Source organism: Micromys minutus, assembly GCF_963924665.1.
Source record: "Micromys minutus genome assembly, chromosome: 2".
NCBI lineage: Eukaryota > Metazoa > Chordata > Mammalia > Rodentia > Muridae > Micromys > Micromys minutus.
The window spans coordinates 70,367,997-70,509,906 of NC_137971.1; the positions used below are offsets into that span (position 1 = coordinate 70,367,997).

General features: G+C 46.1%; 5 protein-coding genes across 10 annotated transcripts; 1 reads left to right on the forward strand and 4 right to left on the reverse strand.

The window, feature by feature from the left end:
• Window positions 1–53,897: 53,897 nt before the first annotated feature.
• Window positions 53,898–59,178, reverse strand: AHSP (alpha hemoglobin stabilizing protein). The gene is made up of 4 exons (XM_080911800.1): window positions 58,987–59,178; window positions 54,672–54,740; window positions 54,413–54,487; window positions 53,898–54,177 (listed from the first exon to the last, which is right to left on the reverse strand). The coding sequence occupies exons 3-4, from the start codon at window positions 54,485–54,487 to the stop codon at window positions 53,944–53,946; spliced, it is 309 nt and encodes a 102-aa protein (XP_080767926.1). The 5' UTR covers window positions 54,672–54,740; window positions 58,987–59,178; the 3' UTR covers window positions 53,898–53,943.
• RUSF1 (RUS family member 1) lies at window positions 58,706–85,053 on the forward strand. Of its 2 annotated transcripts, XM_080911797.1 has the most exons (14): window positions 58,706–59,007; window positions 59,210–59,324; window positions 63,225–63,347; window positions 66,421–66,466; window positions 69,098–69,130; window positions 69,226–69,331; window positions 72,591–72,692; window positions 80,823–80,893; window positions 80,980–81,164; window positions 81,251–81,308; window positions 82,673–82,743; window positions 83,580–83,723; window positions 83,825–83,902; window positions 84,636–84,773. In XM_080911797.1, the coding sequence occupies exons 1-14, from the start codon at window positions 58,714–58,716 to the stop codon at window positions 84,731–84,733; spliced, it is 1,524 nt and encodes a 507-aa protein (XP_080767923.1). In that variant the 5' UTR covers window positions 58,706–58,713; the 3' UTR covers window positions 84,734–84,773. The 2 variants fall into 2 exon arrangements, with proteins under 2 accessions (XP_080767923.1, XP_080767924.1); XM_080911798.1 differs by lacking the exon at window positions 63,225–63,347 and having other exon boundaries at window positions 84,636–85,053.
• Window positions 85,053–90,926, reverse strand: SLC5A2 (solute carrier family 5 member 2; the record flags this gene model as incomplete). Its single annotated transcript, XM_080911796.1, has 14 exons — window positions 85,053–85,280; window positions 85,360–85,489; window positions 85,978–86,193; window positions 86,266–86,434; window positions 86,554–86,704; window positions 86,836–86,943; window positions 87,203–87,338; window positions 87,629–87,858; window positions 88,011–88,091; window positions 88,733–88,838; window positions 89,142–89,306; window positions 90,040–90,144; window positions 90,221–90,292; window positions 90,807–90,926. The coding sequence occupies 14 exons, from the start codon at window positions 90,924–90,926 to the stop codon at window positions 85,057–85,059; spliced, it is 2,013 nt and encodes a 670-aa protein (XP_080767922.1). The 3' UTR covers window positions 85,053–85,056.
• Window positions 90,927–101,275: 10,349 nt separating this feature from the next.
• On the reverse strand, window positions 101,276–107,592 carry TGFB1I1 (transforming growth factor beta 1 induced transcript 1). 5 transcript variants are annotated; one of them, XM_080910873.1, is made up of 11 exons: window positions 107,535–107,592; window positions 106,277–106,392; window positions 106,099–106,151; window positions 105,850–105,987; window positions 105,596–105,683; window positions 105,375–105,480; window positions 105,070–105,264; window positions 102,752–102,925; window positions 102,445–102,526; window positions 102,062–102,210; window positions 101,276–101,897 (listed from the first exon to the last, which is right to left on the reverse strand). In XM_080910873.1, exons 2-11 carry the CDS (start codon window positions 106,291–106,293, stop codon window positions 101,631–101,633), a joined length of 1,269 nt encoding a protein of 422 aa, XP_080766999.1. In that variant the 5' UTR covers window positions 106,294–106,392; window positions 107,535–107,592; the 3' UTR covers window positions 101,276–101,630. The 5 variants fall into 5 exon arrangements, with proteins under 5 accessions (XP_080766999.1, XP_080766998.1, XP_080767000.1 ...); XM_080910872.1 differs by having other exon boundaries at window positions 105,850–105,992; window positions 107,535–107,586; XM_080910876.1 differs by having other exon boundaries at window positions 101,664–101,897; window positions 105,074–105,264; window positions 105,850–105,992; window positions 107,535–107,586.
• A 1,854-nt stretch (window positions 107,593–109,446) lies between these two features.
• Window positions 109,447–116,730, reverse strand: ARMC5 (armadillo repeat containing 5). The gene is made up of 6 exons (XM_080911826.1): window positions 115,430–116,730; window positions 114,069–114,176; window positions 113,187–113,973; window positions 111,265–111,761; window positions 110,511–110,643; window positions 109,447–110,418 (listed from the first exon to the last, which is right to left on the reverse strand). The coding sequence occupies exons 1-6, from the start codon at window positions 115,890–115,892 to the stop codon at window positions 109,626–109,628; spliced, it is 2,781 nt and encodes a 926-aa protein (XP_080767952.1). The 5' UTR covers window positions 115,893–116,730; the 3' UTR covers window positions 109,447–109,625.
• Between the last annotated feature and the right edge of the window lie 25,180 nt (window positions 116,731–141,910).

Below are 141,910 nucleotides of genomic sequence, written 5' to 3' on the forward strand. Positions count from 1 at the left end.
TACCAGTATTTCTTTGGTGAATTATCAAAATTCTACATTGGAATGTTGGAGCTTTCCTAGTCTTATTATTCCTTAATAATTAATGATATCTATCTGCATGAACTCCACCCTGACACACATATTTGCACTGAAACTGCATCTTGAGGCCGGGGAGGTGTTGAGCGGCCCCTCCTCTAGCTCACAGAGATGCAAGGCAGAGAGCTGCTTCACTTCCCTGGGCGCTTTGTGACTGCAGAGTTGTGCTCTGGTCCAGAGTGTGAATGAACTCTGATACCTTCATGCCCTTACCTGCAGCTCTTTCCCAAAACTTGTGCCAAAAGTAGCTTCAGCCTCTAATCTGCAAAGACATTGTCGAAATGTGATCAAGTTTAAATGACATGTTCTTTTTTTTAGGCATGGTGGGGATACTTTTTCTTCATCTCTTAGGTCCTCTGAAGTCCCCACTGGGATTAGGGGTGAAGGAAAACAGGATTGGAGGCAGGGAGGCAAGTATTCCTCCTCCCAGGGTTACCTAGGGGGAAATCAAATGCTGTCTGCTCAGTCCCAAGGGGCAAGGAGTCCCAGCTGTCCAGAGCATCCATGCAGGGCTGGGCCACCACTTGTCCATCATCTCAAAGGCTCCAGACCTCACCTGAGATTAGTCAAGCAGAACCCAGTAGTTTCTCCCACTATTAAGAGTGGAATGTTTTGGAAGATGCTTTCGAGAAAGACAGGAACTCAGGGCTGGGGGTATAGCCCAGTTTGTGTGTTTACCTCGCTCGCACAAGGCCCTGGCCTTGAGCTCTAACTAGGTACAAACAAGGCATATGGTACATGCTTGTGATTCTAGTATTTGGGAGGTACAAGGGGAAGGATCAGAGACCAAGAGCAGCATCAGCTACATATCATATTTTGTGCTAACCTGGTCTATATGAAACTTGTCTGAAAAACGGAGTGGGGTGGCTGGAAAGATGGATCGACAGTTAAGAGCACTGGCTACTCTTCAGAGGGTTCAGGTTCCATGTTTGGCATCCACATGGTGGGTCACAGCCGTCTGTAACTCCAGTCCCAGGAGATCCAATACCCCTCTGGCCTCTACAACAACAGGCACGCATGTGGTGTACAGCTATACATACAGACACAACACTCACACACATAACATTAAATAATACATGTTTTAAAAGATAGAAACCCAGATCTTCATTTTCACATGAAGCGGAATGAGAATGAAACAAGATGGGTCGCTCAAGGAAGGAAAGAAGGAAGGAAGGAAGGAAAGAAGGAAGGAAGGGAAGAAGAGAAGTCCCCCAAAGGTCTGAGTTATTTCAGTCCTGGTAGAACATTTTAGCCCAGGCTCTGGAGAGCTTTATAGATGATCTGGAGAGTTCTTTGGAAAGCTGATTGTCTTGTGTTTTGCTGGGGCAAACATGTGAAGAAATGTTTAGCGGGAGTGGACCCAGGTGTGAACGGCTAAGGCGGACTCGTGAAAGACCATTTCACTGAAGCAGAAGAGAGGATGTTTTGCTAATGCAAGCACATGAAAGGACTCGTGATGAAGGACTCTTTGCTGACAACACGCATGTGTTGGTCTGTCTTTCATTGTGTAGTTGAGCTGCATTTGTTGGGACTCCATAGAGAGAAACTCCTGGTGGTGTGCCGCAGTTCGTTGCTGCTTTCAAGGACTCGGGCTGATTGGATGCACGCGCTGAGGCAGGAGCCACGCTGAGGCAAAATATGCGCTAAGACAAGACGTGCTGAGGCATGGAGGATATGTGATGTTTGGAGGGTATAAATAGGACTCCACAGAGGGACAGAGACAGAGTTTGTCTTGCTGGTACAGCTAGCTTGTACAACGCCTGTGGGTCTCTTGTCTTCACTGATCTTCACTTCCCTAAGAAAGGCACAGCAGAGAACTTCTCCTGGTGTTCCTGTTGGTCCCTCCTGCTGACACTCGAGTTGAGGCCGAGGCCTGGCTGCCTCTGCTAGGTCTTGTCACCATTGCTGCTAACCCAGCTGTACTGAACTGCACTCTGGTGTATCTGTGAGGTGCTTGGGAATGGATCCAGCTGCCGCTGCCTGCTGACCTGCAAACTGAACTGCTGGTTTCCAGACAACACAGATGGGAGCTGCTCCAAAGAACCTTTCTAAACAGGTCCACTTTCCCCGTATCTTTTCTTTCCCACTACCTCTGGTGGGTAGTGGACTAAAAGAAAGGATAAAGTGTTAAAAAACCATCATTAATAATAAGATTTGAAAAAAATTAAAGTTACATATCACTTAGAACAATTACAGGGGATAATGAGTATTAACCAGTTCCCTGGTTACCAGCAGCCTTTGAGGCTCCCCATCACTAGCCGCTCTACATGCCTCACTATAGTGAAAAGATTTTGTATGACCCAGAAAGACTAAGTTCAGCTCCACCACACAGGAAGAGAAAAAGATGGTAAATGTGGCTGGAGAGATGGCTCTGTGATTAAGTGCCTACTGGTCTTGCAGAACACCGGAGTTTATTTCCCAACACCCACAGAGACTCATAACTGCCAGTAACTCTAGCTCCACAGGATCTGACACCCTCTACTGGGCTTGGTGGCACTTGCATGTTTGTGTGTATGTGTGTGTGTGTGTGTGTGTGTTTATGTGTGTGTGTGTGTTTGTGCATGTGTACTGGCATATGAGTGTGTTGTGCATACACACAGCCATATAAATAAAAAGGAAAGAAATACTCATTTTAAAGGCAGCAGGAGCTGTCAGGGAACCTGCCTGGGTGAGGGTTGTGGTGAGAGAGAGCAGGCTACTCATGAATCCCCAGAGGTTGGTATTTAGCTTTTCTCAGGGATGCAGGGAGCAGAATGCATCAGACTATGCTTGTTCCATGTCAGGGCTAGACCGGTTCTGGGTTTTCTGATAGTTACTGTATTTACTGGGCTACACAGAGGTAGATGCGCACTGCTGTGAAGTGTGGGCTGGGACACTGTCTTGTTCAGCTGGTTTGCCCCTTTAGTGGTGGCTGTCCTCCCTGTAAGTTACAAATACTTCCATTTCTATCTCCTTCCATACCTACTGCAAGCCCAGAGACCAACACACAGGGAGGTCACTGAATGGATGGGGAAACACCGCCCCACCCCCAAGGGAGACGCTGCTTGTCCCCAAGTGTCTGTGCTTCCTTTTTCTGACCTGGCAGCTGGCGCTCCTCCCAGCATTCCCTGCTACAGTACTGGGGACACAGGGCTTCCTCCTCTAGCATTTGGTTTGGTGTCAGTATGTTCAGAGAAACTCTCAAGCGTCTTTGGAACTCAGGCCGAATGTTGGTCTGGTTTGTTTCTGTGCTTCTATTTGCTTGCTGCTGTTTTCAAAGCCCTGCTGAGTTGTTCGTGAGTATGGGTGAAGGTGGATCTGCCGAAGCACCCGTGTGGGGGGTGGCACCCGTGTGGGGGGTGGCACCCGTGTGGGGGGTGGCACCGGCTCTCTATTCTGCATGCACAAAGAAGCGGTGCTGCTAATTGCACCTGTCTGTCTGTCTGCCTCAGCACGGCCGCTTCTGATGGTGGTCCAGGCTCAGATGTGAGGGAAGAGGGCGAGGCAGCCAAGGCTTTATTCTCCCCATGGTGTGAACACTGAGCTGAGGAAGGGCGCCATTATTGGGAAGTTCTGCTCTCAGTTTTGGTTGTGTTGAAGTAAGGGAAGACAGGAGGACCAGTGTGTCATGGAAGCCATGGGGCAGAATGCAGCCTGAGTTGCAAATAGGAAACAAAGCCTCCTGTGGTTTAACTTGCAGTCAGTGTAAAGGATGGATTTGGAAAAGTTTCAGGTGTTTGGGGTCTAGCTGCCAAAGGGGGGGGGGAACTAACTTGGAAGTTCATCTGAGAGAGCTCAGCTCAAAGATTACCCCTTCTAACAAGAGCTTCTGTCACAGACCAAGGAAGTCAGAGTAATGGAAGAGCATGAAGGGGGTAGGCAGACACTAAATACTCTTTTCGAGTTGTAGGTCAAACTCAGTAAATGCCCCTGTAAATGTCCCAGAATCCTGTGCAGAGTCAGGGTGGGAAATAAGCAGACTTTCTTTGGGAGACCTTATAGAAGAAAAGGACATTCTATTGTGCTTTTTTTTTTTCCTCAAGTTCGGACTGTGGAAACCATAGCTTCTTAGAGACCAAGCCAGTACACTGGACCTTTTTCTCTTTGGTATTAGGAAGAGATCTCAAGATGCTGTTAGCTGGGCAAAGCTTACTTTAAGTGTCTCAAGCTCTGGGGGCTGGGCTATCTAACCATTCTTTTTGGGCAGAAGCTGAGGGACAGATGTCATGTGACACACATCTCCCCACCTCAGGGAGACCTGACACTCGATTCTGTACCCCTCTCCTCTGTGCCTTTGTACCTGTGTAGACCTCAGTCTTGTATACACTGTGTTCAAGCCTCCCTGGATCACCAGTGCGGTGTGTGTATTTCTAAGGTTGGCTGGTGCTGCCAGTCTGCAGCCTCCACGTTCTCCTCTTGTGCTTAGCTCCTAGTGCACTGTCCAGCGGCCATCTTTCTGCCATGTCTGTTGTGTCTGGCAGAAGAGTTTTACCCTATGATGGATGTCAAGGCCTCTGTAGGGAGGGATGTGTGCTGCAGAGCAAAGGGTTGGTTTTGGTAGCAGAAGCTCAAAGGTTTGATGGAAGGATTTCTTTTTTTACAGTCTCATGTAACCCGGGCTGGCCTCAAGCTCACTTGGTAGCATTCCTTCCTTTGCACCCAGCCCAGCAGAAGTCTGAACATTTCTATAATGAGAAGAGTCTCCTGTGTACCCCATCCTCACATCCCTAAACGCTCCATCCCCCATTATACACCCAAGCTCTGCACAGGAGCGTGTGCACCAAACAGTGTGAGCAGAACGCCTGACTCCCATCCTTAGATCCTGCAGGGAAGGAGGAAGGCACGCCGGAGGAGAGGGGAGGGGCTGGCCGCCGTTAGAGGCACATGCTAACACCACGCTGGGCATTGTAGAAACAAATCCACCAAACGGGCAGAGTTAGTAGAGCTGTGGCAGTGGAGGTTCCAGAACAGCAGTTTCTGTGGCTTGGGATCTGAGTCCCCAGACCACCTTCCTTAGGGGCTGAAACCTGACACGTGCCAAGGGAAAGGATGTCTTCTCAGAGGGAAAAATTTCTGGGTGAAGGAAGACAGACTTCAAATGCCCCAGGGAGACAGAGACACGGTGATGGGGAAGAAAAGGTGCAAGCAAGCTGAGGAAAGAGATGCTGAGGACCAGTTCCTCCAGCTATTCCTCTGACTCACGTTCTTCCCAGACTTGCCTGAGGAGGCAGGGATGATGCCCTCTAGGGGTAATTTGAAATAGGAACTGCTGTTCATATCAGGAAGAAGAAAGAGACTCCCTGCCTAACTTATGTCTTCCCCAGAGGCTAATGGCCATAGAGCGTGGTTTCGGAGGTCAGGCATGCTAGTTGCTTCTGGTGTAGTCATCTGTACCCTCATAGGAAACACGCTTTCTGGTGCATTCCTGGAGGAAGCAAATGACCAACTGAGGGTAGTGTTTTTTCTGGTGAACATGCATGCCCTTCATGGGAAGACAGGTCCCTTTGCTCTCTACAAGTCTCCTCCACATCTAAATGCACAGCAAAGGCCCTCTTTGAGCTCAGGACCATGTGACCCCAGGGAGAACCTAGGAGCCCACCTTGGTGAGATTAAGGGCAGCAGCCTAGTGCACGGGACCTAACCCAGTGCATGGGACCTAACCCACTCTTTAACTTGTTTTGCCTGGTACACATGTGTGTGTGTGTGTGTGTGTGTGTGTGTGTGTGTGTGTGTGTTTTTTGGAAGAAGGCATATGTACACATCACAAACCACATGTAGAGGTCATAGGACAACCTCAGTTTTCATCTTTGTCTTCTACCTTTGACCAAAACCAGCTCGATCAAATAACAGGTTCCCCAGGGCAGGAGCAAGGATTGAAAGAAAAAAAGACAATTAGATAAAGCAATGAAATGACTCCAGTCAGTTCTAAGGATAAAACAAAACTGGTATATTTCAGTTCTCTTTTAAACCACTTTAATTATATGCAGAAAGATAAGATCAGTTCTGAGCCAAGGAACAAGCAAGCCAGTAATCAAAAATCCTGTAAACATCTACCTGGGGACTAGGTGCGAAGACTGAGACCAAAGGGACTTCCAAGAGACAAAGGGACTGGCACACCTACATCCACTGAACCTGCCCTGAGCTTCAAAGGTAAATGTTCTGCCCTGAGCTTCAATTGTACATGTTCTTAATCCAGGACACTTTCCTGAGCCCAGGGCCAGAGTCAGATTCCTGGCTTGACTTACTTCTTTTGTCCTGCTGATGTCAAAATTCCTGCTGCCAACTGTCCAGCAGTGCCAAAGATCTCTCCAAATCTCCCCCTTGTTAATTTTATAAACAAGACTGTGTCTGTCTTAGGTTGTTCTGTCAAAATGCATTCTTTACTCATCTTGAAATATGCATTATCAATATTCCATATTGATATGGAATTGAATATCAATGTATTTCTGGCTTAGGTCACTAAGGCACTGTACAGAATTTACCTGTCATGGACTAACAGACTGTTAAATTAATAACTTTGTATGGTGGTCCATCTTTAGCTTCAAGCCATGTATTTTAGTGGCCAGCATATTGATGTTGTTAAAGGCAAGCCTTATCACAACAGGCAGGAATAAAAGTATTCTCAGGACAAGAAGGGATAGCACAATCAAATCACATATGCTATTCTTGAAACTAGACCACAAAGGAAATACTGACTTCAGGCCATGGATAAATTTATCAGCAATATCTGCAGTATCAAAGCTCAGTGGGGCAGCATTATTTAAATTAATAATCTCAATGTGCAAGGATAAAACATCTAGAGAAGTGTTAGAACTATGCCAAATACTTTGCAAGTGTCTCTGAATCTTTTCCCAATTATAGTGATGATTATTGTAAAGTTTAGAAGTAACACTATTGGTATTTAATATGACACTTGAGATGGCTTCTTACTTTTAAACTCTGAACTTCCTCCCCAGTAATTTTTACAGTATCATAAAGAGCATCAATCCGTTGTTTTAAAAGCTTATCTAAATCCTCCTGAATATTAAAAAAAAATTAGTAACATTTGCTAAATGATTAACAAAAGTGGCTGTCATAACTTCTTGTGTCAAAGCAGTTGCAGAAGCAGTGGTGCTAGATAATAATGTGACTAAAGCTGCTATACCAGCAATAATGAAGCCCAATACCCTCTTGCTTCTGCTTAAAGCCTGACTCAATTCTAGTATCTGCAAGCTTCCCCCCCCCCCCAGAATACCACACTCCTGTAATAATCACTGGCAATAAAACAAAATCTGGTTAATAAACCACCATAACAAACATGTCAGATTTCAACATTAACACAGTTAGAATGTGTACCATTTGTACAGTTTACATTAAAAATTACAAAAGAAACAAAAGTAATTCTTAACATGACCAATTAATAAAAGATTAGGTGCTTTAACACATATGCTAACATTTGTTCAAAGTCCAGATCCTGTTCCAATTTTATTCACTACATATGTAGCTTCACACAGCAATTGCGAATTTTAAAATGTCTCTAAAAATGTCCAGAACCAGTCTTTCCAATGAAGACTGTTATTTCCAATATTGGATTGATTTCTACACCAGTCTATGATTGAGTCAGAATAACTGGTCACATTAAAGGAAAGAGAAGGGTCATTATAACTTCTTCTCTATTTGATTAATTTTTCTAAGTCAGTTTCCACAGTCCTCATGTTCTCTGTCCCACAAGGTCTAAAAGCTCAAGACAAGGCAGCTCGTCCAATCTGGGGTAAAGGCAAAGGTGGGTCAGGAACAGATGTCTAGTACAGCTTCCTGGTCACCGTTGTCAGGGGACTCAGCAAGCTCACAGGTCAGCATCATTCTTTGTCCCAGCATCAGCCTGTCTCACCAATCACTCTGGCAGCTAGCATGCTCCTGCAGCATCCTGTGAGAAAAACACAAACACACTCTCTTCCCCATATTAAAACCTGATTGAGACCATTCCATATGTCAGTATGTGGATCCTTTCATTTCACCTAGGCATAACTATGCCTAGTTGTGAGTGTCCTAGACACTCAGCAGAGAGTTCCTTGACATTCAAATTTTAAAATTTTTAAATAAAAAGAGCATGATTTAAGTAGTTGTGGTGTACGGGGATGTAACCCGCCCCTTTTTTATTTAATAAAAATATTGTTTTAAAGATCCACAGTACATGTTTCACAATACCTTGTCCTTGAGGATTATAAAGATTCCCAGTAATATGGGTTAATATTAAATTGTTGGCAAAAAGTCTCAAATGCTTGACAGCAATAGCCAGTTCCATTTTCTGTTTCAATCTGATTTGGAGCACCAAGCATAGAAACAACATAGGCCATGAGAAATTACACTTTTAGTTGCTTCTTTTGTTAGAAACTAGAAAGCCTGAAAAGGTGTTACTATTTAAATAATTTTTTTTAATTTTCTAAAATCAGAAATATGAGTAATATCTATTTGCCATAATTGAGTAGGTATAAGTCCTCGAGGATTAACATCATTATGTGGTACAGGAAGAAACTGAGGACATTCAGGACAAAGTTTTACAATTTGATGTGCACATTCTCTAGAAATATCAAATTGTTATCTCAGGCCATTACTATTTTGATGATGTAAAGAATGGGATTGTAATCTGCCTGGTATACAAATCTGCTGCGGCATTGCCCTCACTAAGGGGTCCAGGCAACCCAGTATCTCTTAAATATCCTATAAAATAAGGGACAGTGCATTCTCTCAAATTAAGTTGTATTTGTATAAATAATTGCAAAATTCAAGAATTAGCAGTATCTTGAAAAGAAACAATTTTAAGCAATTGCAAACCATAAGCTATATTTTGGCTATTAGTATATAAATCTGAAGTTTTAATTTTTTAACATTTAAAAACAGTGGCTACAGCATGCAATCCAATAATTTATGCTGCAGCAGAGGTAAACTCAAGAGAATGAACATGTGATCCAATTGCATATACTGCTTTCTCATAGATGAACCATCTATAAATACAGCAAATGCATTATCTATGAGCTGCATGTATAAATTTACAGGAAATGCAAAAGCATGCATAAAGAAAAAAATTTAACAACTTGTCTTTTGAATAATGATTTATCAATTTTGCCTGAAAAGTTTGCACATGCAATAGGCCAAATATCAGTATTCTGCAATAACCAATTTAATTGCTGTTCGGAATAAAGATAAATATTTCATCAGGTTCTTTCCAAAATACTTTCATGATTCTATCCTACAATTCTGTGTTAACACAGAAATGGCTACATAATAGGGAGTTAAAACTTTACTTGAAGAGGAAGAAAGATGAAGCCACATTAATGGTCCCTTTTGTCAAAGGACTGCTGTGGGTGCAAAGCAAAAACACAGTCAACAATTAATCATAAATCTATAAAATGTATCTGTTGTTAACTAATTGCTTCCTCTACTTTCTGCAAAATTTTTCATCTCTCAGTTGGAGGGGAATTAGGATTTGCATCCCTCTTGAGAATAGCAAACAGAGGCTTGAGTCCTTAAACTTAAGATGTAAACTTAAGATAAGGTCTTAACCAATTATATCTCCTGACAACTTTTGAAAATCATTTAAAGTAAGTAAATTATCCTTTTAAAATTGTCTATGCCTCAATCTGATTAGGATATAACTGATAACCCAATTATTTGAATCCTTTTCTGAAGCAAAAACCATTCCCCAAAATTATAAAGCTCATTGTATAAGAGCAAAAACTTGTAGTAAATCTCCTCCAGAGGTATCAGCCATCCAAACATCCACAACAATACACATTGAAGGATTCCAAGTCCCAACTTCCTGCCATTGAAGCAGTGGCAAATCTCTGACACAATACAGGGCCATCAGCCATTCCCTGAGGCAAAACTTTCTAATGATAGTCATTGCCTGAAGGGCTCTTCAAAACCACAAGCAGTCACTTCAAATGCAAACTCTTTACCATCATAAAGATGCAAAGGAATAGTATAGAAACAATCTTTTAAAACTATGACTCTTTGGAATGGCAGCTAAAGTAGGCAAGCCAGTTTGCAATGCCCCCATAAGTTCCACAGCCTCATCAACTCTTCGAAAAGCTACAACAATCTCTGCCTGCTTGATGTTTTTCCTTAATTGCAAATATGTATGAGTTAAAATCCTCAGCCTGTGATTGAACTACAAACTGCAACCAATAGAACACCAGCAGTTTAACCACAATCTTCAAGTTTCCCTTGCAATACCAGTGTAAGGAAAAGATGACGGGGCACTAATGGGGCACCAATGTTGTGAAAAGATGACTTCCTGGGTTTCGGCACCAATGTTAGGGGAAGGATGAAGAGAGTGGGGGCATATGGCTCATGGAGGTGCTGCAAGGCCTGAGGGCAAGGGAGATGCCTCTGGGGGGTCCAAGTTGGGAATCCCTTCCCCTTGAGGGACCAGCCACACAATGGTATAGAACAGAATAGAGTTTATTCAGGTCTTGGGAGAGTTAAGAGGGTGGTAGAGGCAGAGAGAGAGAGAGAGAGAGGAATAGAGGAGTAGAGGCTGGCCATGAGCACGTGGAGAGAGAGGGGGCAAGGGAAGGGGAAGAGGAGGGGTAGGGTTGGGAGAGCAAGAGAGCCAGGAGGTAAGAGAGGCCGAGAGAGAGAGAGAGAGAGAGAGAGAGAGAGAGAGAGAGAGAGAGAGAGAGAGAGAGAGAGAGGCCGAGAGAGAGAGAGAGAGAGAGAGAGAGAGAGAGAGAGAGAGAGAGAGAGAGAGAGAGAGAGAGAGAGAGAGAGAGAGAGGAGGGAGCAAGCAGCGCCCTTTTATAGTGTCAGGTCACTGGGGCGGAGCATACCTGGCTACTGCCAGGTAATTGAGGGGTGGGGTTTACAGAATCCCAACAACCAGAGCACAACCTTAACTTTGGAAAGCAAAATTCAGCCTCCAACAAACAATCCAGTCTCTCCAAAAACAACACATAGTGCATCAACCCCATGCTACAAAATCTGGCGGCCAATTCCTGCACATGAATGCAGGACAGCTCAGCCTCCAATGCTTTACCAGACACTGCCCTAAATCCTGTCTTTTATAAGTCTGGTTTCTAAAATAAAAATTAAAGATTAATTGATTTAGAGGGATATTAGAGACCTTTTCCCCCCAGCTTATGCCATGTGGCCAGTGTTGTTCTGAATGACCCTGAGTTACCAGTTTTAAGCTAATTTTCTGTTACCAATGTTACAAATTTTTAATCATACCCAATAACTTATAAGCTATGATGTACAACCATGACATGTAGAGCATATTTGTACCTTTAAAAATAGTCAAAAACAAACATGAAGTGACCACACATCTTATATATTTAAACCAGATAAAATTCCCACTTTTTCTAGCTGCAATTTCAAGAGAGGAGCACCCTGTCGTCTGCTGAGCTGGGAGAAACAGCCATCAGCTCTTACAGTCACGCCTAAAAAGCTGCTGGCCCTTTAAAAGCAGCTTGTGCCAACATTCAGTTCTCAGCAGGGCCTCCAGCTATGCTCAACTCCTAACTTCAGGTGCAGGGCTCTGAGACTACTTTTTATTTTGACCTTTTATTTTTGAACCAAGTTAAAACTAAATCAAAGGGTGAATGACCAACAGATAACATATTAATAATTTTTATCTTTTGAACATAAAACACAAAGTAACACTCAAGCAATGAAAACAGACACAAACAGACACATATGGACAGATTAGAATGCCAATAGACAAACAATACATTCGAGAGAACTAGATGTGCCAAAGGGACCCATATATCCTTCCTAAGGGACCCAGAACCAGAACTAAACATTTCTCTAGTGGGAACCAGAGAGTCAGGACGTCTTCTGACCTCCTCCTGCCCCTAGGAGAGTTCTGGAACAGTTTACGTTCATTTTCCTTCTCTTTTGCCAGACCATTCCAGACAAAGGAGAAGACTGTTTTTCTGAAACCCATTCTCTCTCTCTCTCTCTTGTCCAATTAAACTACCTCTAATTTGTATACAAAGACTTAAATCACCTATGAAAATTATCTTCACTCCTCTAGATTTTTAGCACATCTATAAACACATACACAAAAGACATTTTGCCATTACCTTCTACCTTTTTACAGGGTTTATTTCCCACTGGCCCAAACGTTTCCTCTATGTGTGCTTCCTTTCCCAAGGTGTCCTTCACTGTATCCCATGTACTGGGTCCACGCTGAGGCACCACTTGACCAAAATCAGCTCGGTTAAACAGGTTCCCCAGGGCAGGAGCAAAGATTGAAAGAAAAAAAGACAACTAGACAAAACTATAACATGACTCCAGCCAGTTCTGAGGCTGAAGCAAAATTGGTATATTTCAGTTCCCTTTTAAACTACTTTATATGCAGAAAGATAAGATCAGTTCTGAATTAAGGAACAAGTAAGCCAATAGTCAAAAATCCTGTAAACATCTTTCTGGGGGCTAGATGGGAGACTGAGACAAAAGGGACTTCAAAGAAACAAAGGGACTGCCACACCTACATCCACTGAGCCTGTCCTGAGCTTCAAAGGTAAATGTTCTGCCCTGAGCTTCAATTGTACGTGTTCTTAATCCTGGCCACTTTCCTTAGCCCAGGGCCAGAGTCAGATTCCTGGCTTGACTTACTTCTTTTGTCCTGCTGACGTCAAAATTCCTGCTGCCAACTGTCCAGTGGTGCTAAAAAGCTCTCCACATACTCTGAGACAGGGTCTCTTATTGTTTACCACTGCATACACACACCGGGGTAGTAACCCATGAGCCCCAGGGATTAGCCCATCCCTACCTCCCATCTCTCCATAGGAGTACTGGGATTACAGATAAGTGCTTTGGTGTTCGGCTTTTATGTGGGTTCTGATAACTCAGTTCACAAGAATTTGGTAGCATTTTTATCTGCTGGACCATTGCGCCAGCCCCTAACTTACACCACAGAGTGGCGTTAGTTCCTTCCAAGCATGGTGCTCAGGGATCTAATATCCTGTCACTAGGTTTGGACTCTTAAAGGTTCCACTATACCTCGGTACTATTACTCTGGGGACTAAGCCTCTAGCATATGAACCCTGAAGTGACCAACCATATCTAAAACAATGGGAACATTAACAGCTTTGCCTTAATTCCTGCAACCAGTGGTTTGCAGAGTCTGTTGATACACCAGCTGCTTTGGCTCAAATGCCTGACCTGAAAACCACACCAGGCCTCTGATCTTTCTTTTCCAAGAGTGGGCCAGGCAGTATCCTCGAGTTTGCCTTGATTTACTGAACAGTGACAGGGGTTCTCAAACATAATTTTACTGACAACTTACAGATCCCAAGGGGGAAATAAAGGAAACACAATGACTCATGAGATAAACTGTTGTGCTTATAAAATATAATCTTTTCTCATTTAAAGGATTATTGTTTTAGCTTCCTATAGTTGCTCTAACAACTACCATAAACTTAGTGGCTTAAACCAACACTTATTCTTTCTCTTGTAGTAATGGAGGTCAGATGTCTACAATGTGTTGGAAGAGCTGTCGAGTTGGGTCAGGAGGTAGAAAGGTGATTGAGAACTGTAGCACTTTTTGATTTATAATGTATTACACGGATCAAACACTTAAAAATAATGATGAAAAATAAGCTTACTTTTAGGAGTCTCCACAGCTGGTCCCTACAGCCCCCACACCCTTCTTTCTGGCTTGCAGAGAGCAGAAGGGAATATGGGGGAGGCATGAGAAAAGCACCCACTTGCCTACACCGAGAACCTGCCCACTGCTCTGTAGGATGATTCAGCCTTGGGCAAGCGTAGATACCATGTGGTGCTGGCAACATCATGGGTACCATTTGGTACTGATTCCCTTTCCATCAGTGTGTGTGGAGCATCAGGGACTGTGCACACAGCAGACCCCTGTCTAGGTTTGAATGACAAATGTCCCCCCTAGGCTTATGTAGTTTAAAACTTGGGCCCCAGCTGTTTGGGAGAGGATATTGAATATTTTAAGAGGAATAGCCTTGCTGGAGGAGTTGTGTTTCTGGGGACAGGTTTTGAGGGTCCCTAGCTCTACTCCACTTCCTGCTCTTTCCCTCTGCTTCCTGTATATGGAACACAATATGGATCAGACACTTCCTGCTCCTGCCATCAGTCCGCCATTATGGACTCCTCAACTTAAGCTAAAACAAACTACCCCTTAAGTTGCTTTTGGTCAGTGTGTTTTGTCATAACAAGGAGAAAACTAGAACCCCTAGGTTCATGTGTTGGGTGCTTGGTCTTCAGCTTAAAGGGGTACTGGGAACATTGAGAAACAGGCCTGGTTGGAGGAAATGGGTCACCAGGAATGTGCCTCTAAAAGTCTCATTTGTGCCCCTTCCCTGTTATGTCCTTCCGCACCTCAGACTCAAAGCAATGGGTCGGTCAGCCATGGACTGAAACCTCTTTTGAAACTAGGAGCCAAAATAAATCTTCCCTTACATCAGATATTTTGCCACAGCAGTGAGACACTAACATAGTTTCTAGGGGATGGGTTGGCAGCTCTCTGACATGACCTTGGGGCAGATTTTTAGTCAAGCAGAAGAAGCTCTATAGGCCGCAGACCTCACTTCCGTGTGAATCCTCACTCTCAGACAGAACCCACCCTGCGCGTGTTAGGCTCTACCATCTACTCAGTCCCTGCTCCCACTGGGGTTTGAGTGGGATGGGGGAAGAGCTCTGTGATCTGCAGTGGGGCAGAGGCTGAAAGAGCTAAGTGGCCATGTGAGACCAGGAGCTGTTCCATCTGTCCAACCATCTATCCACTCATCAACACACCTTCTATTAATCTGCTCACCCATCCACCCACCCACCCACCCACCCATCTATTCCTGCATCTGTCACTCATCCATGTATGCATGCATCCATCATGCATACATACATCCAACCAACCACCCATGCATTTATGTTCACCATGTCTACCAACCTGTTCATTCCTCATGCATCTATGCATCCTTCCACACAACAGGAATGCAACAGATCTATCCACCTACTCACTCTTCCATCCATGTATTTACATATAGCATATGGTCATGTTCTCAAGACCATAGTCATGCATCCATCCATCCACACATCTAATCACTCACTAACTTTCAGAGAGAATCATTTGCAAGTCACTCTTTGCTCTTGGAGTCCATTCACTCTCTAGTTACCCCTCTCTAGGAAGAAGAGCATCTACTTCTGAACCTCCTTGGGAAGCTAGGAAATTGCTCTGCACTCCCATTGCATGTGAAATAGATTCTCTCCAAACTGCCATTGTCAGCTTATTCAGAGGATCTCCTTCTCTCCTCTCTTCCTTCCCTCTCCTCTGCTTCATTGCCACCATTCTAGTAGAGGATTTACACACAGCAGGATGTGTGTGTGTGTGTGTGTGTGTGTGTGTGTGTGTGTGTGTGGTTAATTCTGATCCACTCTTATCACTGGGGACTGTGAAAGTGTCTCTAGGAGGTAAGCATACTGTCTTTCCCCTTTATATTTCCCTTGGTAAAGGTGTCATTTCAAAGTCAAGTCAGCAGGCTTCAAGCAAACATAAACATGTTAAACATTTATGATGTTCAGTAATGAGGGAACCAGGAAGAGGACAACCTGGTTCAAAGAATAAATTAGGTGCTAATAATTCTTTAGAAAAGAGTGTCCCTGGGGGGGGGCGGTGCAGGGAAAAATGACTGTGTAGAATGTAAGATTTTTAGGGCAATGAAACTTTAGTATGATGCTTTCTTAGAGGATACATGCCAAAACTTGTCCCAGCCTACAGAACTGTGCACCTCCACGTGTGAGCCCTAACCCACAGTGTGGACTTCACTAAATGATAATGTACAGATACTGATTGGTTACGTCTAACTAATGCACTGTTCTACTGAAGGGACGCTAGCTGCTAAACCTGGATGGGCAGGCCTCTCATCCCAGCTGGTTTACCTGGAAAGCTGAGTTCAAGGCCTCAAGTATGAGGTCAAGGCCAGACTGGGCAACTTCGTGAGGGCTCATCTCAAAACTAGGAAGAAAATGAAAGATGAAAAGGAAACTTTGCATCCTTGCCCACTCAGATGCGAGCAAACTGGTACATTTTCCTGTTGCCATAAAGCCTCCCACTTCCATGCCTTCCCAAATGTGATAGACTGCCCTCAAGTAAGAACCCGAGTAAATCCTAAAACAAATGTATCATGGACTACTACTCAGCAAGAGGCAGCTGGGGGAGGGATGGAGGCCTCAGGTCCAAACCTCAACTCCTCTTCTCAAGATTGGCTCCTCCTCTGGGAGTGGCTCCAGGCCAGTGGATCCTCTCAGGACCATTTTTCCATTCAGCTGTCTTTGTCCTCTGATGGAACCCAAGGACCTAACACCTTCCATGGATGTTCCTCACCCACCTCCATTCCCAAAACCTCTCTCAGGTTTCTCTCTTGGTGTCAAGTGAGTGAACAGTTTCTTCCTGTCCCACATTTTCCAGAAAGCAAAGCTTCGATAAGCCAGGGGCGTGAACGCAAACTCAGGAAGCAAACTTTTGTTTTCTTTAAGATAGCGTCTTACTGAATAGCCCAGGTGACTTCAGCTCCCAAAGGTCTAGGATGATAGGTGTATACAACACATCTGGCCCCAGGAGACCTTTTAAAATGCAACAAGACAGCAAGCAGACCATGTATAGTTCTAAGTGAAAATATTTGAAAATTTTGTTTGTCCTAAATATGTTCAGACATTTTTTTTCTTGTTTCTTTCCCTAAGCAATGAACTAAAGGGTACGGCCATTATGATGTGTACAATAACGTGGCAGAGAGGATTTAAGACCTATGGGAGGATGCTGCCAATGGCATGAAAGTTCTCTACCACTTGATAAAGGGACCAGAGGCACCTTAGAGTGTCTATCTCAGAGGATGCTGGACGAAGAGCACCATTTCCCAGGTTCCTCTGCTCAGAACCGATCCTTATGTAACAATGTTAAGCACAGGCTACCCCCTTTCCTGCACCATCCAGCCACGGACCAACAAGCAACAGGAAAGAGAGAGGAACGTGACCCAGCCTGTGACAAGGCTGGCCAAGTGAAAACACTGTTGTTAAAAACTGTGCCAGGGCCTGGCACAAGGGGCAGGTGAGTGAGTCCATGGCTTCTCCCTGTCACCTGGGGCTCCCGTCTATGCAGACAGTGTGAGAACATTATTATTAGCTTGCTTTCTGGGCAAACTCTTGAGGTGGTGAAAGAAAAGGCTCACACCACGGTGATAAGGACAACCCGAGGATGGCAGAATGTGTCCCTTTAAGCGTGAGGGTTAGCTGGAACTCTTAGGTGATGGAGAAGCAGGTGTAAGCATAGCCCTGTGCTGTCCCACTAAAAACAGAGTTAGTTTTGTAAGTGTCGGCATGCACTGAGTAACCTCTGTTTTGCTGCAGGATGGGGTTTGTAAAAATGTCACCACTACAATTTACGAGGGACGTCTTTAGATCCTGAAGGATGGCATCCGAGGAATTGCATGGGTGAGCATTGCCTAGCAGCCCCGACCTGCATTCATTTGCTTGTTTGTTTTTTCCGAAGGTCGAAGTGCCCCCCCCCCCCGTTTTGTCAATTCTTGGTGAGGATGCTTGGATGGAATTTGGCCAAATTCTGAGGTAGTTATCTGAATGCTCCTGCGTGTAGGGTGAGGTACCCATCATCCTCTCGTGCATGCTTTTCTCTTATTGATCCCCCTTTCCTGGATCCAACTCAGAGCCTTCACCATCGAGCCTATGAGGGTCAGAGAATAGGGCTGTTTCAGGCTTGCACTTCTCCATAAGTTCACAAAAGAAAAGAATGCTTGAACAAAGGTAGAAGCTCTCCTGGAGCCTTTTTGAGCCTGAATTCCAAGAGTGTGGTCTGGGGTGGAAGATCTGGCCCCTCCTCCAACCCCATGGTGGAAATTCCCAGAAGAAGGGGACCCCTCTGCCTCAATCTAGATGTCCCTCTCCAAGGCCTCCATGTGGCCAGGCACATTCTTCCCAGGGAAGGAAACTAGTTCCTGGGTTGTGAAAGCACAGGCCTCTGTTCTGTTTCAGAACCTCCCAATACCTGAGGCTACAGAACTGCTGGTCTCTGTACCGACATTGTCTTTTTACCCAAAGCTTCAGTCTCCAGAACAGTGAGACAGCAAATGCTTTTTGGTTTAACCCACTTTGACTCTAACGGGTGGTAGTCAGGAGCTCATTGAAGAGTTTTCTATGTACCAAGGACTGACAGACACTTTGCTGTGTACTCACATGTGTGCTCATGTGGACAAGTGTACATCCACAATGTACGTGCTTCTGGAGGCCAGAAGTTGATGTTGGATGTCAGTCCTCAGTGCCATACACCTTGTTTTGTGAGACAGGGTTTCTCACTGGCCTGTAGCTAACCAAGTAGGCTAGTCAGGCTGGCCAGTGAACTTTACCAACTGAGCCTTCTCTCTGGAGTCGTAGGCATACATTTTTCTCAACCTACTTTAATAAGGGTTCAACCTCTCCTCTAGCCCAGCATCCATCAGAGGTAGTGGAGGAAAAAGTTATTAGGATCTGTTCTTTGGGGAGATTCCAATCTTTGTTGTTCTCCATCCAGTCCACTAGCAAACACCAAACAGAAACTAGAAGCTGCCGACCAGTCCACTGGACAGACAGCACACAGGAATCAGCAGCTGCATTCCAGAGAGATTCAGGAGGACCCAAGGAGCTATGTAGAGATGACTTCCATCAGATCACATACATGTCCCAGCAAATTTGTGGGGCCTCGTGAAGGTATCATGATCTGGTGGCCACTGAAGCACCGATCCAGGGCCTGGATAATGCTTCCTCTTCTCTGGAGGCTAAGAAGTAGTCACTCAAGATGGACCTCCGACTCTCACTTCTTTGTGGCCTGATGGTTTGAGACACTTGGGACTCATGACAAGTCCTTATTACCAGCACACAGCTCTGAAAATATAAGTAATAGAAATATTCAAGTACAACAGAACTCTCTTAGAAACCACTGGCTTTAGAGAGCTGAGCTGGTGGGGAATCATTGTCATTTCAAGGGTAATTAACTGTCTCTTTTTGTTCCAGGCATGAGATATTCAGTGCTAAAGCCAGAGCAGTCCTGGATAGCTAGGTGCATCAGTGACCAGAGATGTTTCCTTCCATACACCACCCCGTGACCCAGAGGTTCTTTTTCCAGCTCTGCCCAGCCAGCACCCAGGGGATATCTCTGCTACTTCACTTCTCCTCCAGTCTCCTGGTCTTTCTCTGTGACTCCTCCTCCCACTTCTATATAAGGGGTGTATGCTGACACTTGGATTTTTCAGGCGGAGACTTTGACAATAGAAATAACCCAGTGTCTATTCGCCATGTGTCCCCTGGGGCTTGGCACAGAGCCTAGAGCCTGTGGAGAGACTGAGAAATACATCCTGTGTCATGCATGATCTCATTCCATCACCATAGCAACAGATAGCCCAAAGGCCAGGAGTATGGTTCTGGTCCTTTGACGAACCTCAGACTGGGTGGTCAACTCATCTGCAACATGGAGCACTGACCAAGAAACCACTGCTTGTTTTTGCTGTTACTCTAGACAGAGCAGTGGCCATTCCATAGCTCCCAACAAACTTAAAACAACCAAACAACAAGCTCTCAGACAGTGGTCGCTCTCAACCCCAGGTGCATCTTAGAATAATGTGAAGTTTGAAAAATCCTGGTGCCCAGGCTTGGTCCAAGACTATTTGGAGCCTGGGTATAAGATTAGTACTTTGTGTGTGTGTGTGTGTGTGTGTGTGTGTGTCTGTCTGTCTGTCTGTCTGTCTGTCTATCTTTCTGTGTTTCTGTGTGTCTGTCTCTCTGTTTCTCTTTGTCTTACTCTGAGTATGTGTGTGTGTATGTTTCTCTCTGTGTGTGTGTTTCTGCCTCTGTGTCTATCTTTCTACATCTCTGTGTGTCTGTTTCTGTCTCTCTCTGAGTGTGTGTATTTCTCTCTCTCACTTTCTCTGTATGTTTCTGTGTGTGCTTGTCTGTGTGTGTCTCTCTCTCTCTGTGTCTGTCTGTCTCTGTTTCTCTGTCTCTTTCTGTCTATCTTTCTGTGTCTGTGTGTCTTTCTGTTTCTTTCTGTCTCTCTGGGTGAGTGTGTGTATGTGTATTTCTTTTTCTCTTTTTTTCTGTATGTTTCTGTGTGTGCTTGTCTGTGCCCCTGTGTCTCTGTCTCTCTCTGTTTCTCTGTCTCTGTGTCTATTTTTCTGTGTCTCTGTGTGTCTGTCTCTCTTTTTGCCTCTCTCTGAGTGTGTGTGCATGCACACGTAGGGGCTAAGGGACAAGTTTGGTGTCATCCTTAGAAATACTATCCAGCTTCGCTGAGGCAGGGCCTCTTATTGGTTTGGATCTCTCATTTAGGTGAGACTGGCTGGCTAAGGAGCCCCAGGGATTCTCCTGTGTCTGCCTTCTCAGTGCAGGGATTACGGACCACAAGTGCACATCAGCATACCCAGCTCTCTGTGGGTGCTGGGTTTCGAACTTAGGTACTCATGCTAGTGATGCAAGCCTCTGACTGCGAGCCTGGGTTATACAGACCCAGTGGGGCATCTTCAAGCTGACTTCATAATTGACGTAGACAGTGGCTGCTCAGGTGAGACCACATGTGGTCCTCAGTGTTCATGATGATTTCCTTCAGGTCTCATTTCACTCCAGTGTCTATGACAGGTTCAGGGAGGGGAGGTGTCATGGGCTTCATTGGCAGATGAGGAAACTGAAGGTTAGTGGAAATTTGTCCAGGTCCTCCACACCTGGGAGAGTAGCCATGTCTGGACAACTAATGTGGGGCCTTGCACTCATGCCCACCTGTCTTTCCTGACATTGTGCAGTGCCACAGAGTAACCAGAGTATAGGAAGGGGAAGTGGGCAGTCTTCGGTACCCAAGGAAGCTAGCAGGATTAGCTGTTTTAGGTGCTGCGTGGGACACTGGGTAGCTAGCAAGCATTCCAGGGAGCGAAGGCTTTGGATTTCTTTGTAAGCTACTCACATTTGGAATGAAGAGAGGGTCCAACAAGTCCCAGTCTCCAGGCACTTAACGTTTATGTTCCCAAAGATGAGGTGACTCTTGATTCCAGCAGCTCCTTCCTCCCAGCAGCCTAGCCTCTGCCTTGGTCAGCAACTGTGACAGGAGAGTCCCATGAGGCCATACCCTTGGACCTTTCCATCTGCCCAGAGGCTAGAAGGGCAAAGAAACATCTGTGCTGTGGTTCCTCCACCAGTCTCTCTAGCCTCTGCGGTGTCACCTCCTTGAACTCACAGTCAGGAGAGGCATGTCTCCCCAAAGGGGTAAGAACTGTAAGAACTAAGCCACACCCTCAGTCACCCCAGGGTGCCCAATCAGTGACTCTGGTTGGTGCCCACTGGCATCTGGGAGTCTCTTTTCTGTTTTGTTTTGTTTTAAAGCGTTTTGCTTATTGTTATGCATGGGTGTTTGTGCCACAGCATGTGTGTGGAGGTGAGAGGTCAACTTTATGGAACTGACATTGTCCCTCTACCTGACACATAGGTTCCAGGAACTGAATGCAGGTCACCAGGCTTGTGTGAGAAATGCTTTACCTGCTGAGCCATCTCTTCAGCTATTATTTTCTAGATGTAAAGAACTGGGCTATGTTGTCTCATCCCAAGAAACAAAAGATCCATGGCCGTGCAGTTGCTAAGCCTGCTACTGCAGCCCTGGAGCCCGCAGTGCTGGAAAATTGGTATATCGTGGAGGATGACGAAGGTGAGAGGCAGGTTGAAAACTGCAGCTGGGCTCCTGCCAGGCGGGAATGACAGCCAGTCAAGACTTCTGCTTTCCACGGGGAACACCAGAAAATCACGGTTTTAATGTGAAATTTCTTCATTTAAAAGTTCTACTATTAACTCAACATTGGTCTATTGCTAAGACACTATACAAGGTGGAACAAAACATCCCCCTACAGTGTTACCAAGTTTGCAAGCACACTACCAGGTGCACTCAGCCCAGTTGGAGGTGTGGGTGGGGTGGGAGAAGGCAGAGTGGGTTCTCTGGGCAGGAAGGACTGCAGGTGAGCTGGAGTGACTGGGAGACTCGGGTGTCTGGAGGGAAGGTGGAGATTGTCCAGAGACTCTGTCTGGGATGGGGGAGGGGGAGGGAGGCATGTAAGGATGGTACTGATCTGGGCCTCAGGATTGGATCCGGGATACAGGACAGTTAGATGTGTGACCTTCTGAACTTCAAGGACAAGGCTGTCAAGATGGATGGAAACCAGTTTCCTTGTTGTTTGTGCAGTTGCCTCTATGGCTCTCAGGTCAGGTCCTGAACCTAACCCATCATAGGAGTCAGGGCACGGTGGCCAGACTGAGATGCTGTGGGTGAGGAGGCCCAGACCACAGTCCTCAGGAGAACACGAACAAAGCTGGAGGCTTCTGATGGTTCTTCCCAGTGGCAAAGCTGAGGGCTCAACCTTTTGACACTGTGTAGCCATAGGCCAGAGTACGAGGCTTGGCCACGGCCTTTCCCTTTGCAGCCACAAGGCGGCAGCAGAGGAATGGCGGTGTCCATGGTTGTCCCAAATGATCCAGCTGGAAGCCTGGGTTGATCCGATGAGTACACGTGGAAGACCCATGGTCCCAGGTGCATATGCAGCAGAGGATGGCATTCTCTGGCATCAATGGGAGGAAGGCCTTTGGTCCTGTGAAGGCTTGTTTTCCCAGTGTAGGGGAATGCCAAGGCACTGAGGTGGGAGTGGGTGGTTGAGAGTGGGAACATCTTCATGGAAACAAGGGGGGGAGGGGAGATGTGAGTGGGGGGGGGAAGAAGATAACATTTGAAATGTCAAGGAAGAAAATATCCAATAACAATGATTTTTAAAAAGCCTGGGTTGGAGAGATTTGGAGGGTCAGGGTAGGTGCTGGGAAGGGTAAAAATAGGGGTCACTTTGTCTCATTCTCTAAGCATGTCCCTGTTGAGGTCTCTTGAGACCCTGATACAAGACGCCAGTGATAACTGTAACCACAGCATAACCACAGACCATGGAGAGCTCTCTGTGGCGTAGTCAAGGGTCGCCGGAGCCTTGTCTCGATACCCCTGACCAGTGCTGTCTGTTCTTCCAGTTGTCCACCTTGACCGTACTGCGGTACAGTTGGAAGAGGTTGTGGGGTCTGGGTGTGTCTATGAGCTACACAACACTCCTCACCGTGTTTGGCACACATCACTGGCAATGTGACACTTCCTCTTCTTCTAGACTCAGTCGGAGGGCAGATCCTGCGCCAAGTCCTTCATTTCTATGGCACAGAAATGAAGCGGGGTGACATGGAAACTTCTGGTTTCTTTGGAAAGTCAGTTATGTCAAAGAACGTTTCTCTGAAGCAGACTTGGGCGAAAGGATGTCTTGCTAAGGTGAATGCAGGAAGGGCCACACGATGAAGGATTCTTCGCTAATGGTGCATGTGTATTGGTTCGCCTTACATGCGCAGTTGAGCTCCATCTATTGTGATTCCATAGAGAGAAATGCACCAAAAAACTTCTGGTGGCAAGCCACAGTTTCTGGAGGACACGTGATGTTTGGAGGGGTATAAATAAGACCCTGCAATGCATCATGGGTCTGGAGTCTTCACTGATCTTCACTTTGTTGAGAGAGGCATGGCAGAGAGCTTCTCCTAGCGTCCCTGCTGGTCCTGGTCACTCTTGCTGACTTGTGCCGATTCCGTGGAGGCTCGGTGGTCTCTGTGAGGTCGTGCCACTGCTGCTGGTTCCTGTTTGCTGTCCCGACACTACTGAACTGGACAGCTGGTGTCATCCTGAGGTGCTTAGGAGTGGACCGAGCTGCCACTGCCTGCTGACCTGTGAACCGAACTGCTCCCTTCCCGGTAACACGGTAAGAGTTGAGCAAAAGGACAATTTCTAAACAGGTTCAGTTCCCCGTATCCTAACAACCCCTCTTTGCCTCTGGTGGCCGGTGGGCTAGACAGGAAGGTCAAGTGTTTAACAACCATTATTGAAGGAGAGCTGAGTAAAATCGAAGGTGACACCAGTGAGAGGAATGGTCGAGCGCAAGGTGGATGCAGGGCAGAGGTCTCTGGGGATGAAGGCGCTAAGTCTCAGGGTCCTCTGACCCTTTGAGTATAGAAGCTTAGCTGATTTCCTGCAAACTTTCAACCTTGACCTTTTCTAATCTTCAACCTGGGCTTGAACCTGCCCCAGGACTAATTGGGGATGCAGAGGTGGAAGAGGAAGGACCCCTTCAGGCTGGGCTGCTTATCCGCTGTGTATTGTGGGGCTCCAAGAAAAAGTCTATGGCCTGGTCTAGGCTGCAGAGCCGGGCAGCCCATCCCTTCCTCTTTCCGTATGGTTGGCATCAGAGGACAGCTGTCTGCTGTGAGACTTGGAAGCCCAAGAGCCAGGCAGGAGCAGGAAGTGGCTGACTCCACACAACATCAAAGGAAGGGCCCAGGGCCCAGCACTGGAACAGCACCCACATGGGCTGGGGGAAGGGACAGCACTCCAGGAAGACTGAAGGGTCCCCACCACTCTCCTCTCTCTGGCTGTCCAGTATCCAGACCTACCTAGCCCATCCACTCCAGCCAGCGCAGTCCTCCTCACATGTATGTCCTGCCCAGTCACAGGTCGTCACATAGAACCTAAGCTGTGGCCAGTTTTCTGCACAGAAAATATCCAAAGACTCCAAGAACATCTTCATCCTCCTGCAGTCCTTGGAGTTTGAGGTTCAGAGCTTAAAGAGCAGGAGACCCCAGTTCAAGGCTTTGCTTGTGTCCTTTGCTGACTTTCCCATACCTGTCATGGATATTTATTCAACTTCCATCCTTGGCTTATGGGATAACCTGCCCAACATGCCTGGCTTTCTCCGGGCCTTTCTGATCATCCTACCCAAAATGAGGGGCATTCTGGTATAGAGGGCTGTACTCACAGCCTCGTATGTCCTGTTTCTGTCCATTCAGCCTGTCTGTTGCTCTGGGTACAGGCTGGGGTCATTAGAAGGCAGCCTATGGGCAGCATCTGGCTCATCAGGAGCCCACCATGTTGTAGATGGGCGTGGCCTCCTGGGAGATCTTGGAGGAGTCTCCAGCATTCAGCAATTCACCTCCTCCCACTTCTCCTTTCGGGCTTCTTAATGGGGACTGGCCCTTGATCATCTTAATTGTCTCATAGATTAGGCAGCCCAGGCTCCAGTGGTCAGGGCTCAGGCCATATTGCTGGATGTTTCGGACTTCTCTGAAGCTGGGGGAAAAGAGAAGAGAAGGCCAGCTGGTGACAGGCCACACCTCGGGCACTTGGGCCAGTGCCGCTTCTCAACCCAGCGTACCCAAGGCTGATGGGGCTCTCACAGAAGGCCTGAAGTCTTGGGTCAGGGCACCCAGCAGGTACTTCAAACACTTTGTTCAGAGAGCCTTCCTGGATGGTGTTTTACTGTGCTCAGAGGCTCTGACTGTGGCTTCAGTGTTCTTATCAAGATGGATGGGGTCTCCCCACACAGAACATGCACAGCAGTTTTCACAACTGTGTGCCCAGTGTCAAGTGAGGCTTCCACAAACAGGGTGTGCTCCACATGTATTTGTCTCAGTGAAGAAGGTGTCCATCTACCTTAAAGATTATGTTCAACCCACCTGGACTTTGAACCATCTCTTGGGGGTGGGGTGGGGACTGGAGATGGCTCTGTAGTTAACAGAACTCACTGGCTGTTCTTCTAGAGCATCTCAGGTTGGTTCCCAGCAACCCCATGACAGCTCACAACTGTAGGTGACCCCAGCTTTAGGGACTCTAACACCCTCTTCAGGCTCATTCCTCACAGAAACAGGAAAGAAAAAAAAAAAAAAAACCTCCTAGAAGTCCCGTGGAACCATAAAGATCACAAATATCCAAAACAATCCTGAGCAAAGAAACAATGTCGATGTGATGACAATTCCACATCTTGATATGCCTGACAGAGCCATAGTAATAAAACCAGGATGGCATCTGTACAAGAAGAGACAGGCAGACCAATAGCGGAAACCCTAAACCCAAACACAAGCAGAAGTAACTCCAGCTACTTAGTAGTTAACAAAGACTCCAAAACATATACCGAAAAAGAAAAAGGAAAAAAGACGGTATCATCCCCCAAATGGAAAGCTGGATGCCCGCAAGAGAGGAAATGAATCCATGTCTGCACCTATCAAGTTTCACAAGACTAACTCTAGATGGATCCAACACCTGAGCCAGAAACACTGAAAGTGTAAGAAGAAAGCATAGTGACCTACGTGATAGTGAGACAGCATAGTGCCCTACCTGATAGTGAGAAGGCAGAGTGTCCTATCTGATAGTGAGAAGGCATAGTGCCCTACCTGATAGTGAGACAACATAGTGCTCTACCTGATAGTGAGACAGCGTAGTGTCCTGCTCGATAGAGAAAACATTGTATTCTACCTGATAGAGTGCAGGAAAGGACTTTGTGAATAGGGTTCTATTTGCATGAGAATTAAGACCCACAATTGATAAGTGGGACATCACAACACTTAAAAGCTTCTGTACAGCTAAAGAAACTGTCAACCATGTCAGGGCCACAGACTTTGAAGGCTTCTGTCCAGTGAAGATGTGATCTCAGCGTGTCCTCTCTGGGTAACCATGTGACTCTGGGTAGGTGAGATGTGGAAACTGCACATTTTAAAGGAGGAACACTAATAAAAATGCGAAAGGGGGCCTGGGTCTGGATGAGGCTGACTGCTGGTGGCCTGTAATAGTTAATGCCCCGTGGGCTTCCTGGAAGGCTGGGGTCAGAGTTTAAAATGTCCTGGAGGATTCTGAGATTGCTTCATAGGAAAAATATGAGGTTCTTGACATTTTGAAACAATTTGCTTAAGGAGGAAAATTTGTAAGGCAATTTGGGAAGCCACTCGTCTCCTGCCTGCCTGGTTTTTAAAAGTGATTGTTTCTGAAGAAATGGAGAACCAAGCAGAGCAAAGAGCCTGGCCTGGGATCTGAGCTCAGGGTCCAAGCTGGCTCCGGAGGCCCAGACCACGCTGCCCTGAAGCCTCTGCACAGGACCAGTGCCACAAATGCCTGCCAGGCCTGAGGGCCATGAATGGCCCAACCCTGTCATGCTTGGCAGGAAAGGGCAAGAGGCCATGTGAGTAACACCCGTGGGCCACAGGACCTCAGTGTGGGTAGTTCTGAGAGCCCACCTTTGCCTGGACCCCTCCAAGGACCCTGTGACCCCTGATCTTCCACACATACCTCTCCCAAGGTCATTCTCAAGGTTGGAGGATGGTGGGGTCAGGAGCGTGCAGACCTGTAGCATCACTCACTGCCGAGGTCAGACTGCCTCCCCTGTGAGAGAAGATATCTTCCTCCCACCTCTGGGCTCAGGTGGTCTGGTCTCTCTGGGTCAAGAACACTGTGAGCTTGTTTCTGCCCTCACAGTGACTTTCCACAAATGCTGAGGTTAGCCTCAGTTCTGGTATCTGTCCTGAACTGGCAGAGGACAGGTAATATGGTCAGAGACTCCTGGGAGGTTTGGGGAGGTGTCACCAAATGAGATGAGTACTTTCGGTACCCATCCTTATTACAAACCAGCTTCGCTGCTCTTGATTATTTACATGGGCTTTTTTGGATATGCTAACAATTCCCAGTAAGGGCAGAAACTCTCATCTCAAGAAACCAGAGGTGTGGGCTGTATACAGCAGCTCAGCTCACTAGAATCACTGGCCAGACCAAGTCCACAGGGAGTCCAGGACAAGGTGATCAGGACAATGAGGGGAACTGGGGCTCTAGCCACCCCTTCCCCTCATCTTTCTTTCAAGTGACAATCAAGGCAGTTCTAGAGGCTCTTTGTTTCAGACCCTGGGGGAATGCAAATTTAGGTAATCTGGTATTTGGGGTGGGAACTCTGAGGAACATTCTTTCTTGTTTCTAAAACTTTCTTGGGGCCCTAAAATAATCTCTACCCAGAGATTCATGCAAATTCATCGGTCGATTCTGTGGCGCCCAGGGATGTGTGAGGTCCCCATGTCTTGACACGGGTCAGTTACATCACACTTCTCAAGGGACTCCCGAGGATCATGGTGACCTTGGTGGGTGGCCTGGAATCTGACAGAGTCGCACACACTGGCAGTGTTCGGTGTGAAGTTCCTTTACCTTTTGAGAGTTCCCTGCATGGTGTTTTAGACAGATGATGAAGGAAATCGATTTGCTACAGCAATTAGATTCCACTGGGTCCCTTGAGAGGCGTGATATAACTGGCTAAACACCAGAAATGGCAGCCCTTTTCTTGAACACATAAGGGAATGTTCACTCAGAATGCAGGAAGGAAGGCAGACGAGATGGCTCAGTGATTGAGAACTCTCTAGAGGGTTACAGTGAATGAGAAAAAGAAAGGAAAAGGAAAAGACGTGACTGCTCTTCAGGATGGCAGAGGAGAAAGTTTAGTGTGGATAAAAGGGAGAGCAGAGGCAGAGACATGGGGAGAGGCCAGAATGAACGTGACCCTGCCTGAGAGGGAGAGGGGGAGGGGAAGGGAAAGGGAAGAGAGGGGAGCTAGGTGTAGCAGCCAAGAGGCAAAGGGACAAAGGGGGTAGGTAACCACAGTGGCTGCCTTAAAAGGGGGGTGGGGGAGTGGGGGGAGGGGGAACAGGCTCGCCCCCTGGAAGGGAGTGTTCAGGTTAGGCTGAATTATACAGGAAAACAGCCTCGCTACCTGTGCTGAAGAGCTCAGAGTAGGCAGTGGGGTGTGCAAGTCAGGAGGAGCCTGTAACAGGTGGACTGATGGATGCAGGGAGAGCTTGCTGTCCAGGTCCACTTTGACATGTTAAATGGGCACCTCAGCCGTTTGTCCCATGGTTTGCAGCAAGAGAATTTGGTTGTCCTCACGCACATGAAGGTGGTTCACAACCACCTGTAACCCTAGCTCCCAGGGACCTGGGACCCTGTTCAGCGCAGTGCACTGATTCAGACAAACCCACAGACACACACCCACATGAGCTACAATTAAAATAAAATCTTTAAAACAGACCGAAGGGCACAGGGCTCTATCATAATTCTTTGTGAGTGGCCATGAAGACAACACGAAGCCCTGCTCGCTGTAGGAAGCATCTAGGAATGGAGTTCTATAGAGTTTAGGTCGTAGTGGTATTGGGATGACAGAAATGGAGGCTCAGGATGGGATGGAACTGGACCAACATATGGCTATGTGATGCTCTTGTACAGTGACCTTCCCCACATCTCCCTGGGGCTGATTCCAGACGATGCCACAACATTTCTGGTCCCTGAGTGCAGGGTATGGTCTATCCTCCATGACCCGGAGGAAGAGTTTGGAGAACAGCCGTTCACAAGCATGACTTTAGTAATCATTAGAGGCCAGAGATACTGCCCAGAGAGTGCCCCTTCTTACTTGCTGGGTTCCTGGGAGCCCTGGGCTCTTTCTGGAGGGTGTACAAAGGCCCAGCCAGACTCTGGGATCAGGATCACTATAGTGTTCTCTCTCTGTGCAGGTTTTCCAGGACACAGGCTCTCAGCCACATAAAACAAGGCTCGCTCTTCTTCAAAGCCAGGGTTCCCCACATTGAAGATGTAAAAAACCTCAGGTCACCCTCATTTATAATTGTCAGGACCAGACACAGCACATCTCTGGTCTCACAGTCACAGGCCAGGCTGGCCTGAAAACAGAGGAGCAGGCTCCAGTCAGGCATAGTGACTGTCACTGACTCCTGCTTCCTCTGACAGGATCCTTACAGCGGAGACAGCAGCTCATACTGCTGCCTGTCCCCAGGTAGCCTCTTGTGGTCCCACTTCCTGCAGCCGATGAAGATGTTCAGCTCTTCTGAGAAGTGGCTCAAGGTAAAGGGCTGAGTGGGAATATCCCTGCTGAGTGAAGGCATGGGCTCACCTTCTGATCCCCATGGTCACAAACACTGAAATCTGTTCTTTCCAAGCCCTTGACCTCTGAGTAGACTCATTCCCCCTGGGACTTCCTTCTTAGCTGGCTGTGGAGACCCAAGTCCTTGTGGGTGTGGCCCGTGATCACAAAGTCGTTTCCACTAAGTATCAGCTGGAGCTCATTTCCCACTGTGGACCGTCCTGGGTGGTAGCAGTTCATTTATCCTTTTGTCCACCCTGCTGGACCATTCCTGCTCTCCCTCTGTTCTCTGATGTAATAACTGATGTCCTTCAGAGCTGTTTAGCCTCTCACTGGAGGCTGTACAGACCCAGGGGGCCTGTGTTACCTTTAACTTCTGACCTGGCCATCCTGTGCCCCAGAGATGCTGAAGGCTCCTTTGAATTTTTGGGGGTACTCTGCAGTTTAGTCTTCTGGGAGCCAGTGACTACTGGCTATCCTAGAACAATGACACAGGAGCACAAGCCATTGGCTGCGGGACAATGTGCTTCAGGAGAAAGCGAGCTGATTGGTGGACCACCTGGAAGGGGGAGGAGCTATGCCTGACAACAGATGGTCATTACTTGTGTGTCAACCATAGAGGTGACAGATGCTCATGTTAGCAAAGCAGAGAGATGCTGCTGAGGAGAGAGAGGGAGACAGTTTCTGGCTTCACAGAGGAGAAGCCCGAGTCACCTACCTCAGAGTTCCACCAAGATCCATCTGTCTTCACTCACACAAGATCCAGCATATTCCTCATCAGCCCAGCCAGCAGCCGGGATGGAGGGGTGGGAGAGAAAAGGATAAATAAGGCCTGTCTGGTCTTGACTCAGTGCTTTTCTTCAGGAAAACTCGCAAATGTTGTATTCAGTGTCCCTTGGTTATAGTTACAAAAGGGACCAAAGTCAGAACTCAGAGGCCTTTAAACTTTCTTAACCCACAGCTTTTCTAGGTTTCCAAATGATATTGACCTATAGATCCAACACTGAAGAGCAATAAAAAGAATCTATCCCAGTATTTTACATACTTTGAAACCCAATACTGGTCAATAACGAATGGAATACCTGACACAATGCTACTTAATCTACACCGAGGCTCTGTGACTACATCTCACAGAAGATGAAAGTTCAGAAAGGTTAAGTAATTTTCACAAGACAACTCAGCCAAGAAGTGGTAGAAGGGGGATTTGAACCCAGGTTAGCTTATTCTTGGTTGAGATCTGACAGGAAGTAGTGTTCTGTCTTTCCCTTCCCCCATCTCCTTGGAGGTTCCTGGGTGTGATCTCAGCCCTTGAGGCTCTACCAGTGTGGAACCCAAGAAACTGTGAGGTCTGACAGCAGAGGTGAGAGATGTAGGCAAGGAGTGGAGGGTGGGGAAAAACAGACCAGGGACTGACAGGAAGAGAAGACTAGAATGTGCTGAGGTTTCTCACCCTCTTTAGCCCTGCAGGTGAGGGCAGTTAACAGGGTTCCATCTTAGGGACAACAGGTCTACCCTGAGTCTGGAGGTGACCCATCCATGTACAAGACATTAGACCATCTTCACACTCAGGGTTGGCTGCCAACTAACAGAGAGCAGAGACAGGGAAGCCACAGAAAAGAAAGGTGATGATGTCTTTAGGTTTAGTGACCACAGCTTTAAATTCAGCCTCCGGTTCTACCTAAAGAGATCAATTCTAACCAAATTCTTGTGAATTCCAGCGACTCCAGGGAGTGAGCACTTTGCCAACAAGGGACCAAGGAGCTTCTGGCCACCACACGCCTGGATGGGAAGGCTGAGTTCTCCAAGAGATGCCAGGTAGTGTGCCACCCGTTGGGGTCTCATCTTGTTGTCCTTGTCACTACCTTTGCTGCCCTGTCTGTTATTTTTCCTGAGGCTTCCCTGGGAGATTTTGGGGTGATCCTAGTAACTACCAAAGTCTGAGTTTACCAGAACACATTTCTCTAGGCAGAAAGCGAGAGAAAACACATATAGATTTCCATGCATAGAAAAACCCTCTGTGTCATACAGTAGCTGGGCAGACCCGTAACAATGGCCAGGTCTCTACATTTCTGTATAGTCCTTTTTTCCATCTTTTCTCCTTATCTTCTAGTCACAGAAGATAGATCCACTGTGTGACCCTAGCTTCAATGCATCAACTAGACAAACAACCTTTGCAATGCATAGGCATGGTACTGGTGGCCAACCATGAATGGTTTCTGCAGCACAGATGTGCAGAAGAGACAGGGTAGCAGCATGCTTGAAAAAACTTCAGAGGCTCTGAAAGCCAGCGGTGAGTGCATCCTTGGTTAGGGGTGACTTGATGCCTGAGAGAGTGTATGGGGAAGGCTACAATCTACCTACAGATCCGTGTCCTGGGCACAACGCCGGGCCATGCCTGGCCCTTCAGAGTGAGACCTGTGGTGTCACAGGGTCTTCGTTGCTCAACTCAGAACAGTAATGAGTCTGGGAATTTTGGGGACTGAGGCAGGCTGAGGAGCAAGACGGGGGACAGAAGAGAGGGAAGTTCAGGTCTATCCTGGGATATGGCCACTAGCTGGAGCTTCACTAAGCACTCAGTCCAGGAAGCATGTGTGGATGTTCCCCACACCCACAGTCGCTCCTGACAGTTAAATGCCCATACTCTGTGACCTTACAGAGAGATGACTCCAAACCCAAGGGCAGCTGGAAAGTACAGTTCCTACTCAGCCCCTGTCCATCCAACCAAAGCCAACAGTCTAGCAGTTAGCCCACAAAGTGGTGAAATTGACTTCCTCTAGTACTGCTTCCTAAGGAGAAGGAAAAAACACAGGATACCCCACAGGGTCAACCTTCTGCCCTAAAGTGTAGGGAGGCTGGAGGAGCACACTTGAAATGGTCCCCTGAGATGACTTCCATCCTTTTCGGTAATGGTGAAAGGGTGGACTAACAGATCGATCTGGAAGGGAGGCGTGAGCAGTTTAAGGTGGGAGCTGGATCTCTAGGGAGAGAGGATTTACAGGATGGAGAAGGAGTGCTGGGTGAAAGCTTGAGGGTTGGTGAACCCAGTCTAGACAATTTAGCCATCATAAAAAATGGTGGGTGGGTACATAGTCACCAGCCTGTAAAGGAAATCCTGAAAGCAGTGCCACAGACAGCTTCAGTGGTGGCACCTGCTCTCCTGGGCACTGTCTTTCTCTGCACCATGAGGGGGAGTTAGAGTGGAAAAGATATCAGTTGCACAGGTGACTGTCTTTGGGTCTTTAGGAGATCCCCATATCTCCTCAGTGGTCATTAATAGCCCTCTGTCACCCTCTGAGCCACAAGGAAACACACCCTGCAGACAGAGTGGAACAGTCAGAGCCAGTCTGCTCAAGGAAGACTCCTTGGGGCCCATTCTTCAACATACCATGCCACAGATGGAAAACTGAAAGAATATACTGATGTGTTTATAAAAAGATAAAGATGGGGAATATGTTCTATGGAGGTGTGGTGAGGTGTGGGGGAAGGGAGTGCCTCTGGCAGACCCATGTTGAAGCATCCCTTTTCCCTGAAGAACCAGTCACATGATGGTATAGTATAGAATAGAGTTTATTCAGGGCAAGGGAAGGGGAGTTAAGAGGGTAGTAGGGGCAGAGAAAAGCAGAGAGAGGGAGAGGAGGGAGGGAGGAAGAGAGGAGAGAAGAGAGAAGAAGAGAGGAGAGGAGCAGAGAAGAGAAGAGAAGAGAAGAGAAGAGAAGAGAAGAGGAGGCTGACCATGAGCACATGGAGAGAGGGAGGAGGAAAATTGGGAGAGGAGGGACAAAGGGGGAAGAGAGTAAAAGGGTAGGATAGTAAGAGAACAAGAGAGAACAAGAGAGTGAAGAGAGGGCAAGCAGCTCCTTTTATAGTGTCTGGCATACCTGGCTGTTGCCGGGTAACTGTGGGGTGGAACATACCTGGCTGTTGCCAGGTAACTGTGAGGTGGATCTTAGAAAGAGTGCTAAAAATAGACCTCTGCTGTCCTGATGTTGCCTCATAGCAGTGCTAAGGGACATCTAAGTGGGCTGTGGGCCCGAGCCTCATGAACTCTGGTCCAGTACCATAGAATAGAAACAGCTTTGGCCTCATTAGCTCATTTTACATCCCCAGCTTCCTTGGTCCTGGTTCTCTCTACCCATACTTCTGGTTTCTAGAATTCTTTTTTGTTTTTCAAGATAGGGTTGCACTGTGTGGCTCTGGCTGTCCTGGAACTCTTGGTGTTGACCAGATTGGCCTTGAAATCTGAGATCCACCTATATCTGCCTCCTGAGTGCCACCACTGTTCAACCTTAGGATGCTCTCTCAAGAGGTCCCTCATGGATTCTGGCTAACCACTCAACTCTGGATTTGACATCATACTCCCCCAAAGAGTTTTCATATACTCCACAATTCTTACTGCCTTCAGGACCAAGATATGACATGAACATTTTAGGAACTGTCTTAGGATTTCTATTCTTGCACAAAACACTATGACCAAGAAGCAAGTTGGGAAGGAAAGGGTTTATTCAGCTTACACTTCCACATTGCTGTTCATCACCAAAGGAAGTTAGGACTAGAACTCAAGCAGGTCAGGAAGCAGGAGCTGATGCAGAGGCCATGAAGGGATGTTACTTACTGGCTTGCTTCCCCTGGCTTGCTCAGTCTGCTTTCTTATAGAACCCAGGTCTACCAGCCCAGGGATGGCACCACACACAGTGGTCTGGGCCCTCCCATCCTTGATCACTAGTTGAGAAAATGCCTTACAGCTGGATCTCATGGAGGCATTTCCTTAAGGAAGGCTCCTTTCTCTGTGATAACTCCAGCTTGGGTCAAGTTGACACAAAACCAGCCAGTACAGGAGCTCAAACCCTTCCAGATCTGATTCCTGTTTCTGGCTTTTCTTCTAGTGCCCTAACCATTTCCTGGGTAGGTTCTGGACTTCCAGCTTCTGGGCTCTTGCTTGTTCCCGTGGACAGAGCCCTTCTCACTCACCACAGTATACATGACCCAAGAAAAGCTTCAGGACTCACAGCCCTCCCCTAATCCTCTGGGCAGCTATTGCCTTTTATGGAAGCCCACCTCCCAGTGGTAACTGCCATGACCACTGCCCTCGTGACTGCTATGTGAAGAAAACCTGTGGGTCTCCTTGCCCTCTTGATCACCAACCAATTTGGTCCACAACAATCAGTAGTCAGATCAACTAATTAGGGTAATTCAAGGCTTATAAAGTTTTGGGAAACTGAGGGTAGGGACATCCAGGATGGGCAGATGTCATTGGCTGGGGGCATAGGGAAGCATTGCAGGAATCTCAGGTGCTGACTGAACATGTTTTTGTGGGGGTACAGGGGGACAATTGGTCCTGTAATTTAATTGAAGCTACATGACATTCCCCCAGGTAGAGGCACATGTGTGGGGGCTAGAATTCCCCTGACAATGTCAGAAAGGGATAAACCCCTGCTAATGAAGAGAGTTTTTTATTATGTGCCAAGCCCCAATGGTGAACTTCAACCTTAATTAGCAGAGTTTCCCCACAAATACCTTACTACATCCCAGACCTAGGTGCTGTTCACAGCATGATCTTGTCTGACCCTCTCAAGGCAAGTTTCACTGTTGCTGTCTCTATTTTCCAGATGTAAAAATAGCTCAGAAGTTAAGTGACTTGCCCAAGGTCACATACCTAAAATTAAAAAGAAATGAACTTTAAAGCCTGGCAAACAAGCCAGAGAAGTCCACCCTTCAGTGGGCGCAAAGCAGGAAGGATGTCAAGCTCCCTCCTAGGTTGTATGCCAGAATATGACTTTGGTTTTGAAGAGTAGTCCCTGCCAGGTGATCCATGGGTGCAGGAAAAGGTAGTACAGTTGATTTTAGTGTTTTGATAAATGCTGATTTGTATGGTGCTGTCATGTGTAGTGTGTGCATACATATGCACGTGCACACATGAACAGACACTCATATAAACACTCAAGTTAATGTCCAACATATGTTTTGCTTCAACATACGGAAGCATCCCCTCAAGGAGCTGAGCGCTCATTAGCAGCAATTCTGCCAGAGGACAAAAGGTCAGCCCAGGACACATCTGCTTTATCTCCAGATGCAAGTACTTAGGTCTTAATGATGTGTATATTTGCATATGTGGGCAGTTGACATTCCCCATGTAAACTTTGCAATTTCCCATTATGCAGAGTCAGCCCTCAAGAAAAGTAGAGCAGCAGAGGCAACCCTCTGGAAGAAATAATCCCTGGGGGTTCTCTTTTTTTCTGAACAAGGGACGTCTTCATCCTGTTGGACCAGGAGGTTTCTTGGAGACCCTAATTTCTCCTTGAAGAAGAAAACAGGGATGGGCACTCCCACAACTATGTCCTGGATGCCCCTTAGCCCTTGGGGAGGGGATCTCATCAGCTATGAGAAACCTGGCTTTAGGAGTCGGGCAGGGGTGGCAGTTAGACACCCAGCAGGTTAGTTGTGGCAATGGGAGCCAGGGAGAAAGGATGGCCGAAGGGATGGCCTGACAGCTGTTGGCCCTAAGCAGAGTCTTTTCTACCCAGTTAAACTTCTGCTGCTCTGGAAAAGAATGCTGTGAAAGGAGTTCATGGCTATTAGGTTGTGGGCATGTATGGTGAGCCTTGGAGAGTTGAGGGAAAGCAGACTGGTGTTTTAGCCCCATCTCCAAAATTGGAACACATATGTGTTTGCTTACCATGGAGAATGCTTGCCTAGCAACCACAAGGCCCTGGTTTTCATGCCTGACACTATATTTAGGAATTTCCTGTTTGGACATTAGAAATGTCTTTGTGGAGTCATCTGGTCTACCTCTGCCTTGGTGACAAGCTGAGCCAATTTTCTTAGTCAGAATTATATGAGAGTCTGTGTGAGTTTCAGACACATCCTTGGGTATGAAGGCTAGAGAAGACAAAGCTGCACTTGGGAGATGTTTCCTAGGCCCAGGCACTCTCCAGCCCAGTTCAGGAACTCATGTGGTTTCATCTGATGGTATGGGAAACCCCTGTCCCCAGCTTTCTAATGACTTTTCCTTTGAGTGACTCAAAGTTAACACCTGCTACTTACCAGGACCTGGAGACCTGGGTGGGGAGAGTAGGAGGTGGTAGGGAAACGTGAGGATTTGTTCTAGATTCAACTCCTGGCTCAAATTGGGGATGCTCTCCACAAACAGAAGAGGAAGGAGAAAGTTGGCAGCCAGCAGCCCATGGAGAGCATTGCCTTGCTTGTGTGTGTGTGTGTGGGGGGGTGTAATTTAAGGCTTGGCTGACAGGAGTAAGATACACTATTCTAAATCAAAATCTCAGGGCTGAGGGTTAGAGCTGCTGTCACCTGCCCTCGAGTCTGTCAGGGCAGTTCCTCTCGGTCTGTGGCCAGGAAGAAGACACAACCCACAAACCCCAGACAAGAACAGATAAAAGGAGAAAGATAGGTTTTGTGTCTGGGTCACTGATAAGAAATAAATCAGTCTAGCTCACAAAATGTCCTCTGCACTGGGTAAGGTTGATATCTAGCAGATGGGTGCAGGATCACCCCTCTCCTCATGCAGGGTTCCCAAGGTCAGCCCAGTGGGTTGGCTGCAAGGCCTGAGCTCCTAAATGCTAAACCATTATCTGTCAAGCCCTCATAAAGTGTTATTTTTCTTCCTTCCTTCCTTCCTTCCTTTCTTCCTTCCTTCCTTCCTTTCTTCCTTCCTTCTTTCCTTCCTTCCTTCCTTTCTTTCTTCCTTCCTTCCTTCTTTCCTTCCTTCCTTCCTTCCTTCCTTCCTTCCTTCCTTCCTTCCTTCCTTTTTTCTTCCCTCTCTGCCTCCCTACCTTCCTTCTGAGGCAGAACCTTTTTTTTAGATTTATTTATTTAATTTTACACACACACACACACACACACACAGACAGACACACTTACACACACACCACACACACACTACATGCATGCCTTGTACCCTTGGAAGTCAGAAGAAGGAAATGGATCTCCCTGGAACTAGAGTTAGGATAGTTGTGAGCCACCGTGTTGGTACTGGGAATTGAACTTGGGTCCTCTGTAAGAGCAGTAAATGCTGTGAATTCTGTGGAGACTTGGTGGTTGGGTCCTTGAGCGACTGGGCAGTAAGGTCCCGCCATTTCCCAGTTAAACTCAGTTGGCTTTTTCTGCACTCCAGTGAGGATTTTAATTTATAGGCAGTAGTGATGAAGAAAAGTAGCAATCTTCTAAGATGCATAAAATTCACTCAGAACTCCCTGATCTCTTAGATGTCATGTCTGTGTCCAAGGCCCATGGGCATAGGTTGGGGGATACAGGAGGGGCAAAGGAAACACCCTGACTCTGTGTTTGAAAGTAACAACCTCTACGAGACCCACCATTCCACCACAGTGCAGGTGATCTGGTAACTGATTCCCTGGATGGTGGCCTCTTGTACCTTCTGGGTGGTAGCCCGGAGGACAGTAGAGAATCCTGGTAGGCCAAGAATGCAAAAGCAGAGGACACAGTGTGTCATGCATCCAGTGTCTAATCCAAGTTGTCCATCAGTTACAGTGTCCACTCTGTGTCCCAAGTCCCAAGCCTCAGCCTAGGAACTTAGGTCAGCAGAATTAGCCATCAAACTAGTTACCACTAGTTCAAGGCTAATTAGGACCATAATGACAACTGTGGATAGCCCCTTGGTCCCCAAGGATAGCTACAGAGAAGGCTCCATCAGACACAGGTGGCTGCACAGCTGAGGCAAGGCCTGGACATGGCCAAAGGTGAAGAGGTCGGCTAGGCAGTGAGGAGATCCCCATCTCTTCATTTCTGGTGTTTGGACTTTGGTATGTTTTTTAAGAAAATGGAGGCCCAAGAGAATTCACTTTCTCCTTTGAGCAAAACTGGTACACTGGCCATTTCTGGCTACACCTTGGGGGCTGATGCAGGGCACAGTTTTGTTGCTGGTTAAGTTCTGAGTGGACCACACAGTGGACGAAAGACCACAGGCTCCAGAGGAAGATGTAAAGCAGAATTTTTTCCCAACTCCCTTCCTCCCGGCATCTCAGCCCCCAGACTTTCTTCTGAAGACCCAGCCTCACAGGCCAGCCTTGTGTGTCAATCCCATTCCTCACCACAGCAGGTCAGACTATGGTGACAGTACAGGAGAAATACGCCGGATAACTTTCTCACTGTGTATACTGCCCTGTCCTGGACCACGCTCGCTTCAAATGGATGTCCATTTCCTGCCGAGTCCCAGCTGATAACCTGTGCCATGCTGCAGTTGGAAGGGTTCCAGCCTGGCTTCCTTTCTGCTCCCCAGCTAGGATGCAGAGCCACTACACAAGGGACACCCTCAGAAGCCCTGGGTCAGATGGATCTGGCCTTCCTCCAAATCTATGCCTGCCTGTTCTAAGGTCCTCATTTGAACAGCCCACCCAGGCCTAGATCGGGAGTTCACTGTGCCATTGCGGCATAACTTACAGGATGGGGTCAGCGAAGGAAGAACAGACACGATCTATCCTAGGCTATAGACTGCAACTACCAGGAATGATCCAAGGTGGCCTTTAAACCTCTGAGTCACATCCTAGCTAAACAGATGCTGAACAGAAAGGAGGACAAAAAAGCCACTGGGTATCCCAGCAGAAGGTAAGAAGTCCCAGCGTCAGAGTCCTGTGACAGAGGAGCTCTGCCATGCCACCTTCTGCCTGCCCCACATTCTGAGTCTCGGATGGTCTCCCCGTCCCCCCTTCCCCTTCCCCCTACCCTTTCCCCTTCCCCCTGCTGGCTGCTTTTCCTCATCTGCCCCAGAGTCAGTTCCCCACAACCAAGTTCATCAGACCACCACACAATAGCCTTCACCTGTCCCTGTCACTCTTGGTTCCGAGCAAAAGGAACCTCAGACTAAATGAGCTCAGGCCAAACTTTGCTTTCTTGGCTTCTGAGTCTAAGGGCCAGTTGACAGTCAGACTGTGGACTGAGTGGGGTTCAACTGGACCCAAGACACAGGGACCAGGGTTGTGCTCCTGCATGTGCTAGTGTACACGTGCGTGTGTGTGTGTGTGTGTGTGTGTGTGTGTGTGTGTGTGTTTCAGTCAGCCTTGAAATGTCTGAATCACTTGTGGAAGTGATTGTAGAGAACATGACATTTAATCATTACTGAGTGCCCTATTTTAAGCATTCTTTAAATTAAAAAGTATCATTATCTGTGTGTGTGCACACACCCATGCACAGGCCCATGTATGCTGTGGCATGCATGTAAAGATTAAAGGACAATTTGGGGGAGTCTATTATCTTCTTCCATGAGGGCATCTGGGGGTGAAACCCAAGTCACCGGTCTTGGCAGCAAGCACCTTTGCCCTCTGAGCCATCTCACCAGCCCCTTCTTTAAGGTTTATTTATGAGAGATGGGTCTCCCCACAGTCCACTGACTCCAGAGAAAGGCTTCCTCCATTTGGCTCAGTTGGCTTGGCTCTGCTCTGTTGTCTGGCTGGCATCATTTAGAACACACAGATTCTAGGACCGTGATATAATCATAAAATATTAGTGGGACACCAAGGAAACAGGATACATGGCCATTAGATGAACCCATTTTAGAAGAGGCAGTCTTTCAGATGACCGTGAGCCCTCGGTTTGGCTTTGCCAGTTATCCTTCAGGTTTCTCAAGTATGACCCCCGCTGTGGGTGCGATCAGGTTAGGTACCTTGGTTAGTGTGCACAAATTAGTGCCACATTAACCAGGCTACATGGTGCACACCTGTTATCCCAGCTATGTCAGAGGCCAGCCTAGGATACACAATATCTTGTTCCTACTCTAAGACAAAAAAAAAAAAAAGAATTCTTGAGGGAGATGAGATTAGCAAGACACAAAAAGGCAGACTGCTTAGTACCCTGGTAAAGCAGAAGTCATTGTTTTACAACAAAATCCCGGATAATCAGGCATATAAAAGAGTGCTTGTCTGACCCTCAGGGCTTGGAGCAAACGCATAGATTGATTCCAGTGCTTTGAGGCAGTCAGTGATGACACTCAGCGGCTCCTTGACCTCACAGCTCGAGCTGATTACGTCCTTTGGGCATGTTCTTATTTGCTAACTTTTGATCAATCCTTTACCCAGAAAGGAAGCTCCCATGTGGTGAATGCTTGACTCTTCTGTTCACTGCGCAGACACCAGCTTCAGAAGATGATCTCCCTCCTAGGAGGCAGGTGATAAATACACACCAAGCAAATCTGGTTCAATATCCACCAACTCTTTCTCAACCCCAGAAAAGAGGCTGGAAAAAATAAGGTCTGGTCCAAATGGGGAGACAGGAGGGTTTCGCACAAATGACAAGGTAGAGATTAAGGTTCCTCAGAGAGAAGATTTAGTGAGAAGCCCATCAATTTTGAAGATGCCCAGGGCAAGATTCTATTGGCCTGTGGGGTTGACACTAGCCTGAGCCTATTCTATTCCCTGGCCAAATGGCCAAACCTTATTTTTCTTACAGAGATCAGATTTAGGTCACAGACTCTCCCCTTCTCTGAGAGGGCTGTGGAAACCCCATGAAGAATGAAGTGGAGCTGAGCTAACCCCTTTGTCTGGTGAGTGGTACACAAAGCTTCTACCCACAGACCACTGAGGCCCATTTGAAAACAGCCAGTCTGTGCTTGACCTGAGAAATGCAGATGCTAAGATTGCAGAGAAGAGCCCATCCCGAGTCTCTGTCACAGCCCCGTGAAGACAGGTTATTTTTAATAAGCTCTGCCTGGTGGGAATTCAGCAGAGAAGTGGGAACACAGATCAGGGCACTCACTGAGCCTCTAAGTTCCCTGGGCGGTAACTCTCTGCAATGCCAAGGACATGGACATTTCCTCGCTCCTCCTATCCAGTTTGGATGCTAGAAAACAAATGATTTCAGATGAGAAGTTATACTGACCCTGGAAAACTCAGTAAAAGCTTCATGTTTAAAAGATGGTCCAGGTGGTACTGAATGGGACTCCATAATTCCAGGTAAAAACACTGGTGGGACAGTTTGGTTCCTCCAAATGGCAGCTCTGTCTAGGCTTATGTAGAGTGCTTGGTCTGCTAATGCAAGAGCCAGGCTCCTGCTTTCTTTTCGATAAACTAGCCCAGCAAGAAGGGAAGGATGGCACAATTGTTGGCTTCCTTCAAATGGGCATCCACTGAAGACCCCTCCCCCTTTACAAACGGACTAGAGGCACCCAACGGAACATAGGGATGGAACATCTGACCAGATCTTGGGCTCAGTCTCACCCTGCTCTGCAGCATTGACTCCCCATCACAGATCTCACAGCTTCAGTTACTTCATCTTTTCCACATGGCGAGCGACTCTGATCCTGCACTTGGTTTTTGGTCCTAGTCATTGATATATCTACATCTACCTGCTGGATGAGAGAGCTCCCCCTAGCCTAAGGCTTCATGTCTCAACTGTATGGTGACAACTCTTGGTTTTCCATTCCCAAGCCCAAGCCTTCCCTATGAGCTCTAGTTGTGGATGCCTATCTCTCCTGGATATAGTCACATACAGGTCTAGATTTCTCCAACTGAATGCTGAAGAGGCTCAGTCTATAAAATGAAACTCCTGATCGTGCTGTGTCAGAACCGGGAAGCGGAGGCAGCTAATATTGACAGAATTTGCAAACATGACGAAGACAAGCTTTGAGTAAGGCATTCTGTAGACTGAGCTAACTGAAGTGAGAAGATTGACCCTAAACATGGTGCCATCATTCATGTGCTCCAACGGAATAAAACAAAGAAAGCCAGGCTGGAGAGATGGCTCAGAGGTTAAGAGTGCTGGCTCTTCTTCCAGAGGACCTGGGTTTGAGCCTCAGCTTCCACATGGCAGCTAATAACTATCTGTAACTCGAGTCTCAGAGGATCTGATGCCCTTTTCTGGCTCTGAGGGTACCAGGTATCCACATGGGTCTCGACATGCATGGAGGCAAAGCACCCATACAGGAAACTCAAAAGAAGGAAAATAGCACAAAGAAAGAAAAAAAGAAGAGAGAGGTGGAAGGGAGGAAGTGTTACAGGGTCCACTTAAATCCAACATAACTCAAATTCAGATGACAAAAAAAAAATTATTTGTAACCAAGTTACTACTGATCAAACAGAGCAGCAGAACAGACTCAGGAGCTGAACTGCAATGAGTCAGAATATCACAGCATATCTAAACTTGCAAACCACAAACATCTGTGTTGTTCTTGTTACATCTCTCCACTAATCAGGCTAAGAATTGGTTCCTGGGCTTGGAAACATAAACTTAGTTTAACCCTGCCAGCAAGATGGAGAAGTTGTCCCTGGGATGGCTTGACTCAGACAACTGTCTCCTTACAGGAGGAGGAAGGGAGGGAGAGAACGAGGTATGTCATAGAATTTGTTTTGTTTTTGAGAAGACCTGATTCACCACCTGCTGCTTTTCTCATTGGATACTGTGTGTCCAGTTGCCTGGGTTTTCTGCCACCAAGGCTTCCCCGCCATGATGGATTCTACCCTCAGATATTATGACCCCAAATAACCCCTGCCTCCTGCTACTTTCTCCAGGTGTTCCTCAGTCCTGACATAATCACCAGGGAACCACCCAGCCATTCTTTTGTTTTTCATTTCCCAATCTCTTCCGTCCCTCTCCTCCCTCCAAACTTGCCCTCTACCCCTCCTTGCTCTCTTTCGGATCATGGAGCCTTTTGGTTGTTATTAGATGAGTGTCATGTATATCCCTAAGTATAGCCTGCTCAGACTACAATGCTGCTTGGATGCATGTTTTCAGAGCAGGCCATGTGGTACTGGATGACCAGTTGTGCCCTTCTCTGGAGAAGACCATTTCTTTTGCCCTTAGCCTTCCTTAGTTGCCTGCTGTTCTTTGTGTAGGGCTGAGGCCTCCTGGGCTTTCCCCACCCACTTTGGTCAGCCCGTGCTTGGGAAGTCATATATGTGAGACTTATGAGAATACCTTCTGACATTCCTGGAGACCTGGTCTCATAACACATCCCCCTGCTCCTCACTCCCTTTTGCATGCTTCCTGAGACTTAAGTGTGGGAGGGTTTTGAAGATGTAACCACTGACAGGGGTGTAGGACGTGGCAGCTGTGAAAGGTTGCCTGAAGCCCACACCACTTCTGAAAAGCTGCTTTATGAGGGAACTTGTTCTCTCTGCTTTGGGGGTTTGGGAAAGTTATCAATTGCTTATAACTGGCCGAAAATGAATAAATAGTGGTGTCTTGTGTTTTTTCTCCTCCATCTTCTTCTTTTCTTCCTCTCCCTGGTGAAGCAAACATAGCTCAGCTGCTTCAAACTATGAAAACTGTGCATTTTTCCAGATGAATAGGCAGAGACAGAAAGTCACCAGCCTTCAGGTCAAAAGGAGTCTGAAGAGGAAACGAGGTGAGCTAAACAGCCCAAGGCCGACGAGATGGAGTGCTAGCCATGTGCTGTTTTGTTACTTCAAACAGGTCGCCTGTCTTTGGTTACCAGATGAGGAAAAAAAAAAAAACACACACACACACACACACACACACACACAGAGATCAAAGCAACTTAGGGAGAAATGGGTTTAATTTTGCTTAAGTATTCTGAGCCACAGTCCACTGAGGGACACCAAGGCAAGATCTCAAACTGGGCAGGCACCAAGAGGCAAGAGGTGATGCTGAGACCATGCAGGAGTACTAACTTAATGGCTTGCTCCTCATGGCCTGTTCAGCTTGCTTTCTTATAGCACCCAGAACCACCAGCCTAGCACCACACACACACTCCCACATCAATCACTAATTAAGAAGGAGGACACTGATATAAGAAGGAGGACACCCTCTTTGTTACCACAGTCCCTCCTCTGAAAAAAAAAAAGAAGCACTCATTTGAGAGTGGAACTAGGAGTCGTTCTAAAGCTTCTCTGAGCTTCCACTGGCTAGAGGATGCCTGAGAATCAAGTCTAACGCATGCTCCCCAGCACGGGTGTCTGACCGTCCATTCTGCGGCTGCCCCCAGGCTGACAGAAGCAACTTGGTAGAAAGAAAGGACTATGTCTTTGACAGTTATGGAGAAGCAGGGACAACTGTCTGCAAACAAGGCAGGGGCAGAGGGACCTGTTTTTAGCCCAGATGTAAGTCCTTTTGGTCTGCTTCATCTCTTCCACAGAACATTTTCTCCCCAAGTCTAAGCAAATCCCCATTAAACCTTCTGGATCAGAGACACTGGTGCCACCCAAGCTCTGGGGATGGCTTATGACTCAGCCTCAGCCAATCAGAGTCACCTCCTTCCAGTCCCAGTGACAACAAGTTCGAGAATGGACAAGTGACTCAGCCCCAGCCAATTAAACCTTTTGGTCTTTCCGTCACAACAATAAGGTCAAGCATGGGCATTTGATTCAGTCATAGCCAAACTGAAAGCCTGTTTCCTGGCCACAGTGGTAGATCCGAGGAGTGGCCCACGTCCCAACTTAGCAGCTCAGATCAGGGATTGTGACTGTAGCCCTGAAGCTGCAGCTAGAACTTGGAAAAAGGCCTGGAACTCACACATATCTTCCGGAAAAGAACTTCTGGAACTCACACTTATCTCTAGGGTGCTGAGGACTGATAAGATATCTTTTCCTCCTGTCAGTTAAAGGCCAACCTGAGACCTGGGCATCCATGTCTGACAGGAACAGCAAGGAGGGGGCATTCATTGCTCCCCTCACAGGGAAATGACTGAAAGGCAGGGGCTATTTTAATAGGAAGTCAGATTTTAAGTATGATATGGAGAAGCCACTCACAAATGTGGCTTTCTCTTTAGTGAATGCTTTGATCAACATGGATTAGGTTTATGCCAAGTCCTCCCCTACTTGGCCACTAGTACTGGATTCTTGCCTGAACTCTACCGTTGCCATTCCATGAAGTATTTAGTTCTGGTGTGTGTCCAAGGGGGTGGGGAGGAGGGCTTCTCGGTTGGGAGGGATAACAAGGTACATGTGGGCAAACAGACGTGATCCCAAGTGATAGTTATAACATGGCACGCTAGATGCGTATGGTTAGAACTAGAGGAAGGACCCCGGCCATTGTGTTCACGGCAGGTTTGTAGCCTGCATCTGTCAGCACAAAGCCTTCCACACTGTCCTCTGATCACTGTCCCCCATCCACCCACCCCTGCCTCACAGGGAAGAAAAACAAACCTTTACATCTTTCTCCAACCAAGTAGCAAATTACCAAAACCAGACCAAATTACTATGAGTCAGACAGTTTTATTCAAGTATGGAAGAGAACACAGCATTTATTTGACTGGAGTGAGATAAACCTCTATTTCCCAGAGCAATTGTGAGATTTCATGTCTGATATTGTGACTCCTTAAGAATTCATCTAACAGGCTTTCCCCCCCTCCATATGGTGTTTGCTGTCAGTATAGAAACAGGGCTGATATAAACACAGGCATAGTAGACACGTGATTCTGACACAAGCTGTCAGGATCTTCCAACTGTCCAGAAGATCCCAGGAAAGAAAGCCACTTACAACCTGGCCAGGAGAGGACAAAAGAACCAGCAATTGTCTTTCAGTCTCCAAAGAGGGATTCATTTATCCTTATCTGCAAAAGCCAAGTGCAACGTTTGCAACTCCTTTAGGAAAGGATGACTTCATGGGGGAGGGACATGGACATGGGAATGGGCTGGGGGATGGGAGAAAGTGCAAGCTGAAGTTAGCATGGAAGGAACAAAGAGAGCAAATGCAGATGCTAGGCAAGAGAAGCTGCGTTCATGGCGTAGCTTTGGAGTAGAGCCTCTCTGAAGTGTCATGGCAATAGTTGAGCGGCTGACGGCTTTCATGAGTCCTGCCCTGTTTCCCAGTGTGGGAAAGCTCAAGAGGACAGAAACCTTTTCTCTCTGTCTCTCCAGCTGGAGCACCTGGTAAGCTGTATACACAGGTATGTCTGCACTACATATGCACTGTACACACACACAAACACACCATACACTCTCATACACAACAGCCCATACACATATACACCACACACATACACTAATACACAATGCACACACATCACACACACATGTATGCACACATGTATATACCCACCGCACACATAATTCACACATGCATATATACACACATATATATACATGCACACCCACACATACACATATATACCCCTCACACCACACACATACCACATACATACATACATACATATATACATACATACATACACCCCCATACATACTCACACATCGAACACACATGGCAGGGGTGGGGATACCTCTTGTAGACCCTGAAATATTAATTTGAACCATGTATTTCAGTGGTATGCCCTCCCGGCTTCAGTACCCACAAACCACCGGAGCATTTCAAGTTTGTTCTTTTACTTCCTTTATTCACACATTAAACTCTCTTCAATGACATCTTACTTCTCAGTACTAGAAGGTTCTTTTAGTTTTAAAGGTCACTTCTTGAGTTCAGGGCCAGTATGTGGCCCCTGCAAGGTGCCATGGAGTAGACTTGGAGGAATGTGGCTTAAAGAAAATGTCAAGTGCCTGGGGGTGAGGACCAGGCATGTCGGAGCAGAGACAGCAGCAAGTCATGTTAAGCGGGGAATGAATTTACCTAGTGGTAAGTGTAACTGAATACTCATGTTCAAACACACAAAAGCCTCTTCTCTCTGTCTTCCCAGGTCATCCTGACATTTGCCAAGTTGTCACCCAAAAGAGGCTAGAACAAGACCAAAGGCTTTGACTCCACAACTTAATCCTAGCAATAGCTGTCTGCCTGACTTGGGCCTCTCGCCCCTGCTGACATATGACCCAGGCCTATGGTCAAGGACAACACAGGGGAGATTCTAAATAGATGGAAGACCTAAATCTGAAACCCAAGACATTGAAACGACAAGAAGAGAAATAGGCAGTACCCGAAATGATAGGGGTGTGAGAAAAGACTGTTTAATATAAATCCTAAAGAGGATTCTATCTGCCCAGGGATCCAGGCCAAAAACTGACAGAAGGAAAAATGACAGAGGCTTGCCCTGTAATGAGGACACTTGGAGAAAAAAGAAAGACAACTCAGAGCTCCTTAAGGGGGTGCCCACATATCCCCTCCTTCCAGGATCCTGAGGACTGCCTGGTACTGAGGACACATGAAGAAAAGGGGGTGGGGTGCTCCCCACAGAGGGGGCCAGGCAGCTTGCTCCTCAGCCTCTATCTAGCATCTTCTCCTAGACCTTGGGGTTTTCCAAAGTAGAGAGAACTTGGAGAAAAGAGAAATATCCAGGACTCATCAGAGAGGGGGCCAGGCAGGAGAGATGTCCAAGAGCATTAAGGTCTGCTCTGGACTAAAGGTACTTGGAGAAAAGGAAGAGACAAGCTCCTGAATGCCAGGATAGGTGGCCTAGCCTTTAGCATCCTTTCTGTCCAGACCACAACTCTGACACCACCTGCCTAGGATACTAGGGTCACATGGAGCCTCTTTAACAACAAGAACAAAAGCTCTCGAGCTCCACGGATCTGTGGTTAGGCGAATGGAAACGTTGGGGCCCTAACATTCTCTCAAAGCCACAATCTTTAGGCTTGCCTGTAACAGAGGGTACTTGGGAAAATGTGGGGGGAAAGCTTCAAGGCTTCCCAGAGAGGGCACAGTCTCACTCAGATGCCCCACCCTCTAGCATTCTCTAATTAGAGAACAGGGTGGGTGGTAATGGGGGATCAGAGAGAGGAAGGTGTGCGGGGGGGGGGGGGGTGCAGGTGTGTATGTGTTAGAGAAAAAGGACCCTAGAACACCCCGAGAGGGGCCAGGCCAAGCTGGACCCCCAGCACCCACAGTCCCAGAACTCTGAGGCCAGTCTGAGATGGAAAGCACTCAGAGAAAGAAAAAAAAAACATTCTAGGGCTTTCTGGAGGTAGAATGGGAGGTGGCTGGGGAGGGGAGAAACAGGGAGTGAGGATGGGGAAGGGCAGAGTGGGAGGCTGGCTGCTCCCGCAGCCTTTCCACACCCTTGATGTAGTCCCAGAAGTATATGGTCGACCCCCTCAAGCCTGTATGTAGCCCCAGTTTCTGCATAAGAAAACGGACTGGCAGTATCTGACACCAGATTGGCTGGTGTATAATTCTAGGACCTTAAAGTGAGTTTAAGGCCAGTGCGAACTTCATAGAGAACTCTGGGCTACACAGTGAGATTCTGTTTCAAAATAAGTTACTAGAAAGACCTCACTCCACCCACCCTTTCACACCCTAGACACCAAGGAAAATGAAGACAGACTTATCAGGAGTGGGTGGTCCATATTTACGTGACGTTGATAAGGAGATGGACACTTGAATCTAGAAGCTTAAAGGTACCCCTTAGAGTGTGATTTAGCGGAGCACAGGGAATCAAGAGAACCTACCAGACATACCATAATTAATGATGCTGAGTTCCATAACAAATTCATACAACCTCAAAATAAACTTGATTCTTTGTAACTTAAAATGTATGTGTGTATGTGTCTGAATCTCCGTGTGTGTGTGTGTTTTATATTTTATTATTCCTTTAAATGGTTTTCCCAAATTTAAAAGCAAACGAATCCCAGGTATAGTGATGCAAACCTTTATCCCAGAACTGGGGAGCAGAGGCAGATGGATCCTGTGTCTTCAAGGCCAGTGCTCTACATGGTGAGACTCTGACTCAAAGAATAAAAACTAAATTAAATTAAGTGCATTTATGGAATCGTTAAAGCATTATCTGTTATGAAATACTGGTTAACTCTCCACTCCTTGGAACACACACACTAGGAATTTCTTATTCGCAGCAGTGAAGATCAATGCAATGGAGGTCTAGACAGCAGCATTAAGGGCAGGGTGATGATGAGTCTTCATTTACAGACACCAAAATGGCATATTACTTGGATTCTTCAGAAGCATTCATTTAAAGCAAAGTGGTACATTTAAGACATTTTCTAGGTGTTATTAAAAACAGTAACAGTTTTGAACAGGAAAGATGGCTTTGTGGATAAAGTCTCTCTCTCTCTCTCTCTCTCTCTCTCTCTCTCTCTCTCTCTCTCTCTCTCTCTCTCTCTCTCTCTCCCCTCCCTCCCCTCTCTGCCATCAAAGTCATCCCTTTCCTATAAGTGACTAATAAATATATAAGTACATGTAGGTATGTATGGGAACAAAACCCAGGACAGCACACAGGTGTGACTCTCCCAGGATGCAAATAAACCAACAATGATGAAGGGACATCCCTTTCCCTCAAGGTCAGTGACATTATTAAATATTATCTATTATGATGCTGTTTAAATTTTACCATTATTGCCCCCCCCCCCTTTTTGAGACAGGGTATCCTTCTGTAGAAAACCACAGAAAATATACAGTGTAAAGAAAATGTAGCGGATTCACAAAGGGAGAAAAACAAAAAAGAGATTTGATGATGTAAACGGCAGGGCTTGCTGTGCTCCCGCACCTTCCTTCCCAAGTTAAGGGGAGCGTTTGCCACCTCGTGTTCATCTGAGGCAACAGCTACTAATTAGGTTTGGGATTGCTGGCCAGTGCCTAGCAGGAATACAGAGGGAGAAATAAACGTATAGTACACCAATACATAAACGTGCAAAACTGAAAGAAAAGTGGACCGCAGGGGCAGGGTGGGGCAGGAAGTAGGAAGGGGGCTAAGGGGTGGGAGGTGAGAAGTAGGAAAGGCTACGTTAGGAAGAGAGCCAGAGGGATCTTGTCAGGCCTGACTCCTTTTCTTCCTGCTCCCATAAGAAAGTAAGAGACAGAGAGCCGATACTTGATTATTAGTAATAAACAACAACAATAATAAATAATTAAAAATACTTTCGAGATGCTCACTGCTTTCACGGCAGTGCTCGGAGGGAAGTCCTCGGCCATGAGTCCGCGTCAGCAGACCTCAGGGTAAAAATGGTGGGACAACCGACAGGGCTTGCTAGCTTCCAGATAGAATTTAACCAAATTAAATTGTGAGGTAAAATCAAATATGCCAAAATACATGTGTTGTTTCTTCAGAAAGGCGGAACTGGCTGGATCTGGAAGTCAGCGTGGATGCTTCTGTTCTCTGCGGCTGTGGTGATGTAATACTGGAAATATCGCTTAGCTTCTAACAGACCAAAGCTTTTGTAAGACCTCACAGCCAGGGTTAATGATACACCTGGAAGTCCCTTAAGACTGCCACGCTACTGTTTGCTTAACCAGCCTTTAGGAGGACAATGTAGCGATCAGTATTATGCCCTTGGATTTCCCACATAACCCACTTTTAGAACCAAAACTGGTGTTATAAAGGACACACTGATAGATTTGCTTAAGAGACCTTAAGTCACACAAACAGAATTTAGCTAAAGAGGCTCTGCCTCCAAAACACCTCAAGGGTAAAAAGTCTGCTAACCAGGCCTGTTGGAGATAGGGGAAATTTAGGGCCCTATAATGTAAATGTTTATTCTCCTGGGTTGTCCACCAATTAGGTTCTATTCCCACACCAATGTAGTGCAGGGTCACACCCATTAGTGTCCTCACCTGCCATTCAGTCCCCTGTGTTCTTATCAGGAAGCACATAGTTCTGCCAGGTGGGGAGGACGGGCCTGGGTAACAAGTATCAGAAAATAACACTGGTACCTAAAATAATTCTGGCAATACATAATATCTTTTCTGTGTAAAACTCTCATTTACCCAAGTGGCCAGACTTGCAGTCCCCCGTCTCTGTTTAAATTGTTGAGAGTATAACCTAGGGCCAGACTCAAAAGAGATTTAAGGAAGACAGCCTATGTGAAATGCAGTGCCCACGGGGTGGTTGGGAAGGAAAGTTATGTCTTTACTGATGGAAAACCGGCTGACAAAAATCACTTCAGGTCTCTGCTGTTTACAAAACACACTCCGACAAATGTGCCAGAAAATAACGACTTCACCAGGCACTGAGGGGCATGTGCTTTTAATCCCAGCACCTGGGAGGAAGAGGCAGGAAGCTCTCTGAATTAGAGGGCTTCTTAGTGAGTTCAAGAACAGTCAAGGTTAAACAAAGGAAACCCTGTACTGAAAAATAAAAAACAAAACAAAAGAAAGTAAGAAAGACAAGAATAAAATGATGATGTCCAGCTCACCCCCTGTTGGTAGGTACAGAAGACAAGGTGACATATGTTGTCTCCCACCTGAGTTTTATCTATTTGCCTTTGTGATACAAAACCCCAAATGCATTCATTTATTTAAAGATTTATTTTATGTATATGAGTACACTGTTCAGACACACCAGAAGAGGGCATCAGATCCCATTACAGATGGTTATGAGCCACCATGTGGTTGCTGGGATTTGAACTCAGGACCTCTGGAAGAGCAGTCAATGCTCTTAACCGCTGAGCCATCTCTCCAGCCCCGTCATGGTGTTTTATCATGTTTTATCAGAGCAACAGAAACCCTAACTCTAGATCTTTTTTGGAAATTTAATAGGAAATTTTGACTGTATTATTTAATAAAAGGGAAATATAATACATACAGCCCAACACACTGTTCAATGGATGTTTACCTTTCCCATCCTCAGAATTGCACAGTACATGTAATTGTTCTTACAGCTAAGAAAAGAAACTGGCTGACTTGGGCAAGCATTATTATTATTATTATTATTATTAGTAGTAGTAGTAGTAGTAGTAGCAGTAGTAGTAGTAGTAATAGTAGTAGTAGTAATGACTAGGCTGCTCTCAGAATCAGTAGAAGCATTGGAAGACTGGTCACAAGGATGCAAAGCCATGAGACAAAGGAGAAACACGTAAAACGTATTTGCTGCTGTTTATTGACTTCTGAAGCAGGACACTCACTGATGTGTCTACAGTTATGTGCTCACTGTCTTCCTTCATGACTAGGAAATTCTATGATGTTTCTTGCTTTTCTTTTTTCTATTAGAAACTGAATGCAGGCCAGGAAAGGTGGATTTCATTAATCTGTATAACTAGTACTGTTAATCCCCCTGACCACAAATTACAGCCAAATCAAAGCAAACTTTACTCTGTGGGGTGGGGGTGGGAGTGTGTGCCTAGAGAAGCCTAGTGCAGCAATGCCAGCAAGAACAATCCCCCCAGATTTGAAGAAACCTCTTTCTTTATCAAGGGCGTCTGAGGCTTTTTCTGGAACTGTAACTTAAAAATCGTTTTTGTTGTTGTTTGTTTTTAAATTTATTTCTTTATTTTTTTACTTATTCACTTTACATCCTGCTCACTGCCTCCACTCCCAGTCATTCCTTCCCACAATCCTCCCCCCCACTTCCCCTTCCCTCCTCCTTTGAGCAGGTGGGGGCCCCCACTTCAAGTCTCTGTGAGGCATTTTTATCAAACTCCCTAGACAGCCATTGCTCATCCTGTCCCTTCTGATCCTTCAGAGAGAGAAGCTCTGTCAGAGCAGCAGAAGAAACTGCAGAAGGCTTGGCAGTTCATGGCTTCCAGGTTTCAGCAGAGGAACCAGAGAAGGAATGGGCTTCACATTCTGAAGCCTAGTGATGCATTTTTAGGTAAATTCAGTGAAAAACCACAAGGAGTTGGAAAGGAGGTGCCCTGCTTGGCCTGGAAGTTGTTCTCTTACCTTTTGCTGATGGCATTTTAAAAGTCGAAGCAATTGTGAATCCTTTGGTGTTCTGCTGACTGAGTACGATCTGAGGTGGCGTCAGGATGCAGTGACAGCATGTGAAATTGCTTTCAGAGAATGCTGTCATTCTATCATCTGCACGCACGAGTCTGTGTGTGTGTGTGTGTGTGTGTGTGTGTGTGTGTACGTGCTCGAGCACGCATGTATGCATGTGTGTGTATGTGCATGCCTGTTTGTGTGTATGCACGTGTGTTATTACAACAGAAAGCAGACAGTTTTGTACTCACTGTGATGTGCTTGTCATATGTGGCAAGTGGCTTCTTGCTGGGCAGACAAGTCAGAAGATCAGTTTATGGAGGACTTCTATCTGCTGTTCTTTTTCCTATCACTGTCCTCACCCCAGTACTTCCTCTTTAGTTTCCGACTGGCTGAACATGCATCTTATTCTAGCCTTAGCCAGTGTTTCCTCAAAGCTGTCAACCTCTCTTGTACTGAATTAAATCTCCAGAAGAATTTTTAAAAGGTGTTTGATTAAGAAAAAGGGATAAAATGTTCTCATATCCAGGAACGATAGGAAAAAGAGTCAGTCAGGAGCCAACAAATTAGTATTGGTCTTTATTGGCATGTCAGAGTACAGCAACATCATGGTCTGTAGACATAGCACAGAGCCGAGAGTTTGGAATTCTAAGACATGATGCCCTGAGCCTTTAGGCTATGAGGAAGGTGGTTTACTGCTTGGGGTCTCTTTGGACTTCAGAAAGGACCTGTATTTGGCTAGAAACTGGCTGCCCAAGGCATTCAGCTCTTGCTGAAGTTCTTTCAGAGTTCTGTCTTGCTCCTGCTGCTCCCCAACCAATTGCTTCTTGAAATAGTTGGTGTACAAGTTCACCCAGTCACTAACCACGGTCACCATGTCTTCTTCGGTAATAAGAGGATCATCGAAGACCTGGGGAGGAGGAGGGGAGGAGGGAGCCAGAGTTGGCAAGGGAGGATGTGGTCAGAGATGAGGAGTGACAGGATGGTTTCATAGACGCTTGTGTCTTTTTTGTTTTGCATCTGAACTCCCCATTTCCAGATATTTGGATCAATGCCACCATTACCCTTAGTTTCAAACGAACCTTCTCTGCCCTTCCAACACATACTCTCCATCTCTGTCCTTGAAATAAAGCGCAGGGGCTTACCTGCTGATCCAGTAGAACACTAAACTCCTTTTTTCCTGTAGAGATCAAATCTTCACTGGTCTGAAAGGGGGCCATCTGCCAGGGAAAGAAGGGTGAGCATTATCTCTTTTCTCCATGCCTGAATATCCTCCCCTCTCTCACCACTGCCACCCCATCACTCCTGTTAAACATCCTTCATATCCAAGAGGGGCGCCCCTTTCCCTAAGCCTTTCAAGTCCTGCTCTGCTCTGAAGTTCCATCTTCACCAACACGGGCTCACCTTCAAGTCCAACGGTGCTGAGCTTGCCTCACCCACACTCTTCAGGGTTTGTGTGTCCTCTGCACTAAGCTAGATGTAGGCAGAGTCAGGAGTTAGTTTAAGAAGGCAACGCCCTGCCTTGGGGTTCTGAAAGAGTGTGATAGCTCATCCTGGGTGGAGAAGGTGGGTGGTGAGGCTTCCCTGGAGTTAGAAAGATAGAGAGACCATAGGAGAAAAATAGATAAATGAAGACAGAAAATGTAAGAAACAAACCAGGAACATATGCTGCCCTTTCCCCGACAACCCTACAACCAGTCTCAAAATCCTAAGGAAACTAACATTAGGTAATGGGCACTTTTGCACCATACAAAATATGATGGCATTGCTTCTTCAATCGAGAGCTGCAATATTAATTACAGTTTAGAGTATAGTCTCACATTAGGAAGTAAAGGAAGGAGAATCCAGTCAAGAGCCAGTCCCAGGCTACATCCAAACACGACCCTGTTCTCAGAAAAGGAGTTTGTGCTCCATGTATCCTTATATGCCAGACACTTTTCAAGCATGGATTAAGTATTTATCGTTATAAAAATCCCTTTAGAAAGTGGACAATACATTCCTAATGGATCCTTTTCAATGAAATTATGTTTTTGCTTCAGTGGAGAGAAGGAATCTTTGAATACTTGCCACTATCTCCAAATAATGTGCAAATAGTTATGTACTGGACTGGCAGGATGGCTCAGTGGTACTTGCTTGCCGAGCCTGATGACCAGAGTTCAATCCCTGGAACCCACATAAGTTATTGACATCTGTATGTACACCATGGTGTATATGTACCTCTTTCCCTCCCCCTTCTCCTTCCCCCTCCCTTCCTCTCCTCCCCTCTCCTGTCTCTCTCTCTCTCTCTCTCTCTCTCTCCCTCCCTCCCTCCCTCCCTCCCCCCTCTCTCTCACATACACACACACAAATAAATAAATACATTAAAATAGTATCTGTTATTTGCTAAACCTGACTTAGACTGCTACACATGAGATCTGTTCAGGTCTCACCCTAACTCTATCTAGTATGCAGTAACATTGTTTCCATTTATCAGATTAAAAAAAACGGAATGCCAGAGAAACAATTAACTTCACCAAGCTCTCACAGTTCCAAATCTGCACTTCAAGTAAGTTTCCTGGGTGAATTCGGTCATAGAAAGTGGCTTGGAATTTTTTATTCTTCTTGGAAACACAAATTTTCATAAAAGTGCTGGTTTATCTCAGCTTTAGACAGAATCTGTTGGGGGCAGATATGGTGGCTTGGGTTGGCAGGGTACTCCTAGCCAAGGTCTGTGATGGAGCCAGCAGTCCTCGGGAACCAGAAGTGTACAGAATGGAGCTGTTAGCTGGCATCAAATGGGGGTAGGGGCCCAGTGACAAGAATGTGTTCGAGAATTCTGGGCTAAGGAACAATCACGTTTTATTTCTAATTTAAAGAAAAAAGTAGATGCTCTTGATAAATTCCTGCTTTTGGGCCAGTTCCCTAAACTTGACGGGAAGTAGAATGTGGCCAAAGTAAAAGGGGTGAGCTTAGAGAGAGACAGACCCCCTGGCATGGACCCCAACTCCACAGAGTTCTCCCAGTAGAAGAAACTCAAGAATCCCCCCCCCCATTATGCTGCTTTCTGATACTGTCCTGCAACCCTGGGTGTTCTTACCCACGAGCATCCGTAGGAGCTTTTTAGAAATAATATCCTAATTTGGGGAGAGCTGAAGGGCAGAGAACCAAACTGTCTACTTGCTCCTTGAAAAGGCCAACAACTTGGGGACAAGTACTGGGGTGAAGAAAGGGGCTTGTTTGGAAAGCCAGAAAGTCAAGGAAACAAAGAGGCTAACCCCTGGGTGTTTATATAAACTGTTCATATTTTGTTTACATAAACTCTGTTTAATAAAAACTGGCAGGTGCCAGGAAAGGCTTTATAGACAAGAAAGCACAGCCTCACGCAAGAAAAGAGCTGACAGCTGAAGGCATTTTAAAAATCAACCTCCTAAAGACCCGTGTTTTCCTGTGGCCCTGTTAGGTTTAGTTACTCTTCATTTTGATGTCTTTGGCCTTGGAAGGAAAGAGAGGTAAGCAAGTTTAAGTCAAATCAACCTTTTCTAGCCAAAATATTTTTTTAATGATTGATCTGCATTCGGAGTTGGGCAGAATTGGTCTAAACAGAAGATGGAGGTAGAAAAGGACGCAGAAATACAATGAAGGCAAAGATGATGTTTTTACTGCGTCTGGCTCTGGTTTCCCTTCCGTGCTCCTCCTCGTGTTCTCTAGTGAGCGAGTTCAGGTGAGCCACACCGAGGGCAGTGTAAAAAGTAGAGTCTGATGCATAATCACAGGAAGGAGAGTGAGCAGTGTCCAGAGACCATTGTGGAGAGCATGCTCTAGGGGTGGGGACACACGGCAGGGGTCCATTTGTGTTACTTCTTTAAGTGACCGCTCTGAACAACCACACAGTGCTTTGCTGGATGCGTTTAGGCTCCTTCCTCAGTTCTAGCCCCCTTCCATTCTCGCGAGAGCTTTTACCCTTCCTTAACAGCTGTCTACTGCTATCCCGTGCCTAATTTAAAAGGCATGATTTTCCTCTCTCTCTTCAGGTAACTGCAAGGATTTCCACCTAACCTGTACTGTTTCCCTCTTAAACTAATAAAACTGTCTTCAAGATTCCTGTCTATTCCTTTCCTAAATTTTTTTATTTAAAAAATTGTGTGTGTGTATGTATGTGTACGTGTGCGTGTGTGTGTGTGTGTGTGAGCATATCCATGTGTTTGCCTGAAGAGACCGAAAAGAGGGTGTTTGATCCCCAGAAGTTGGAGTTACAGGTGGTTTGAATTACCTGACAGAGCGCCAGGAACTGACCGCTGGTGTCTTAGAACTGAGAACATTTAGCCAGTAAGCCTCTAAATCCCTTTACTAACTAAAGAGCCTAAGAAGTTTCCATGGGAACCTCGGTTTCCCCAGTTACAAAATAACAACAAATGTTGGCAAAGAACCCTTCATGCTGCTGGAGAGAATATAAACGGCTGTGGCTGCTCTGAAAATCAAAAGGGGAAAAAAAAACCTGCCATATGACTACAGCTCTGCGACTTGTCGGTATACACCAAAGGACTCCATGTCCAACCGCAGAAATGCGTGTTTACTGCTGCAGTATTCGGAACAGTTAAGAAGCAGAATCAGTCTGGATCTCTGTCAGGAGATAAATGGGTCACAAAATGTGGAATTACAGTGACATTTTATCCAACCATAAAGAAAAATGAAATCATAACATTTGAGGAAAACGAGTTTAAGACTTTCAGAAAAACAAATGTCCCGTGTTTTCTCTCATACCCAAGTCCTAGATTTGGAATTGTGTGTGTGTGTGTGTGTGTGTGTGTGTGTGTGTGTGTGTGTGTGTGTGTGTGTGTTTGGGGTAGGGGCAGGTATAGGTCATGAAGTTAGAAATGGGACTTCGAGGAGGGAAGAAGGGATCTTAAGGAGAGTAGGAAGACAGACATCATGTGACATAAAAGCAGCGTGGAGGTGAGAGGGATTGGAGGGGTGGGTGGGTGTCTTCAAAGGCAAGAGAACAGGGAGGCGGGTGGTAAATTGGAAGAACAGGAACAAAATATGCATGAGAATGACATAATGAAGTTCATTAAGTCACAAGCTAATTTTAAATTTTTCAAAAACTATTGTCCTTTGGCCTCACAGCCCAAAAAGGCACTGCGGCCCAGAGAGGGATACTCCAGTTACACAGCTGAAAGTTTGAGATCTGAGTGGAGTCTCCACCAAAACTATTTCCCCAGGAAGCCATCTTTGCTTCTTCTGATTATTGGAATTCAGAGTCAACGGGCCCCATATTGCTCCTAAAGTCCAAAGAACTATAGATAGGCCAGGTGCAGTCCTGGGGTGTGTCCCTGGAAAGCAGGACACACAATAATCTCATTTCCGAAATAATAAAACATTATTGCCTCTCTGCGGCCACCGTAGCCAAACAGGAAATGTAGTTCATCCAGCTTTTTGCCGAGTTGGACAGACTCGCTGAGCTTAGGGAATGGCTGAAGCTGCGAGCCTGCGAGCGCCGCTGTGCACGGAGCAGTTCGGCTCCGGAGCCCCACGCGGCTGCAGCGCTGCCGCCGATGGGAGCCTACAGTGGGACGGGGCTCGGCGCTGGGGCTGGTTTTCTCGGGCCCCGATAGCGAAACCTGGGCAGCAGGCGGGTGGAGGCAGGGGACCCTGGGCAGCACTCACAGCTCTTTCGGGCCTCAGATCCGTGCTGCTGCCTCAGGGCTTCCCAGATAGCGTCAGCCCGGATTACCTGCCTTACCAGCTGTGGGATTCCGTGCAGGTCCGGGCGGCCGATTGTCAAGAGGGGCGGTTTATGGCTGGGGTTCAAGGGAACAGGTCCCTGCAAATCTGCATTTGCACATTGGAAGGCTAGGGTGCACTTCAGAGTCCTGACGGTTTCCCAAGTTCCACAGAACTGGTATATAGTACAGTAGGCTTCCTGCTCCTGCGATCCCTCCTCACTCCACTTCTTTTCTCTCCAGGCCTTTGCTTCCAGCCTCTCCGGCTCCCTAGCCACCCAGGCAGTATTGCAGGGCTTAGGGGTGGGCAACGCAAAAGCCTCAGTTTCAGCTGCCACGTCCACCTGGCTTGTGAAAGGTGAGCTGGGAGCCCTACCTGTTGATCTCCCCCCTGCCTTCTGTCTCTGGCCTCTTTCTTTCACTGTAAACCGTAGCTCTGCTGTTCTGTACTGTTCTGACTTCCAACAGTGGCTCTCTCTCTCTCTCTCTCTCTCTCTCTCTCTCTCTCTCTGTGTGTGTGTGTGTGTGTGTGTGTGTGCTGTCTAATCAGGTCTGCAGCCTGAATAGACAGTACACAGAAGCTGTGAATCTCCACGCCTAGAACAATATTCTCTGTCTATCTCGTCCATAGCTGGAATTCCCTCATCAGTGAATCAGCCTAAATGGCTCAACTTGTTATCCATGCAAACTTCAGAATCCCTAAATCACCTGGGTCCCTCATCCATAAATTAACCGTAATCCTGTGTGATGCAGGAGTGCATAGAAATTCGGTTTATTTCACGAAACGGCCAGCTTCTCAAGATGGTGAAAATTGGATACTTTGTGGGGAAAGGGGCATGTGGATGGTCCTAAAGTGGTAGTTATGGCAACGCTAAAATATATCCTGACTCCTCTGGGATACTAGATAGTGCTGGAGTAAGAGTAGAGTGACCATGTGCTGAGAGTATACAGCTTTTTGAGGAAAAAGAAACACCAGGAAATGCAAAGATAATTTAGCACCACGCCGCCAGAGAGTGAAGAAAAGGGAACTCACCACTTGTTTCAAGTTTAAGAAGCCCCTGGCTCAGTCTTCCTTGTTATTCCCAGTGGTATTAAAACGAACCTTATGGGTAGGGCAAGCACATCCTGTCCTATAGCCCTTGCCACCTCTTGGGTGAACGCCCCTGGAATCTGGAGATCAGGAGGTTCCTGCCTATTCCCGACAATTAGAATTGAGCACATTGTGACTGGGATCACCCCTTGAAAGAGCACGTCAGAGCAGAAGTGACCCATGGCTTCTTGTCCCCATTGTCTCTTCTTTTTATGATGCCATCCACCACCACCACAGCAATAGATGCTGGCAGTGTTTATTATATGCCAGCCTTTTGTGTTGCTGATTAGACCTCTCAGTAGCTGTGTGACAGGTAGTGCTGTTATCCCTACACTATAGCTGGGGAAATAGAGGTACCCAAGGTCACACACCTAGTAGGTGGTAGGGCCTGGATTTGAGCAAAGGTGATTTAGTTCATTTCACAGTATGACACTGTGATTACCTTGATCTTTTCCACTGTTCTACTTTAGCTAATTTTAAAACTGTGGTTGAAAACTGGGTCAGTAATGTGTGTGTGTGTGTGTGTGTGTGTGTGTGTGTGTCATTTCCAAGTATCCCGTTCTCAGCAGCATGTTGCTTATCTATCTCTACATCTAACAGTTTTTTAAAGAAAAGCTGAGGCCATTTTAAGATATGAAACATGCACATGAAAACCTGTCACCAGTCTTAAAAGACACCGTCTTAATTAGAAAGGATTTTACAAGCTAGTTTCCCTCGAGGGAAGATGTTTATAAGCACATAAGCATATAAGGTGAGATGTTTATAAGCATCGTATAAAAAGTACCCTTGGGGTTTCCGTTGTTTGTTTTCTTTTTGACATAGGATCTTCTGTAGCCCAGGCTAGCCTAGATCCCCTTGTACCACTGAATATAACCCTCCATCTTTACTTGGAATTACAGGCATGCTCTAATGTACCTGATCATTTTCAGACTCACATTGTCCTGGTTGGTTGTTTGGTTGGTTAGTTTTGCTTGGTGGTTATTGTTTGTTGTCAACTTGAAACAAGCTAAGGTCATCTGAGAAAAGGGAACCTCAGTTGAAAACATGCCTCCATAAGATGGTCGGAGCCCGTGGGGAACCATCTTAACTGACGGTGATGTGGATGGGCCCAGGCAACTGGGCAGGGCTATACTGGTGCAGGTTGTCCTGGGGAACAGCCAAAAGAGAACCGAGCAAGCGAGTAAGCAGCACTGCCCCTCTGCTTCTGCTGTAGTTCCTGTGTCCGGCTTCCTGCTGTTCTCCATTCCTGCCTTGACTTCAGTTGGTAGACTGAGACAGGCTATGTAAGCCAATGAGCCCTTTCCTCTCCAAGCAGCTTTTGGTCATCATGTTTTACCACAGCATTAGAACCACACTAATGCAATACTCTATTAGAGTGTGTTAATTATTGGAACCAACAATAGTAATATCTCTAGCAGCTAATATTTTATTAGCCTGGTATAGGTAGGGATTTTTGCCCTCTTGCATATAATGTGTCTTTTAATGCCAACAGTAGTCAGTTCAAGGCATTCTTCATTTTTCAAATAGAGAAACTCCAAGCAGACCCAATCCAGATGACTCTTGTGTCTCCTTTTTAAAAAAAAAATATTTTATTGAGAATTTAATATGTGAATACAATATTTACATAATTTATCCCCTCTTCTCCCTTCAGCACCCCATCTCCTAAAATTTATAGCCTCTTATTTTTAATTTTTGTTACACACACACACACACACACACACACACACACACACACAGCTCATTTTTCTTGGGATTAGATAACCTATCAGGGAGCACATCCCTGGAGAAGACAGATTCTCCCTTTCTGGGCAACTGTTGATTTCCTGTGGCTCTTTATGAGGGTTGGAGCCTTGTAAGCTTCCTTCTGTCTATGCTGTCATTTCAGCTGCTAACATTTTTTGTGTCTTGTTTAGGCAACCATATTGTTGAGATTCATGAGTTCAGCTCCTCTAACATACATAGACGGCACTGACTCAAAGCAGACATCCTGGTCCTTTGACTCTTTTTTCTGCTCTCCCCCCTCCCCCCCTTTCTGAGATACTCTCTGAGCCTTAGATGTAAGAGTTGTATTGTAGACGTATTGAAGCTAGATCAGTTGTCTATATTTTGAGTAATTGTGGCTTTCTGTAATGGTCTCCATCTGCCTCGAAAAGAAGGTTTTGTTTTGATTTTAAATGGGGGATAAGAGGTACTCATCTATGGGTATAGGAATAATTATTTAGAATGTAGTTAGGAGTTATACTGGTTGAGTGAAATGGAATGAGTAGTTTCTCCTCTAGGGACCATGGCCTCAAGGGGCCTGGGAACTGGGCTAGGTTTACAGTACTGGGCATGAGGGCTGGAGAGATGGCTTAGCAGTTCAGAGTACTGGCTGCTTTTCTAGAGGATCTGGGTTCAGTTCCCAGCACTTACGTGGCAGCTCATAACCCAGTAACTCCAGTTTCAGGGGATCTGGCACCCTCACACAGACGTACATGTAGGGAAGGCACCAGTGTACATGAAATCAAAATGAATAGTTTAAAAAGTAAAAGCAAACAAAAAAACAATACCAGGCATGGATTTCCTGCTACTGAGCAAGACCTACATCCAGTGAACTGGTTACAGAGTGTGGGTACCACCTTTGCATTTTAGGGCTCTCATATCATCCTGGTCGTCGTCCTGGTTTACAGGCACAGCTGGGTAGGACTATTGGTTGCTTTTCTTTGGTACCTTACTTCTTTCAGACACTGAGGGTTACTCTTCAGGAAAGAGGCTTCCAGGTCAATATCTACTCTTTAAGTCCAATGTCCAAAGTGTGTGGTTGTCTTCAGCAATAGAATGTAACCTTTAGTTTGTGGGGGTGTAACCAAGGTATGGCAAATCCTGCATTGTTTAGGGAGGGTCTCAGACTCCCCTGACCAACAGCTGGAAATGAGGTTCCTCATGCCTGGCAATGAAGTTTTTGTTATATAATCTATGGATCTTGGAGTGACCAAATAGTTTCAAGTAGCACGAACAACTTAACTATATTATATACACACACATATGTACTGTTAAGTAGACAGAAAATAATATGGCTTTTTCAAACATCTCATGTGGCTTTTATCCTCTTCCCTGTCTGTCCTTCTGTGTTGTCCTCCAGACTCCCTCAAGTCTCATCCCTCCATTTTCTCTATTTTTTCTTCCTAGTACCTGGTTCAACTGTTGACCTCTCTGGAGCCCCTCCTCTCTGGAGCCCCTCCTCTCCAGAGCTCCTCCTCCTGCCTCTCTCCCCCATCCCTCCACCCCCATTATTCCTTTTTTCTTTCCTGGGTAAGTTTGTTTCTCTTCCTGGCCAACTGATTCTAGCAGTACTTCCCAGTGGCATTTAGTAGTAGTGTGAGCCTTTACTTAGTAGAAAAGGTTAAAAAAAAACTATGCAAAGTGCTTAACATTTTGTGTCCCACTTGTGTTTTGTATTAATCTTAATCCCCATAAGTTTTTTCGGTAGACTTGAGTATTTTGGAGACGCACGTCTGGGAATATAGCAGAGGTGAAGCATTTGGCCATGGGTTCAATCTGGACATCTTCTGGTGGAACTTTGGGGCTATTGTATGTATATCAACTATAGATAGGGATCATTTGACTTCTTTTCCTACTTGTACACCTTTGATTTCCTTCTTGGTTTACTGTTCTAATTAGTGCTTTAAGCCCTATATTGAAAGGAGTTGGGATAGTACATAGCCTGTTTCAGTCACGATGCTGATGGGATTGCTTTAAGTGTTCTCTATTGAGGAAGATGTTGGCTGCGGTTTTGCGATGAGAAGCCTTTGTTACACTGAGGTATCTTCCCTCCTGTACCGCACTCTTTAACCCTTTATCATGAAGTTGTGCTGGGTTTTGTCAGAGGCCCTTTCTGCATCTTTTAGTATGATCATGTGATTTTTGTCTCTGAAGTCCATTTATATGCTTTTAATAATTGATTGATTTGTGTGTATGGTCTCATTCTTCTCTCTTCAGACCTTAATATTCTACTTTCTACTTCATCTACTTACACAATTTTGAGTTTTTCAATTCCATCTTACTTTCAGCGTGAGTTCTTCAGTATTTTTATCTCTCCACTGAATTAATATTTCAGATACTGAATTGTCTCCATTAGTGCTTTCTTGGACACCATTCAGGTATTGTCATCCTCCTCAGGTTGACTGAGTTGGTTTTTGAGGCTTTCGTAAGCTCCTTGCATTCTTTAATGCAGTTTATGGCTGTTCTTTTGTATTTGGTGTCCTGGGTTCATGTAGTTCTCACTGAAAACCATTTCTGGAGGGCCACAGGATTTGAGTGGGGATAGATTCTGTTGGCCTTTGCTACTGCTTGTGTTTTCATGGCGTGACCTAGATTCTTTGGTTTTGTGTCTGATATGAGATTATGACCCACCTTAGGTTGAGCCAACGCAGGAACTGCATGGACAAAACTAGATTAGGGACAACTTTTGAATGAGCTGCTAGATTGAAACTGGACTTTGATGCGTGGAGATGCTGTGGAGGTTGGTGGAGTCAGAGGACCTCAGCAGGCAAAGGTGGTGCTGTGTACTATACATCCAGACCTGGGCCTCCTAGAGTTGCAATGGTACTGGAATGGGGTCAAAAACTCACCAGGAAAAGGCAGTTTGCAGACTGTGTGTTCTGTTCTTAACTGCAACCCTTTGGCAGGGATTTTACAGTAGATTCGCATATAATTTGTGGACAGGTAATTACTAATTCATCCGTTGGACTAAGGAAGTCCTAGATCTTTAACTCTGCTAATTGTAAGGCAAAGAGGAGGTGAGAATTAAATTTCCTGCTCTGGTAGACAATATTGGCTTTCAGATAATAGGTAGGACATTATGCCATTATTTTACTGTAGTGCCACTTTCCAGACTGTGCTGAAGGCCCCAGGGACTGCCTCTATCGATCCACAGACCTCTCCTTGTCTCTGTCGAATGGTCCAGATAGGATATGAAACTAAAAGGAAGAGATGGAGCCTTCCCCAGTGACTCCTTCTGAAGCAGTAATAGTAATCTTGTGATATTCAAAATGACAAACTGGTCTAATATAAAAATCTAACATAAAATTTTTGTTTAAAATATAATGTCCTAGAAGGAAAGAAGTGCAAGTGAAAACTTTATAGAAAGTAGGATACCTATAAAGTCACCTATAAAGTCACCTATAAAGTCACTTTGTGGTTATTTCAGGTCCAGGCAAGGGACAGAAGCAGAGGTAAAGCAGCCTGGTTAGCAAAGTGTCACACATGTGGTATCATCTCGAAGACTGTGGTAGTGAGGGAAGTAGACCCCGTGTTCCCATGGCATCAGTCTTTCAGAAAAGCTGAAAATATCATTGTTATAAAATGCTCCAGTTCGTTTATGTATCTTCCTTGAGATTCAGCTGCTTTGTCTGTGAGATAGAATGATCCTTCCCAAACTTACAGGATGGTTGATAGTTAAAGTACTCAGGTGTCCATCAGAGTTCTTAGACACTTCCTTTAAGCCCGAGGTTCAGCTTACCTTGGGCACACATGCTTACAGAAGGCACACACGCATGGAGGTTGTGCAAGTACAACCTTCTCTTTACATTCTCCACATAAGGATCTCTGCCCTCAAACTCAAACAAAATATCATCCTCCAACTCTTCAGTCTGTCTTTTCCAGTGCCACTGTCCCTTCCAGCTGTCTGATTCTAAATCATTCCTCCTTGTAATTCTCTTGCTAGACCTAATGGCTGCTGTCTCCACATAGGGGACAGGCTGAATTTGCAGGTGTTTTGTGGGCCAGACAATTTCACCTTTTGCAAAGCTACCCAGTTCTACCATTTTGTTACAGAAACAGCTATAGACTAGACAGACTTTTGAATGCTTGTTACCAAATAGATATTTATTCCTCAATGCTGTAGTTGCAGAGCCTTCTGAAAAGCATAGTGTGCTGTATGTAGTTTCTGTGAATTAGTCTTTGATACACTATTAGGATACTAAGTATGTTGATGTGAATTGCTGGCTCTTGTGGTTTTCACTACTGTCTGATATGCTACCGAGTAGATTGCCTAAGATTTTGTGTATCCCCTTATCTCTAAACATTTGCTTTATCTCAGGCTTTTGTTGTTAATAGCAGCATTGCCGAGGAGACAGTTCAGCGTGCACAGAGCCCATCTATCGATGCTATAAACTATGTTTCTTGTCTAATCTGTACACAGTGAGAATCTGCAGACCTCAGCATACCCCTCAGCACTAAATCTGTCTAGAATTTATCATACTAGATGTTTTTCCAAGTGCAACATGACCTGAAATGAATCAGCTGGTTTGGTGCCAGCGTCTCCTTGTCCTGAAGCTCCTGACTTCCTTTCTTACCCTTATGGATGCTTTCTTTTCATCCCCAGATTCAACTGGCATGTTGGGCCGCATTGTTTTTGCCTGGTGGAAGGGGTGAGTTTGTTTCTCTTCCTAGTTAACTGATTCTAGAAGTACTTCCCAGGGGCATTCAGTAGTGGTATGAGCCTTTCCTTGCTAGAAAAGATTCAATTTAAGCAAAGTGTTTAGCATTTTGTACCCACTTGCATTTCGTATTAACCTTGGTCCCCATAAGCTTTTTGGGTAGGATTGAGCTTTTTAGAACATCTGACCTGCCATGGGGAAGGCCCTGGGTTCAGTCCCCCAAACTGAAAAGAGGAAGATGACAAAGACACCTTTCAAGATCTGAAATACACCTAGAAGAGGAAAATTCTTTTCTCATTTCTTACTCTGTAAGTGTTGGGGTGAAGCCTTTTCTCTTTCTGCAGCATCAGGATGGTTAGGAATGAAGAGCACGGGTGTGTTCAGCAGCTCCACTGTGTGTATATTATGCCCTGCCTGGAAGGACTCCCTCTCCCTCTTGAGAGGTTTCAGAGGAAGATCTGGAGCTAATGGCGCAGATTCTGGGCTGGACTACGCCGCGGCATCTGCTAACACTAAGATCTTAGTGAAACTGCCATTCGGTGCTTATGCATGGGTCAGAGGATAACTGGCTCTGTAGAATGGAGGGAGACAGGTGGCCACCTGCAGTGCTATAGAACAGAACATCCTAGGCCTGTGTAGTAGTAAATATTAATAATAGTGGAGATAGTACCATGCCATGCTACCTCCTGTCCCCGGTGGTCTCTCCACCTCCATGGCTAGCCCCATGGCGGGTTGATGCCATGCCACATGCCAGCCCCAGCAGCAACCACCCCTCACAGCTCCCCTCACAGCAGACTCTGTTTACATCCTCAGCATCCACCCCCTCTGGTTACAGTCACAATTCCCAGGAACCTGGTAAAATCAAAACTCTGGAAGCTTGTAATTTATCAGATTTATATCAGTAAATTCTCACCCCACAAAAATGTCCACACAATAGACTCAGAGCCAATTGACAGTGATATAAACTGCCCACCTAGATAAGACAAATTTGTAATGGATTGTAATAATCCATCCCTTAAAAGATATTCATAGCTACCCGTGGCTATTTGAAGCCACACAGGTCTGGGTGATCCTTCTCTTCTCCATCTTGGTTTCTTCTCCTCCTATATCTCCTGCCTCTGAAAAACTCTGTGCCCGCCTTTCTTTTTCACTGCCCAAGCACAGGCCTTGCCTTATCTTGTGCCTGCCCTCACCTGCATATAGACATCAACCTACAGGCCTGGATTTCAGAGCCCAGCATTTCTCTTGGTCTTCTTTCCACCTACCCATTGTTCTGTGAGCCAAGAGAGCCTGCACTAGCTGTCTGTGACTGCAGTTATATTAAAGTAGATACTAAGCAGTCCCAAGTGTATGAACTTTAACCTAGTTACCTTTGAAGAAGCAAATTAAAAAGGAGAATGATCCAGGAATAGCCTCTTCAAAGGTTGCCCAGGGAGTGGGAGAACCATCAATAAACAGACTTTTTCCTCAGAGCCAGCAAGGGGGAGATACCCAGCACTCACTGAAGATGCTCCCAGCTAAGGACCATATTTCAGGCCACTGTGAATGATGGAACAAAACACTGGTCAGAGAGGCAGATACAAAATTACCTTTCAGGAGAGCTTCATAGTGAGTTTCCCCCCTTGCAGTAGGAGACCAATTAGGAAGGATATAACATCCTGCCAAGGGCAGCATGGCCAGGCTCCAACTGAAGGGAACAGGCCTTCCCTTCCAAACCCTGGGAGGAGCGAGGTGGGGAGAGGAGACAGCCATGTGCAGTGCAGTAAAGGGAGGCAAAGGGAAAACCTCAAGTCTCCCAAACAGCAATCCGACTTTCATGGATTTTTCAGAGGCATGGCAGCAAGTTCCACATCACGTGACTTAGTTGGGCCCAGTCTATTGCTAAGGGAGATGGAACCAGCACTAGATTGGGCATGACCTTACCTTGCAGCTGAGCTGGGAAGGGTTACAAGGCCTTCCTCACCAGCTGTTAGCATAGAAGCTACAGGAGGGTGTGGCCTGGTTTCTGGGGCAGTGAAAAGCAGCTAAAGGCTTCCTGATATAGTGACAGGAAAGTGTAAGAAAGGAACCTTTCTGCTTAGGACCTCCAAGACCAACTCACAGAGGGACAAAGGGCAGGGAATAAGAGACAAAGACAGGAAGGAGATAGAGGACTAGGGAGAAGGGGTATTTATCCTGGAGGACAAAGGACTGCTTCTGGACAGAAAGGAGACAGGCATGGCCTACAGGAAAATGGCAGTACAAGGGGAAACCCCATGGTTAGGATGAGGTGTTTAACTTTGATTGTGCATCTTAACTAGGTGAGCCAAAGGAAGGTTGGACTTCAGTACTTTGATAGCTTGTCTTTGGTGGTCAGCCTCAGGAGGAGGAAGTGGCCAAATAAGGGAATGGGCCTTGGTGTCAGCTTTAGGAATGCAATAACAGTTTTTAGCAAGGCAGAGAGGGAATAAGGAAGCAGAGCAGGGGCTGCCAGAGCCATGCCTGCACGCTCGAGCTGGCCAGAGCTCTTTAGTATAGTTCTACCCAAGCCCTTTAGACCTCACCTTGACCTAGGACAACTCCCTTATAGATTACAGCATTTTTCCTTTGTTCTAAATTGCAACAACCTCTTACCTTCAACAGGAGCAAATTGGACTGTAATGCAAAGCAGTGGAGGTGAGAAGGGAGGGGAGGGGGTGGGGGATGGAGGGAGAATCTACTGTAATAAAAGTCTCTTGTTTATGACCTCTAACCTCTGCTCCTTCCCGTAGGCTCTTTGCCGACATCCTCAATGATATAGCCATGTTCCTAGAGATTATGGCTCCGTTGTACCCAATCTTTTTCACCATGACTGTCAGTACCAGCAACCTAGCCAAGGTACCCACCTCTGGGACACTTCTGATGGGACCTGAGATCCTTAACCATGCTGTGCACAGCTTACCTGGACCCTGTACCGGAGGAAGTTCTAAAAGGGGGGAAAAGTCCGTATGTTCCTACTCAGACACAGACGCGTTTCTGATCCTCCTTTGACCATCACAGTCCTTGTACATCAGCCAGCCTGTGCAGGGCGATGTTGGGACACACTGGTAAGGGCGCTCTGAGCTGAGAGATGAAGGCTGGTTCAACACCAGGATCTAGGGGCTAGCTTCTACCGCTTTTCATCCTTTAGTATCTACCGCAGGGATGACACAGGCCACAGGCTCTCCCATCTCTAAGGGAAATGACACACACAATTACACAAAATATCTATGGGATTATAGTTCTGAGCGTACCAGGTGGGGAATGGTCTTGTGGTGTAGAAAGGCCCTACCTGAGGCTAAGTCCTGAAGAAGGAGAGGAGTTTATGTTTCTAGGACCAAGAAATCACACACAGCAATACCACAAATCATCACTGAAGCAGATGTAAGATTTCCCTTTGTGGTAGGGGTTCACATGCCCTCACAGTGCCTTCAGTTGAGGAAACAGACCTAGCAAGGTCAGGGGACAAAAACAAACAAACAAAAACAAACAAAAAAACCCACACAACCCACTACAGTGAGGTGTGCAGAACATGGTAAAGCTCCAAGACTCAGTACTGGGCCCATCTCAAAGGCTCGTCTGTTTAACACCACATCCAATTAATATTTCACCACAGGGACTTTTGGTACTTGGGGTAAAGCAGTCTTTTTTGTTGAGGGACAGGCAGTAAATGCTGCACACACCTTAACTTCCACCCCTGCTTTTATTATCAAGGTAGGAGACCCCAGAGAAAACATTGCTGTAGCTGTGGACCAGGGATTGTGACATCTGGCATGTCCTCCAAATTCTGCAGCAAACTCTGCTGCTGAGACCAGTGTCTGTCAAATACTGTCCTAGAACAAGGCACCGTCTTTCCCTTTAAGATCCCTCTTGGCAGAGTTTCCGTCTGTGAACAGCACTCCACCCACAGCTGCAGCAGTCAGAAACTGGCTGTCATCCTTACCGCCTTGCCTCCGCTGTCACCCACTCAGATCTTTGCAGTTTTCTTCTTGCTTTCCAGCATCCCCCCCACATGGTCCCCACAGTCCCCATGGCCCCCACAGCCCCTCTGCTGGACAAATTCTTTCCCAGGTAGCCTAATTGCTCTGTAGCCCTTCACACAGCCCAATATGCTCTTGAAAGTCTGTTGTAAAGGGAACTTTTATTTTCCTGTAGTAATTGTCATGTCCCAGGCTCCCTGCCTCTGTCTGCTGACCTAGACCTAGTCCTGGAAGCTCATAGCCTCCAAACAATCTTATCTAGGCCTAGAAGGTGTTCAGCCTCTGAGACTTACAGCTGAATACACTCACCTTTTCTTGTTCTTTCTGAGCTCTGCCTGGCTGGTTCAACTTAGCTGTTCTGGCTCAAACTCCTGTCCAAGCTGACTGATTCAGTCTGGCTTTTCTCTCAGCCTCTGACTTGCTCTGCTTGGCCTCAAACTCACTCTAGGAATCTTTTCTAATCTTCTACCTCCTTGTCATTCATTCTCTTGCTCTCTTGCTTGTTCTCTTTCAACCTGTCTCTGTAAAACTCTCCTGGTCAAACTGCCTTCTCTCTCTCTCTCTCTTTCTCTCTCTCTCTCTCTCTCTCTCTCTCTGTCTCTGTCTCTCTCTCTCTCTCTCTGTCTCTCTCTGTGTCTCTCTCTGTCTCTCTCTCTCTCTCTGTCTCTTCCCCCCCCCCTCTCTCTGCACTACTCCCTTGAGTAGCTTCCCTTTCTTCTCTCTTCTCATGAGAGTTGGGCACATCCTATTCTGTCAGATCTTTCTGCTATCTGTCACTTTGTCTGCCTCTCAATTAGACATTGCTTTCAAACACGGCTGCTTCCTTCTTCAAGCTGACTCTACCTTCATTGTCTGGGATTAAAGATGTGTACCACTACGTCTGTACCTAAGATTTTCTTTATTGAAATTTGCTCTATACCAGGCTGGCCTTGAACTCAGATCTGCTTGCCTCTGTCTCCTGGGATTACGAGCATGTCTGTACTGCAGCCGGATCACACAGACCTAGAAGGTCTTTGGATGTGATCTCTTGCCAGAACAGCCTTCTTCTGAATTCAAATTTCTCTACAGTCAGTGGGCCAGCAAGGTGCTGGCAACAAGCCTGTCAGCCTGAGTTCAGTTTCTGGGATCCACAAGGCAGAAGGAGAGCAGGGGTTCCTACAGATTCTCCTCTGACCTCCATGTATGCATCAGCACACACACGCACGCACACACACACACACACACACACCTTTTAATTAAAAAATAGTAAACGTAGAAATCACATTAGGTTACTTATCTGATTCATTGCTCTCTGAAAACCTTAAAGGCTTCCAGTTTTCTATTTGGAACCAGGCTGTTCCCTGCCAGTCACTCGAGCCTTGTAGCACTTTTCTCTTGATCTTGAATAAATTAGTTTCTCCACCTTTAGAGCTATACTTAAGCTTCATCAAAAAAAGGTCTGATTTTTATCATAGCATATTGTTCTGTGTCTGTCATCTACAAGAGACTTGATGATCAGAGTTATCAGTGACTCTAGCCACTATCTAGAGATCTCGGAAGAGATGTAAGTACATTACATTAATCCAGGGCTACTGGAGTAAGTGTGGATCTACCTGAAGTGCCCAGCGGAGCTCAGCTGGGGCAGGAAGAAGAAAGGACTTGTAAGGAGGTAGACTGTAAGCATGAAGTCGAAGACCAGACTGGACCTTATTGATCAATCAGGGCGAGGATGCAGCCAAAGCAAGTCAAGGAGATGGGAGGAATGGCTTTAAAAAGATCTCTGCTGGGCACACCCATGTGATTCTATCATATGGAGTCTGAGTTAGGACTATTACAAGTTCTAGGACTGCCTAGGTTACATGACATGACGAGACCCTGATTCAAAAAGGGCAAAAGATCTTTGGGGAAAGGAAGTTGGAATTCCCTACAGTCAGGGTCATAGGATAATAATGGTTGACAGGACTTCCCTTTTCTCTTGGAACGTTAGGAACATGTACCTAAAGACACAGGAATAAGAGCTAAAAGCCAAGGACTGTACTAGTGTTTGCTGGAGGGGTGGTGCCACCGGAGACCTGCTCTTACCTGGCTGGTGTGAGTTATTTATGTGCTCACCCACAGCACTTACTGCCCTGACCTTCACTCTTCTCTTTCCCACGCAGTGCATTGTTGGCGTGGCTGGTGGGGCCACTCGAGCTGCACTGACCATGCACCAGGCCCGAAGAAACAATATGGCAGATGTGTCAGCCAAAGACAGCAGCCAGGTGAGCATCAAGCGTAGGGAAACCATGTAAGGTAGGGGAGAGTCCAGGACCGGCCACAGCTTACAAGTACAGAAAGAGGCCTCTGAGTGCCCCCGGGAAGGAGGTGAAGAGGAAGCATATAGAGAGAAATATAAGTGGCCCTGCTCTCATTTGGTGGGGTTAGCCATATCCCCACTGTGGAAGCTGGATGCCCTGGTCACTTTGGGCAAGTGAGGCATACCCAGCATGTGAGGTTGTTAGGATGCCAGCCAGAGGCCTCCACTGAGTAGTTTGGAAGGTCCTTGGCCCAGTGCCCCCACTTCCAACTGAGGGCGTCTAAGCAGAATGGGCTGGGAGGCATAGCCTGAGACTGGATTCCATAGGTCTTAGATTTTTGTCCCAAAGCTCTGTGCTAAGTGCTCTCTAGGTTTCTTTATGTAATTCACACCCTGTAAGGTCAACACTATTATATTCCTAGTCTCACTGTTGAGGAAAGTTAGGCCTGGGAAGGTCCCAGAAATGTGATTTTGCTGTTGTTTACTTGTTTCTTCTTTGTCGTTAGAAACTCATTCTATCCAGTCCTGGCCTAGCCTTATCTCACACTGTTTTGCTCAGTGCTCATAAACTAATATTTGTAAAGCATTCATCACATGTTAAGCGTGTCCTCTCCATGAACTCATTCAGTCTTTCCAGTGTTAATGTACCCACTGTGACCATTTCACAGGTAAGGAAATAAGGGGCAGAAAGGCTCCAAGTCCATCTAGCTACCCTTGTGCAAGCCCTCCTCTCAGTGAAATGGTTGGACCAAGTCAAACAAGTAAAAACCAGGCCCTTCTCTCCAGCATCTCCCAGTTTTTCATGTTAGTTCTCCCTAGTTCCCAGTCCTGCCTCAGCCCCCAAGCTCTGTTTCTGTAGAGCTTCCTCAGTAAGGCAGAAGTGCATCATGGGGCTACTCAGGCCATGTGCTCAGTCCCATAGCTGGCCCCTGCTTTCTGCAGGGCAAGTAAGGTTTCCTTTGGGGGTTCTTAGTCTCATTAATAAAATGATTTGGAAACTGACTCAGTGTGTGCAGGGGGGCACGGGGAGGAAACTACTAAAATAATCACTTTATTATTCCAGAAAGGTTTTTATTATAGATTAGAGAGAGAACAGGGAAGAAGCAGACTGGACACAGCCTGGGCTATCTTTGAGAGAGCTGAGAACAGGAAGGAATAGTGGAGTTAGCAAGAGACAGAGAATAGCAAAACAGCAAGAGAGTGATGGCGTAGCAAGAATGGAGAGGGTGGGGGCATAAAGGAGCCAGCGTGCTATTGTGGGGGCCAGCGTGCTAGTGTGGGGGCCAACATGCTAGTGTGGGGGCCAGCATGCTAGTGTGGGGGCCAACATGCTAGTGTGGGGGCCAGCATGCTAGTGTGGGGGCCAACATGCTAGTGTGGGGGCCAGCATGCTAGTACGGGACCAGCGTGCTAGTGTGGGGGCCAGCGTGCTAGTGTGGGGTCAACATGCTAGTACGGGACCAGCGTGCTAGTGTGGGGGCCAACATGCTAGTGTGGGGTCAACATGCTAGTGTGGGGGCCAGCATGCTAGTACGGGACCAGCGTGCTAGTGTGGGGCCAACATGCTAGTGTGGGGGCCAGCATGCTAGTGTGGGGCCAGTGTGCTAGTGCAGGGCCAACATGCTAGTGTGGGGTCCAGTGTGCTAGTGTGGGGCCAACATGTTAGTGTGGGGGCCAACATGCTAGTGTGGGGCTAACATGCTAGTGTGGGGGCTTGGAAATGTGTAATAAGTACTTGTTAGTAGGGACTTCTACCAGAGGCAAGAGAAGTGTTTCTTTTGGAGGACAGAAAACCTGTTTCACAATGTCCTGAGAAATTCTGGCTTTTTTTTTTTTTCTAACACTAGAAATCCTTTTGGAATCCAGTTTTCACTCTTTTCTGACCATATGGACTGCTTGGGACATAACACTCAGTAGGAAGCGCAGGAATAATTAAAGAGATAAGAGAAATAAATACATAACACAGATTAGGTGGAAGTCCCAGTAGCCTCCAGAAGGAGGGATAGAGAAAAGGTTAATGCCTTTTAATATGGAATAGAAATAGCTTATTAAGAGAGAAAAAAGCATTCTGAAGAGTAGAAGGGGCTAGCAAGTTAATAGAGAGTCCAAAAGGTATCCAGCCAAGCAGTGTGTAGTACAAGGTCTTTATAGCCCCCTCTTGTCTGTACCTTGAAGGCTTTGTTTCACATATGCTGTGTTAGGTGATACCAGGGTGAGGAAGGACAGAGATTGTCCATGCAAAAACCACAGCTGTCATCTTAAAGGAAGTAAAAGACAGTTTATTTTGGAGCCATTTTAAATAACCATTGCCCAGGAACACAGAATTAGGTGGTTCTTAATTCCATGTTCCAACATGGAAGCAATTTCATGACATTTTTATAGTTTTACAGAATAAAGACACACATCAAGGCAAATTTATAATACATTGGTGGATATATCAGAGAAAGCTTAACAGGCAGTTTTTAAAATGAACCAAAGTACATTAAGTGCTTGGGAAAAGCTAAAGGCTCAGGGCTAAATCATTGTCCCAACTTTTAGATTATATTAATAGCAGAGCCTAGAGGATCCCCTCTCTGATGAGGGGACTCACCACACCCTAAAAGCCAGTTTTATTTTCCCAGTGTAGGATGTTTAAAGCACTTCCAGGTCAGAGCTGAAACAACTAAGCAGCAGTGTTGGGCTCAGCCTGCTTATTTGATCCCCTTTTCATTTTAAACTTTAGTTACAGTATGAATTAAAAAGAGTTGTGGTTAAACTTGGCTGTTTTAACTAATCAGATCATTTACTTATAAGGCACTTTGGTTCTGTGAACGCAAGCATAGGAGAACACATGGTTGTATGTAAACATAAAGCCAGATTGTCCACTGGACCATCTCAGGTTAAACTATTAATTAGATCACATTATAATAGCATTAGCAATTCTTTCAATTAGCAGTAATCATGCCTCGGATAAACCTCATTGACTACAGTACTTTCACTGTGCAAAGCTAGCATTAGCCATTCTTATTCCAAAATAAATACTCTTTTGCAGATATGATTTTTGCATAAAGTCTGACTCCAAGCTCACTGGGCAGGCACCCACCATTATGGGACTTTCTTTAAACTGGACAAGAACCTAGAAAAGCTTGTATGTAAAAGAGAACAGGGGTGAACTGGCAACAGATTCTGCTTTGTAACGACACAGTTCCAAGGTAAAAATATAGGTTTAGAAATGTAAGGTATTCATTATTAATGAATTTAATGGATTTAAGAACATAGACATCTTGATTATATACAGAGCAAGGTTACCTATATTCTGAATGGTATTGTTGCCTTATATTTAAAAAAATAGCATTTAAGGTTTTAGGAAGTAGCTTATAGACCCAATGATACCATTTTAATAGGTTTTAAGAAAGCAAGTGAGAGCCTTAATTTATGTACATATAAGGCCTTTTAATATATGCTTACATATGGCTTAAGGTATGCCAAGACAAAAAGTAAATTTAAATTTCTAGTGTGAGGCATATTTAGTTGTAACATCTTTAATAATAACATTTATGGTTTTTATATATGTATATACACACATATACAATTATTTAAAGTGCGTAGAACAAAATGGATGAAAGAAAAAACCTAAGTGGTCCATGGTACTTACTTATTCTGGGAAATTTTAGGGACATACTGAGTTCCATCCCTTATTGTTCTACCATAGATACAATACTTGGAAGTGCCATCACTTGGAAACACATGTGACACAATTCCAACCAGGTGTTCTGAAGCCAGTCCCCTCTCTGGCTTTGGAGGGAATAAGATTAGCTCCTGAGGAATTTGCTAGGCTGCCTGTGTCTGTGTCAGAACTTTCCATCCTGAGAAGGTGGGATCAGGGGTGGGTTTTCAGGTCACAGATGTTGAACATCAAAGGAGTAGCATCCAAGAGCTTAGATATGTGAGGTCTGAGATTTCAGTGCCATTGAGTTCTTAGAATAACATTGTAATTTGAGTTAATCAGTTTAGGAATGATCTTTGGACCTTTAGGGGAAAAAGGAATCAGCTTGATATGAGGAAAGCTCTCCTTTGGGAAGAGGAAGGAGGGCACTGCTGTGAATTGGGTTTTTGTAAGTCACCATAAGACAACAGATAATCATAATAAGACACAGATTTAGATGTAGCCCGCTGTTGTCTGGGGACTCTCCAGAGACACTTGGTGTTTTTTTGTTTGAGGGCATATGATTGAAAAGGTCATGAAGCACAATCACTCCTGAGGGTCCAGGCGTTTCCCTAGCCAGAAGCGCCATAGGCACCGGATTAAATGGAGACTTTTCTCCTTGAATGCCCAGTAGGACCGCAGATCATTGCCCTTGACCTTTACAAAGTAATTCCCGGTAGGGGAAGGCAGTTAAGTTTAAGATTTATCTTTTGGCCTGAGTTTTCATTTACCTAGCTTATATTGAGGCCAGAGAGTACAGTAAAATACCAGCCTCTCTTTCTTTGTGTGTTAGGGGCTGTGTCCTAGCATGTCACTGCAGCAGGTGTGAGGACAGAGGAAGGGCTGGTGTTATTGGTGGTTGGGGTGTGGCCTGGGCGTTTCCAGGTCCTTGGCTTCTTAGCCCAAGAACTGGAAATAAAGATTCATACGGATGTGCACAAGAAGCAAGTTGATTTTCTTTGGAGTTAAGCCATCCAGATGAAAACAAGATACACTGTCGTGATTGACAACTAGCCACATGAGTGAAAATACTCAAGGGCTGCAGCTTGGTGTTTCTTTGTATGGGGCCTAAGGGAAGGAGCTGGTTACTAACAGGGATAGTGTGTGTTGTTCAATATTTTGATTAATAGATTAATTGTTTCCCTACTGTGTATATCCTTTCTCATAATGCTTCCAATTTTAGTTATAGGCACATTCAATTATATATACATTATATGATTAATAGGAGATTCCTCCTAAAAGTTTACTGAAGGAGACAGTTTGCCTTACTGCAAATGTACACCAAACCAGCTCAGGCCAGATTGGCTCTTCTGTTTTTTATACCTGGTTATGTTAGGAGTATATTTGATTGGAAACTGTCTAAATTTGATAGTTACCAGGGGCAGGGAAGCTCAGTTTTTCAGAGATAGGATACTGGAAGCCCTGTGCAAGTCAGGAATGGCAGATTTTTGAAGTCATAGATGCAGTGTTTGGAGAGAGTCTGTGCGTAAAGCATATGCAGATAAAGGAGCCAGACTGCTCAGTGCATTATAACAAGAGACAGATATGCATAAACCAAAACCAGGTGGGAGCCCTGGGCACACAAGAGCCTATGGAGTAAAGTGGAATGTCCCCTGATGCTACTCTGGGCCCATGGCCAATCTTCCTGTCTTTAACTACCCAAACATCCTTGGGGAAACCAACAAGTATAGGCCCAAAGGAACTGGAGACTTGGTTTGTGTTCCCCTCCCCCTATATATCTCCCTCCCTCTCATTCCAAAGTACCTGGTGCAGATCCCTGATTCTAGTGTCTCAGAAGTGTCTTCTGTGCTGAAGCTGAATACTGTCTAAACAGTAAACAAAAATGGGGAGACGGGAAAACCGAATGAGCTCAGAGCTTGTGGTTTTAAGTCACTGTGCAGGTTAAAGTGCAGAGGGTGTGGTGTGTTCTGTTTGGATTTTACTTCTAGGATATTTCAGGGGGGGGGGGATAAATGTTTTCTGGTTATGGAAAGACATCTGAGAGGTGAACTGTAGAAGCCCAGAGTCACTTCAGCTGCAGACTTAAGTCTCCTGAGTTGCATGGGCTCAGCACCCATAATCCACCATACAAACTGCCCAACTCTGGACTTAACCTTGCCTAGTGCCAGCCACTCTTTAGTCTTTGACTCCACTGTGATAGAACCCCAGGCTGTAAACCCTTGTCCCAAGGAGAATTGTTTCTGTAGAGAGAAGAAATGTGAGCTGGGAGGCAGTAAGATTCTGCAACGGTCCATGTTGACTTTCATTTTATCATGTGGTGGGGTAGTGAGACACAGGAAGACCTACTATTTAATAATACATGTAATTAAGAAGGAAGAGCATTTCCACCCTGATTTAATAAAAGAACACTTGGATACAGACTCAAGGAGGATAAAAGGAGGGGGAATAGGCACTGCATAATGTAGAGTTTGGGGTTCCCACTCTTGTAAACTTTCAGACCTTGGAGGATGATCAAAGGGACCTGGGAAGATGGAGTTAATTTTTTATAGAACCATAAGAATATGAATTGACTATAAACAGGACATAAAGTTAAGATAACAGTTAAATACACAATGTCTATCACTATCAAGATTATAATAAATATAGCCTATTTCTGCCAAAAAAAAATCTGGAGACCCAATTCTAAACTTATTTACCAATGAGATGGCAGTATTTGGTACGGGCTCAGTCTGATTATGTAGATCTTATAAAGCAAAAGACATTACCAGAATTATCAGGGATATACAGACAACATTTTGTTTAAATGAAGTTGTTAAAAGAGTTGATCTCAGTTTAAAGCCTCAACAATGCTTTTGTGGTACTGCCATCCTGTAAAACTCACCTGCCTGGGCCCCACCTACCTGAACCCTTGGAGTTAGGCACGTAGGAGGTGGTCTAGCATTATAAAGGAAGCAGAGGACAAAAGGGATGTAGAGAAGCCTGGGAAGGGAAATGAATACTGGCAGAGAGGGCAGCCTGTGTCACAGGGACCCTGATGATGACGCCTACATGATTCTGTGGTCACTGTTGCCTTCACATATCCTGTAGCCCAAACACCACCTTAGAAAGTCAGGCCCACTAGGAAGAAGGTGCTGGTTCTATGTCCTCAGAGTAGGCTCTACCATCACAGACGTCCAACCCTTATAGCTGCCATGTTTGTGGACACACAAGGATCTGAGTGCTGAGCCTCAGGGCCTGAGGCAGAAGAGGTTAAAGCCTGGAGCCATGTTTCAGAGGGAATCTCAGACAATGGGTAGCTGTCTTCAGAGGCGCCTCCTTGGGAACCCTTCCTGGTTCTGGCACAGTACAGGGGAACCTAAGGTTCCTGTTAGAGATTCTTAGCCTCATTAGTGAAAGAGTTCAGAAACAGCCTGAGAAGGAAAGCTCAAGGATAATTATTAGAGCTTAGAAGAAAAACACAGTACAAGTGAAAACACCTAGCAGCTTCTAGGAGGGAAGATGGGGAAGAAGTTATACCTTTTAAGTTAGGCATGGAATCAAAATAGATTATTTTAATTATTCCACTACCAGGAATGGAAGGGGCTAGTGAGCCGAGGAAAGAGGCCAAAGGCACCCAGCTAAGCCGTGTGCTCTTTTACAAACACACATGCCCCTACATCCCCACCTTTGTATTTCTCTGTTCTAAGAATGCGGTTTGTTAGGTGATGCCAAGGTAAAGAGGGACCCCCATTATCCTCAAAACTTGGCTCCTTTTACATTGGTCTTGAGGCAGTTTTGCTCAGTTCCTCCCCTCACATGTTGTCCCAGCTTCACATGGCTGCTTGACTGTCTTTACCAATAAAACAGGCTCCTGAGCCCCTGACGACCTCCACCCCTAGCTTACCACTCCTTAGGCAGGCTTTAGTCCCCAGGCCTTTCTCCTTCCAAGGAAGGCTAGGAGCAAAAAGAACTCATGAGCCTCAGGGCTCCTCCATGCCAAGACCAGCTTTCCCCAGAATCCTGACAGCTAGGAAGCCCAATTGATTCTCTTGAATAATGTACTGGGGCAGCAGCAGGGTTTCTTTCCCTTGGGATGTCTTCATTCTGTCTCTGGTTACATTGGTCCACAAGCAAAAGGTCAAGGCCTGTTCCTTACCTTCCTGGGGTTCCTTGTTTGCCAGTATTGGATACCAAACAAGAAGGGACCCACCTTTTCCAGCACACTGTAGAAAAGTAGTATTACCCAAGGGCATTCTGAGAGTATTGTGTCTACCGAGCAGAGGAATTCCCAGCATCTTTTAAACAGCAGCTCACTCACCAAAACATTAAAAGTGTAGTTGGCACTCCCATCAGGGTAGGGAGCCCTGGGTGGTTTTTGAAGCCCTAAGGATTATAATAAAAAGCACTGAAGGCTGTTTTCCCGGCTTGACGGGAAGCCCTCTAATGCTCAGCTTCTCTGCTATTTTCCAGGAGACAGTGGTGAACCTAGCAGGGCTTCTGGTCAGCCTTTTGATGCTTCCTCTGGTATCAGATTGCCCAAGGTAAGCCGGAGAGGCTATGGCTGTGGTGTAGATGCTCAGCTCAGCCTCTTTCTGTATACATTAGCTGCCTTCCTCTCTGGCCCCAGCCTCAGCCTTGGCTGTTTCCTCCTGCTCACTGCTCTCCACATCTATGCCAACTACCGGGCAGTCCGAGCCCTTGTCCTGGAGACCTTGAATGAAAGCCGCCTCCAGCTGGTCCTAAAGCACTTCCTTCAGAAGGGAGAGGTACTTGAGCCTGCTTCAGCCAATCAGATGGAGCCATTGTGGACAGGTGATCCAACCGTTTGGTGTCTGGCTCCTGGGTTTCCCAGCCTTCCTTCCCCCTCTGCCTGAGCATCCTGACTCCACTTTCAACAGGTTTCTGGCCATCCCTGTCTCTGTCCCTGGGTGTTCCCTTACACCACTTGGTCTCCAGGTGAGTTGTCCCGTGTCTCCTGCCTCCCACACTTCCCACATAAGCTCCTGTTTTCAGTTACACACTGATTTTTGGTCAAGTTTCACTATATAATCTGTTTTAGGTTTCTTACTGCCATTGTACAGCATTAGAGATCAGTGGGAGGTCTTGAGGTAAGCAGAGAATAGACTGGAGTAGATATGTTATAGCAGCCAACTGCCTTCTAAATACCCCTGTATATACCCGTAGACAAAATCAGCCCTCAGCCTCCTTACAATGCATGGCAGTGATGCAGACACTCACGGCTGACCACCCAAGATGCACAGTATAGATGAAGGATGTGACCCATCCTGAATCAAATTACTTACACCATCCTCTCTGAGGCTCATGGGGCATGGTGTATGAGGGGCAGGAAGTACGTAAGCTGGAAAACAGGGTAAAAATCTCTGAATGCCATTTTCTAACTTGGTATGATCTGGTTTACTTTTTTTTTTTTTTTTTTTTTTTTTTTTTTTTTGCTGTTATAAACACCATGACCAAACACAACTCAGGGAGGAAAGGGCTTTTTTGACTTATAGTTCCTGGTCACAGTCAGTCATCAAAGGAAGTCAGAGCAGGAGCTAAGATGGAAGCCATACTGTTAACTGGCTCACTTGCCCGCCCATACTCAACTAGCTTTTTTATGCAACCCTGGTCTGACTGCCGAAAGATAATGTCACCCAAATAAATCATCAGTCAGACAGTTTCTCACAGACACAGCCATAGGCCCAGTCTGGTCAAGGCAATTCTTCGGTTGAGGTTCCCTCTTCTGTGCTGACTCCTAAGTTGTGTCAAGTTGACAAAAATTAAGCACCTCACAGTACAACCAATGTAGTCATTAACTCACAGCCATAGTTCCCTGCACTAAACTTACAGAAGGAAGGCCATACCTGTCATCCAGGGAAGAGGACTATTAGCTCATAGTGGATTCTATGAGAAGGGGAAGTCACTCTCTTCAGTTCTATACCCACTCCTGAGCCTTCCAGCCTTCAGCCACAGCTCCAAGTTCATAGTCATAAAGAAGGCCCTGGTTCATCTCAGTGGGCCACAAAACAAATAGTAAATATGAGAGAAAGATTTGTGGGAGAAGCAAGATGGAGCCGTGTAAGTGGTCAGTATGCATGATATGTCTATGCAACAGTGTAAATCATAATTTCTGCAAAAGATGTTTATCGATGAAGGAAGACTGTACAGGAGAAGAGAAGGTGGGAGAAGCTAAGACAATAGCTAGGAAAATGGGCAGTGAGTAGAAGCCAATGGTAAATGGACGGTTACAGCCAACAGTTTGACCAAGTGGATCCTGCTACCTTGCTTTCCCTACCCTGGTGTGCCTTTCTCTCCCTCAGTGTCTCTGAACTGAAGCAACTGGTTGAGGGCCATCAAGAACCATACCTCCTTTGCTGGAACCAGTCACAAAGTGAGTATGCTACATCCTCCCAGTTTTCATTCCTCTGACTCTGGGCCTCTAATCCCTGGATAGTTTGGAGACTGCCTAAAGTCCGAGAGAGTGCTCTAGACCAAAATTTTGATGCATTCAAATGAATAGCTTCATGCCCCAATGAGTTCACTGTATCCCACTATAACAGTGGTTTTCAACCTGTGGGTAGCAACCCCTTTGGGGATTGAATGACAGGAGTCACACATCAGATATCCTACAGATCAGGTATTTACAGTATGATTCATAACAGTAGCAAAATTATAGTTTTGAAGTAGCAACAAAAACAATTTTGTAGGTGGGGGACACCACAACATGAAGAACTGTATTAAATGGTCACAGCGTGACCCTTTACATAAAAACCGCTGAGCTAGAACACGAAGCCGCAGAAGTTGCCTTATTACTCGTGGCATTTTTCTAAGGATTGAATAGGGTGATTTTGTAAAAAGTGCTTTGTACATTATAATGTATTCAGGTAAGACTGTGGCCTCTGGCTTCTCTATAGATCACTGAGTCTCTTACCCAGAGTCCTTTGTTAGGAAAATGAATCCTCAGGACTTGCTGATTGCAATGTGTTAAAGGCATTAATTTTCATTGGTGAACCAAGTTACCTCTTGGAGCTACTGTGAAATTGCACTTGAAAACTGAACGTTTTAGTTTGGCTAAAGAAACAACAGAAGCTGAAGTTGGGAAGGAAAGAGTAAGGACTTCCATGTCTGGCAATGGCCTCAGGCAGAGGAGAGAATCAGAAAAATGGGTTGAAGGCATTTGAGAAATAGTTATTTTCTAATCTTTGTCTGTCTCTTGGGTCTCTTCAGACCAGGTACGGGTTGCTCTGAACCAAGTGGCAGGCTCTGAGACTGTCTTAAGGGCTGCCACTCATGGGCTGATTCTCGGAGCCCTGCAGGAAGATGGCCCACTTCCAGGAGAGCTAGCAGAGCTGAGGGACAGGGTTCAGGCTGGTAAGAGCTTCCTGGTCTAGTGCTGATTACAGCAGAGGTGGGAAAGGGTGGGCTATCTGTTCTGCTGAGGATGTGAGAATTCCTGATCTTACACCCACCAGGTCCTAAGAAAGAAAACTGGATTCTTGTCAGGGAGATACATCAAGTGTTGGACACACTGTTCCCAAAGTTCTTGAAAGGTAACACCATCTCCTGACTTCTGCAACCTTGGGTCCTGCATGGGAAATAAAGGACTGCTTTTGTCTGTGATCTTCAGTCTGGGTCTCTGTCCCCTACCTACAGACTGGAGTTCAGATTAGTCTCTGGTATTGATAGTCTATAAACCAAGCTGTTCTTAAAGCATTTACGTCTTTCTGCGCCCTTTTCTGTGTGCTATGGCTAATTTCTCACTACACAAATAAAATTCTAGCTTCATTTTCTGCCACAGATAATCCCAACAGAAGAGCCCAAATTGTATGAAAGGCTGCACCAGCCTGTGCCTCTGCTCACATGAACTATACCTGTAGTGAGAATTCTGGAATTTTGGTTTCTTTAAAAAACACAGAAATATTACAAGATTTTTTTTTTTTGTTTTAATCACAGATATAGGGGTATAGGGCTTCTTTGGACTGTCCACAACAGCTGGCTATGATGCTAGGTCCCCAAAAGGTGGAGTGGGTGGTTGTTGGTCATTTAGGGGAGTTGGTCATGGTTTATTAGTAGCCATAGTCAAAGAAGAAACAAAAGACATTAGGTTCAGGAAACTCTATCTCTCTTTCCTCTTCCTTCTTTCTCTCCTATCTAGTGATAGGGGTTGAAAATGGGGAGATAACTGGTGGGAAAAGAAGAACCCAGAGTACCCAAGACCAGCTACACATCCCCAGGTTCATCCCAGGACTTCCTCCCTGGCCTCATCCTGTGACCTTTTCCTAGGACTGCAGGCTGCTGGCTGGAAGACTGAGAAGCACCATCTAGAGGTGGATGAATGGAGAGCCACGTGGCCTCTATCTTCAGAAAAGAAGGTCTTATGAGCAGGAGCTCCAAGCCCAGAACCCAGGACAGGAGCCAGGAGACCTGGATGGAGCCCAGAGCAACAATGTTTCAGCCACAACAGGATGCTAAAAGGGCAGCTTTATTTTTGCATAGGCAAACTTCTATGACCAATTGGCCACCATCTTGTGGGAAATAACAACCAATCAAATGGACTGGACCCCAGGTAAAGAGGAAGGGAACCAGTTCCATCCTGCCATATTTTTGCCCTTTTCCTTCTCTGGGATCCACTATGAGCTCCTCACCCTCACTTTTTGTGAGGCTCAGACACGCCCTGATTACAGCTCATGGTGTACATGTGACTTTATGCATAAAAGCCCCAGAGGAACACAGCCACAGTCATCATGAGCAGAGCGTTGAGGTTGACTACTCGGGCCCAGCTGGGGTCCTCACTGATGTCCTCTAGCCGCCTGGTGCTTGCAGCCACCTCCTCAGTAGTGGGTGGAGGACTCCCTGACCCACTCCTGCTCATCCCACAGAACCAGAGCAGGCACTGGCGAAGCAGGCCTGGAGCTGGGGACTGGACCTCTGGAAGGAAATGGGGAGCACACAGTCAGTCTGTCAGCTCCCCGAGCTTCCCAGGGTGCTCTCCTGGGGTATGCCTTACCTTCAATTCCCATTGCGTGTTCCTGGCACCCATTCTGCACAGGGGGAGGGGCTGGACCGTCTAACTCGTCAGCATCCAGGTCCTCCCGCTCCTCCTTGCTGTGCCGGAGACTGAAAACCAGGCGGTGGAGCTGGGAAGTTAGGGAGAAGGGACCTGGTAGGAGTTGTGCTCTCCATCCCAGGCCCATGCTGGCACACAGCTTTGTCACTGCTCTCCCCAGCCTCCCTCTGGCCTGCACACTTGCCCAGGCTCAGCTCACTCAGACTCCTCTTTCCAGGATAGTCTTTGCCTTTACACTGAACCCCAAGCTCTTCATCTAGTATTAAAGTCTTCGGCCCTGCCCAGTCCTGTGTTTGAGCCCAAGTTTTACGTCTACACCCAGAATTGTAGTTCTTCAGACTGGTCTTAAAGTTCTGACACTGCATATCCCTATTGTCATTTGCTCTGCTTCCCCAAAAAACGTCAGGTCAGTAAATGTGCTGGCCCTGGAAACAGCTTCCTACTGAACTGCTGGCCCCTGGCCTCTGTGGGCTTCCTTGAAACAGACTGGCTGAACAGGTGAAAAGGGTTCATCCATCCCATACAGTTCAGTCTCCCGGTTCCCTTGGAAGCACTTACATGCTTCTGAGGGATGGGTGCGGTGCACAGGGAGATCCCGAGTGTGAGGAGGCCAGAGCAGATGAAGAGAATGATGGCGAAGTAGAGGTAGTGCACCCGGCAGAAGATTGCTGGGCACACTGAGGGCCGCACACAGCTGCCCGAGCCAAAGAGGAACTCCGGTATGAGCCGAGCTAGGCCCATCAGCAGGCCCCCAACTAGTCCCCAGAAAGCGCCCTGCGGAGAAACAGCGTTAGCCTACTCCAGCTGGGAGCCCCACCCCAGTTCACACGGACATGCCCCGCTCACCTTCTCATTAACACGGGGCACAAAGAGTGCAAGCACAAAGACTGCAGACACTGGGGGTGCCAGATAGCTGGAGACAGACTGAATATAATCAAAGAGCTGCCCACCCTGTGCTGCCTGCACCACTGGCAGCCACGCCACAGACACGGCCACGATGAATACCACCCAAAGCCTGTAGTTGAAGACAATCAGATTTTCCTGAGGACCCACCTTTCCCCATCACCCTCCCAGCATTCCACGCCCAACATCCCAGGTTCCTTTTTAGAGCAGGGGTTGGGATCCGGGCCACACCTTCCAACTAGCAGCAGCTCCTTATCACCTGCACGAGGCCGCAGGCGTGTGTAGATATCCATGGTGAAAAGGGTGCTGCTGCTGTTAAAGATGGATGCCAGAGAGGACATGAGGGCCGCCAGCATGACCGCGAGCATGAGTCCACGCAGACCTGCGGCCAGCGAGAGCTGTCAGGCCAGGGCTTTCGGGTGTGTTCAAGGTGGTGAGAGACTGGCAAGAGGCCACCCTCCCCTAGGCAGTCCCTGCAGGCTTGCCTAAGCCCAATCCATCTCCAGCCCTCACCATTGGGCATAAGCTTCACAACAAGCCGTGGGTAGGCGATGTTAGAGCAGCCCACCTCGGTGCCACACACCCGCTTACACACCTCAGGGACCACACACGCCACCTCATCTGCAAGAAAAAAGAAAGCTGTAAGGTGGCCAGGAAAGACCATGATGTGGAAACCAGAATCACTGAGACCTAGTGTGGTCTGGGACTCCTCGAGATGGTACTTCCCGTGGGAAGCAAGGCTGAGACACCAGCTTCCCAGCTTTTAGGAGAGTAGCAGGTATGACTGACAGGCACCTGAATCCTTGAACAGGCAGGGGTGGGGTGGGAGGGCTCTGGATGTGGCCCAGTACTGTTGAGACTGGAGTGATGCAGGCATTACCTGGGTAAAGAATGCGGCTGATCATGCCTGGCATGACCATGAGGAACATGGGCATCAGCTTTAGGTAGCCACACAAGATGCATCCAGCCTTGATGTGAGTCAGATTCTTTCCAGCCAGGCAGCGCTGCACTATTACCTGTGGTACGGGACATCATCCCTGTAACATCCCACAGGCCTCGCCTCCACCCTTCACGGCCCCTTAGCACTACCCTTCAACCCCACTCGAATTCATACCCAACCTCTAGCTCCCCAGAGCCCCTGCTGCATCTCCATCCTCCCATGGATTCTGACTTCTTTTAGGCCCACCCAGGCACGATCCATCAGCTCAGGCCCTGCCTTCAACCCAAGTCCAAAGGGTGACGTCACCCATGAGCCAGCACCGGGCACTTAGAGTTCTGTCTCGGGTGTGTGCACGCCTTGGCCTACCTGGTCACTGCACCAATACCAGCCTGAGACTATGGTGAGCCCCAGGAGCAGCGCAGGCCACGGCAGGTCTCCAGTCACAGCGTCACGCAGCAGGTGGTAGGAGTCAGGCCTCGGCTGATAGCAGGTGCTGGAGATGTTGCCAACAGCGGGATCCTTGGACACCGTCAGTGAAGTCACTGCTCCCAGGTATTTGTCGAAGAGACCCGAGTACCCGCCCACTTCATGGAAAGCTGTGCAGGCAAGGTTGTCAGGGGATCTGGCCCAAGTGTGAAGGCCCTCCTTAGGACCCGCATGGCAGAGACAAGCAAGGCTCCAGCCCCTACATTAAAAGCTCTGCGGCAGCAAAGAGCCATGCCCCGCCCATTGTGGGTAAACCCCATACCATAACCGGTGAGGATGAAGGCCCCGGCAAGAATGACAAAGGTCTGCACGGTGTCTGTGTACATCAGTGCGGCCAGCCCTCCTGCAACAAGCCTGAGTCAGCGGGAAACAGCACAGCTGCTGGTGGTCCCTGGCACCATATCTTTTGAGACTAAGGAAAGTACCCGTTCTAAAGAACAGATTTTATTAAAATGAGGTTGCACTTCCGAGCCAGGTCCCAGGAAGCAGAGCGGAGTTTGAGAGTCCACTGATACTTTCTTGGCTGGGAATGCATGCGGCTCAAGACTCCCACAGTACACTGCTTGGCCTGTTTTCTCGGCTGTGTGACGGGGTGAGGGGACTCCAAGGCCACTTTAGCACCACTCTACCCATTCTATGTAGATCTGGAATCCTGGGAACTGCAAGAATTTAGCCAAAGATCTCGGAGGCTCACCAAGTCAACTCCAAGAAGGGAAGGGGCTTCTAAATCATTTCCCCCATTCTCACTGTGGAGGCTCACCTAGATCTAGCTCGGCACCTGACCTTGCTGTCCAAAGCCAAGGGACATTGAAAGAAAGGGGGTTTATTTTCCACAGATTTAATTCTACTGTACTGTATCACACTAATGTATCTCTCTGTCCCACATTCCTGTTTCCCAGTAGAACCAACAGATCCCTGCTTATGTGGCTGGCTCCCTCTCACCCAAGCTCCTGGCCTCCCACCCCAGCGTTCCCGCTCAGCCACCTGTCACAGTATAAATCATGGTGATGCCCAAGAGTGCGATGACAGAAGCATAAATGTTCCAGCCCAGAGCCTGTTGAATGAACACTGCCCCGGAGAACATATCCACCTTTTAGGAGAGAGCAAATACAGAGATCAGTGGCAAAGGCAGCCATCCAGCTCCAAGCCTGCCCTGAGACCATCCATCCTATGTGGCCACATCTCAAAAGTCCACTCATTCTTTCAACAACCAAGGCTTCCCATGTCCCAGCACTGCCTGCCCACAGCCTTAGAGACCTGCTCTTTCCAGGCCCCACCCCTCTATCTGATTCTTGCTTTTCTCCTTGTTCCCACCCCTTCCAGAGGTCTCTGAAGACCTCATTGGGTGGTTCTACCTTTCTAAGCCGCTGTACTGCCCAATGTGCGTGCTCACCGAGATCTTGGTGAAAATATACAAGAAAAGCGAGAGCACGGACAGGTAGAGGCGAATCCGGTGCCCACCAAAGCGCTTGCGGAGGTACTGAGGCATTGTAATCACGCCAGCCGTCAGATACACAGGAACGAAAAGCCAGCCAAGGAGCAGCACCACAAAGAGCGCCTGTGGGAACAAATGACAGTCCAGGATAACATCCCAAGGTGGCCTGTCCTAGTCCTCACACCCAGGACTCAGAAGCGGAAGTGCCTGGGCCCTGGACAGGGAGGGAAAGAACCATGACATCTCCCCGACACCTACACTCTATAGAACCGTTTTTTGCACTTACAGACCATCACCTCTAACTAGTCTCTCCCAAGTTCTTTATGGTAAATGAGCCTGTGTGCACAGACTCTTCAGACTGACCTCAGCATCCGCCAGGCAGGGCTGCCTCCCCTCCTGCACTAACCCAAGAATTTTATCCTCATAGGCTCAGTTCAGAGGCCTCTTACAGAAAGGCTCAAACCCTTATCTCTCCAACCGTGTAAGTGAGCCCAGTCCCTGCACTTATTCTTGTTTCTGCAAAGAACTTCAGTTCAGTCTAGAGATGCTCACAGACTACAGCATCAAAGAACATCAAGGCAGGTGCTTCATCTGTGAGGTGCCAGCCCCATTTTGGAGTGCAGTGTATAGGTCAAGGCCCATCAAGAACAGATGCTGGCGTGCACAGAAAGTCGAGAGCAGAGCCTGCCTGTATCCTACTGCATGTAAACTAGCATGTGATCCTTGCTCCCAGCCCAAGCTCACCACCCAGCTGGGCTGTTCCAGTTGTTCACATGCCCACACCAGGAGCTTCCCCAAGATGTGGTCTTTCCAGAAGTTTCCACTGGGGTGGATTACTATAGAGAAGAAGACTCACATTCCACTCAAATCCAGCCACAGCCAAGCCACTTGCTGCACCAGTCCCTGCCAGGCCCACAAAATGACCACTGCCAATGTTGCTGGCGAACAGAGAGGCTCCAACCTGGGTAGCCAGAAATGGGGGTGAGCTAGACTGTTCCTCCAGGGTCCCTCCCATCCCATTCCCCAGCCCCTCTCACCGGCCACCACACCATGCTCCGTCCTGCCAGGAAGTAGCCACCAACTGTGCCTCTATTGGTTCTGAACATAGACTGGGAAACAGAAGTGGGGGGAACTGGGATTGGGGCACATCTTTGGACTTCATTAGCTTCCTCAACACATTCCTCAGCCTTGTTTCAGGCTGAAGATTAACCAGCACTGGACTCCCCAGACTGTGTATCTCCTTACCCCCAACCTTCTCCCACACTCAGAACAACCCAGGCTCTAATCCTAGTGAAAATACTGGAACCTAAATATGTCTAGATTCAGCCTGACTTTCCTGGTGGCTTTAAATATGGGCTGCTGCTCAGCCACAATGCAGACATGAAAACAGAGACAGCTCTTAGAACGCTTGGCTTAATAGAAAACCTACTGATACCCCAAGTCTCTTCTGGACAATCCAGGAGATACAAAAACAAAGAATTAAAGATTTGCTTGCCTACTAGATCTAGGTTTCTCCCTCATCATATCCAAGCACCTTTCTCCCACCCCTCTCTGAGGTCTCCCCAAATCTTTACCGTCAACCCCCAGACACAATTCCTTATCAAAAACCCCTCAACGTCTCACCCACAAGCCAACACCAATGACCAGCAGGAAATACGCAGCAATGACCAGTATGTCGGCCAGATTATCAATCAGGACCTTCTGCTCCCCAAGTTCAGAGCCTTCCTCCAGGTGTTCCTCCATTCTCCCCAGCATCTGCCCCTCAAGGGGCTAGTCCCTGGATTCCCCCGGGGGAAGGATTAATGGTTACCTCAGAAGCACTGAGCCGACAAGTCCCCCAGGTCTCAGCCTCCCTCTCCAGCTTTATTTAGCTGAATCAGGTTCTATCAAGGCCGAAGGCTGGTCCTGGGGCGCTGGACCATTTGGAATTCAAGAGCACTCCTTCCTGGGTTTAGACTCCATCCTATAGCCAGTGTTCTAGGCACAGTTACTTTCTACATTCTCTGAAAATACACCCTCTGGCTTTGATTTAGGAAGGTCTGAATCCAGCTCTGACAGTGTTGCTCCTCTCACAAGTCCTTCATCGCTCCTCCTGACAGTCGGCAGGAAGTACATGCGCCTCAGCCTAACTGTCAAGCCTGCCACGCCCCGAACTTCTGCCAAACAGAACCTAGAACAAAATCACATTGCCCTCTCTCTCCTGCTCTTCCCGACCCAAATATTTTCTACTTTCTCTTTATTCTATCCCAAGAATTGTTTTAAATTTGTTTTTAAATTTTTTCCATGCAATATATTTTGGGCAAATTCTTTCATCTCCCTCAGCTTCTCCCAGGTCCCCTCCCCTCCCCAATCAACTTCATATTCTTTTTCTCTCTCAGAAAAGAAAAGAAAGAAAAGAAAAGCACAAAACCAAAGCAAAAAGAAAACAGAACATGGATTGTGTTTTGGTTTTGGCCAACTATTCCTGAGCATGTGACGAGCCTTGGGTGCAGTTGATATACCCAGTGTCTGTCCATTGAAGAAAACCCATTTCTCTCGCCCAGCAGTTGTCAATTGCAAGTAGTTTCTTGGCTAGGAGTGGGACTCTGTACCCACTTCTCATTTTCCATGCTGAGATTTTATTTGGCTCAAACTTGTGTAGATCTTGTACAGGCTATCATGGTTGAGTTCAGATACACATCAGCTCTGTTGTGTCTGGAGAACTCTGCTTTCTTGAAGACAACCTCCAACTCTGGCTCTTACAATCTTTCCATCTCCTATATGGAACCTGAGTCTTTAGCAGAGGGGTTAGATACAAACATTCCTGGAGTCTGTGTGCTCCAAAGTCCCTCACTCTCTGCACATTGTCCAGTCGTGGGTCCTGTGTTAATTACTTTCTATTCCAAGAAGTTCCTCTGGTGAGGTTTCAGTGAAGTGCTGACCAATGGATGGAGCCAACGACATGTCATTAGGAGTCATAGCTGTGTGCGTTCGGCAGAATAACTATGGTACATTTTCCCCTAGGGCAGTCTTTATCTAGTTTCAGGTTCTCGGTCATTTTATCAGTGTCAGGGATGGGTTCCAGCTCATGGATACATCCAAAAGGTGGTTAGTTGCTCCCAAAATATTTGTGCACCAGTGGGCATGTCTTTTGAGCAGGCCTCTGGTCTATGTCTCAGGGTGTGTAACTGAGTGAGGTTGCTGATTCCTTTCCTCAAGTACATAGAACTGTCCAGCACTATGAACCCTTGTCGATAGGAGTGAAGCTTCTAGTCACACAGCTCAATTTCCCCATGTTCAGTGATATAAGTAAGCCCAGCAATAGGGTCTTGCCATCAGGTTATGGAGAGCACCCAGTAATCTTGGCAATGCGTTTTGCAATGTTTGGAGGTGCCATTGGATCTCTATGGCCAATGGTTGCATAAGTTGATGTATGTGTATATTTTAGGAAGCTTCTGCAGTAGTAGGCTTCCATATGGCTCCTTTTTTACTGAAAATATTTTTTCCATATTATATACTATGATTACTGTTTCCCTTCTCCCAACTCCTCCCAGATACTCCCCACTCCTCAACCCACTCAAATCCACATTTTCTTTTTCTCTATTTCATTAGAAAGCAATCATCTAAAATAAAATAAAACCAAGAATAAAACAAAAGCAAGTGAACATAAAAGAGTCAAAAGAAAGGCACAAGAAACACATGGACACAGAGACACATAGATTCACACACACACACATACACACACACACACACACACACACACACACACACACACCATAAAAACACAAAATTAGAAACTATAATATATAAGCAAAGGGGGATAGTGAAATGACTTAGCAGCTAAAGGCACCAGCTGTCCTTCCAGAGGACCTGGGTTCCATCTCTGCATCCGCATGGCCTGTAGCTCAGGTCTAAGGAATTCCAGGAATTCCAGTGCTGTCTTCTGGATGCTTCAGGTACTGTACACATGTGAGGGACAGACATACATGCAGGCAAAACACTTATACACATTCAATAAGTAAATTTAAGAGGAATTAAAAAGAATTATCAAACAAACATAAACATATATAAGCAGAAGACCCATGGGGGGGGAAGCCAACCCCAGACAAAGCATTATAAGATAACAATACCTCCCAAAATACTATTGAGTTTGTATGTGACTTATTTACAGCTGGGTCGGGAGCCTACCCTTAAGTGTGGTTTATATACTCACTTAGACTCTGTTGAAGAACACTAACTTTTTCCTTTTGATCAGGTATCTGTTGGAGATAGCTTTTGAGTCAGGGATGGAGGCTTATGTCCTCTTCCTCTCAGGGCTGGCACCCTGTCAGGCTTAGACCTGGGCAGGCCCTGTGGCTGCTGCCACGGCCTCTTTGAGCTCATGTGGGTGTTAGTCCTGTCCTGTCTAGAAGGTCTTGTTTTGTTGGTGTCTTTCGTCTCCTCTGATTCTTGCACTCTTTCTGCCTCCTCTTCTGCAGAGTTTCCTGAACCTGCAGAGAGAATAGGAGAAATGTTTCAGTGTTTCTTTCTGGGTGTAGATTACCTCACCCACCCAAAATAAAAGTTTCTAGCTCAGTATATTTACCTTCAAATTTTGTTTTTCTTATCAGCTGGATAATATTCCTTTGCATGGACGCACGTCATTGTCATTGTCCATTTATCAGATGGTGGACATCTAGGCTCTTTCCCTCTTCTAGCTGTTTTGAACAGATTTGAAGTGAACACAGAGGAACAAGTGTTTCTGCAGCAAGATGTAAGTCCTTTGGATGCATGCCCAAGAGTGGTGTCTTATTTAGGGTTTTACTGCTGTGAACAGACACCATGACCAAGGCAACTCTTATGAGGACAACATTTAATTGGGGCTGGCTTACAGGTTCAGAGGTTCAGTCCACTATCATCAAGGCGGGAACGTGGCAGCATCCATGCAGGAATGGTGCAGGAGGAGCTGAGAGTTCTACATCTTCATCTGGAGGCTGATAGCAGAATACTGACAGCTAGGATGAGAGTCTTAAAGCCCACACCCACAGTGACACACCTACTCCAACAGCGCCACTCCCTGAGCTGAGCATAGACAAACCATCAAAGTAGTATAGCTGAATCCAATGATAGATTATCAGCTTTTTAAAGAACCTTTATAGTGATTTCCATAATGGCTGTACCAGTCTGTGCTCCCCCAGTTCGTAAGTGTCTCTGTTTCCCAGAATCCTTCCAGCATGAGCTATCATTTGTTTTATTGATCTTGTCTATTTGGGTAGAACTAAGATGAAGCCCAGAGCAGTTTTCATTTGCATTTCCCTGGTGGCTAAGAATGTTGATCTTTAAAAATGCCTCTTGGTCATTTGTCTTTCATCTTTGATAACTTTCTAAGTTGTTCTATACCCTATTTTAAAATTGGGCTGGTTTTTCTTGATGTTCAGTTTTTAGTTCTTTGTATATTCCAAATACTAACCCTCTGTCAGATGTGTAATTGGTAAAGATTTTTCTCATTCTGTGGGCTCCCTCTTTACTCAAATGATGGTGTCCTTTGCTATACGGAAGCTTTTTAGCTTTATAAGGTCTTATTTAGTAACTATAAGTGCCTGTGTTGTCAGGTTCCTGTTCAGAAAGTCTTTCCTTCAAGTCTTTGTGTATGTTTGTCTTCTGCTTAGAGGACTTCCCTGTTTCCTAAATGATGAGTTCTCCTTAGCCTTCAGTAACTCGTCTATGACACCTTCTCCGTCAGAGGTGGCGGTTTGCAGCTACAAGCTCTGCACTCAGTGGGCGGACACATGTGGATCCTAAGTTCAAAGTCAGCTTTGACCGAACTGTAAGATATATCTCAAAAACCCAAGGGCTGGTGAAGAAACTCAGTGGTTGTTATGAAGTGTCCCTCACAGTCTCATGTTTTGAGTCCCAGATAGTGACATTATTTAGGAAGACTAGAGACTTTCAAAGATAATACTGGGTTCATGATGTGGAAAGCCTCCACACCGAGCACCCAGCTGGTCTGCCGCGGCCCCTCTGCCATGGTTTGACACTGTGAGCTGAGCTAAGCTCTTTCTTTGTTAAGTCCTTGTGAGGCATTTTGCTCTCTGTGACACACAAGTAGAACACTTGCCCAGCCTGCACAAATGCCCTGGTTTTGATTCTGAGCCCTGGAGAGGGAGGAGGAATGAGGAGGCTTCCTTGAGTTTCCTGATGCAGTTCTGGATGCTTCTGTGGCACTTCTCTAAGTGTAGGTCTCTCCAGCAGATTAAATGCTCCTCCACAGCAGACCGACAGGCTTTGTCTTTAGTAGCCCATTGCTTAGTGCAGGCTGAATATAGGAAGTGCTGGAAAATATCCGCATATCTGCCTTCTAGAACTGACCAGACTGGAAATCAGAAAGTGGCAGTCTGAGTCAGGAGGACTTGAACGGTTATGGCAGTTGCAAGGATCCTTGAAATGGGGAGCCGAGAATAATGTTTTGTATGAATATGATAACCTGTGTTTAAGGGGTACCCAGTGCGGCAAACAAACCTCGATAAGAAAAGGGGTTCGAACAAAGGCAGGATGGGAGGCAGAATTCTTTTAAATATTTGTTTCAGGGATACAGCCTCTAAAGACATGAGAATGGAAGATGTTTTGGTGAGGACTTGGCAGAAGTTTCTGTCCTGGTTCCACCACTGTCTTCATAGAAGGACATAGGCCACAACCATCTTAAACCAAGAATCCAGATAATAATTCAAGGATACTCATTTATTCCTCATTACCTGTGAGGTCTTGGTTCCAGAACCCACTACAGATAAGAGGACCTGAGGATGCTCAAGTCCCACACACATCCCCAGATATTATGCTATCTCAGAATTCCTTATTATACCCCAAATGATCTAAATGCTATGAAAATAGTCATTATACCCTGTTGTTGAACACATGACCAGGAAAGGCCTGCGTATGCCCAGCACAAAAGAAATTTTCTCTGCTCAAATGGTTTTGCTCAAAGGCTTGTGGAATCTATACTGTCCTCTGAAGCAGGTGTGCTGGGTGTCCTGCCTGCCCATTTACACATGGCCTGTCTTTAAAGTCACAAAAGTCTAAGTTTCCACTGCTTCCTGAGTCTCTTGTCTGAGAATAATCTTTAGAGGAGGGGGTGTGATGTAGAAGCCACAAATGTGGAAGGCCGGCCAAAACCAGTGCATCTAGTAAGGCTGTGAAGAGGTGGAGGAAGTGAGACAAAGGAGAAAGGCCAGAGAGTGATGCATTGTTTAACAGGTAGAAATTGCAACGCCTCAGCCCAGCCCACAGAATTCACCTCAGACCAGACCATCAGTGGGCCAGGAAATGGGGTATTTATTCACCAAATCCTGTCTCTCAGTGGGATTTATAAATTTATACACAAGTGCCTGCTGAATACATGGATCATAAGGCAAAGGAGGCACTCACCCAAGAAACTGGTCAATGCCTCTCTTCATCTGAGAAGAATTCTAACAGGAGGGTTGGAGAAATAGTTAAGAGCACTGGCTTCTTTTCCAGAAGACCCAGGCTCAATTCTCAGCACTAGGTTCAATTTACATGGCACCCCAGACCCACCCAATAATTAACTTTTAAATTTAGAATAAACTTTATACAATATATTCTGACCAAGTTTCTCTTCCCCATCTTCTTTCAGATCCTATCCCCCCATTTCCCACCCCAACTCCAAACTTTCTTTCTCTCTCTCTTTAGAAAACAGGCAACAAACACACCAGAATAAAACAAAACAAAGAAAAGTTATAAGAAACATATACACATGGAGACAGACAGGCAGACAGGCAGGCAGGCAGGCAGACAGACAGGCATACACTAATAAAAATACAAAATAGGAAATCATAATATACAAGCAAAAGATCAGTAATAAGGTGATAAAAATAAGCTCAAGGCCATAAAAAACAAGCAAACAAATAATCTCAGAGAATATCATTTGAATGAAAATAAAAAGAAATAAAAGAAAGACATCACTGGTCCTAGGCACAGTGGAGGAGAACATTTATTATAGATATATGGGGAAACATGGCCAGAGGCAAGAGTGTCTGGGAGAGTCCAGAGTGGACAGTGAGCCAAGTGAGAAGAGAGACGGGGAGGAGGAAGAGGGGAGACCCAAGAGCAGCAGACAGCCAGCCCAAAAGAGAGCAGGGGAACCAAAATGGTTGGGTTATACAGGGATGGGCAGCTGGGGGAGGGGCAACCCAGCCCAATACTTGAGCTACAGAAGTAGGGGACAGGGTGTGCATGTCAGGATAACCTTGTAAGAGGCAGGTGCTGAGGGATGCTGGGAGAACCTGGAGGCCAGGTCCACTTTAATATGTTAAGTAGGCACCTCAGCCATTTGTCCTGACACCATTAAGTTCTTTTTTGTTGTTGTTGGCCATCTACTGCTGGGCACACACAAGACTTGCCCTTAAGTGTAGCTCATATACCCAGGGAGATTCCATTGCAGAAAACTAATTTTTCCTTTGCAAGTGTACCCTACCAGCTGGTATGGGGGGGGAATGAGGATTAGGCAGGAAAGGCAGAAAGAAGGTGCAAGAGACAGCTATGGGAGGGCTGTGGGTCAATATTATGCCTGCAGCAGCCAGCAGTGAGTTTATCTTTCATAGCCTTTTTACACTACGCAGTGCCGTGGGAAGCCAGGCCACAAGTCAACAGAAACAATTGCTGAAATGTACACATAAGACATCTATCTGTTCCCATCCAAAAGCCTCCCTGTTCCTTCCGCTCACCTTGAGCCTCAAGTGCACCTCCTCTTATCATCCCAAGCCTCAGCAGGCCGGGAAATCTGCCAGCAGACCCTGACCTGCCTTGACTCTGCCTAGCAGGCAGACTTTCTTCTTTTCTTTTCTGTTTCTCTCTGCTTCAGAGAAGCAGGCAACAGCTCCCAACAGCAAGTGGTTATCTGTTGAAGATAGACTCTTAGTGGGGGACGGGAGCTTGTGTTCACTTGTGCCTGTCATCACTGGGACCCCATTTGGCTTGGGCCTGTGCAGACCCTGCTGTCACAGTCTCTGTGAGTCCATACGCACAGCAGTCCTGTTGTGTCTGGAAACACAGTTTCCTTGGTGTCTTTCATCCCCTCTGTCTCTTATAATCGTTTTTTTGTTTGTTTGTTTGTTTTGTTTTGCCTTCTCTTCTGATTAGTTGCCTGAGCCCTGGGGGAAGACATGCCATTAAGGACTGGATGTTCCAAGGTCTCTCATTCTACACACTGTCTAGTTGTGGGTCTCAGGTCTCTGTATCAACTCCCATCTACTGCAGGAAAAAGTTCCTCTGATGATAGCGAAGGGAGAAAGACACTAATCTGTGGGTACAGGAGAGTTGCTATATTCCTTAGCACAGCTGTTCTCAATTTGTGGGTCATGACCCCTTTGGGGGTCGAATAACCTTTCACATAGGTCATATATCTGAAAATTATATTATGATTCAATATGATAGCAAAATTATAGTTATGAATTAGCAGCAAAAATAATTTTACGGTTGGGGGGGTCATCACAATACAAGGAACTGTATTAAAGGGTCACAGCTTTAGGATGGTTGAGAATCACACTGCCTTAGCACAATGTAGTGTTTGGTTTGCCCCTAGGTCTATTAGTCTCAGGTTCTTGAGCAGCATAAGGCATGTGTTCTACCTCATGGGTAAGCCTTAAATCCAACCAGATAGAGGTTGGTTAATTCCACAATGTTTGTGCCACAATTGCACCAGCATATTATGCAGATGGGAATCATGTTTTAGATGAAAGGATTTGTGGATGAGTTGGTGTTTATCTTCCTTCCTTTGTAGCATGCAGAGAGTACCTTCCAGTGCTATGAGCACTAGTTAGTAAGGGTGAGGGCTCTTGTTAGTCACCAGCTTGACTTCTCCGTGTTGGATGAGATAATGCAAGAGTTGTCTTCAGCAATTGGGCCTTACCTCTGTGTGGGGGTTTCCATGAACCTCCATTAGCCAGTGACTCAACTAGGTGTAGCCCATTCCTAGCACTGGGTGTTTCCCTTGGTGGTGTAAGGTATCTAGCTAAAGCATTGTCTCCCCCACTATTGGCAACTTTATTTAGATTCCTTTCATATATGTATATATTTTTAGGAGGCTTTTATAGTAGCAGGTTTCTATAGAACCCCGCCCCATGGCTCTTTAGAATTAGTTATCTCTCGCAGTCCCTCTCTTAATCGTCCTCTTTTCTCCTCTTCCCCATTTAATCTTCCTGATCACCTTTCTCCTGTTTCTCCATAACTATACGGATTCTATTTCTCCTTCCTTAGACAGTCTCCTCTTCAAGTCCCTTACTCCATACCTAACCTCTGTGGGTATATAGATTGTAGCATGTCTATTGGAAGCTTAAAAGCTAACATCCACATACAGGAGAATACACACCATACTTGTCTCTTTAAATCTGCATTTCCTCGCTCAGAATGATTTTTTTCCCCTAGTTCCACTATTTACTGGTGAATTTCATTATGGTAGTTTTTAAACGGCTAAATCATATACCATTGTGTAAATGTAACATATTTTCCTTATCTGTCCATCTGTCAACAAGCATCTATGCAATTTCCAAATTCTGGATATTATGAACAGAGCTGCAGTGAACAGTGTCTCTGCTGTCAGATGTAGAGACCTTTCGGGATATGCCCAAGAGTGATTGGCTGGATCATGAGGTAGATCTATTCCCAGATTCCTGAGGAACCTCCACACTGATTTCCCACAGTGGCTGTAAAAGCCTGCACCCCCACAAGCAATGCATAAGTCTTCCCCGTACCCTACATCCCCAACAGCATGGGCTGTCATTCGTCTTACTGATCTTTGCCATTCTGATTAGTGTGAAATGAAATCTCAAAATGATTTGGGGTTTTTGATTGTTCATTTGGTTTTGTTCCTTTTTTTTTCAAGACTTTTCTCTGTATAGTCCTGGCTGTCCTGGAACTTGCTCCGCAGATCAGGAGGCTGGTCTCTGTCTCCCAAGAGCTGCTTGAAGTAATTTTGATTTGCATTTCCCTGATGACCAAGGATGTCACACACTTCTGTAAATGCTTCTCAGCCTTAGTGCTTCACCTTCTGAGAATTCTTCTTAGTTCTGTACCCATCTTAATTGGGCTATTTGTTGTCTTAACATCCAGGTTTTGTTTTATTTTGGTTCTTTTTATATTTGATATTGACCCCTCTATCAGATGTGTAATTGGTAAAGATCTTTTCCCATTCTGTAGCTCCTACTTTGTCCAGATATCCACCCAATAATCTTAAGTACCAAAAGGAGGAACAGAGACAGAGAGGTAGATGGTGCCTGAGAAACTCCTTAGCAGTTCCAATCCTGTGTACCGACCTACAGAACACAGAGCTGACTGTCCGTCTCTCAGAGCCCACACCTATGGGTTGAAGCATGTCTTCCTTTCTTCCCCAGTGTTTCTTTTGACTCTGTGGTTAAGACCTATGTTCAAAATCTCTTTTTAAACAAACAATAATCTGTGGTGTCCTCAACTCCTTGGAACTGGAGTCACAAGTGATTACGAGCCACCGTGTGGGAACTGAACACACATGTTCTAAACATACAGTACTCTCCATCACTGAGCCGTATCTCCAACTCTTTCTTTTTTATTGTGTTTTATATGTATGGATGTTTTGCCTGCATGCATGTCTGTGTACCATGTGTGTACCTGGTGCCTGTAGAGGCCTGAAGAAGGTGTTGGATTCCCTGGACTGGACTTAGACAGTTGTAGGTTCTAGGAATCGAACCTGGGTCGTCTGGTGCCCCGCCCTCACCCTGTTGGTACTAGGTCTTATACGCAGGAGCCAGCCTGGCCAGACTATTTTTAAACCAGTGTTGAACTTGCCCCCATCATTTTGGGATGAGAGTCATGAACTACTTACTATACCTTTGACTCTGTTGCCATTGTTTTGAATTGTGGTTTCCAGGTGTTTGGGGGGGAGGGGTTGTTTTGAAATAGTCCCATAAACCCAACCTGGCCTCACTTTTGTTATGGAACTGAGGATAACTGCCTTGGCTTCCATGTTGGGATGACAGGCATACCTCTCTATGCCTGCCTTCATCCGGTATTTGGTGTTATTCCCAAGGGGGCAGCGGTTCTGTCTCCGCAGGGCTGTGCAAGGGGTCTGGGCAGTAAAGCAAGGTTCTCTGACACTGTAAGACGCGGGGCGTGCTTTTATGTTTGTAGAAAAAGTGTACAGAATAGTGAGCATGGGCGAACACAGACATCCTGGCCTCTAATCGGTCAGATTAGAAAACCAGAATCGTGTCCAAGTGAGAGCTGCATTCCAGGCTAGTGGGGCCCTTTCTGAACTTGACAAACCTAGAGCCCCCTGGGGTAGGCCTCTCTAGTGGCTGGGCCACAGTGGGGATGGGAGTGGGAGTAGGGGCAAGGATGCCTAGGAGCTCCAGAGATAGGGATCTGGAGGACTCAGTCTTTTTTTTTTTTTTTCTTTTTGGAGGCTTGGTTTTGGAGATCTGTGAACCCAAGAGGAGGTCAGCCTCAGCCGAAGAGCTTCACGAAGCAGGGCTGGCAGTAAGGCTTACTGGCCCGCTCCTGGAAGGAGCCTTTGGTGAGTGGGCGTAGGCAGAAGGTGCATGTGAAGTGATCTGGGTGGAAGCGGCGGCCCAGGGCAGATACACAGCGGCCAGTCACAGGGAGGCCACACGTGGCACACAGCGAACCACGCTGAGCATGGAAATGGTTTTCACACAGCGGGCGACCCTCGTGCTCAAAAAAGCTGCCTCCGGAGAAGGGCACGAGGCATTCCTACCAGAAGGGGGAATTAACAAAATGAGCCAAAACTCTGACCGTGGATAACTAACATCCACCCAGATTCCCGCAGCTCCGCAGCAGAAGTCGCACAGAAATGAAGCGACTAACCAAGGAATCATCCACCCTGGGCTTCTAGCCCGCTCCCCACAGCCACGCACCCTGCACACGAAGCAGTCTGGGTGCCAGAGCGCGTTGAGTGCCGAGATGTAGTTATCCAAAATGGGGCCTTGGCAGCCCTGGCAGCGCGGGGCGAACAGCTGCAGGAAGTCCCGCCGGCAGTAGGGGCGGCCCTCCCGCTCGTGGAAACCTGGGGGCGGGGACAGACAATGTGGGTGGGACTACAAGATCCAAGAGTGGCAGTGGGTATGTATGGGCAGTAGGGAGGGAAGGAGAGGGTTTAGGACAGGGATAGGACGTGCTGTGGGTGGAAATAAGGGTGGGAGTTGGGATTCATGGATGGGCAGGAAATGCCAGATGGAAAAGATGGAAACTCGTGGCAGGGGGAGCAGTGGACCTGTAGCTTTTAAGTTTCAGCTCTCACCCTCTTCTCCAAAAGGCTCCCCGCAGCTGACGCAGCAGAAGTGTTCTGGGTGCCAGTGGGTGCCCAGGGCGGTAACCATTTTCTGCATAAAACGAAAAAGGACACTACAGTCATCTTCTCCCCCCTCTTCCCTCCACCTCCCTCTGGGAACCTAGGGAAGGCGGAAGAACTAACAGGACATTTGCAGGTTAAAGAGAGCAAACTGAGGGGGCAGGGTGGGCGGGCATGGAGGTAGGTAGAAGAGATAGGTCTCGATTTGGCCCTTCCTCTCTGAAACGGGTTAATCCGTAGGGTCTGCAGAGCTTACGTGTCGGATGGGTTGGTTGCAGAAGCCACATCGTGGGGAGAAGCGCTCAAAGTAGCACTCGGGGCAAAAGGGAGCCCCGTCCTTCTCGAAGAAACTGCTGCCTCCCAGGGTTGTGGAGCAGCCGCTGCAAAGGAAGTGCTCCGGGTGCCAGGCCCTACCCAGAGCTGTAACCACCTGCGAAGTTGAATGGGAGGTTTCTATCAGACTGGCGCTCACCTGGCAGGAGCTGGACAGCTAAGGTTTATGTACCTGGCATTTTCCCAGTCTTAACCCTGACAGATCAAGATGACAAAAACAAAAACCAATTCAGCCTTCAAGGCTCAACGAAGGATGCTAGAGATCCAGAGATGTTCTTCCAGCCTCACCCAATGTGCATATAAGGCACAGTGTGTCTGGGCCCACACTCCTAAGGGCCCAGGGAAAAGGTTTAGTTAAAGTCTATGTGCGGTGTGTTTTTGTTTGTTTGATTCTTGAGACAGAGTCTAAATTGTGCTGACTTCAAATTCACTATGTGGCTTAATCCTCTACCTCTCCAACTCTGTGATGCTAGAAAACAGAGCCAGCCCTCTTTATGCCAGCACAGAGGCAAGTTTTAGAAGAGGAAGCGCCCCATGAAGTCTGGAGTACCTAGGACCTCACAGAGGTCAGGCCACCCTGCTTTCTGAGGTTGGGAGTCAGGTACTAATCTATTGAGACGCTTTAAGCCAAGCAAGCACAGCAATTCTGGGTCATATCTGCTTATCCATGATCCAAGAAGCAGGACTTCTGAACCAGAAAGGGAAGAGAGACAGTTTTAACAGTTCCGGAGAGATACCAGGCAAAACTAATGAGCCCATTGAGAAGATTAAATAAAATAGGGGTATGCAAAAGAGCTAGCACAGTGGGCGACACACAGTAGGACCACACCAAATACTAAACAGGTTGGAATTCTTACCCTATGGCTTATCACTAAGAGTTTCAGTTTACTTATCTATAAATATACATGGTGCTAGGGGTTAGTTCAACGGCAAGAGGTGCATTTAGCATGTATAAAAACCCTGGGTGCACACGCAGAACTTTTTAAGTTAAGAAAACATAAAATGGGGGGCTGGGAGAGATAGCTCAGTGGTTCAAAGAGCTGGCTGCTCTTCCAGAGGACCCAGGTTCAGTTCCCAGGAAGAAAGACCTTCTTGTATTTCCAGTACTTAGAAGGCTGAGGTAGGAGGATTGCTATGAGTTCAAGGCCAGTCTGGGCTACAGAATCAGTTTAGGTTATAGTGAGACGCTGCCTTAAACACTATTTTAAAAAACCACATAAAATATAAATAATAATGTCAATTTTAGGTGGGCACAGTGTCACACGCTAAAATTTCAAGAACTTGAAATGTAAAAGGAGGACAAGCAAGGGTTTTAGGCAGCCTGTGCTACACAGTAAGAACTTGTCTCAAAATCCCAAGGGTTGGGCTACAGGTATAGACTGACTACTTAGCATACACACAGTCTAGGATTCAATCTCCAAGACTTACATATAACCTGGGAAAGGGCAGTGCATGCCCATAATCGTCAGAAACCAGAGCTTATCCCTGACTATATATGAATTTGAGGCTAACATGAGATACACGAAACATTGTCCCAAGAGTTAGGGTCTAGCTCAGTGACGGAAGGCCTACCTAGCAAATGCAAGGGTCTGAGTTCAGTCCTCAACATCATAAGAAAAAACAAATTCCATTTCACAGATACTCATTGAAAGGGGGAACACACAGTCCTAAATGAAACATCTATCCTCCGGTGTCCCCACAAGGTTCAGAGAGCATCACAGAACAGTGAGTGGCCAGGTTGCAAGAGCCAGAGGTTGGGAAGACTGTTCTGAATCGGTGCTTTCTCAACATGACTGGGCTGGTGTATCCACACATTCATAGAGCTGTAGTTCTCTCAGGAGACATACACAATATGGAACCAGTCAAAACCCCATCAAGTATGAGGAAGGGGTTCATTTAGCCCCTGCCCTATTGAAAAAAATTGGAGGTTGGGAAAGGGTGCTTGTTCTTTTCAGGGGTGTAGCCCTTGGAAGATGCCAGTGCTCCAAAGGATGGCCCTACACCCATGCCCACACTAACTGCACTTGGTAGATGATTTTAAAAAGATGACATGAAGTTGGGGGATATATGGGATAACTGGAAAAAATAGATAAAGGGGTTAGATACATTGTATCTAACATTGCTTCTAACATGCATACATGTATTACATTCTCAAAGACTAAGAGAACAGTTTAAAGGAAAAAGCACAAAGCCTGTTTCTCAAAGGTGGAAATGTGAATATATGCTTCCACTTGCACTTACTTGCCCAGCAATAGGTTTATTGCAGGAGCCACAGAGGCCCTTGGCCTGCGTGGGAACACCACGGCGGCTGAGGTCAGACTGCAGCAGGCCCAGCATGGTGTCCAGACTGCCCTTGTTAGTCTGTCCTGGTGGAGATGGGCATTCCTCAGGGGTGGGGCTCACTGTTGGAGGCTGAGGTGGCCCTGAGGCTGGAAGCTGCAGTAAAGAGGACATGGAACTCAAGTCAACAGAGCCACAGACTGGAAGCATCAAGACTGGATTGGTGAGCCACAAAGGGACGCCAACTGAGATCTTTCCAGACTCACATGGTTCTGGACACGGAAGTCAGAGAGCGATGCCATTAGTCTATCCAGCTCCTGAGTGGCTGAGGTGGCTGACGGCTTTGAGGGAGCAGGGAATGGGCTGGAGGGGCTGTGGAGAACATAGTGTATAACCTTAGAACTTGTCAGCCTAACACCCCTCTAGTAACTCAGGCATCCAGGACCCATCACCCCCTTCCCAGCCCTGCCAGTTCTGCCGAACTCACACAGTGGGTGTGCTCTTGTCTTCAGATTGGTCCTCCTTCTCTTCCCCTTCAGCCATCTTACTAGATGGGAACTGAGACATGATTTCATCTGGAGAGACAAGAGAACAACACTGGCAAGGAGCCATACTTAGTCCTCCTTCCCAGTGAAGGCTTTGTGTCCGTTAACTGCTCCTCAGATAGTCTATGTCCCCTAGACTCTGCCCTTCTTTGCCCTGTCCCCAACCCATCAAAGACTGGCCCAGTAACCCTGGTACCTGTAATGTTGAACTGGGTGGCATTAAGTTCCTGAAGCAAACGGTCTAGCTCACAGAGCCCATTGCCCAACACACCACTGGAAGAGGAGAACGGAGGAGCCACAGGAGCCACAGGCTTTGGGGACCGAGGTTTGCATACTGTGCTAAGGGACAGGAGGAAACCTGGGCTTAGGGTAGGGAATCTGAATCCCCTCACCTAAACTTCAACTGGCTTCCCCATCTTCATGCCCCAGTTCCCAGGCCCCTCACCTGTATAGATGATCCTTGTCCCCAGAAGCTCCTGAAGATTCTCCAGACCCTGTCTACGGAGAGTAGAGGTATTTGTGGAAGGTATTGAGGAATCCCTTGCCTCATTCAGACTGATTTCCCCTAGCCCAGACCAACCCAGGCCCTAATTGCTTCCCCAGACCCCAGAATCTCATCTCACCTGTGGCTGGTGGCCATAGGGTGGGGGAGGTGTGAGTGGCTCTGGTGGGCGCTCTTTTGGAGCCCCTAACCGTGACATGTGTGAAGTGGTGGTCTCCAGGTCAGAGAGCAGGGCATCTGCAGTGAGAAGCCCTCAGGGTGAGGGGTTGTGGGGGAGGTTGTCAAGGTCTTACGAGGTTAGAGGATAAAGGATTTCAAGTGTCAGTACTTTAAAAGGTAGAAAGCTGGTGTTAAAGGCAGCGCCCATAAAACACACTCACAGGGCCAGACCAAGACAAAGAAGTAGAATAGTAGCAGGGGGGTATTTGTGACCAGACATCTCCCTTGACATCCCCTGGGAGCTAAGTGTAAACCCAGTAATGATGATCTCTTTTATTCTCTCCTTTCCTGATGCAGTCCAGACTGGCTCTTACTGAACCCAAACTGTTCAATTGGCTGTATGTTTGACACCCAACTTCCTGATTAGATGTTCCCTGGGACACACTCATTACTTTTGCCCATATTTTTAAACAGCCTGTCCAGCTTGGTCCACATGGCCACACTAAAGTCTTACCCTGTCCTCCTCAGGGGTAAGTGGCCCTGGCAGGAAGGAGCTTTTTTTTTTTTTCTTTTTTTTTTTTTTTTTTTTTTTGGTGTAGTTCTTATCTATGTACTATTATTGAGGAGCGCCCTCTGCTGCTGGGTTCAGTAACTGCCACGAAGAGCAGAGTCTTCTAGCATTAGCCTAGGCAAATAGAGGAGACGAGATGCCTGGGGCGCTTCTCCGAGTACCTACGGTAGAAGCCTTAAACTTTTTCCTATCACCCTGGCACTCTATTATTCTCTTTTTTGCCCCATGACTTTCTTGACTCCTGCTATACCTGGGAGCACTTAACTCTTCTCGAAACCCCTTTTCATCTCCGAAACTCGAGGTCACACTCTCCTCTCTTGTCCATCTTCCCAGTCTCGGGAACCCATGATCCCTTAACCCCTTTCTTCCCAGAGTCTCTGAATTCAGGCCCCCGTGGGTGCCTCAACGCTTTGTCCACGGCACAAGCGGGATTGAGGGAGCAGAGAGAGCCAGGGAAGAACGGAGGGAGCGGCATCGCAAGCTAGGCAGGAAGGGAGAGTCAGGAAAGGGTATGTGGATTTGGGAGGGAGGCACAGGCAGGCTGAGGGAGAAAATGGAGAGAGAAAGCTGGGATGGGGAAAGACGTGAGTTGGAAGGAGGATAGATGAAGGGAAGGGTGAGAGCCTAGGGGGATCCGGTCCCCACTTACCCAGGTCCTCCATGGCGGTGCGCTGGCGGACAGCTTGGGGCCAGCAGGGCGGGGGCCGTGTCCGGTGGGGGCGGAGGATGGGGGGGGGACGTCAGGGAGTTAGAAGCAGGGCCGTGACCATGTATGGAAGCCGGGACCCGCTGGGATACAGTCGGGGGTGGGGGCATGGGGGTATGAAGAAAGACAGCACTTGGGCCCACCCAATCCAGCCTTCTGACTCTGCTCAGAGGAGGCCACACCCCAGCCTTTGCCTCAGCGGCTGCGAGTCCCTGGAGCTGAAGCCAAGTCAGAGTGGTTTTTCCATAGCTCCTGACTAAGGAGTCTCATAAACAGAGGGCCCTCAGCCCGCACCTCCCAAAGCCAGCAGAGTTCTAGGCACGACCCCACTCACACCCTGGGCATCTTAAAAACTTGCAGAATTTTGTTAGGGACAAGAGTGACATTCTAAGGATCCAGCCGACTAAAGGATTTGACTGCCAGCCTAACAGAACTGGAACAGCAGGAGGCTTACATACTAAGACATGTCTCACACAGAGAACAGCGGTCCAGACTCTACAGCAGGACTTCCCCTGAAAGACAGACCTGGAAGCAGATACACAGAACAGGGAAAGCAAACCTCAGACCTAAGTCCCATGTAAACTCCCAGGATGGCAAACCCCAGACACTTGTAAAACAAAACCTATTCCTAACACAGAAGAGGTGACCAGAGCCCGTTCCAAACCCTTCCCGAAGGTGCTGATGAAAGAGAAAACAACACAGACCAGCTGCAGTGACAGGAAGCTGTCCCTGAGCTGACCCCTTAGGAAATCAAGTTGAAAACACCTGAAGATGGGTAGAGAGAGATGGCTGCTGTCTTACAGCCATCCTGGAGGACAGATCTAAGCCACAGAACATGGGGCCTCAACTCTGGAGCAAGTCAGAACCTGGGAAGTTTGGTAAAAATACTAAAGCCAAGCATAGCCCTCCATGCCCACCTAAATCAATTTTCACCATGGAACTGTCCTAGAACTCGTAAGAGAAGCACTTGCTTCAGCCTGCATGCCAGGATTACAGGCCTGTCCCACCTCAACCTAACGCACAACCCAAGCAGAGATCTGAACCTGCAGAGGCTCAGGAACAGCAAGAACCACCTTACCTCACCTTTCTCAAATGCCCAGTGAGGGAGACCTTTCCTTCACCCGAATGCCAGTAAAGGGGCTTTCTCTGAATGTGACTAAGAACGGGCCTCAGAAACCCTAAGAACACAATTAGGTTTCCTGCTAAACAGTTGCCATTTAACTGGCTTGACCCAGTAAGAGGGCTCAGCAGGTAAAGGCACGCTTTGCCAAGTAAGATGGTCTGAATTTGGTCCCTGGGACCCGACGAAAGAAGCAGAGAACTGACTCTATCAAGTTATCCTGACTTCCACATAGGAGCATGCACACACACACTAATAAATGTTTTACTTTTTGGGGGGGGGCTTAAGAGATGGTAACAGACATAGACAGGTAAAAGACAGAAGGCAGAAGTGTTACAACATGATGCCACACTCATACTCAGCCCAAACCTCTTAACCCTGGCCAGGTTCTGCATTTAGGTGGGTGGCTAGGTCTAGGCAATGAGGACTCACAAACAGAAAGCAGGCCTCCCCTGGGGCTCAAAACTCTACCTTAGAGAAAACCCACAACGTCCCAGGTCTGTAATCATCAGGCGCTGATTTATTGAACTCCTAAACCTAAGGATGGCCCACGTCAAAGCGTGGAGCTCTCAGCAGGTAAATGGGTGGGGTACCCCCAGGGGAAAGCAAGCAGAAGCACCACACAACAGCAGAGTCCACATCTCAGGTTTATTTCAATACCATAGTGCTGAGTCAGGCCAGCCCCTAGGCCTGAGCTGTCCCTTGGGACTCCTGCACAGACTCTGGCACTGACTTTTTAGTCCTGGGTCTTCAGCTCTTCATCCTGGGATTCAGTTGCATTTTCTCTTCAGTCCCTGAGGATAGCTCCTTCTGCAGACCTCTCTCATGCTGAGAGAAGCCTCCTTTACAGCCAATTCATCCCTTGGGTCCTCTCCCAGGGATGCCAATAGTTTATTCAGCTTAGGGCATATGCACTATGACTCAATCCCCATCACCACAGCCAGCAAAGCCTCAGTGAGGGGCCCTGCCTCCTCACCTGCTGCTTCCACAAGCCCCGTAAGAGCCAGGGCCCGTTTTCTTGGGCACTGCCCTGGTTCCAGTGTCCACCGTGCACAGTGGGCAGCCAGCCGGGGTCGGCCTAGGCGGAATACCTCACCCACTGACTCCGGGCCACCCCGGGGACTCAAGTGGATGCGTCCAACAGCTTCTTCTAGCTCTTCCTCCAGGGCAGGCAGCAAGAATCGGCCAGCAGCTTCTAGAGCTTCCTCAGCCTTGGAGCCCAGCAGAGGCTGACCAGGTGGGGGTATAGGCCCCAGAGCAGCCCCACAGCCCCGGCAGCCATGCAAATGATGTAAGACAGGCCACGCTGCACTAGGGGACAGGCCTCGAAGTGGCACCAAATCCATTTGGGCTTCAGCAAAGCTGCCGGAGAGCAGGGCCCGGAAGAAAGGGGAGGCAGCAGCTGAAGCAGCCCGCTGAGCAGGGAGCTGGAGGCCTGAATCCAGAATGAAGTGCAGGTCAGGAGCTGGGGCAGGGGCTGGACCCAGCAGTGGTTCATAGAGGCAAGGGGAGGGTGAGTCCAGTTCCAAGGGCAGGGCAGGTACAGGGACTGGGCTTGCAGTGGGAGACACCAGGCCTTGGAGACAGGACAGGGAATCTGCTGCAAAGAAGAGGAAGAGTGGGTGTGGAGCTGGCTGAGTTAGTGCTGTGAGGAGGAGGCGGAGGCCACCCTGATCCAGAAGTAAGCGGCGCCACAGAGTCGGCTTCCTGTGGGGAAAGGGGTCTTTCAGCAGGCTGAGGGCAGGCTGGAGACTCATGATCCAGCTCACAATCCCGGCAAGGTACCCATTTCACCTCACCGGCAGATGAAGGGTAGGGTCAGCGCACAGGCTACACGGTCCTCAGGACTCCCAGAGAGCAGCAGGTGGGTGAGGGCACCTACTCCAAAGGGGGACTCAGCCTGAACAGTCAAGTTCTGTAGCAGCATCTCACCTGCAGAGACAGGCGCAACAGGTCAGGGTGGGGGTCAGTGTTAAATATCAATCAGAGTGCTGTGGGCAACGCAGGGGAGCGTAAAACCTCAGGAAGAAATCAACAGAGGAGTGAAGAGCACTGCTCAAGGACAGGCGTAGGGTATGAGGAACTAAAAATCGAGGGTGAGAACAGAAACGTGGATGTCAGGCTGCAGATCTGGGCCCTCAAAGACTGAAACAGCCAGGCACAGAAGACAGGGCACTCCTAAGATGCAAATGGCAGTAGAGCCTGAGAGGACATGAGTGTGCCCCGGACAGTACAGAGCCAAGAATAGACTGGGTAAAGAAATGCAGAAAGGTCAGATTCTAGGGTACTAGGAGCCAAACCTGGTACCAGGAAACCTGGGCCCCAAGGTTTGGGGAAAGGACAGACTAGAACTCTCTGTATTCCAGGGCTATGGATCAGAAGGGAATATCCCCTGCCTTCCAGGGCCCTCAAACCACCAATGCCTGGGGGTTGAGCAGCTTAGATGGTGGGTTAGAGACAGTAGGCAAGTGAGTAGGAAGGAGAGGTTCTAGGTCCCCAAAAGGTACGGGAGGAAATGAGCCTTTCACGTGGGTGGGAATAGGGGAAACATACCCAGCTCTCGGTGCTGGCTTCGGTGTACAGGCCGGGCATGTGGCACAGGCCAGTCATCTGGTGAGACACCGAGTACCAGCCAGGCACGCAGCAGTGCCGCACCATAACTGCGCACAAAGGCCTCAAGGCACGCAGGGTTACAGGTGAGGCGTGCCAAGATACGTAGTGCGCGTGGGTTTGGTGGTCCTGGTGCACCTGTCACATAGGCCAACAGGCCACAAAGTGCTGGACCAGTCACTAGAGCTCCACTTGGGTCAGGAGCCTGGGAGAAGCGTGACAACAGCAACAGTGCTGGCCCCTCTTGGCCCCAAGGCTCCTCAGTAGTAGCAGCGGGGACACGACCCAGTTTGCGAAGTGTGCGGGGTGTCGGCATTGAGGTCTGGCCAGGGATAGGACTGACTGACTCAGATGGCTCTGGCATCGGACAACGCTCAGGAGACCAATCTGGGGAGATATCTCCAGGGCTTGCTGCATAACCCTCAGAGATCAGCCACAACCTACAGAGGACAGGAAGAAAAGGAGTCTGAACCCAGAGCCAAGGCAAGGAAGCAGAATCAAAAAGATGGTCCTGCATCACAAGATCAAGGCAAGCCTGGGATAGTGAGTTCCAGGACAGCCTAGTGAGATGCTGTCTCAAAATAGGAAAAGAAAAGCAGACAGATGGGAGGGAGAGAGAAGAGAGAAAGGGAGGAGAGGTGAATAAAGGAACAGTAAGAGAGGCAAAAGCTCTGAGAAAGGTGTGCAAAAGGGGGAGGACCCAAAACTGAGGCGGGGCCACACCTCGCTCTGAATTACTAGTGTCTACCAGGCGCCAAGTCCAGCTCAGGTGCTCAAGAAAATCAATAAACTATCCCCAGAGTTTATGATCTACTGAGGAGAAACAGCACAAGACCATAAAGCAGCTGGTCTAGGCAGGTATCCAGTGCTTTGTGCCTGTGATCCTGGCTCTCAGGGCTGACACGGGATAAGTTTAAGATGAGCCTAGGCTACAGTGAGACTCCTTGTCTAAACAAAACAGAACAAACCTTCCATGGTACATGTGGTGAAGTCAGTGTGGTGTGGGGTGGGAGAGAAGGGAAAGGGATATGGAGGTGAACCAGAAAATACAACAGCCACTGTGACTCCTTACAGAGACTATAGGACCTGTGCACAGACTCAAGGAGGTGAGAAATGAAAGCCTAAGGAGAAGGAGTGTTCTAGACAGAGAAGAGCAACCAAAGAGAGGAAGGAGGGATGAAGGCACACAGGAAGAGTGTTCTGGACATAGAAGCTCTCAGATGGTTCTGTCTCATCATGGTTAGAATCTAGAGAGGAGGCTACCAGGGCGTGGGAGTGGGTATGAAGTCAGCTCACAAGACTGACATGTAGTGACCATCGTCCAGAGCTAAATGAGGGACAGTCTTTGCGTGGTTCTGAGGGTACATATGCTGTTGTTCTCCACTGCACACACAAGAAGTCAGTGGCTCAGAGAGGTCAACTAGTTATGTTTTGGTGATGGTAACAGAGCAAGAACTTCTCTAAAGGCTAAGACAGGCAGGAAGGCTCCAAGTTCAAGGAAAGCCTGGGCTATATAGTGAGATATAGGCAGCCTAGACTTCATGGTAAAACACCACCATAAATAAATAAACAAATACAAACAAACAAGACTTGGGGCTCCGCAGCACACCACTGTGAGCAGAACACATGCCACCCTCAATCAACTTGTATAGGGCCCGGAATTCTGGAGGATTGAGTGGGCACAGGGTCAGAGGGCAGATCCAAGTCATATGAGAGGAGAGCAGAGATTGAAGACTCGGTCTCGGCAACCGTCTTCCAACAGAGCAGAGGCAGAGGTGAGAGCGATGGCTTTGGCAGACGCAGATCCCTCCCCAGGGCGCCATTCATCCTGCCATCCATCCTCAGGCCCTGATATGACCACTCACCTGAGGCTTCGGAAGCTTCCTCCCTCTGCCTGCCCAGAGGTCCGTTCCTCAGGGAAGTCCCAGGAAGCAGCTTCTACTCCTTCCTCTTCCTCTTTGCCAGCTTCACCACATAGCTGCCTGGCCAGAAGAGGTACAAGTCCCAGAGCCTGTAACTTGCCCAAGGCCCCGGTATCATAAAGGAAGCCTACAAGAGCAGCCACAACGCGTGGATGCCAGGCACTGGCACCAGGGTCCTGCAACAGACCCATCAGCAGCTCCAAACCACCAGCATCCCGAAGCCGAGCCCGGTTGATGGCTTCCCGGCATAAGAGGCACACAGCCCGCACTAGGGGCTGCTGGGAAGCTGAGCTGCTCCCACTGGGACCCCGTCTCCGCCTGAGCTCACCTAGTAACACCTCCACACCACCGGCATTGCCCAGTGCAGGCCGCACCAGGCCCTGAGCACACAGATTGGCAAGGATCAGGATGGCTGCCTCACGTATTGCACGTTTAGGGTGAGAAGCCAGACTGACCAGTGGGCCCAGTCCCCCGCCCAGACTTAGCTGCTCAGCACAGGCCCGGGAACAGCCTCGGCTGAGTTCCAAGAGAGCACGGACTAGGGCCGAGGTCAGTGCAGGGTCTGGGGCAGTAGCCAGGAGCTCAGCCAGTGGCCGCACGGCTCCTTGCTGTGCCAGGGCTAGGCGGTGCTGGGGTGAGTCTGCCAAGTTGCGGAGGGCACGAACTATGCTCTGTAGGCACTGTGAGTCCTGGCAGGCAGTAAGGCTCTCTACAAGAAAGGGAACAGCACCTAAAAAAGGAAGAGGAAGATACATAAGCAAGGGTAGACATCCAAGATCCAAGTCCTACAAAATCTCAGCCTACCCCATTCTCACAGCCTCTCACCAGCAGAGTGGATGTCCTCACAGCTCTCAGGCTCCATGGCTAAGTTCCCCAGAGCACGGGCCGTTCGGTTCTGGATGCTGTCTGTCTTCACACACTGAAGAATGGTCACTGCAAGAACAGTTTGCCTTCTTGAGGGCTCTACTCTTTGTCTCCAATCATCCAAAGCAAGAATGTGGTAAATGCTGGGGATATATGTCAGAGACAGAGTGCTTGTCTAGCTTGTACCAGACCCTGAGGCAATCCCCAACAGCGCAAAGAGAGATTGGGGAGGGAGAGAGAGGAGAGAGATGAGAGTTAGGGAAGGTCTTCAGGAGATGCTGAAAGGTGAGCAAGAGCTGGAAGGACTGTGTAGCTATTTGCCAGAGGGATGGTAAATGGAAAGGCTAGAATACCTCAGGTTTGAAGAGGCTTTTCCAAATGCCCCAGGGTAATAGTGTCTGTTCTATGATCTCACAAAGCCCCTCAAATGCCTGTCCAAGGAGTCAAAATATAAATGTGAAGGCAACAGAAGCCACAAAAGGGTTTTAAGGTGAAAGGTATGATGCGCTCTGCAACTATGGTGGTAGGGTATTACCAGAGAAAGGAATATGGAGAAAGAACGGTTGAAGCTGTCATGGAGTCCAGGTAACTTGGCTTGAACCAAGTCAACTTTTATCCCTACCAATCAGAAGGTAATACTGCCCAGCAAGGTTAGAGAGAACTTGGCATTCTGTCAAGCCTACTGTCATTCTATGCAAGCTTAAATATGAAAATGAGTCACTTTAAAAATTAAGATTTTGTCAAAACTGAGATACTATCAGAAGACAAGCAATGACTCAACTTTGTTCCCATCATTACCACAAGGAGGCGCCAAAATCAGCCGGTACACAGGCTTATCCCTTGCTGGAGTTTGTTAACTGTGTGTTTAAGTACCTACCTATGCTTGGAATCTGGGCATGCTACATTTGAATTTCATTTTATACTCAACTTCAGTCTTGCCGGGTAGCTATGGTTATTACACATGGAATTCTAGCTTTGGAGGGGCTGGGTGATTTGTTTGTTACATCTGACAGCACTAGTTTCTAAGTTCAATTATTGAACTTTTAAAACTACACTTTCTGACCTCCTGCTCATCCATATGAAGCCTTGCACAGGGACGGACACAGTAGTAAGCACTGTCTACGAGAAGCACCCAAAATAGAAAGTATAAACCACTGGCTCAAAAGTGAGGTTTGGGCAGGTGACGTCGCATACATAGCATTACACTTGAGGAGATAAGTGGCGCTGCACCATCACAGAGCGTGTACTCAGAGGTCTGCCATAGCGTAAGGACAGGTCCTGTGGGTTGGAACCTTTCTAAGAAATGGGGGCGGAGCACTTACCCAAAGGGAGAATGCCTCCAAGTCTCCGCACTTCAGCCCGGCACGCCCCTTCCGTACAGCAGTTGGCTAGAATGCTGAGCGCCAAATCCAGCGTCTTGCGCAGGCGCATTGGCGACGAAGGCGTCAAAGGCGACTCAGCAGCGGGGGCGTGGCCAGGGGAAGAACCAGCTGACGCAACCAACGAAGGGGCGGAGCCAGAGACTGCTTGGGACGGGGCGGGGCCCGCAGCAGCCGTTCGGCGTAGCAGGGCGAGAAGGGGGCGGAGCCCGCCGCGTGCCCGGAAGCGCTCAATTCCCTCTGCTGCCTTGATGTGGCGCGTGCGAAGAGCTAAGAGCGCGCGGCCCAGGGGTGTCTCGTTGGTAGCTGGGTCCTTTCCCCCACCTGGCCCCTCCCCGGCCGCCGCCGTGAGTTGCGCGAGGCAAAACGAGAGCGAGTCCGTAAGGGCCGGTCTCGCAGCCGCCATCTTGGCCCGGGCCTAAGGCTCCGCCCCGCGTCTCGCCGGTACTTTGAGAGAGCGGAACTGGAAGAGGGGGGCGTGGCCAGGCTGCTCCTCTGACTAGCGCCGCCGCAGTTATCTTGCGAGTCGGAAGTTGAAGTTCTAGATTCTGGAACTCGGGTACTTGCACAGTCGCAGAAGACATGGCGAGAATGGCATTTATCTGTGTGAAAGTAAGAGGCGCGTGCGGTGCATGCTGGGATATGTAGTCGGCGCCAAGCTTAGTGCAGTTTGAGGTGGGGTGATAAACTCCTTCCAGGGCCGAAGAGTGAGCTGTTGCTCCTAGAATCAGACGCTCCACTGTGGAGTCTTAGTGCACTCCTGTGCTCCCCTATGTGACTTAGCTACCTCGCTCCCGGTACGTCCTTGTCAGCGACGTTCAGACTTTCTTGGCAACCCTCAAGCGCGGTGATTCAGTGGCCCTGAAAACCGGACTGACTCGCAGAACCTCAAGCCGTTTCAAAAGTGCTAAGTTTCTGACAGAAAGGTCTCACTAAGCGAATGAAAGAGTTAAACCTACCGGGAAAGTACGCTGCCACTTCCTAGAGTCTCTGGGGCTTGGGAACCTTTCCGTTTCCGGTGCTGGTCTCCAATCCTCCAGTGCCCCATTCTCCAACAGTGCTGATGAGTTAGACGGGTGGCATTTAGGAAACCGAGCGCTTTTTGTGCCGCAATGGAACTTGCGGCGCCAGAAGTGGCTAGGGAGAATCTAGATGGGGCGAAGCTGCTGGAGAACGGAACATCAAAATTCCCGGGATGCCCGTGGTCGCCCCTGGATCGCGAGGTCGCGCTACATGAGCGCCCCCTCCTGGCGCGGCCGGAGCAACCAGCCCCCGAGGAAAAATTGCTGGACCAGCAGTACTTAAGTAGGTCAGGTTCTGGCCCTGAGAAAGAAGCCTTTGCCAAAACCAGCGATTCTGTAGTCCCCAAAGCTTTTAAGTGCAGGAATTGTGGGCTGGCTGTAGCCAGCCTCTCTGACCTCATTCACCATCAAAGCAGCCATGGGTGTGGCCGACCTTACAGCTGTCCAGAGTGTGACAAAAGCTTCCGGCGTGGCTCAGATTTGGTTAAGCATTACAGAGTTCACACTGGTGAAAAACCATATCCCTGTCCAGAATGTGGCCGTTGCTTCAGCCTCAGTTCGAATCTCACTAAACACCGGCGTTCTCACTCAGGTCTCCGGCCTCATAAGTGCATGGAGTGCGGAGAAGCCTTTGGTCGCAGTGCGGATCTAGCAAAACACCAGCGGGTGCACACTGGGGAAAAGCCTTATGCTTGTGCTGAGTGTGGTAAGACTTTCAGGGTTAGCTCCAACCTGATCCAGCATCAGCGTACTCACACTGGTGAGAAACCCTACCGCTGTGGACTCTGTGGTAAGAGTTTCAGCCTGAGCTCTAACCTTTTACAGCACCAGCGCTGTCACACAGGTGAGAAACCCTATTTCTGTGCCTGGTGTGGAGACAGCTTTGGGCGCAGTTCCTATCTGCTGGAACACCAACGTTCACACACAGGTGAGAAGCCCTACAATTGCTGTGAGTGTGGCAAGAACTTCACCAACAGCTCAAACTGCCTACGGCACCAGCGCACTCACAGTGGAGAACCACCCTTCAGGTGTCTTGAGTGTGGACGAGGTTTTAGTGAGATCACCGTGTTCACTGAACACCAGCGCATCCACTTGAGCAAATGATCTTTCCAGAATGTGGCAAAAATCTTACACCACAGCTCTATCAGTGTTCACACATGGGCAAGAAACTCTAGAAGTTTTCTAATTGCAGCTAGTATTTTGTGGACAACACCGGCATATGCACACAGGCAAAAGCAGGAAGTTTGCCGAGAGCTTCAGTCAGATTTCCCACTTGCTCTTCTACCAGGTGACCAAAATTAGCAAGAAGACCTCCATCTACTGTAATATGGCAAGGCCTTTGCCCATAACTCTTAACCTTAACTTTGTTTAGCATCAATGGATGTTCCAAGATGAAGAGCTTCTGCAATTATCCCTGGCTTCAATTTTTAGGCCAAACTTTGTCTCTGGTTTTGGTTCAGTCCTGAGAAACCTGAAGGGACCAGAATCCCTTTGTTTTGTTTTGTTTTTGTTTTTAGCAGACCTCTTTTCTGCATCCCTAAGGTGACTTAATTAAGGGCCAATAATGGGGCTCACAAGTGGCATCTGGGTTGAGGAGCCACAGGCTAGAGGAACAGCACTAGAGCTCTTCAGAGAAACAAGATTTAAACACACACAGCAGTCCTGTTCTCTGAGATTTCATTCAGAATCTCCATTAGCTAGAGGGAAGTTTTTAGATACCCAAACCTCATAGCTCTGCCCCACTTGGAGATAGGCTAACAATAACAAAAGCAACAACTACTTTTTCCCTGGAAGAAGATTGATTACAAGCCAGGCAAAGTCCATGTGAGGACTACAACTGCCAGAGCTTGGAGGTGGACCAGAGGGGCAAAAGGAGCAGAGAATTTGACCTTGGAATTGTTACAATTGTTACAAACTCTGGTTATAGGATCCCATGCAAGGAACTCTTCACCACTTACTATGTTTACTGTTTACACTAGGGTGGTGTAGACTGAGGTAGAAACAAAGAAATAGATATTGAGTTCGGGATACTTTATAGTATTTCTAGTCAAGGGCAAAGGCCCAAGATTTGTCATCGGGTTCTTCTCTAGTCTTTAATTCCTTCCCTTAAAAAATCTTCCTCTCCCCGCAACTCATTTCCTTACTTTCATCAGTGGAAGACTTCTGGACTTTGGAGATTCAGTGTGGCCTTTTGGTCTGATATAGAAGAGGTTGCCCACACAAACATTTCTACTACTAACATTATCATATATGGGAATCACAAGGTTTCTCAGAGTACCACATATGCTCTGAGCAGAGCAGAGTTCAGGCAATGAGTGGGGGACTGCTTGTTTTCCCAAGAGGAACATTTGTGTTCACATGTATACAAGTGTCTTCTCAACCTTTTGTGACAGTCCGTTCATCCTTAACTCTGGGCCCCCTGCCCTCCAATTTTGCTGCCAGTTATCAAGCTTGCTGTAGAACTGTATAGAGAAAGATGCTAAAAAACGAAGAGTATCAGGTTACCCAGCCTCAGTTTCTAAGTGACTAGGTTTGTCTCTTAGTTGTGTGACTCATTACTTTTTCTGGCTCTCAGTTTCTTCATCTGTGAAATGTGCAGTCTACCTCACCACAGGCTATGAACATCCCATGGATATACCCACTTTCATGATGTGCCTGTTTAGGGGAGTGGCTTAGTAAGCCTCGGTTCTTAAATCTGGAGTCCTGTTGATTGTATCATTTAGAAAGCATCATGGCAACTCATGGATCAGCTTCTAAGATTGCAGAAATCAACTAGACACTCCTGGAGCAGCTTATTTTCCAATAAAGGCAATGGAACAGTAATAGTGAATGAATGATGCTGGCATTGGAGACGGTGTCACCTGGAGCAAATCTGAAAGGCATGACCTAGGTGCTACCTAAGGAACAGCTCTTGCTCTTCAAACTGTGTAGGGGAAACTTACTCCAAGCAGGAGTAAGTAATTAAAGAAATTCTTGATGTGTTTCCATCAATAGTACTTCAAAAAACACAACCCCAGGGTTTGAATTGAATATTTGAGCATAGCGAATACATGGTTGGGACTCAATAAATAGTTGTTATGGTCTGGTTCTGCTTATACTGCTTACCATTTTACCTTTGGCTCTGTTACACTGAGTGAGTGTTATACCCATACCTGCATATGTTAGGCATATGGCACAGGTTAGCAAAGAAGCAAAATCTCTTGGGGAGACTGAAAGTTAACTTGTCACATTATAGCAGGCATTTCTGGACCTACTCTCTAATGGCAGGGAAAACAACAAACTTCCTGGCTGAACCTAGAAACAGGTCTCAAAAGCAGGAGGTATAGGCTTGATCCAACAGATACCATTACCCAAGTATGTGACCTGCTTTAGGCCAGAAATGCCAAACACTTATCTAGCCATGTCTCTGTTTAAATTGATGCAAAACTTCAATCAAATTGTACATTCAAATTTAGATTTCTAGTTTTTCTGCTTGTGTAGTTGAAGAGAAGATTCATTGGTTTAATCTTTTTTCTCTAAGATTTATTCATTTTTATTTATGTATTTGCCTGTGTAAACTTTTGTTCACCATGTGTATACAGGTGTCTGTGGTGGCCAGAGGGGATTGGATTCTCTGGAACTGGAGTTATGAGAATGATATTGATACTGGGGACCAAACAAGTCCTTTGCAAGAGTGGTAGGCATTCTTAACTGCCAACCCGACCTAAGATCTTTAGAGCAATGGTTTGTTCGGTAATGGCTATTCCATCATTCCCATTGTATTTCTGACTCAACATGAGGACTTACTACTCATTTGACCCTGCAGAAGCCACTGGGGATAACAATACCCAAACACTGCCATGAGTAAGGACTCTTCACAGAATGAAACCAAAATGTCCTTTGACCCATTTGTATCCTCATCCTATTTTTTCTTCCTTCTTAACTAACACTGCTCAGTGACTGACCTGTCTCCTCTGAGTCTGCCCATTTCCCTATATACCTCCCCACCCAGGTTGTCATCCCTTAAAGCTTCTGTCTCTTTTTGAAAGAGGACACAGGCAAGGCACATAGGTGTGGCAAGGCAAACTCCTATGTGCTTTTGTTAGAAGGTCTAAGTATAGACTCCTGAGTATTAAACTGAATCAATCTAAATTGATTCAGTGAACTGTTTCGGCAGTCAGGCAAATCTAGTAGCATGCTAGCTATTAGGGTCTACGTAAACCATGGAATGTCCAAGTGGGTACATCTCCTTTGGAATGGCCTGGCTCCTGTCTAAATCTAGATTGAAGTGCTGGGATCAAGTTGTCCCGGTGATCCTGATGGGTATATAGAAGCCCATACTGTGTGATAAGTGTGACTGTACTGGCAGTTGGAGTCTGGATTATCTGTAAGCTCATCTGGTGCGGCAGGACTTTGGGTAGGTGTGCCTACTTCCTTCCCAGATCATTCTCCTAGGCATACTGTAGAAGGCCCTGCTGAGTCCCAGCAATCCATCCTAGGGCAGACAGCTCTGAAGAAAGGCCACATGATTTACAATTTCTCTTTAGGATTTGGATCCATTTCCTAGTGGAGTAGAAGAGGAAAAAAAGCCAGTTTGAGGGAAGGATGAGATTAGGCTGGCCTAGGGCAGACGTGTTCATCTCCTACCTCAGTCATGTAGCTGCAGAGCTAAGAGTCCAGGGTTCATAATTTCAAGGGAGGAGATAGGTAAATCTCCAGACATGCTCAGATTTGGAGACTAATTGATGCAAGGCCAGCAAAAGAATTTTATACCAGACATGTAGTCCATACTTCTAATCCCAACACTCCTGGGGGCAGTCAGGCAGATCTCTTGAGTTTTCAGCCAGCCACCAAGGTGTTCTCATCTGTAAGCATTTCTGTTCAGATAGAAGGGTATCCTGGGACACGGAGGTGGGGGGTAGGGGAGAAGAAGCCACATGGCTCTGAGAGAAAGCCCCAACAGAAGCATTGCAGCTCCCAGGGGAGGGTATCCCCAGCTGAGCTCAGGAGCCACGCCCCACTTCTTTGCTTCTTCATTGCTTTTTGGCTTCTTCCATGAGAGTCACACCAGGCAGCAAATATAAAAGAGATTTATTGGAGGCACAAATTCAGAGTGGGGAGGGACAAATTCAGAGATAGCTACCCTCTGCTTCTGGGAGCAGACAGCAGAGAATTGGACAAAGGGCAGGGTTTGTATAGGATTTTTTTTTTAGGGGGCAGAGCTTTTCAGGGCAGAGGTTTTCAGATTGAGAATTGGTGGGATTTCAAATCCTGAGCTCGGGGAGCCTAGGGAATTCTGGCTTTTTTCACCCCTTCTCCCTGCATCAGGCTCATGGGTTAGGATGGGAAGTCTTTCCAGCCACCCACCGCTTTTGCTGAGGTGCCATCTCAGTGGAGCTGCTCTGGGAGGCTGGAGAGGAGGTGCTGCCAGGGTGGACAGCTCCTGTGGTTACTGCTGCAGTAGTACTTCTTGGAAGGCTGTAGGCTGAGGCAGGAAAGGAGATGTGCCACCATGGACAGCTCCTTGACCGCTGCAGGCTGAGGAGGAATCACTGCGCCAACAGTTTTGACAGCTCCTGTGGGGGCATCTTAACAGCCGCGTAGGCTGGGACGGAAGGAGAGGTTGGCCGCTGCTTTGACGACTTTTGTGGTACACTTGCTTAGGGGCTACACCATATCCTACCTAGATGCTATATGAAGATCTGAGGATTTTAGAAGTGATTCTGTTTTAGGTCTTGAGTCTCCTTTTTGCTTCCCCCACATAGCTATTCAGAGTCATAGACATGTTGCCCTCACTTCCCTGAACCCCAGAACCACACCATTGCTATACCACAGCTGTTCAGAGTTGGAAGGTTGGAAAGAAGAGGAGGCTCCATCTGGGGCCATAATTGTGAAAAATGTGGGAATGAGAACTTCCATTCAACATGGAGAAATGGTCTGAGAAACAGCTTTGGCCCAGAGGCTCACAGTATTTCCCTGTAGTATTGACCGCAGATGGGTATTCCAACATGCATAGCTCAGAAACCCAGTCACCAATGAACCCCAGACTCCTTTTTTGCATATGGATCCCTCCCACACCATCTATCTCTCTTCACCAGTGTCAGATTCTAAGACATCCTAAAGATACTTAAGTGACAGGCTACAGGAGAGAAACTGAAGCCCTGTTTGCCATGTGAGTCCCCTCTAGGTTTACTAACATCCACTGCTTTCCAGGAATGAAGTAAAAGAGGCCTTGCCTCTGGCTGTTCAAACAGCAGACTCCTCCAGGTACATGCACCCAAGCCCATATTCCTTTATTTTAAATGTAGCATCAAAGAGTGAGTGAAATAAAATCTAGTTTCTAAGCCAGCAAACTTGCTTTAAATAGCAAGTTAAAAGGGAAGAAAGAGATTCTTCCTGTTGACTTCCCTCTCTTCCCCTTACCAAACAATTAGATATGAGGTTATCTAGCTATGGCAGACAGAATTAAGCATCTTGTGTGGACAATAATAGAAGGCAAGGTAAAAGGAGAGTTCATCCAAATGACAGATGGACTGCCATGGGTAAAGGAGGAATTAACTGAGGAAGGATGACAGAAGCAGTAAGAGATTTTTCAAGTGACCACTGATAAAATAAGCTTGTATATTAGGGCTAATGAAAGTCATGTTTTCTGCCAGGAAAGGAAAATAAAGGAAAAGAAGAAACCCAGGTGGCTTTTAGGATTAGAACTAGACAGGGTCTTCAATAAATGTATAGGCACAGAAATAACTAGAGATGCGCATGAATATACACATTGTATGTGCCTATGTTTGGGTATTCCCTAGCTCTGAAAGGTCTTTAACCAGCACTACCCCAGTAATAAGAAGGTTTTAAGGTAATAAAACTTAAAAAAAAAGCTGATCCATGTTCTAGAATAATGAAGACTAAAAAGACATGGTGATTAATGCAGCAGGTACTAGATCCACTTTTATAACAAATAGAGATTTTAAATTAGTTGGGAAATCAGTGAACTTCCTGATTTTGGTGGTTGTACTTAGGTTAGAGAATGGTCTTCTATGTAGAAAACACATGCTAAAGTATTCAGAGGTTTTGCAGTAAGATGTTATTCTCAAATTCTGCCAGGAAATTTTTTTGCATCGGATTTTAATCACTTTTTATAATTTTTTTGTTTAAAAATCAGTCTGAACAGGAGGCAGTGGAAAGAGGATCACAAGTTCAAGGCTATTCTGGGTTACAACATGAGACCCTGTAAAAGGGGGAGGCTGAAGGGGAAAGGGGGGTGCGTCTGCAGCTTATTGGCAGTTCTTGCCTTACAGACCCTAGTGTCAGTCTCTAGTGTAAAACAATAAATTTACAGACACAAATAAGTTTGGGAATGTTTGATTTAAAACTATTAGCCTATATACAAAAATTGCCACTGTATTAAAAGATGACCTTAATGGTTATTAACAGATTACTCATTCATTTATAAACATATCATACTAAGTTCTGAAAATAAAATTACAGGTGAAATAAACATCTCAGCCTCCAAGGCCCTTTATTTATTTGATTTTTGAGACAGGGTCTCATGTAATTCAAGATGGCATTTAGCCCGCTATCAAGCTGGAGATAATCTTAAACTTCTAATCCTCTTGCCTTCACTTCCCCCCAATGTTGTTATTACAGGCACAGTACTAAGCGTACCCAATATTTATGCAGTATTGGGGTGCTGGCAATTGGACTGGCAGCTCCTTGCAAACTGGTGTAGGCTTTTATTTTTCAAAACCTATTTTTAATAAGGGTTCTTAAATATTTTAACCTCCTTTCCAGCCCCCCACCCACCAGAGATAGTAGAAGAGAGTTTATTCAGATATGGGGGAAGTGGACCTGCTTAGAAATTGTTCTTTGGGGCTATTCCAATCTGCATTGTTGAGATATCAGCAGTTCAGTTCACACAAAGCAGCAGCAGCAACTCAATCCACTCAAAAACACCAGTTCATGAATCAGCAACAGTGGGTCGATCCAGAAGAATCTGAGAGGCTTAGCTGTGTGCAGTTTAGAAGTAGTTCCTTGGGGCTATTCCAGTCTCCAATTGTGAGGATACTAGCAGTCCAGTTCAGTAGTGCCAGGATAGCAAACATGAATCAGCAGTAGTGGCATGACCTAGCAGAAACAGACAGGCCTTCACCAAATCAGAGTGAGTCAGAAGGAGCTACCAGGACCAGCCGGGACACCAGGAGAAGTTCTCTGCTATGCATCTCTCAATGCAGTGAAGATCAACAAAGATGCAAGACCAACAAAGCTTTGCAGAGCTAGCATGCAATTCCCTTATTTCTGTCACTGTCTGTTGAATCCAAATAGCACGTGTCCTTCCACAGGTCTTGCCTCAGCAAAACATCACATGAATCTGTCTTAGCAAAACTCCACAAGTCTGTATCAGCTGACATATCCAGAAACATCCACTTTACTCTGTCAATTGGCCCAAAACTGCAGAAGCAGCAAGAAACCACCAGAACACCACCAGAAGTTTTTGGTTCATTTCTTTCTATGAAGTCATGACAAATGGCGACCATTAAGGAACGGTAAGGTGTACCAATACCATCCAGTGTCATCCACTGATTGTTGGGTTATATTTATATTCCTTTGTAACATCATGTGTCCCTTCAGGTGTTTTCTTTAGCTAAATATCCTTTTATCCATGCCTGCTTCAGGAAAACACCCTTTCACCTCTGTGCCTCAGCAAAACATCATTTGACATCACTGACTTTCCAAAGAAATCAGAAGTTTCCACTTCATATCCCCTTTCTGTTTAAGAATTATCCTTTTCCTTAACATTAACAACCTACACACAACAGAAATAATTTTAAGAACCATTACATTTTCTTTTAGATTTATTTATTTATTATATATAAGTAACTGTAGCTGTTTCAGACACACCAGAAGAGGGCATCAGATCTCATTACAGATGGCTGTGAGCCACCACATGGTTGCTGGGATTTGAACTCAGGACCTGTGGAAGAACAGTTGGTACTCTTAACCACTGAGCCATCTCTCCAGTCCCATCACACTTTCAATAAATGGCTTATGTGCAATATTTTTAGATAAAAGCCTACAAAACAACCTTAATTAATATATGAGAAATGAAAACCCTAAATACCTATTAATATATAATAGTTCAAACAAAACAACTATAAATTTCTACTAATCTACAATAATCAAACAAACCTTAAATCTCTATTAATGTACAATAATTAAACAAAACTATTTAAAATTTTTATTAACCCTTGATCATAACCAATAATAACTTTCTACCCTAGATGATAGCAACCATAAGACATCAAATGGCTAAAACTATCCACTCCAACCTAAGGCACCAGCATGACTGTCTTTTCCTGCGGAGTTGGGGGAAGAATTACTGTTTGGGCCCCAAGGAAAAAATGGTTAGTCTGATAAAAGCTGTAGCATTTATTACCTAGTCTCTGGCTTTATTCAGTCTCTGTCTGGTCTGTCCAGTCTATGTATTTTCCAGTCTCCGCGCATATTTTGGAGAAAGCACTGATTAAAACAGTCTGTGAGTCACCTGGGCTATTTGCTTTGTGAAGATATGTATGTCTCAGATGATAAGAGATTTTCTCTGGTCAGATCTAATTTTTATAAGTTTTGTTGGTAACCGTCTTTTTCATTCTCTATAGATACATAAGCCTAACCATGTCCCCATCTTAAAACTATTTCAGGTTTCCACTCTCATGTCAACACATCCTTATAGTATATTGGTTGGCCCAGTTCCTCAGTTTTTTTTTTTTTTTTTTTTTTTTTTTTTTTTTTTTGATAACCCAATGTCTCTCAGCTGCTGTTGTTCCATTTTCACCAACATTAAGAAAATTGAGATTTAACAAGGCATATGTAGTCTGTTCTTGGGTACTTTTACTCTCTTTTTTGTTTAATCAGCATCACTTTTAAGATATGATTTGCTTTCTATAACTGCTTGTCCTGTAACTGTTTCATCTTATTGGACATGTATGCCGGAGCATTGTCAGTTTTACTTTGTGCGGGTGTCCCCACAATTGCCATTATTTTAAATAAGTGTGTGACCACATAATTAGCCTTTTCAGAACTTGTTACCCATTGAAACCCTGAGTATGTGTCAATAATATGGTGGATGGATGTACCTTTGTTTTCCAAATTCTGCAAAATGAAAAACATCCATCAGCCAGATGTCATTTCTTTTAGCACTCCTAGGGTTGCCACCAGCAGGTAAAAAAGTTTGGTTTTATAGGGAAGATGTAGGACATTTTTAAATGATTTCTTTGGCTTGATGCTAAGTTACAGAATTTTTTTTTCTTTAAACTTTTCCCTTTAACATGCTGTTTCTCGTGAAATTTTGAGGCTTCTAACACATTTCCTATTAGCAATTGGTCAATTTCCTCATCTCCTTGAGCTAATACCTGGCAAACCTGTATGTGACCTAATATGAGTAATATATAATGGGTAATTTCTACTTCTGATGGCCTGTTGTATAAATAACAAAGTTAATAATGAGTTACTAGATATAAATTCAGTGGTCTCTATATGCAAAATTATTTTGCATATAAAGAATCAGTAATTATGTTAACAATAGCATAACAATAGTATATAATTTTGATTTTGAACCGATGTATATGGACTTTTGACCACCTTGCTTATTTTATCTGACTTATAGCCTGCCATCCCCATCTTCTTCGTTTGTATGTAAAATGCTGGTGCCTCTGGAATTGCTGTTCCCTTTACTATATGTGGAAGAATCCAACTAGTTCTTCTTATAAACTGTATATGTTTGCTTTCAGATATTTGTTATTAATTTTACCCAAGATGTTACTGCAAGCTTTTTGCCAGTTCTTATTAATCACCCATAATGACATAATCTCAGTAAGGGGTACTACAATTTCAGCTGGATCTGTTCCTGCCAGCTGACATAGTCTTATTCTACCTTTTATAATTAATTCAGAAATCTTTTCTATATATGTCTTTGTTTTTTTACTTGGTTTATGAGATAAGAAAATCCATTCTATAATACTATCTTTCCTGTGCATAATGAGCCTAGTAGGAGAATCAGTTGAAAGTAAAATGGCCATAATACAATCAGGTTTAGGATCAGTTTGATCCACATATGCCTCTTACGGTCTTTGTTCTATAAGAGTTAACTCATTTTCAGCTTTAGCTATTAGACATCTTGGACTGCTTAAATTGTAATGTTTGAAACAAATTGCTTAAGTCATATGTACTTAATCCAATTGTAGATCTCAGCCAGATAACACCTCCCATTAATTTTTGAAAATTGTTAAGAGTTTGCAATTGGTCCTTATGGACCTTTTGTGGTTGAATTTTTTTTTTTTTTGTTGACTGATTTTATAACCCTAATAACTAAGTGAATCTCCTCTTTGTAATTTTTCTGGAGCAATATATAACCCCCAGCATGGAAGAATTCTTTGTGTTATCTTAAACATATCTCTAAGACATATTTGTCAGAATCAGCCAAAAGAATGCTATCTGTATAATGATAAATTATAGATTGAGTGTTGTTACACAAAATACTGACATAAAGTATTGTAGGACCCCCTTTTGGGGACCCCCCTACTCGAGTCTCAGGACACAGGGTTACTCAATGAAACTCGAGAGACCTTCTTGCTGCAAAAGCATGGGGTAGTTTAATGACGGAGCTCCGGGCCGATACATATCTCATGCAGGAGACAGAGGCATTGACCCTGAACTCAATTAGGGGGACATATTTATAGGGAAAATTACATAAACAGTTAGCAACAAGCACATAATGATTTCATTGGTTTATTCAAATTGGCACTCTGTCTGCTTTTGGATATGATTTAACTCTAGACCACTCTGTTTTGGGGCACACTGACCTTCATACTTTGTTTCTCTCAGGACTGCAAGGCCAGCCCAGACCTTATCGAGTCTAGCCGGTCTGTGTTTGGGCCATTTCTTTAAACAAGTTATTTTGTTCTTAGCCTTGAAGCATACTTGTCCTCAAAGCAGGGTTAGTGGGAGCTAACTTTAAATTTTAACTCTTTCATTATGACTATTCTCTGTATTTTCCAGGGTCTTTTTAGTGGATGACTATTATTCAAAGTAGATACTAAGAAGCCAAACCTTTATCTTTCTCTTGCAAGGGTACTGAGAAAAATTCATCCCCCCCCCTTACAACTTTATTTTTTTTTAAAAGAGAGATACATGTACAGATTTTTAAGAGCAATTTGGAATAAAACTACTTGAATATATTTCTGTCAGTACTTGATTTTTTTAAAGGTTTGATAGTATGCATTGAAATCTTACTAGTTACCATAAGCATAAAATACATGTAAAACTAAATGTAACATGAAAATAGTCAGGTTTTTTTGGTGTGTATAGATTCAACATAATGATTTTTAAGTACCAAAAATTGCCACAAGGATATCCTCTTAGCTCTTGAGTTATTAGTGATTTAAGGTCTAGGTGTCCCCCACTCTGAGTGAGTGCTATAAACATGTTGTTGCTTCTTTTTCCCCTAAGACTGAGGCTTCCACTTTTTGATCTCTTTTTTTTTTTTTTTTTTTTTTTTTGAGCTTCATATGATCTGTGAGATGTTTCTTGGGTATTCTGGAGCTAGTATCCAATTATCAGTGACTGCATATTATGTCTGCTCTTTTGTGATTAGGTTACCTCACTCAGGATGATATTCTCTAGATGCATCCATTTTCCTAGGAATTTTATAAAGTCATTGTTTCTAAAAGCTGATTAGTACTCCATTGTGTAAATATCGGACAATTTTTGTATCCATTCATCTACTGAAGGGCATCTGGGTTCTTTCCAGCTTCTGGCTATTATAAATAGGACTGCTATGAACATTGTGGTGCATGTGCCCTTATTGTATGTTGGAGCTTCTCTGAGGTATATGCCCAGAAGTGGAATAACTGGGTCTTCAGGTAGGACTGTGTCCAATTTTCTGAGGAACCACCAAACTGATTTCCAGAGTGGTTGTACCAGCTTACAACCCCACCAACCTCGCCAGCATCTACTGTCATCTGAGTTTTTGATCCTAGCCATTCTTACTGGTGGGAGGTGGAATTTCAGGGTTGTTTTGATTTGCATTTCCCTGATGACTAGGGATGTCGAGCACTTACTTGGATGCTTCTCAGCCATTCGACATTCCTCAATTGAGAATTCTTTGTTTAGCTTTGTACCCCATTTTAAAAGTAGGATTGTTTGATTCTTTGGCGTCTAACTTCTTGAGTTCTTTGTATATATTGGATATTAGACCTCTATAAGATGTGGGATTGGTAAAGATCTTTTCCCAATCTGTTGGCTGCCGTTTTGTTTTCTTGGCAGTGTCCTTAGCCTTACAGAAACTTTGCAATCTCATTAAGTTCCATTTCTCAATCCTTGATCTTAGAGCACAAGCCATTGGTGTTCTGTTCAGGAAAATTTCCCCTGTGCCTATGTGTCCTAAGGTTTTCCCCCACTTTATCTTCTAATAATTTCAGTGTACTTGGTTTGATGTGAAGATCTTTGATCCACTTGCACTTGAGCTTTGTACAAGGAGATAAAGAAGGGTCTATTTTCATTCTTTTGCATGCTGACTGCCAGTTGAGCCAACACCATTTGTTGAAGAGGCTGTCCTTTTTCCATTGAATGTTCTGAGCTCCTTTGTCACAAATCAAGTGACCATATGTGTGAGAGTTCATTTCTGGATCTTCTATTCTGTTCCATTGATCAATGTGCCTATCTCTGTACCAACACCATGCGGTTTTAAACACAATTGCCTTGTAATATAGCTTGAAGTCAGGGATGGTGATTCCCACACATGTTTTCTTGTTGTTGAGAATAGATTTCGATATTCTAGGTTTTTTGTTATTGCAGATAAATTTGCAAATGGCTCTTTCCAACTCTATGAAGAATTGAGTTGGAATTTTGATGGGGATTGCATTGAATTTGTAGATTGCTTTTGGTAAGATGGCCATTTTTACAATGTTGATCCTTCCAATTCATGAGCATGGGAGATCTTTTCATCTTCTGAGATATTCTTCAAGTTTCTTCTTCATAGATTTGAAGTTCTTGTCATATAGGTCCTTCACTTGCTTAGTTAGAGTCACACCAAGGTATTTCATATTGTTTGTGACTATTGTGAAGGGTATCTTTTCCCTAATTTCTTTCTAAGCATGTTTGTCCTTTGAGTAGAGGAACGCTACTGATTTGTTTGAGTTAATTTTATATTCAGCCACTTTGCTGAAGTTGTTTATCAGCTGTAAAAGTTCTCTGGTGGAATTTTTGGGGTCACTTAATTATACTATTATGTCATCTGCAAATAGTGATATTTTTACTTCTTCCTTTCCGATTTGTATACCTTTGATTTCCTTTTTCTGTCTAATTGCTCCGGCCAGGACTTCCAGTACTATGTTGAATAGGTAGGGGGAGAATGGGCAACCTTGTCTAGTCCCTGGACAAGGTTTTAGTGGGATTGCTGCAAGTTTCTCACTGTTTAGTTTGATGTTGGCTATTGGTTTGCTGTATATTGCTTTTATTATGTTTAGGGATGGGCCTTGGATTCCTGCTCTTTCCAAGACTTTTAACATGAAGGGGTGCTGAATTTTGTCAAATGCTTTCTCAGCATCTAGTGAGATGACCATGTGGGTTTTTTCTTTGAGGTTGTTTATATGGTGGATTACATTGATGGATTTCCGTATATTAAACCATCCCTGCATCCCAGGGATGAAGCCTACTTAATCATGATGAATGATCATGTGTTCTTGGATTCAGTTTGCAAGAATTTTGTTGAGTATTTTTGCATCAATGTTCATAAGGGAGACTGGTCTGAAGTTCTCTTTCCTTGTAGGGTCTTTGTGTGGTTTAGGAATGAGAGTTATTGTGGATTCGAAAAAATGAGTTGGGTAATGTTCCATCTGACTCTATTTTGTAGAATAGTTTCGAGAGTATTGGTATTATGTCGTCAATAAATGTCTGATAGAATTCTGCTGATAGAATTCTGCACTGAACCCATCTGGTCCTGGGCTTTTTTTTTTTTTTTTTTTTTTTTTTTTGGGTTGGGAGGCTTTTGATGACTGCTTCTATTTCTTTAGGTGTTATGGGATTATTTAGATGCTTTATCTGATCCTGGCTTAACTTTGGTATCTGGTATCTGTCTAGGAATTTATCCATTTCCTCCAGATTTATCAGTTTTGTTGTAGTAGGATCTGATGATTTCTTGAATTTTCTCAGTTTCAGTTGTTAAGTATCCACTCTCATTTCTGATTTTGTTAATTTGGATACTCTCTCTTTGTCCTCTAGTTAGTCTGGCTAAGGGTTTATCAATCTTGTTAATTTCTCAAAGAACCAGCTCTTGATTTTGTTGATTCTTTGAATGGTTCTTTTGTTTCTACTTGGTTAATTTCTGCTTTGAGTTTGATTATTTCCTGCCATCTACTCCTCTTGGGTGTATCTGCTTCTTTCTGTTCTAGAGCTTTCAGCTGTGCTGTCAAGTTGCTGGTGTATGCTCTCTCCAGCTCCTTTTTGGAGGCCTCAGAGCTATGAGTTTTCCTCTCAGTACTGCTTTCATTGCATCCCATAGGTTTTCATATATTGTGCTTTCATTTTGATTAAATTCTAGAAAATCCTTAATTTCTTTCTTTATTTCTTCTTTGACCATGCTACCATTGAGTAGAGCATTGTTCAGCTTCCGTGTGTATATGGGCTTTTTGTTGCCTTTGTTGTAATTAAAGACCAGCCTTAGTCCATGGTGACCTGATAGGATGCATGGGAGTATTTTAATCTTATATCTATTGAGGCTTGTTTTGTGACTGACTATATGGTCAATTTTGGAGAAGGTGCTGTGAGGTGCTAAGAAGGTGTATTCTTTTGTTTTAGAATAAAATGTTCTGTAGATGTCTGCTAATTCCAATTGGTTCATAACCTCTGCTAGTTTCACTGTGTCTCTGTTCAGATTCTGATTCCATGATCTGTCCATTGATGAGAGTGGGGTGTTGAAGTCTCCCACTATTATTGTGTGTGGTTCAATGTATGTTTTGAGCTTTAGTAGGGTTTCTTTTATGAATATGGTTTCCGTTGTATTTGGAGCATATATGTTAAGTTTTGAGAATTCATCCTGATAAGTTTTCCCTGTAATGAGTAAAAAGTGTCCTTCCTTATCTTTTTTGATAACTTTTGGTTGAAAATCTACTTTATTCAATATTAGAATGGCTACTCCAGCTTGTTTCTTGGGGCTGTTTGTTTGGAAGGTTTTTTCCTAGCCTTTTACTCTGAGATAGTGTCTGTCTTTGTCTCTGAGATGAGTTTCCTGTATGCAGCAAAATGATGGATTCTGTTTATGTATCCAGTCTTATAGTCTATGTATCTTTATTGGGGGAATTGAGTCCATTTATGTTAACAGATTTAAGGAATAGTGATTGCTGTTTCCTGCTATTTTTGCTTTTAGAGGTAGAATTATGTCTGTGTGTCTTCTTTTGGTTTTCTTGCTTAGTTATTTTCTTGCTTTTTCTAGGATGTAGTTTCCCTCCTTGTATTGGGTTTTCCATCTATTATTCTTGGTAGGTCTAGATTTGTGTTCAGCTATTGTGTAAATTTAGTTTTGTCCTAGAATATCTTGGTCTCTCAATCTATGGTAATTGAGAGTTTTGCTGGATATAGTAACCTGGGCTGACATTTGTGTTCTTTTACTGTCTGTATGATGTCTGTCCAGGATCTTCTAGCTTTCATAGTCTCTGTTGAGAAGTCGGGTGTAATTCTGATTGGTCTGCCTTTATATGTTACATGGCCTTTTTCCCTTACTGCTTTTAGTATTCTTTCTTTGCTTTGAACACTTGGTGTTTTGATTATTATGTGTCAGGAGGAATTTCTTTTCTGGTCCAATCTATTTGGGGTTCTGTAGGCTTCTTTTGTGCTCATGGTCATCTCATTCTTAAGGGTAGGGAAGTTTTCTTCTATGATTTTGTTGAAGACATTTACTGTGCCTTTTAGTTGATATTCCTTGCCCTCTTCTATTCCTATTATCTTTAGGTTTGGTCTTCTCATTGTGTCCTGGATCTCCTGGACATTTTGGTTAGGAGCTTTTTGGTTTTTGCATCTTTTCTGACTGATTTGTCTATGTTTTCTTTGTTGTCTTCAGCCCCTGAGATTCTCTCTTCTATCTCTTGTAGTCTGTTGGGGATGCTTACATTTGTGACTCCAGTTTCTTTTTTAGGTTTTCCATCTCCAGGATTGTCTCTTTTTGTGTTTTCCTTATTGTTTCTATTTCCATTTTTAATTCCTTCATCTGTTTGGTTGTGTTTTCCTGTAGTTCTTTGAGTGATTTTTGTGTTTCCTCTTTAAAAGCTTCTATTTGTTTATGTGTGTCCTTCTGTGCTTGTTTAAGGGAGTTATTCATGCGCTTCTCCAAGATCTCCATCATCATCGTGAAGTATGATTTAAAGTCTGAATCTTCTTTTTCTGGAGTGTTTGGCAATCCACTGCTTGCTGTGGTGAGAGAGCTGGGTTCTGATGTTGCCAGGTTGTCTTGGTTTCCATTGCTTAAGTTCTTTCATTTTTCTTTTGCCATCTTGTTATCTGTAACAATACGTGGTCTTGTTGTCAGTGACTGGCACCTGTCTCTCCTGTGGATCTGAGGGCCCATGGGCTCAGGAAGAAAATTGCTACTGAGTGTTTGGCTTTTAGTAGGCAAGCAGTGAGTTCTGGTAGCAGTGACTCAGCTCTGTCTTTGTTGGCTCAGGTGTGGGAGTTCTTGTGAGGCTGTTCTGGGAGCTCAGCCCTCTGCCTACAGGTCCTGAGTACTACTGGCAGGGACCTGCTCTTTCTCTAGGCCAAACCGAACCCTTTTCCAGATAGCACAGTGCTCTCTGCTCTCTGAAAACTCCTGGTGTGCTTTCCGTAGGCCTATGTGCCAGGTTCCCCTCTGGTCGAGGTGTAAGAGGGCCTGTGGGGCTGATCTTCAAGCACTGACTTTCCTGGGCAGACCCTGGTTCCCAATGACAAAGGCCTGGGCCTTACTGTGGTCTAGAAAGGAACCTTTTCCACAAGCACCGCCCAGCACTCTCTGTGCTCTGGTTACTCACAGTGCAATCTCACCGGGCCTGTGCCCCCAGATCTCTGCTGGTCCAGGTGGAAGAGAGCCTGTGCATTTAGTCCATGAGCACTGGCTTTCTGGGTGGATCTTGAGTCCCTCTGACAGAAGCCCGGCCCTTACTGTGGACCGGAAGGCCACCTTTTCTGCGAGCACTGCCTAGTCCTCTCTGCACTTTGGTTACTCACAGTGCAATCTCACCAGGCCTGTGCCCCCGGATCTCTGCTGGTCCAGGTAGTAAAGGGCCTGTGCATTTAGTCCAAAAATTCATCTTTTAAGTCAATTATGATTATAGACCAAGATTTTGGTAACAAAGAAGGTAAAGGAAGTTCAGCCTGTAAAGAATCCATTGGTTGAATTACATTGTAAACTGCTTTTAAATCCATTACCATCCTCTCTCACTCTCTTTCTCTCTCTCTCTCTCTCTTTATTGCAACAGAAACATGGGAATTTCATGTGCTGGTAAACTCTGTTGACCCTCCTGCTGCTCTTGTACCAGTTGTTCAAGTGCCTGCAATTTTTCTTTGTTATGGGACACTGCTCTTTCTGGAAAGGCTGGTTTGATAACCATTTTAGGGGCAAGGCTGTTGGTATATCAGCAGTGGCCCCTTTTATAAACTTGAAAACTCAATCCCTGTGACATCTTGGTTTCTGATCATAGGCACAGCTTGTGATTGCTCTTTATTACCCATATCAATAACTTTCACAGGAGCACCTACCATATCACCCCTAATTTCCTCAATTGCTGTTCCTGGAATTGAAGAAATAGTAAGTTGAGTACCCCATTGTTGTAGAAGATCCCTTTCCCCATAAATTTCTGGGTATGTCAGCCACATAAGGCCTCAACTTCCCTGTTTGCCCTCTGGTCCCACACAGAAATTTCACCTGACACTTTACTTATTTGTGATAGTTTTCCAATTCCTATAAACTGCACGCTAATCTTCCGAAGTGGCCAATCTGGATTTTAAGACTTTTCGGGAAAATATACTTACATCAATCAGCTCCTGTATCCACCAAACCTTCTATTCATCATCATTTATTTGTAGCATTAATTTTGGTCTCTGATCATTAACCACTGTTTTCCAGGACACACGTTTTCCAGTACTCCCAAAAGCCATGGTCAGTTCAACTGGAGCAGCAGCATTTTCCTTGATTTAAGGGGCCAACAACAACTGAGCAATCCTCTCCCCTGCTTCGATTTGCATCTCCCTTTTCACATTTGCCATGATCTGTATTTCCTCCTTGCTATCCTCATACACTACGCCTGGATACAGAATAAATCCTTGAGAAGTTAATCCACTTCCCTAAGATTATCCCCACAGTCCCTGAAGGTAAGGGACCATATACACCATTCATCTGTAACATCAACTTTTTCAGATGATGTAAGAGGAGTGTCTGTAGCCACTTCCTTCTGTAGCACGTATAAGATCAGAAATATCTAATTTTGATTTTCTTGCCTGCTTGGTACCTCATGACTGACCAAGGGAAAATGGCTTGTGTTGTGCTGACAGGCCCTTGGGATTGTTTCCCAAAGGCAAGAGGTTACCTTGTGTGTCTCTCTTGGATCAGCAATTCTTTGTCAGATGTTTGCCCCTTGCACAGTGGCTACAATACCCTGGAAGCCTTTGTGACTCATAGCAACCAGATCCATCTTGTTCTCTTCTACGATTACCGAATCATACCTGTGGGTTGATGTCTATATGCAGGTGAGGGATGGCACAAGATAAGGCAAGCCCTGTGATTGGGCAGTGAAAAAGAAAGGCGGGGCAAAGTTTTTGAGAGGGGGAGGGATAGGGAGGAGAGAAAGAAGAAACCAAGATGGAAGATGAGAAGGATGACCTGGACCCGTGTGGCTTCAAATAGCCACAGGTAGCTATGAATATCTTATAAAGGATGGATTATTATAGGAAAATTTATCTTATCTAGGTGGGTAGATTATACCAATATCAATTGACTCTGAGTTTATTGTGTGGATATTTTGTGGGGTGAGAATTTACTGATATAAATCTGATTGATGTATTACAAGCCTCTAGAGTTTTGATTTTGTCGGGTTACTGGGAATTGTGACAGTGACCACAAGGGGCAGATGCTGGGAATATGGGTAGAGTCCACAGCAGAGAGCCACAAGAGGGCGCGGTCACTGCTGAGGCCACAGAATAGCAGGTGTTAGTGTACTATCTCCACTTTAATTAACATTTACTACACATACCTGTTCTTTTGAGCTCTGACTCTTTTAGTCTTACAAAATCACAAAATTCACCACAATTAAAATATTGGGCATTTTGATTCCTGATATTTCTAGCTGTGATTTGCCCTGCAATATTGGCATGATGCTTCCGAGAACCAGTACCAGTTTTCTCCCTTATCCATTCATCTATAGGGCTCCTCATGCTTTCAATGGTCTGATTTATACTCATACATTTGGTATTTGCATTTTGAAATGCCAATATTTCTATCAATGACTGCCTGGTTTCAAGATCTAATATGGCTCTATTCACAGCTGAGCACGACCTCTATAAGAATTACGTGAAGGTTTCTCCAGAACCCTGTATTGTCTTAGTAAATGAGGTGGATTCCTGCTCCCTCCCTCCACTCCTTAATCACATCCTAAGCTCTTAAAGCTGCAGCACAACATTTTTCAATTGCATCATCATCAGATCCGATTTGTTCTTGTAAGTCAACATATGGCCCTTCACCAAGCAGCTGATCTTTAGTAACATTTATCCCCTTTGCTACATTTCATTGTTCTGTTTTTGTAGCTTCCTGCCTCTACCCCCTGAACCATTGTAATTGCTGTCCAGCTTCTACGACAGCTGACACCAATCCCGTCCAATCTTGTGACATCACTCTATGCTGTGTAGCCCAGTTGCTTAGCATTTCTTTAACGAAAAGGAGAATGTAACCCATACAGTATAAAAGCCTCTTTAAAGTGCTTTAGCTGTAGCGTGTCTGTCAGATGCCAGGCCAGTTCCTTATAGGCAGGAATACCATCATTAGCAGCATATACTGCACACAGACTGGGAAGGCTGGAGGTGCCTGTGTAGGCTCAAGCAAATCCTCCGGTGGTGCACTTAGCTGAACACTATCCTGTTGTATCTGTTTCATTTCCTGCTCCTTCCAGCCCAAAGTTTCACAGAGGAGCTCTGGGTGCCTGGCAGTGAACGTGTGTGGATCAGGGTGGGGTGGCAATTTACCTTCCAACCTAGTTTGCTTCCTGCTGTCATCATGAGGTAAATTCCTGATCTCAGACACCAAACATGAAGCCTGTTATTTTCCTCCCACTGGTCCTTTTTGTTTTCCAAGCACTTCTACCTCTATCCACAAACTCTCTAAGTGCACAGCCTGTTCTGTAATCTTCTTCTCTATCAGAAAAGAATTGTTGGGTTTTCCATTAAACTTTTTCAAAATAGTATACATGTGAAGCAAAACCAACTAACCAACCAACCAACCACCACCAACAACAACAGCAAAAAGAAAAACCCTCTGGGAGCAAGACAGGAGACCACCCAGTGGCAGCAGCTCCCATTGCTGACCTCGCATAACCTGCTGTTTCCTCTACCTTAGAAGCAGTTACCTGTTATGCCTAAGCCACATTGGGCACAACCTGCAGGCTTTTATTTTTCAGAACCTAAGGGTTCTTAGATGCTTTAACCTCTCTTCTAGCCCACCAGAGGTAGTGGGAAAGAAAGGTTATTAAGATACGGGGGAATTGTACCTGTTTAGAAATAGTCCTTTGGAGCAAATTCAATTTGCGTTGTCAGGATACTGGGACCCATCCGAGTCCTTGTCATATACAAGGTTTCTTCAGTTTTATGGTAAGTTCGACTGCTCCTAAAGGTATCAGTAGGCCTGACTGCAAGTCTGAGTGACAAGTGCAACCGGTGGTATGAATCAAACTTTGAGAAACAAAAGAGATCAATTCCCCAGAGATTCAGGCAAGCTCCTCGGAGAAGTGAGCTTCACCAGAAACATTCGATGTTCTCCCTTTGCCCTTTTCTATTTAATAAAAAAGTCAGTATCCTAAATAATTGCAACACTAATATTGCAACAATAATATCTAGCAAACAACAATATCTAAGCAAAGCAACACACGGCTCTACATGGTCTGCCAGAAGCCTGGGTTTGGGTAGCATTGTATAAGGACAGCCTTGTTTGGCTCCTTCTGCTCACCTACCTTACCTTGGGAGGCAATGGCCAAGTTTGGAAGTAAAAGAGGGGCCAATATAATAGTATGTGACACTCTTCCTGGGGAGACATGTACAGATGTCTACTCATCCTAGATAGGAAACCAACAACAGATCAGAGTAACTATATCAACAACATCCGATTTGAACCAATGAGTTTATTGGAGTTGCAGGAGGAGTGTGAGCAAAGGGTTAAGTATGTACAGGGTCACCAAAAGCTCATCTCAGCATTGATGATAACCCATGAAAGATGGAACCTTGGAGCTCTCTGCACAAGTGGCATGCAGCTCAAAGGCTGGTGGATCTCATCAGAAGACACCACTGCTTATATAACCTCGGGGAGAAAAGATCCTCGAGCGTCTGGTAAAAGAGTCAGTTTCCTGACTCTTAAGGAGCCTCCCTACAGGGCAAACGTTTTTAGTTCAGAGGAAAGTGCCGTACAACAAATTGGAAAGATAATTTTTTGGTAAGGGGTGCTGGGGAATTCTTTCATGAGCTCTAGAATGTGGAAGTTAGAAAGGAGCTATTTTTTCACGCACGTATTGGCTGTTGATTAGGAAATAGAAGAGACGGAGAATTTCCTGTAGTTGTTTACAACTACTACACTCTAGTTGCCAAGTTTGTTAGGGGGCAATATTAAGAGGCTTCCTGATCGCTCTGCCAGCATGAGATGCAGCTTCCACCCACCCTGGACCATAGCATCTGTGTGCTGAACCTGAGGAAATACTCCAAGATCTCAAAGAATGCAGCTTCCTTCTTAATCACAACTGATTGTTCAGTCTCAGCTCATGAGTATTAATCATCCCAGTAAGACAAAGGCTTCAATTTAGTAGTTCTTAATTCAAAATACTATAACACTGCCCTTAGAGAGGGTTGAAGGAACTCTCAAGCTTCCCTGTGGAAATTCACAAGCCAGACACCCATCATTTGCATTGCTCTCAACTCTATCTTCCATGCTCCCACAGAGCAGCCCATTAGCCCAAAATCTTTTCACAAGCCTTCCCAAAATATATGGTTAGTGTTTGTGTGCATGTGTATATATGTACGTATGTGCACATACATCAATCTCTTATTCTCTCTCTCTCTCTCTTCTCTCCCTCTCCTCCCCCTCTCTCTCTCTACCTCCCTCTCTCACCCTCTTTCTCTCAAAAGAGTTTCTCTGTGTAGCACTACCTGTCCTGGAACTCACTTTGTAGACTAGGCTAGCCTAGAATTTACAAAAAGCAATCCACCTGCCTCTGCCTCCCAAGTGCTGGGATTAAAGGTGTGTGACCCCACTGCCTGAAGCTCCTCTCCAGACATTAAAGGAAAGTCTCCCCTTCCCCTAAGACCACGTCATATCCCAAGCTCCATAACTGTATTGTGTGTGTGTGTGTGTGTGTGTGTGTGTGTGTAACGTCTTCATCCCCCTTGAGGCTCTTTTACTATAATACATGTCATTTCTGAGGGAGTTATGCAGCTGCCTATGTTATGAACTGATGGCCACTGGTATCTTCTTATATTTAGCAATGGTCACTCATATGTGGCTCAATAGAAAATGTTCTTATCTTTAAGATAAGACCTGAGTCTTGTACAGTTTCTTATTAATTAATTCACCAGGTATCCCAGCTACTTTTCTGTTTTGATAAAGTACCACGAAAAAAGCAATTTAAGGGATAAAGGGTTTACTTGGGTTCACAGTTCCACAGAGCAGCACATCATAGCAGAGATGTCACAGTGGCAGCCGCCTGAGGTCATGTGACTGTAGTCAGATGTAGAGGAAGCACACATAAATATTCAGCTTGTGTTCTCCATTTAATATGGCCCAGGGTCTCTGTTCCAAGAAATGATCCTGCCCATGATTAAGATCAGTCTTCCCATCTCAAAATAATACATAATAATATCTCCTATGGCAGGCTGAAGGATTGTAAAAGCCAGAGGGAGGAAGACACCAAGGAAATGCACCTTCCAGACACGTTTCTATTTGTCCTTGGGAAGGATGTTAACTATCCAAAGATACTTGAAGCTCTGGTGAAGCTCAAAATTTAATTGGAATTATTTCTAGATGTAATACCAGAGCAGACAGTGTCCTAGAGCTAAAGAAACTTGGAAAAGTCAAAGCACTTTGCAGCCAAGGAAAGTAATACTTATGTGTTGCACGTTTTCAGCATTTATTTAGCTCTTTTATTGGATTCTTATATCTACCACCCTTCCAAACCTTATCCCACCCTAGTTCCTTCCCACCCTTGAAACACTAGGTAGGAAAGAAAAAGTTAGAGGGGGAAAGCGGTGTAGACCTCAGTAGACTACCTTCTGCTGATTAAGGGGTTGGATTCCTTGAGGCAAGTCCCATCTTTGTTATTCTCATCATTTTGCTCAGGACCACTCAACAAACCACAACAACATGAGCCAGTAGCAGCAGAGGGTGCAGCAGCTGCCACAGGCCCTCTGGAGACTCCCTTCATTCCCTCTCCAGAGTTCCCAGAGCTAAACCATGTGCAGTTGCCAAAAATCCCACCCCTGCTAGTGTGTGTGGCCAAGCATAATCCGCTGCTGTGAAGCAGCCACTTTTCCCACACCTGGGATTAAAACAAAGACATATTCACATAACATAACAGGGCAGTTTTTTTTTAAGAAACCATAACTCTCACTACAATTTATTTTTATTTTTAATTTCTTTAAATTTTACCAAAATCCTGACTAGTGTAGGCAAGGACAACCATCTCACAGAAGCCCATGATTAACACCCAAACTCTCATATGTGTTTCTCTGATGCTTAAATTGTGTATTGTATTCTCTTTTAATGAACCCCAACTCTGCTTCACACTGGATCATCCTGAAATTCTCTTCCCTGAAGCCGAGTTCCCTGAGGGTAACTCCTGTGATGCTGGGGGGCTTCTCTGGTGCCATCAGCCCTCCCCAGCTAGGGCTGGGCCCTGTGTGGAGACTGGAAGGACTCCTCTGTTAGGCTGCACCTTTGGGAGCCTGACTTGGGAAGGCATGAGATTTCACATGTTCTCACAGGAAGAAAGGGGTGTCTGTGAACGTCTTACCCCAGAATGTTTAGTGAGATACCGCATTATCTCCAAACTGGGAGTGCCAGAGCAAGCAACTACACCACCCCTTTTAACTTTGCTTTGCTTGTGCTTCCTGGAACACAACTATCCCCTGGGCTAGCTCCTCCCTTTAGAATCTCAACTCCTTC

What these genes read in the sequence shown, in the direction of transcription:
- AHSP (XM_080911800.1), bottom strand. Translation starts at nt 54,487, where the DNA reads ATGGCCCCCTTTCAGACCAGTGAAGATTTGATCTCTACAGGAAAAAAG. An exon ending in GTGTTCTACTGGATCAGCAG is followed by an intron (nt 54,178 to 54,412) that starts GTAAGCCCCTGC and finishes CCTCCTCCCCAG; the next exon opens with GTCTTCGATGATCCTCTTAT.
- RUSF1 (XM_080911797.1), top strand. Translation starts at nt 58,714, where the DNA reads ATGGCTGAAGCTGCGAGCCTGCGAGCGCCGCTGTGCACGGAGCAGTTC. An exon ending in ATTCCTTTTTTCTTTCCTGG is followed by an intron (nt 63,348 to 66,420) that starts GTAAGTTTGTTT and finishes TTTCATCCCCAG; the next exon opens with ATTCAACTGGCATGTTGGGC. An exon ending in CTGGTATCAGATTGCCCAAG is followed by an intron (nt 80,894 to 80,979) that starts GTAAGCCGGAGA and finishes CTCTGGCCCCAG; the next exon opens with CCTCAGCCTTGGCTGTTTCC.
- TGFB1I1 (XM_080910872.1), bottom strand. An exon ending in GACAAGAGCACACCCACTGT is followed by an intron (nt 105,481 to 105,595) that starts GTGAGTTCGGCA and finishes TGTTCTCCACAG; the next exon opens with CCCCTCCAGCCCATTCCCTG. An exon ending in ACTTCCGTGTCCAGAACCAT is followed by an intron (nt 105,265 to 105,374) that starts GTGAGTCTGGAA and finishes TCTTTACTGCAG; the next exon opens with CTTCCAGCCTCAGGGCCACC.
- ARMC5 (XM_080911826.1), bottom strand. Translation starts at nt 115,892, where the DNA reads ATGGCGGCTGCGAGACCGGCCCTTACGGACTCGCTCTCGTTTTGCCTC. An exon ending in TGGAGGCATTCTCCCTTTGG is followed by an intron (nt 114,177 to 115,429) that starts GTAAGTGCTCCG and finishes CTGTTCTTGCAG; the next exon opens with TGACCATTCTTCAGTGTGTG. An exon ending in TGAGGACATCCACTCTGCTG is followed by an intron (nt 113,974 to 114,068) that starts GTGAGAGGCTGT and finishes TTCCTTTTTTAG; the next exon opens with GTGCTGTTCCCTTTCTTGTA.